The 105,601-nt window shown below is 48.5% G+C and overlaps 5 protein-coding genes across 11 annotated transcripts; 1 reads left to right on the top strand and 4 right to left on the bottom strand.

The window, feature by feature from the left end:
• Positions 1-4,259: 4,259 nt before the first annotated feature.
• Positions 4,260-15,588, bottom strand: IL2RB (interleukin 2 receptor subunit beta). The gene is made up of 9 exons (XM_040062858.2): positions 15,483-15,588; positions 15,029-15,155; positions 13,441-13,555; positions 11,586-11,697; positions 10,913-11,061; positions 10,250-10,427; positions 8,343-8,439; positions 6,436-6,520; positions 4,260-5,081 (listed from the first exon to the last, which is right to left on the bottom strand). Exons 1-9 carry the CDS (start codon positions 15,562-15,564, stop codon positions 4,260-4,262), a joined length of 1,767 nt encoding a protein of 588 aa, XP_039918792.1. The 5' UTR covers positions 15,565-15,588.
• A 13,076-nt stretch (positions 15,589-28,664) lies between these two features.
• Positions 28,665-40,612, bottom strand: C1QTNF6 (C1q and TNF related 6). Of its 3 annotated transcripts, none has more exons than XM_040063430.2 (3): positions 40,450-40,612; positions 33,420-33,654; positions 28,665-31,826 (listed from the first exon to the last, which is right to left on the bottom strand). In XM_040063430.2, exons 2-3 carry the CDS (start codon positions 33,646-33,648, stop codon positions 31,279-31,281), a joined length of 777 nt encoding a protein of 258 aa, XP_039919364.1. In that variant the 5' UTR covers positions 33,649-33,654; positions 40,450-40,612; the 3' UTR covers positions 28,665-31,278. The 3 variants fall into 3 exon arrangements, with proteins under 3 accessions (XP_039919364.1, XP_039919363.1, XP_039919365.1); XM_040063429.2 differs by lacking the exon at positions 40,450-40,612 and adding an exon at positions 37,549-37,745; XM_040063431.2 differs by lacking the exon at positions 40,450-40,612 and adding an exon at positions 34,548-34,676.
• A 5,500-nt stretch (positions 40,613-46,112) lies between these two features.
• Positions 46,113-51,006, bottom strand: SSTR3 (somatostatin receptor 3). 3 transcript variants are annotated; one of them, XM_040061224.1, is made up of 2 exons: positions 50,645-51,006; positions 46,113-47,767 (listed from the first exon to the last, which is right to left on the bottom strand). In XM_040061224.1, exon 2 carries the CDS (start codon positions 47,704-47,706, stop codon positions 46,501-46,503), a length of 1,206 nt encoding a protein of 401 aa, XP_039917158.1. In that variant the 5' UTR covers positions 47,707-47,767; positions 50,645-51,006; the 3' UTR covers positions 46,113-46,500. The 3 variants fall into 3 exon arrangements, with proteins under 3 accessions (XP_039917158.1, XP_039917159.1, XP_039917161.1); XM_040061225.1 differs by having other exon boundaries at positions 50,816-51,006; XM_040061227.1 differs by lacking the exon at positions 50,645-51,006 and adding an exon at positions 48,491-48,595.
• A 2,896-nt stretch (positions 51,007-53,902) lies between these two features.
• On the bottom strand, positions 53,903-62,872 carry RAC2 (Rac family small GTPase 2). 2 transcript variants are annotated; one of them, XM_040061228.2, is made up of 7 exons: positions 62,676-62,872; positions 59,619-59,690; positions 58,314-58,431; positions 56,746-56,808; positions 55,923-56,082; positions 54,917-55,051; positions 53,903-54,156 (listed from the first exon to the last, which is right to left on the bottom strand). In XM_040061228.2, exons 1-6 carry the CDS (start codon positions 62,708-62,710, stop codon positions 54,921-54,923), a joined length of 579 nt encoding a protein of 192 aa, XP_039917162.1. In that variant the 5' UTR covers positions 62,711-62,872; the 3' UTR covers positions 53,903-54,156; positions 54,917-54,920. The 2 variants fall into 2 exon arrangements, with proteins under 2 accessions (XP_039917162.1, XP_039917163.1); XM_040061229.2 differs by lacking the exon at positions 53,903-54,156 and having other exon boundaries at positions 54,991-55,051; positions 55,919-56,082; positions 62,676-62,811.
• Positions 62,873-70,231: 7,359 nt separating this feature from the next.
• On the top strand, positions 70,232-89,739 carry CYTH4 (cytohesin 4). 2 transcript variants are annotated; one of them, XM_040061223.1, is made up of 13 exons: positions 70,232-70,303; positions 77,607-77,689; positions 79,897-79,997; positions 80,272-80,338; positions 82,621-82,739; positions 83,696-83,776; positions 84,433-84,545; positions 85,101-85,249; positions 86,263-86,374; positions 86,801-86,877; positions 87,229-87,300; positions 88,138-88,292; positions 88,623-89,739. In XM_040061223.1, exons 4-13 carry the CDS (start codon positions 80,285-80,287, stop codon positions 88,693-88,695), a joined length of 1,005 nt encoding a protein of 334 aa, XP_039917157.1. In that variant the 5' UTR covers positions 70,232-70,303; positions 77,607-77,689; positions 79,897-79,997; positions 80,272-80,284; the 3' UTR covers positions 88,696-89,739. The 2 variants fall into 2 exon arrangements, with proteins under 2 accessions (XP_039917157.1, XP_039917155.1); XM_040061221.2 differs by lacking the exon at positions 70,232-70,303 and adding an exon at positions 72,033-72,183.
• Positions 89,740-105,601: the final 15,862 nt, after the last annotated feature.

The following is a 105,601-nucleotide window of genomic DNA, read 5'->3' as shown; positions in this document are numbered from 1 at the left end:
TCATGGGCCCAAGAGGGGACTGACTGCTCCCCCTGTGACATTTCCAAAGGGCTATTGGGAACCCAGCAGCAAAAGGTCCCCAAATCACTGAGAGTGTTATGACTCTGGCCTTTACAACCTGTGTCACTCGCACACGACACCACACGATCTCGTCTTCCTGGAAGAAAGGTCCGGTTATCGCCAGATCTGACGCTGAGCACTTCCTGCCGCAGTGTGTCACACATTCACACCCAGCGTGGCTGCGAAAGCAGTGCTAACAGCTTGCCAGCTCCAAAGCTGTCAACATTTTCACAAAGGGGGAGGGAATACCGAGCCAGCAGGACATTCCTCAGGATCTTGCAACAGGATCACCTCTAACTCTGCTTTCTTTTTAGGTGTCTGGGTCCCTTGGGGCAGGGAGTAGGAAGGAGAGCTAAAGGTATATAAATCTGAGAAAACTTTACCTAGTTCCCTATTTAGAAAACTTGTTAATCATTTCCCCTCACCCCAAAGGACAGAAAAACACTTTAGATTACTTAATGTTTTATTTACAAAGAAGCAAACCTGGTTTTTTGTACTCATCTTAAAAGCAAGACACACTCAGTATGAGTACAGTTTGGTCATGCAGAGAGAAAATTAGAAGAAGAAAGTCCAGCTAGAACTCAATCTAGCTAGTGTCATCAAAAATAACAAATACATTAATAACAAAAAAGAGGGTCAAGGAGAATCTCCACTCTTTATTTGACTTTGCAGGGGAATATTGACATCAAGGATGAGCCTGAGCTACAAAACACATTCTTTTCTTCAGTCTCTGACAGAAAGACTAGATATCCCCAGGGTACACCCCTGAGCTAGAAGATGAAGACAGGGAGCAGAATAAACCCCCTGTAATCTAGGAGAAAGTAGCTAATGACCAGCTGTGCCACTTAGACACATCCAAATCTGTGGGGCTGGATGTGATCCAGCCCATCTAAGGGCACCGAGAAAACTGGCAGAAGAGCACGCCAAGCCACTCTCCATCATTTATCAGCAGTCCTGGCTGACCAGGGAAGTTCCAGGTGACTGGAGGTTAGCCAGTGTGACTCCTGTCTACAAAGAGGGCTGGAAGGAGGATCTGTAGAACCACAGCCCTGTCAGCCTGACCTTGGTGCTACAGAAGCCTCTCAGGTCACCTGGAGTGCTATCACATGGCAGGTGCAGAACAACAAAGGGAACAAGCCCAGCCAGCGTGGGTTTAGGAAAGGCTGGTCCTGCTTGACCAGGCTGATTTCCTTCTATGATAGGGTGACCACTTAGTGGATGAGGGAAAGGCTGTGGATGCTGCCTATTTTTAGTAAAACCTTTAGTAAAACTATTTACACTATCTACCACAGCATTATCCTGGAGAAACTGGCAGCCCATGGTGTGGATGTGTGTACTCTTTGCTGGGTAAAACACTGTCTGGATGGCCAAATCCAAAGAGTTGTGGTGAATGGAGATAAATTCATTTGGCAGCCAGTCACCAGTGGTGTTCCACAAGGCTCCATATCGGGGCCAGATCTGTTTAATACCTGTTGATAATCTAGATGAGGGGATCAAGGGCTCCCCTTTAGTCAGTTTGTAGATGACACCAAGCTGGGCAGAAGTGTTGGTCTGCTGCAGGGTAGGAAGGCTCCACAGAGGGGTCTGGACAGGTGGATTGATGAACCAAGGCCAATGGTATGAGGTGCAACAAGGTGCCAGGTCCTGTTGGCAACAGGATCGCAGCAGCACGGTGCAGTGCTTCAGACTGGGGGAAGAGTGGCTGAAAAGCTGCCCAGTGGGAAAGGACTTGGGGGTGCTGGTTGACAGTGGCTGAACATGAGCTAGGTGTGCACAAGTGGCCAAGAAGGCCAATGACATCCTGGCTTGTATCAGGAATAGTGTGGCCAGCAGGGCTGGGAAAGGGATCATCCCCCTGTACACAGCACTGGTGAGGCTACACCTCAAACCCTGTATTCAGTTTTGGGATGCTCAATACAAGAAGGACATTGAGGTACTGGAGCATGTCCAGAGAAGGGCAATAGAGATGGTGAAGGGTCAGGAGCACAAGTCCTGGGAGGAGCAGCTGAAACAGCTGGGGATATTTAGCCTGGAGAAAACAGGCTCAAGGGTAAACTTATTGCTCTCTACAACTCTCTGAGAAGAAGTTGTGGCGAGGTGGAGGCCAGCCTCTTCTTCCAGATAACAAGTGATAGATCAAGAGGAAATTACTTCACCTGCATCAGAAGAAGTTCAGGTTGGATTCAGGAAAATTTCTTCACTGAAAGAGTGGTTAAGCATTAGAATAAGCTCCCCAGGGAAGTGGTGGAGTCACCATCTTTGGAAGCATTCAGAAAATAAGTAGATGTGGCAGTTTGCAATATTGTTTAGTGGGCATGGTAGTATTCAGTCAAAATTTGGACTAGATAATCTTGAAGGTCTTTTCCAACCTTAATGATTCTATGAAGGAAAATAGAAAAGCTTAAGAAAGTCTACACGGGGACAGTACAGCTTGGATCCTTGGTCCATGTAAGATAGCAAACTACCCACCAGAGGCAAGGGAGTCAGCATCTCTTTTCAAAGTCCATTTGGGAAGATTCTCAAAATACAGGAAACAGCTGGGAAAGCCTTGTGCATCCTTATCTGGGAAGCTGTGGGGTCTTCTTCTCCTGTTTTCTTCTGGACACAATGGAGCAGTCCATGTTTTGAGACGGATGGTGAAGGAACTGATGAGAGGAGAGGAACAGCTCCCAAAGCCCTCCCAGCTACAAATGGGCTCAACTCCTCTGAGCAGCTCTTTTGAGGTGAAAACCAGTCCAGTGGGTGACCCTGCAGCTGGGACTCATAATGACATTCAGGATACATACTGCAAGGTGAGCTAACAGTGTAGGAGCAGGAATCGCCATGCTTGGACAGACAGAGATAGGAAAGAATTAGCTCTCGCTGACACACAACTGTGACAGAAGCACTAACAAGTTCAACATCCTTAAGCTTTTTGGTATAAATTCTCTTAAAAAAAAATTAAGAGATAAGAAGAACTCTTAGCACATGGCTGGTATTTTCCCACGGCTGAAAAGTCCAGAAATACAGCAAGAAAATGGACAGAGGTTACAAATGGAGAATGCAGGGATCCTCCTTTGCCTTACCACTTTTCTTCTGCGGCTTTTTCTTAACCCAGACCACGGCATGTGGAGGAGGAAGAAGAGAGGAAGAAGAAAAACAAAGTCTGTGCTATCCCATTCTTTGCAAGTGGATTGAGGTTTTCTTTTCAGTAAAGGTGCTGATTCGTGGGTTAGTTTTCTGGGCTCATTCACCACATCTTTGCTGCTAATTAGGCAATGGTTTCCCCTGAGCAGTGGAAGGAATAGGCAGCACTGCTGTGATGTTTTCCACTAATACAGGATGTGGGATGAACTATTCTGCAATCAGCTTATCATAGTCAAATAACTGTAGTTTGCCAGCAGGTCAGAATGGCTTTCGATTTCATGAAAAATATTGTAGCAAGAATGGGAAACTGTGTGAGTTCTTTTTACTGCCACCATCAGAGCTGGAGGAAAGAGAGGGAGGGGATTTCCCCAGTATTTTTAACCCAGTAATGGGGATTTCTTTTTTACACTGCACTGCTTAGACAGCTGACGCAGTTGTGGCTCTGAGCTGATCTTAGAGACTCTAAGGTCTAGACTCTAAAGTCTAAAGCTGGACTGAGTAGCTTAAAATGTAAACTCTGATTAAAACCTAAAGTGGGGACATCATAGAAAAAAAATCACACCCTTGGTCAATCAGGAGGAGATGTTTCCATCCATTTCATCATCAACCCCAAGCACAACTGGCAGTGCTACTGTCCCCCGTACAAAATCTCATATCCACATCTTCAGGCATTTCTTCATCCCGTTAGAGGTTTTTAGGTCAGTATGAGGCAAATGGATCATACGCCTGCTCAGCCTCAAAGCTGAGTGCCATTTTGCACCAAAATGCAGAGCATGGAAGTGCTGGCACAGTTTCCTATTGGGAGCTGGGAAGGGAAAAACCAGTTGGTGATGTTTGGAATGTCACTTGGGATGTGTGAGGAATTTCTATGCCATCAGAGTCAGTATTAACAGAAAACCAGATTTGGTTATGAAGGCAAGTCCTTGCCGGTCTGTGTTCTCCAGCCTCATTTGTGAGCAGTCCTGCTGGGATTTATATTGAAGTTACATTCATGTCCTGAGGAGAGAAACTGTCCATCTAGCCCTCCCTGTGGAGGAGGCCTTTCCCACCTGTGGGTCTCCTCCAGGCAGATCCTAGACAGAGCAATGGCTGTACTGGCTTTGGAGGTCCCTCAGAGAAATGTAGGCACCAGTGTTTGAGACTTGGCTGGAGGAGGTTGTTTTGCACAGATCCTCATCCTGTCTTTGCCTGAGAGGTGGAGGCTGGGAGAAGGAAGAGGTAGCATTTGCTGCTGGTGTGCAGGGGTCAGTCGGAGGGCCCCCCTTCCCACTCCCCTCTGTTACACTGACAGTGTCTCTGTCCTGCAGATCCAGTGGGTCAGGAAAGTCAGTCAGGCACACAGCCTCAGCAGGTTGTGAAATTTCTTTGTCCATCACCTTCTCATCCTGTTCCAGAACCGGTGTTGGTGAGCTGCCTTCACTTGACTGGAGAGCCCCAGGAACAGCCACAGCCTGCTGGGCTTCACCTGCTGTCTCTTCCATGAAGGAGCTCTTTTGGAAGCCCTGCGTTGCCTCGATACAGTGAAAGAAGTCTCTGGGTAGCATATTCATGTCTTCTGCCAGTGTGCAGATGTCAGGGGATGGGAGAGCCTGGTAACACTCCCCATCCTTGCTGCCACTGCCCTCCTGGGTGAAAGGCTCGTAGGTGAAATAGACCTGGCAGGGCTCGATCTCAAAGGAGTTGGAAAGGTGGAAGAAGAAATAGCCTTGGTTGGTGAAGCAGCTGGATCCAGAGTGCACACTGGTTTCTGTGGGAGGATCAGGAGTCAGGGCTCCCTTGGAAAGTAGAAACTGGGATTCCTGGTCATTCTTCTGCATCACCTCGAGCATGGAGATCTCTGGGACTGTGCTGTTCACGCAGTAGGAAGATGTGGAGAATGGGGAGGAGAGCCATTTCTGGTGGGGAAGAAATGCATGAGAGAGAGAGAGAGATTGTGACTACCGAAGTATAGCACTCAGAGAAGAACCAAAGGTTCCTTCTATTGACAGGCCACAGCAATCAAGTGACCTCTTCTCTGTCCAAGCAAGGGTTACCAGAGGTGGTGGGGAGGGAAATTCCCATTCGTGTCTCATCTGTAGGATTTTCATAGAGAGTTTGTCATTCTGTCATTTAAAATTAAGAGTGGATCTTGTCAGCCAATGTTTTAAGATTTCTGGAGCAGGGAATTTGAGATGGAGAATTAAAGTGAAACAAAGGGAATAAAAAAGTTAGGAAAAACCCTTACAAGACCATAAGATGAAGTGGAGCATGAAAAACAATATTGAGGTGCATCTCGTGCAATCTGTTCCTTGGTGCTGAACAAGCTTCTGATACATCCACATGGTCGTATGCAGATTTCTTGTCTACAGTGCTCTTCCAGGCCCCTTGTGCCTAGTTTTCACATTCATCATAAGCAACATCCTGCAGTGCATCATTATCCTTAAAAAAACCCTGATTTTGATGACACCGAAATCCACCACCTTTATGGCCTGTAAAGCAAATTTTTCAAGTTCTTTCTGCACTGATAAAATGTCTTGAGTGCCTGCTGCACAACCCTATTCCCCTACTCCGCACTCTTTCCCCAGAGTTTAAGCTTTCTTAGCCTTTTTACACCTTGGCTTTTCCAAAGCTTTGCTGTTTCTGAATCCTCTGCAGTTTACTCCCATCCTTCTTAAAGCACGATGCCCCTTGGGATCACCTCCCACGTCTTGCATCTGACGCTCTCTTTAGTGCTGCACAGAATGATAATTGTCTCCTCACAGCTGCCCATACTCACAGAGAGCCTAGGGGAAGGGGAATAGTGGAGTGGGAAAAGGAGGGAAACAGACAAGAATGCAAGGAATAGCTAAGTGCTATCCAGTGTGATGGCAATTCACATCAGAAGGAGGAGAAGCTCACAGCAGGAAATCTGGGGAAGAGCTGGGCAGCCTAGGGCAGGTAAGGAGGCACTGAACTGGGAGGGAAGGGGATCTTGAGAGCCCAAGCTCCTTCCTGCAGGTCCCTTGTTGTCTCTCACGCTGCCAATTTTGGGAGCACGGTGCTGTGTTTTGTGTGGTTTGCCATTTCTCCATTCTGTAATTAGAGATGCCTCAGCTGAGCGTCAGGTTTTAGAAGGTCAGAAAACAGAACTTAAGCAGAGACCCCAGCAGCTGGTGCTACAGGCGCATATATCACGTGTGCATGTGTAGGTCTATCTGTCCTGGCCATGTGCAGCTGGATGCTCCTTTCTCTCATTTCTCCTCCCCCATGGTTCCATCCCCAGCCCAATACCTGAATGTCACCTCCATGAACTGAAACAAGTGGGGGAAAAAACTTTTCAGGGTCCGGGATGTGAATCTTCAGGATCTTCTTAAACCTTGAGGAAAGAGAATGAGAAGGACAAATGAAGCAGGGCCTGATCCTGATCACTGTCACTGTGGGGGGTGAAGGAGTGCACTGCAATTCACAGGTACTGCCCTGGCATGGGGGAATGGTAAAATAAGGTTGAGCCTGAGGGCTTGTCCTTGCTCTTGAGTGGTCTGAGAGGCACTAGCTGAGCCGCGAGAGGGACAGAGATGAGACAGATAAATCTGGCACTGGAAAATACATTTCCCTCAGCCTTTTCCCTGGGGAAGGACAACCCCTGGTTTTATTGGTTTCTTCCCTGCTTTGCCTGGTCACTTTAACCTCTCCACCTGCCCCCTTCAGCCCCTGCCCTGATGACAAGCTAAGCAGGCCTCCCTGGTTTCCAAGCCCCTTCTCCTGTGAGCTGCCCCTTCTTTGTTTTGTTGCCACCACAATGACTCAGGACCATGTGGCCTGAGCAGGGCCATCACTGGGAAAGCTCTGCCACAGCTCTCTGCCCTCCTAGCAGGATGCTGCATGGCATAGCTGAGGCACACTGGCCGTGCAAGCCATCTGAGTCAACATGCCTTGCATTGTCCAGAAGCCTCTCCTTCCCTGGAACCAGTGTGTTGTCATCTTGGCAGCATGAAGTGATCTAAACTGCTCCTCAGTTTCTCAGAGTGGTTGGATCATCTTGTCATCCCTTTGCTGAAGCTTTGCTGTAGGATGTTCTAAGGAAAAACCCTCCTGACCTCTGGAGGCAATCAGTGTATTCTCTGAAGCTCTCTCAGAACTTGCTAGCTCTTGCATATAAACTACTTTACATCATTGCAGATGCTATTTTTATTCATGCATGTCTAATCCGTCCTTGCATCTTACCTCAGCATTATTCTGCACTCAATTCCCCTAAGTTAATTATACTTTGTGGAGAAAGGAGGCCTTTTTAACTCCCTCTGTACTGTACATCTAGCACTTCCTCAGCTTTGTGTTATGACTCAGGGTAAAATAGTGACCGGTGACTTTCTCAGTATCCATCTTCCTTCAGCATGGTTCTCTCTCTTTTCTCACAGAGAAACCATCCAGCCTCTGCAACTTCATCCCTGAGAATGTTTGTCCCTGCTCCCTGCCATGAATATCAACACCCCTGACCTGAGATGACAAAACCTGTGACTGTTTCTAACCTTGCCAAGCTAAGAGGTCACTGTTCCTCTTATTGTGTCAAGTAAACTTGTGAGACACTTTAAGTGCTTAGTAAAAGCGGTGTCTGGGTAGAAACACTGGTGAAGAGGTCTTAAAGCATCATATAGGTTTTATCAGTGTTTGGGGACTGCACAGATCAGGGAGAACAAGAACTGTACTCCTCACTCAGGAGTTTTGCCCTCAGGCCCAATGTCACCTCCTCCTGCCTGAGCTCTTCCTGGAATGTTTAAATGAGAAGGTAGTGGTAAACAGGCTTGCTTGGTCCTTGCTGCAGGGAGCATTCTCAAGCCTGTGACCTGCTTTTGAAGAGGCAATTTTGATGCATCCCTGCCAGGAAACACCACTCTAACCCCTGGGCAACAGATGTGCTGAGGCAGCTGTTTTAAATTTAGCCAGGCCATGGCACCAGGGCATGGCACGAGGTCACAGGATCATGGCACAATATGAAAGTGCTGGTGAAACCACATCATCTTGGGTAGTGTTATTTCTCCTCAGGCAAATATCACTCTCAGGAGGTTGGGCTATAAACCATAAACTGGTTGGCTTAAAGCTATCTCTATCCTGAGTAACACCAGGTGAAAAATAATCTGAGTTTTGAGAATACACACAAGATACAGGAGAGGAACAGAGATGTAAACTCAATTCCCAATTACCATTTCAGGGTCCGTAAGTTAATGAGGAAGGCGGTCCCAATGATCACGAAGACGAAAGTGCTCACTATCAGAACTGGGAGGACTGGCTGGGATATTCCTGAAAGATGAGAAGGAATGAGGAAATGGCTGTTAAAATCCAACCAAGATTCTGTAGGTAGAAGCTGCAGCCCTTTCATGGCTGTTCAAGGTGATCAAAGTGGGCCTTTGCTACAATTTTATATAACATAATAATATTATCTAGAATTATAATATACAGGTCAGATAATATGTGAGTTCTGGTGTGTTGTGTAGGATGCCTTTGAGCTGATATGGGTTTCAGAGTCTAAGCATTGCTTAACAGATAATTTGTGCCGAGTAGCTTGAACTCCCTGGTCGTAACACCACAGCTAGGGGTTGCGACAGACAAGGTGGCACAGTCTTCTAGCTGATGTGTCCACCAACCTGCATGTTTCATTGCCAAGGAAAGCAGGCATTCCTAAAACCAGCTAAAGTTTTGGCTTAAAGCTAAAGGTGTTGGAGGCTTGAAAGAGTGTTAATGGTCAGTGGGGGAGAGGGAGTCATAGGGTTCACTGGTCTCCAAAAAGGCAAGAGGATAAGGATATCCAAATGGATAGAGAAGTTTAGGGATGAAGGGACTGGCTTCTTTCCTTGGAAAGTTGTAGGGAAGCATTAGGAAGCTAGGAAGGTTACAGCTTTACACCATATTTCAGTACTTGTATTGTAGGGTTAAGACCAAGATTGCGTTCCCACATTGCCAGAGCTGCCAGCACTCCTCAGGCTTGTTTGGCATCATCTCAAGCATTCCTTAATCTGTGTCTTTCACACATATCTCCCCAGTGCACCTTTGCTTGGTCTTGCTATTCTGGTGCCTGTTTCCTCTGCCTACCCCTCATCTCCTCCCATCCCTCGTGTCCCTTGGTCACGCAGAGAATCTCTGGAGCAATTAGGAGAGAACAGAGAAAAATAAAAGATGGAGGAGACATTTTTAGCACATTACTTCTTTCCCTGTCCTTGAGATGCTACTCAGATCACTTTGTCTCCTCTGCCTCTGGTACCCTGGTTATCTTTGGGTCTTGGTTGCTATGACAACTTGGTTGCGGCTGTATCCTATTCACTGACATCACACACTGTCAAAATCTGATCGCCACAGCAACACAGCGCCCTTTCTAAACATAGCTCCTCTGTTTATACCAACACCAGGAACAACAAGGAGGGGTTGAGCAGAGGCAGGATGGGGGCAACCTGAGAAGGAATAACCTCTACCTGCTTACCTTTTGGAAAAAAAAATGACAGAGGTCATAGCCACCAACTCACCGAAGGGCACTATCTTCCAAGGCTGGAAGTTCATATACTGCCTGATGCAAATCTCAGCAGACTTTTTTTGAAAGGGTCCTATCATGCATGTAAGTCGGTAAGTCTGTCCCAGCTTCCATGAGACCTGGATTCCCAGGCTCGGGTGTTCTTCAGCTCAGGAGCTGAGAGCTGTTTCACTGCATTTCACTGATCAATACCTCCACTGAACTGGGCCATTTCAGGAAGCTGGGAGAATGTTCCCAGGTAACATTAGTACCTGGGAAAATGCCAGTCCTGGCCACTGCTTCTGCTGATTGGACATCTGGCCTTACTGCTCTGGAGAAGCAGTCCCTGATTTATACCTTGTGGATTTTGCCTGGCTTCTGGAAGTCTGAGGGGCTTTGCTGGGGTAAGGGAGTCTTTACCCTTACCTGTGTTGCTGAGATAATCTCACCTAACTGATTGGGAGGGACAGTTTCCAACCTTTCTATTATTCTTTGTTCAACAGAGTTCTCCCTACACTTCTTCCTTCAGCTTCTCACCCTGTCTTGGCCATTCTACCTTGTTTGCTCCGAGCGCCGGTTTTCCCCTCCAGGTCAGACTACGTGACCTACCCTTATGGTCAGCATGTGTCCTCCACAGGACCGGCTTGCTCCAGTCACTCCACATGCCTTTGTAGGTGCTTCTGGCACTCGGCCTTGCACGGACAGCTGCCTCGTATTTCAAGTTGGGTGAGAGTCTCTCAAAATTCACCCACATCTGGTCCTGTTCAATGGGCAAGTTCACAGCCTCCTGGGAGTAGGGAAAATATAGAACATCATCAACACACTGGTTTACAACATCACATACCAATCTTCTCCAAGCAAGGCCCTCAGAAAAGACCTGTCTCAAGTCTTTACACTAAGTGCACAGCTTGTTCACCCTGAAGGAAAATTCCTCCTTGCTTTGCTTTTCTCATCCCTTTGAGGTCTGTCCTGGAACTGTCTGATTTTTTTTTTTTTTTTTTTTTTTTTTTTTTTTTTTTTTTTTTTTTTTTTTTCTGACAGCACTAAGTAAAATAGGATCCACATCTGCCTCCTTGTCATCACCAAACACTGGCAGCAGGTGACACAGATAAAAGAGCAGGGGCTGTCATCCTTCGTCCAGCTTCACCAAAACTGGTTACATCCTGAAAGGAGGCCCAGGACCAAGTGGACCAAGTCTTGGGGGACATAAACAAAACCAGAATTCATCTGGGACTCATGGGAACACGTCCCAGTGTCCCCCTCTGTACTCACCTCCCAGGACTGACTCACACGTCGATACCGCACTTGGTACTCCCGCAACCCATGCAAGTAGTGAGAGGAGATATTGAGGCTCCATGTTAGGTTGGAGGTGTTTTCAGTTATGTTAACCAGCTGAAGGTTTCCTGGAGGCCTCAGCTTTACTGGAAAGAGAGAAGAAGCAGGGCTGATATCCCCATACTCTGCCCATAACACGACTGCACATCAAGCCCCTCAGCAGCAGGACATCTCCTTGAGACAGGCAAACTCACATAGCCAGCAAAACCATGTCCCAAGCAGATGTTTTTCTTCTGGATTAGTGAGCTGAATCCTTTCAGCAAAGACTGAAACATGCCAAAGCTGTCTTAAAGAAGGGTGGAAGCACGTAACTAGAGGAGGGCAGGGGAAGAAGAGCGACATTTTCTATCCTTCTTGCAGCGCACATTTTTCATGAGGGCAGCTGAGATATCATTACCTGTATGGGGCAGGACAGAATGTGGCTGATATGACACTGCATGACAGAAGAGCAAGTGGCAGGAGTCAACATTGTGCTCATTGTAGCAGGGGACAAGTAAAAGACAAAGGCCTAAAACCAGCTGTGGGTGTTGCATAGGAGTGGAGGAGGAAGGAAAATTATCTATCCTCTCCTGGGGAAGCTTCAGAGACCAGAAGGCAGATGAGTACTCACTATTTGCAAACGGATTGAAGTTTTTTATTTGTGCAGGTATTTTGGTTTTAGTCTCTTCAGTGTGGCAATGGACAGATATGTTAAGACAGTCTGAAACGGTGAAGCACTGTCTCTGCAAGGCAAATTAACCATTAGTGACAATGAAACCTCTTGAATAAGCGTTCAAATTTCTAAGCATTTCTTATGCGTAAGATGATTAGGCATGCTTGGGAATAAATATGGAAGGTATTTGTGGCAGAAGGACGTAAATCTCAGTGGTGAGTGAGGAACCAAAAATTTATATTTCATGTGGTTGGATTTTTTGTTGTTGTTTATTGGCAAGAAAGGCATAAAATATTACGATACACTAGTTTCTTGGGATTCCTGTATGTGCTGACTAAACAGGAAAAAAAAAAAGTTACTTTCTATGAGTAACATTTATTGAGAAATTTTATTTTTACCAGAACATTTTATGTTCCCTGGTAAGACTGAAACCACATTAGTATTAAAAGTGACACTTGAAATGCAGTTATGCTATAGGGTCATATACATCATACACTACTGAATAAGCAACAGAGAAATTAGCTTGATTAGAAAGAAAAGATTTTGGAGCTGTATACCAACCCTGCAATTTGTCTTTGCACAAGATATGCAAATGTATGAAAGCTTGTCTGTCATTAGAACTGGCTGTGACTTTACCAATAAAAATACTAGCTTAAATTTGGGTGGGTGTTTTCTGAAAACACGGGGACTGCAGTGACTCTGGATGTGACTGAAGGAAGTACATAACGGATCTAAAATAAGACTGATTTAAATAAAGAATAATAGAAGATTTGCATCACCATTAGCTCCAATGATGTGTTGCTGTTGCATCTTGCATTAGACACATCTAACTACACTTCACAGTAGCTAATTGTGGCTTGTCTCTCTCACGGAGCCCCGGCTACGTTTTTCGTTCTGGCTAGCTTGAGAGACAAACCGCAGTCAGGAGTTTCCTGAGGGTCCCAAAAGCCAGGAGGTGGCTGAGAACCCTTCCCTTAGCACGAGAGAGCGAGACCCCGTCGATGGCTGAGGAAGGAGGTCTTGCACTTGATCCAGAGAATGAAACCAGGGCTTTATTCAGTCTTTCTTCTGTGTTCCTGCCCCAGACCTAGCCTGGATCATGAGCCTTGTCCCACTGCCTGAACCAAGAGGCCTGACCACATGTGGCTTCGGCTTATATCCAGGGAAGGGGCTCTGGGAGGGGACAAGACAATACCCAATCAGGGATAAGGTGAGAGTGGAACAGTTTGGATTACATTCAAGGAAGGGGACTGGGAGGAATGTGGGAGATGGGCTGGGGAAAGGACAGGGACAAACTTCGGGATATTACATTTTCCAGTAGAACAGGGGGGCACAGAACAAACCATTATAAAGCCCAATATATAAATGAAATACAATATGAAACCAAATAACACACAGCAACGGCTAATGATATGGAAAATGGTATTGATATTTTCTAGGAAAATGAGATCAAGAGAAGACCTCAGAGCTGGTGGTGATGCCCCTCCCTCCTCAGAGGAAGGGGTTAGGGTCAAACACAGGTGATTGAGACATGGGACACTGCATATGATCTGTCTGTCCTGCAGCTCTTCTGCATGTGCCAGGACAGCCTGGCCCACCTCACAACGAAGCCAATCCCTCCTGCAGGGGAACCCACAGCAGGCATGCATACAAACAACACACAGCGCCAAGCCCAGTCCCAGATCCGGAGTCAGGGATTAGGTTTGGGCTCTTTATACTACCCCTGGATATTACACTGTTTATACACCCAAAATGCATATATAAATCGTTTCCACTTTGTCATTAGCCAGGACATCCCAGATGAATTACTCACATTAACATCTTGGTTGAAGATTTTGATGCATCTCCTCAGTCCTGTCATATGCTCTGCCTTTGGTAATTTGCAGTGCTTCTTCTGTTTTTCAGGTGAGGGATATAATTCCAGTGAGCTGGGAAGTTATAGTTTTGTAGTTAGTCAAATATTATGTAACACTAAAGGGCTTTCAAAGAGTTTTACATCCTACCGTATTCACTGAACAGGTTACAGCATAGATTTATTCCTACTTTCTCTCCCCATTGTATCACTCAAACAAATTTTTTGTGCTGGCACATGGAAGTCAATGCACCCTAGTTACTTCAAGGCAAAGATAACAGCAGATTTCCAGTTTCAAAGATTTCACAAAACCCTCTTTCTATCTTCTCTGCTTCCTGTTGATATCAGGGCATACAGAGCTGAAACTCACCTACAGCAACATGACCCTGGAAGACAGGTGCCTGTTTCAGCCCCACTAGGAATTACAGGTCTCCTTCCAGACACTGAGAGTTCTGTAGGATCTCAGATACGCAGTGAGATGTACCTCCTGAGCCAGGTGACATCTCAGTCAGCCAGGACAGTACATCACAAGTGGCAGCACTACACTGTAACCTCTCTTCTGCTCTGACAAGTGTGGCTGGAGAGCCCCAGCTGAGCTATGGCATTGGGTGTGGCAGGGTGGAGAACATCTGTGGGGTTGCAGCTGGGGCAGGGTCTGACTGAGGGGCCCGTTCCAGCTCTAAGGTCAGATCAGGCCTGGGGCTCGCTGACAGTGGGGAGGGTTTTCTTCCTAGAGCCCTGGTCAAAGAATGGTGCAGTTCCACATCCAGCCCCAATTTCAGCCACAGTCTCTGATTCACGCACAAGGAGCTACATAAATGTTTTAGGTTTCTAAGTCCATGCACCAGCCCTAAGATATATTTGTCAATCTAACCCAACTGGAGGTGTCTCTATGGCAAGTAACCCACCCAGTGACAGAATCACACTGAGCCTCTCCTTATGACAGGCACCCATGGCAGTCCTGGGGTTGGCTGGTAAGCCTCTTGGCTGCAGATGTCCTGTTTGGAGGTGACAAAGACTCAGCCAGCCCCCACTGCAGTACTGGCCAAACACCTCCCCTCTGCTGGGAGGCATATGGGAGAGGAAACCCTCATGAACTGGAAGAGATGAAAGAGACAGGGAAGAGAAGGGGGACAGTATTTTTCTTCATACATTGTTACTCAGGGTGCAACATCTCCGCTCATGCTGGCAATCGCCAAATGGCCTCTGTATAACTTCAATTTCACCCTTCTCCAGCCCCATCTCTGTGCATCCTCATTTTCCATTGAAAATGCTTTTCAGTCCCAAGGGTGTCTGCCAAGGAAGAGGGATTTTTTGAAAAGTGAAGTTCAGATAGAGCCATAGAGCTGGAAGATGGGTTGTGCTAGGCAGTTTGGGACTGTCAGATGGCAGACACTGAGCAGTGGCTGCCAGCATCTCAGCCCACATGGAGACAGAGTTCAAGACAAAACACCTCAGTTCTGTGACTACACTACACCTGGCCTGGGAAGGGGAAGCCTACCTTTTTGTAAAGTGGCATTGTTTTTCCTCAGTCTCTCCAGTCACCCACCTGTCACAAAAGCCTTTCTCTGACAAAATCTCCAGCTGGCATGGTGCTTCAGCCAGGTCCCTGCCTGGGTCCCAGTCACAGAAGAGAGCCACCCGTGAGTCGTACCAACAAGTGAGGCTGGAGTCACCTGCCAGCAGAGAAGAGATGGACAGCAATGTGCCTCAGTTAACAACAAAGCTTGACGTTAATCATCACCCCGGACAATGCTGCCCCATCCCAAACTACTGACTGACTCCTCTGCTGGACAACTCCAAGCAAGAAAGGCAGCGCCGCTCATTTCTCTATATCCTTGGAGGCTGATGTGGTCATCAAAGACCTGTAATATTGCAACCTCCTCTGGCTGTGTGCTACAACACAAACATTGCACAGCAACACACCGTGTCACACACACTGCCCCGGCTGACTCCCATCCCTGTTCACCCAGCTGGAACAGGTGAAAGGAATCGCTTCTTACCTTGTGCTGAATCTGATGCCCACGAGGGAGGCATAAGGCTGAACAGGCAGAGGTGAGACAGAAGCAGCAATGAAGGCTTCATTAGTACTGGTGACACACTGAAAGAGAGAAGACACCCCCACAACACAGCTCAGCAAGGGAACTTAGGAAGATGTTGAGATGTCATCTCACAGGGGGCATCCACCGTCCTACGATGCAGTGCCAGTCTTCTAGGTTCAGAAACTCATATCCCTTCCACTCCGGAATTTGCACTTTTCCCTCAGCGCCTCACTGTTCTCCTGCCTTGGGTGCTTTGCTCAGCAGTGAAGCTGTTCACAGGGCAGCACAGAGGCTGTTTGCAGGAATCATGTCTTCTGAAAACGCGTGAGTGAGTGCACAGCAGTCCGTGCGTGTCGTCGCAGGCTGCCTGCTGACTCAGGTAGAGAGTGCTCCCTCGGCTGCGCACAGCTTGTGCTTTGAAGAGTTTCTTTTTTTGGTAAACCCTAGGGCTGAAATAACTAGGTGCCTGCTGAGTAAGAGGGTCCCTGGATGCAACTGACAGAAGTGAGTTGCAGAGCTCATGGCTTAGGAGGCAGATTTTGAATAGCATGTTTGGGATAGGTGGGGGAATCAGGGAAAAGGAAGTTTTTACCAGGTTCTAGAATGTCAAGGCTTTACCATATGAAAGAAATTACATAGTAGTGCACAAACTATGCATCATCCCCTCCAAGCAGACCTTTGCTCTGCCTTGGAAGGAGTCATGATTTTAGGCATATCAGAAAATTGGGATTAGGAAACTCAGCAGCAGCCCTCATCCAGCCCAGGCACCCAGGGAGCCTTCTTGTCTTACGAAGCCTGTGCAGTCATGTTCCGTATTAGACAGACTGGCCTTACAGTCTTCTCATCGAAGTCTATCTCTCTCCCCGTCCACCTGGACATCCGAACCTTGAGATCTGCCTTCACCCACTGGAGAAGGAACCGCCCTCACCTCTCACCAGCCCTGGAGCTCAGGCAGACCTGAGGAAAACAAGGTGGAAGCCCAACTGGACCTTGCTAGGACTGCCAGAGAAGTGGGAAGAGACAGTTTATAAAGGGCTGGCATGAGCTTAATACCAATTCCCGTTTTGATAAAAGATTAGGTTCAGAGGAAGAAAAACATGATGACAGCACATTAGCAGAGAGGGGAGAGAAAGAGAGAAAGCGGACGGTGTTGTTGTGAGATGCAGGGTATGATTTGAGAGGATTGTGGAGAGACAGAGAGATAAGTATGTTCTCAGCCCTTCCCAATGGCAAGATGCAGTTTGTCAGATTGAAACTCCTTCTAAGATGCTTTCAGATCAGCCACCCCCATGTGGGAGAGAGCTAGCATTGCCCCCTTTACCTTCCAGCTCCAGGCACTGAGCGGTCCAAACGAAGGGAGTCCCTGGAGTTGTGAGGTTGGATGGCAGCAGGTGCAGAATGTCAGAGAGGGGAAGGGTGAGGGGAAGGAGGGAGCGTGATGAAGGCAGATATCCTGGCTCAGCGCATGTCCACAAGAGAAGAGGTGCCTACAGCCCAGCAGTTCTGCTCCAAAGCTGTTTCTCCCATATATGCATGGTCTCTCTCTGTCTTCTCCCTCTCACCTGTGCACAGGAAGCTGCTGCTTGCTTGCCTTGTCAGACTGAGACAAGGCCCTGAAATATCGAAAAGGCTAGTAAGGCCAAGAATAAAAAAAAACCAAACCACATTCTACTTCCTGCTGATAAAGCAGTTAAGTGCAGAAACCGGGTTAGAGGGGTCAGGCGTTAGCACTGCTCAGACATTCCAGGACCAGTCTCAAACCATTGCTGGGAGGCAAAAGAGAGAGCAAAAAGGACCTCTTGGGATACCGGCAAGACCCATAGCTTCCTCTTTTAGACACCCAAACGGATCACTCATATTGCTCTCAGGGTCTGCACAAGTTTACATATCACTTTGAAACGGGAGACAGGAGTCTGTCTACAGTAGAAAAACCATGGGCCACTTTGTGAAAAATAGCTAGAGTTGCTGACCTGAGTAACACCTGAATGAAACCAGACATTGTTGCCCCAGTTTTAGAGGATCCATGCTGGGATCACAGCATGGGAGTGGAACCAGGTCAATGCTGAGTGTGAACAGGTTTGAGGCGCACCCTCACACTTGCAGATGGTGTGACACCACAAGAACACCCATGCCACTGCCTCCCTACCCAGCCAAACACCCCATTCACTCCACAGAAGGAAGAACCACCCCCTCTGACCTGTCTTGCAGCTAGTGCAGCCAGGCAATACCACCCTGCAGTAGCTGCAGTGCCTGTTTAGCATGGCTTGTCCATTTAACAGGCCAGACAAAGATAAAAAAATAATATTTCCACCTTCTCCCAAAGTTTCCTATGCCCTCACCTTTGCAGAAAGACAGCCCCTTTCTTTGCTTTCGCATCCCAAGCCAAGGCAGATGTACAAATGCAAATCCACAGCCCAATGGTTGTCCAGTTCACAGATAGACACAGACCTGCAAATATATCCTCACACCCCTCTCTCTTTTCCATACAGAAATAGAATTCTCTGAAGTGCAGCATGTTTCCTGTCTGGTCTGGACTGCACAGTGATGGCTGCTGGTGCGAGGCCAGATGATGAGAGTCTCCTCTTACATGTACAGTGGTCACCACCAGTGCTCCTCATCTTTCCCTCCTAGAGCAGCTCAAGGCCCAAGCTCAGGTTTGGCAAGAAAGTTTTCTGAGCAAAATTGCCAGAGGCTAATCATAAGGCAGTTTCTGTTTGAGGACTCTATAAACCTGGAGGATGGGACCTAGTTTAATAACAAAGGGATCTTGGATTCAGGTAGGGGGAAGAGGGTGTAGGAGGAGGATAGGTTCTCAGCCACAGGAAGCCCAGCCCAGAGACTGGATCTCAGAAGATACTAGACCTCGAAAAGAAATAGAGTTGGAGCAAAACAGTAGTTTGAAGGCAGAGCCATTTTGCAGAAGGCTGCAATAGTCAATCCTCATGGCCATTTCTGAGAAAGCATTGCAGTTGATCCAGAATCAAGCACTCACTTAGCCAACAGTAGTGGAGTGCAGCACCTCTTTCTTCACCACACACAACAAGGACCGGGAGTCTTGAGAGCTGTAATTTGAATGCATCTAAAAACTCTTGCTAGGCCAGGCTTGGGGAGGACAACTAGGGAATCAAAACCAGCCAGCCTCTGCTGAAGAGGATCAGGGGAGAGGATGGGCTGTGTGCTCTCCTCTTCTGGTAACTGCTGACTGCGTATATTGCACCTTGGAGGGTCCCATCAGGATGGAGATGTAATGGCATGGATCATCAGGCCACAGCCCAACCTTCCCAGAAACTCTGAAAATGAATGCAGCTTACTCTGGCACAGAAATCCTCAGCTGAAGCAAGGAAATTCGTGGTATCACCAGTGTTGCAGCTGCAATGGAGCATTCACGTTAACCATAATTTTTTCTGTTTGTCCTTCAGGCTAGAGAAACCTACACCTTCCTTAAGATCAGAGATCACTTTGGGAAAACAAGTGCACAAAGCACAGGTTTCTTACTATTCAGCTTATCTAGGAAAAAAAACAACACCACTGAATCCCTTTTTTTTTTGTTCTGTTTATTTTTGTTTTGTTTTGTTTTGTTTATAATAAATAAAAATCATATGAGGTTGATTGTGGTCTATGGTACCTGGAATAGTGGAAGAGGAAAACTTAACATGTAGTCAGTCCCTATAGGAGATGGGTGGCTGATGCAGTTGAAAACAAGGATTTGTGTGATCAGCTGCCTCTCTGGAGAGTTTTTTTTTCAGATCTGCTCCTCCACGATTAATTTTTGTGCAGATTTTCTGCCATCTAGTAAGGACTGATGTTACATTGAAAACTTTCCCATGGAGGGTCTCAGTGGAAAACCAGCACTCCTCTATTAAGATACCCTTGCTCAATAAGGGATATACCTCTTTCTCAAGGGTAACTGTAATTGATCAACTTTTCCAAAACTGAGAAGGAAGGGGGAATGATCCAATCGATCAGCTACAGACAACCAAGCCTTAATGTGTGGAGACATGAACTTCCTCAGCATATTTTCATTGGAAACACAGTCTAAAATATATTGAAGCAACAACTGTGTGGCATAAATAAGAGAGGGCTTCCTCCAGAGACATGACAATGGCATTATGTCCAGACCTCACCTGGCACATGTAAATTATGCTTGCTGTCAACACAGTTTTTTGTGTTGATTTGATTTTTCAAGATGTTGTGCTACTGAGAATGTGGCACTTTTTATCTCCTTCACACTGATATTGTTAGGAATTGTGCCATTTGTAATGTGAGAAGCCAAACAAAACCACATTGTCAGCAACACATGCGAGGTGTTCTTGTCTTTACCTTCCTGTCCCCATAATGGTGTCTGAGATGGGTAAACTCTGCAGTCAGTGTTGTTCAGTGTTAAAGTGGCAGGTAAGAGTGTGATGACAGAGGCTTGGTTAAGGGTGTTGTTTGGTCCAGATTGGTTTCAGGGGCAGTATAAGTTTTAAAAATACTCAAGATTGAGGCACGTACTTATGCACAAGCCTTTTCCCCCTCACACTGCTCTCATTAGAGAAGAGTGCTGCTGAAACTGCTCTCTTTCAGTTGCGTGTCCACTGACAGTCTCTGCAAAATGACAAAGGTGAACGGGGGACAGATGCAGAGAAGAAGTGTGAAGGGCCAAAGTATTGTGTGGTGTCAAATTATCCCGCGATTCAACAGGTCATCATGTTCGTTGGGCTGTGGACATCCCTTCCCTTTGCTGGCTCTCAGTGGGACCAGAGTGCCAGGCTAACTGGGATGCCTTGCAAACTGCCCAGCTCACTAGGGTGAGCTCAGTGATGGGCTCAGCACATCCCTCTCAGTGTCCTGTCCCCATGGCCCTCTGGAGTGGAGCAGTGGAAAGGGCACAGAACCAGCAGGAGGTGAAAGGATGAGGGTAGAGATACCCTGGTGGCCACTAAAATTTCCTTCCTGACAGGATACACTGTGAAGGTCTCTAGAAACTCTGCAAGTTATTTCTGGTACTTTCCAAATAATGTTGTTTTAACTATAACCTTTGCATTGAATTTCCTGCCAATCGTACGCATGCGCTTCTCAAAACATCTTGAAGTTATTTTCCCCTTAAACTGTGGTTCTACTCTGAAAAATGTCTGTAAAAATGGCCTTATGGGAAACCACTGCTCAGTGTGTAAGTGTATAAGTGAGGTCTTTATTTAGTTTGTTCACATTACAAGCCTATAAGGGGCTTTACTTTCTATCAAAGCAGCAAACTTGGGCTGATGTCAGAGAGGTTTTTTTCCTGCTCCATTATTCCTAGAGATATTGCTGCTACAGGCTAAACACTGCCCTGAGGTTAATCTCCATCACTGTGTTGAAGTGGAGAGGCATTTAAGCAATGGAGTTTAAGATCTGGAATCGGGTACCACAATGGAGTAACAATGCTGGGCAGCAAGTATTAAGCCTACCTATAGACCAGATGATATTCCTGCATTTCTTTCCATCCAAATTCTGCCCTACAGAATGTCCTGAGAGACATGCCTGATAAAGGCAGTAGACATCAAATGTACACATGAATACACAAGATGTTCAAAGTTCCCTAGCCTGGAAGGCTATAGAAGAACATGGACAAAAGTGGTAGGAGGCTGAGGCATTCACAGGCACATTTACTTTCAACTCAGAGGCCAGAGGTGGGAGGTGATGGAGGAGGTGTTCACTTTCACTCCTTGACAGCGATGGTCACAGCCCCAGAGAAGTGGGGGGAAAAGTGTGGGAGGGAGAGCATGTTACTTTCAAGCAGTTTCACTCAGCCTATTTGGCTGTGAACACACAGCTGTGATCTCATGAGGAGAAGCACAGGACAGTCACGAGATGGCCCTGCTTCGGACCTGAGCCCTGGCTCCTCATTATGTTTGGGTTGAACTAGACTGTGTCAGGACTTTGGCTGGAGGGGCTGGAGCCCAGCAGCAGAGTCAAGCTTTAAGAGAGCTCCTAGAAGTGGACGCTTGTCTCCCTGATGAGTGCTCGTTGTGCCACAAGGGCTGTTCAGATTCAGAGTCCCACCCTAGAGACCCTCAGGGAAGACCTGGGCTGTCACCCGGGGCCTGGCTCAGCAACATGAAGGAAGGCCACTGCCTACACCCTTGTCTGAGCCTGTGGACGTGGTGTCTGAGGCACAGCAGGCATTTGAGCCACAGCAGTGTGGCAAGTGATCTCTGTCAGCTGAATCATGGTGCCTGTGTATGCAGATGGTCTTTTCTGGCACACTGTGATGGAAGACTCAGCAGTGGGAACTGGAAGGAAGGTGCATACCCACGGGACTATCAGCATGTGTGTACAGCTCTCACATCCTCTCTGAGTCTCAATTTCCACAGCAGAGAAAGGGACGTAAAGGACACCTTCCCATCTTCTTCAAAAACAGATTCATAGATCAGGCTCTGGGTCTTGCATAACACCCAAGTGTCCACTGCCCAGGTCTGTAGGGCCACTAATGACTTTTGGTATTTAAACATGCCTCTGCAAGGACCTGAGGGTCCTCCTGGCATTTAATACCGAAGATGCATGGCTAGACTGCCTACAGAACTTGCTCACAGACCTGTATTGAAGATGAATTGCCTGTACAAGTGATATGTTCTACAGGAAGGCAGCACGGGACTCAGAGAACAGCCTTACACCAACTCTATTCCCAAGCAAGGTAATGAGCTAAATGCTGGCTGATTTGCTATTCAGCATCAGTGGCTGCTCTGAGGGAAATCATTACCTTATTACCTGCGCAGTCTTGAAGAGATAAAGTCCTGCTCTGTTTTTCAGCCTGTCAATGTGTTACATCTCTGTTTAAAGTTAGAGGGTACAAATACTTGAAAAGCCTAATATGAAGCAATGATAGCTTCCAAACCTAATAAATTGAGAAGAATTTAGGGATTTATTGTACATTCAAAATTGCATGAAGGCAAGACATAATATTGTAAGAAGATTCCTGAGAATAAACCCTCAGGTATTTTGATTATCAAGGCTTGCTTCCAGTTTAATCACATTTCCCTTCCTTCTCTAGAGGAAAAAAATCATTACAGCCACTACCCCTATTCTGCTCAGAACTCTTCTTGCTCCTCTGTTTTCTTAATCTCTTTGCCTGAGCAGCCTCTAGAAAGGGAGTTAATTAAATTGTTGATTTTGTTTTAAAATATAGTTGGTGATGTCATGCTCATCCAAAGGCCAACCCTCTACTCTCCCTTAAACCTTTCCAGGGGTTACTGATTTGTGACTGCAGCAATTATTAACTTTCATGTCATTTAAATGCCTGAACAGAAATTACTTGTTTGGAGGCAGCTTCCTGTCTCCTTACAGCTCACTGCTCAGGAACTGCATCCCTACTTCTCCCCTGGGTTCAGCCAGAAGAGCTATTTTCTCTCTGCTCTGTGGTTTCCCAGGTTCAGCTCTCCCCCCATTTGCCCTCTAACGTTGTTGCTCTCCACCTTGGGAGTCAGAAGGTCGGATGAGAAAGGCCACAGGCCGTGTACTTGGGTGTAAGGAATGGAAGGGAAGGGCGGTGTTCAGGTGGACCACCCAACCCAAGATCTTTAGGGCACTTCACTCCCTCAAGGGATGTACCACTACCTTGTGAAACAGCTCAGAACAAAGAGCTCCCCAGCCTTACTGAGAGCACACCTCTGCCAGGGTTTTAGCTCTGGGATTGCTCCTCTGAGGATTTTCCTCCTATGGAGCCCTCCTCTGAGGTGACCTGCCTGTAGCAGAGCAGCTTGATGAGGCTGCACACAACCGAAAAGACTATTTTGTGGCCAAGGGTATGCAAGGCTGCTTGTTAGTGGAGACTACTAACAAGATCCTGGTGAACATTGCAAGATCACCACTTGGAGGAAAAACAAGCACTGTGGACACTACCGATTTCCTCACTGTGGTCTCTGAGGAATCTGTAGATGCTCCTTGAGAGATGCAACACAGAGCCCTGTCCGTGTGGTACCTGTCAAGTTTGTTGCCATAACACAAAGCCTGAGCTGCAGCTCACCTCATCTACTCCATAGGGTGTGCTCCTGGGAGGGAAATGGGATGTACATGTCTCAGGGAAAATGGGACTTAGTTCACTGAGAGAAAGACACACAGGGTTACACTTTCCTCCTCTTCTCTTCCTGACTGGCACACATGGGCAGGGGAGAAATGTCATTTTGTGTATCACCGTTCCCTGTTGCTCTGGTAGCTCCCACATAAGAGGCAGGAAAGGGCAGAGAGCATCGAAGCAGTTCCTAATTTGGCCCTCCCTCTCGGTGCAGTTGCAAAGAGCAATTGCACGGGGCTGGGAGGGCTATTTCAGGCGGGTGCTGTGCCCCACAGTTGGAGCAGGCTGCGGGGAAGGTCCGTGGGGGCACTGCCCTGTGCTTGCACCTGAGCACACATCGGTGCACGCAAACATACGCACACACGGAGCGCAGTTCAGGCCTGGTGGGGAAGCACGAGGGGCATCAAGCACTTGGCTCCACTTGAATGCTTACCCTAGAAATAGGCCAAGGACAGCACATGTCTGCAGGCACCAGGGTCCCTTCTCTTAGCCACAGTCTACTTCGACGAGGCTTTAATTCTAATAGAAAACATGTACTGTAGCTTTTATGTTTCAAGGACGGGAGTGTCACTACATTTCTCCAGGGCTGACCTTCCATACACCACACGAGAGCCCCCCCTTTCTTGCTGCCTTCCCCACCCTCTTTCAGGGAGCAGGTTCCTTCATCAGAGATGCTCGGTGTTCAGGGGGAAGGTGGCTGATGAAAAGGACTGCTCAGGGTTTTTATCCGTTTGGTCCTGGAAATGATGCTGGCAGGCTGGTGCAGCATCTCTGCCTCCTTCCCTCTCCCCTGCCTCAGCCCCCGTGGTGGGGGAGGGAAGAGCGTGGGCGGTGGAAGGAGTTGTGGTCCCCAGATGTGTGAATTGTTGCCGAGTAGAAATAGCGAACCACGGACAAGCAGCAGCTCTACTGAGAGCCACTGCTTCGGGCTTGCGTCACTGACCTTTTCCTCTGGTCTGTCCTCACCTGGCCGCCCACTGCTTCCCCTGCACTTTGCACTCCCAGAGCTCTCTGCAGCGTTTTGAAATGGTGAGGAGGACTGGCATAGGAATGTAAAGGAGGAGGGGAGTGTGAAAAGGGAAAAAAAAAACAAAACAAAAAAGACCTGCAGCAAAGAGAAGGCTATACATTCTTCCTCTCCCCGTTTCCTCCGGGCTCAGGATGCCGTTTTGCAGGACAAGGGAGTGGGCTGAGCCAGCTCAGCACTATCCCTGCCTGGTCTACCCATTGAACCGAAGGCTCAGAGGTTCTGCCTCCATGGCTGGCAGAACTGGGGATGAGGGAAGAGCAGGAAGCCTGTCTAAGGGTCAGGGGACTGCTTCAGTATCTGCCATATAATGAACAAATGGAAGATTTTAAAAAATAATTTAAAATCATGTGGTACAGCTGTAAAAGCCTGCATAATTCCTTAGACTGAAACAATGCCACTAGCACACCACACATAGAAAAGTGGGAGCTGGGGCAAAGCAAGGGCTTGGGAGGTGTTTTGGATTCTGTGTGGAATAGTAATTCTGGGCCCTAAAGATCTGCTCAATTGCTGGCTGTGGCTGCAGGGGACAAGGCTTCATTGCCTGGAATGTCCTTTCTGGTGATCTTCCCCATTCCACTATTTCAGAATTGAGGACATGTGGGGAGAAAAAAAGTGCCTGTTGGGGGGAATGTGAGAATGCCACAGACGCAGAAAAGCGTGTGTGGGGCAAACAGAATGTAGTGACCGTCAGGCACTGGGAGATGCTCTAGGGCATTGTTGTGCCAAACACCTGGAAGGTGATCAGGACTTCGGAGCAGGGGATCAGAACAGTGAAAATGATGCCTACCAGATGTGGGTCAGTTAGACAAGAGACCTATTGTCCTCCTTCTTCTCCATGGACCATTTCTTCTTCTGGCTATTTTGAAGCATTGCATCTGCCCTCAGTTGCACCTGTGAGGCCTGGGCACATCTGTTCCCTCAGAGGTGCACTTCAGCTCACGCTGTCAGTGAAGGCACCTCTGCGCTTCTCCATCCTCACCCACACTGGCAACAGGTGCAAGTGTGTCAAAATTAATCAGGAAAGAACACAGACTCCTGCCTCCCACTCACCCAGGGCTCTGTTTACAATCTTTCCAGGTAGATGAGAACTTCCCTACTCCTTAGCTTCTCCAAGCAAAGAGCTGTACATCCTGCTCCCTCCCATTTTAACTGTTGCAAACAGAGACTGGAAAAAGTGTGAAGTTCTGCAATAATGCGCAGGTCGTTTGTGAGTTAAGTGACACAAATTCAAGAGGCTGGATGGTCTGTGGAATGAGAAACTGTCAGAAGCCTTTGATTCAAACCTTCTGCCCTGGCCCTCCCTGTGGTATAACTGCAAGGGAAGAGATCACAGAGAGCTCGTGGGTGAAGGAGAAAGTATTTTATTAGATGAGGGAGCTGTGCCTGTACCAAAGAGGCCTGGAGCCTCAGCACCCTCTGCCCACCTCCTGATAGCATCTTCAGAGCATGCTAGGCTCACAAAGGGCAACAGTTTCCGTTGGCAGGAAAGTGAGAGATGTCCATAAGGGGTTGGCGTGTGCGTTGGTATGTGTGGGTATATGCGTGTGGGTGTCACAGCAGAGTGTGCACCGAGCTGGCCTCTGAAGCCTGGTGTGACTGGGCAAGCGCCTGCTTTGCCACTGTGGTCAGAGAAGGGCCACACCACGTGAGGCAGTGGAACAACTGCCCTCAAATGCAGCTGTACCCCAGCATCCACAGAGCTATGAGCAGGGTCCACATCCAGCCCTTCAAATCCTATGGCAGCTCCCAGCCAGCAATGGGAAAGAGCAGTTGAGAAAAAGGAGATCTGGGCAGGCTGAATCCACTGCTGGCATCTGGCTGCAATGTGCTGGATGGAGGGAAGTGGGAGCTCTGCTTGTGGCACTGGGCAATGCTGGCTGGGGTGTTGCATCACCCCCTCTCCTCTCTGGACTCTGGGAGATAAACAACACTGAGCTGTGAGTGAAGCACGTTGTCTGGGTGGTTTTGGAGAGGAGGAAGGACAGTAGGCTGCAGGGAAACCTGCTACAGTACAGCGTGGCAGCCCCTGAATAGTGCACTGATGTGGGGCAGATCTTTTACCACCGCTAGCAGCTGAGGCAAAGCCAGAGACACTTCCTGTGACTGTCCCAAAAGCTCTGAAGGGATATGGAGCCAGGTCCTGCTTTCTAGTGTCTCTGCTCTCCCTGGTGCTTTGGGTGCAGGCACTTCCACCTGTGCCCACCTGCAGGGTCAAAGGTCTCCTTCATACTTTTCTTGTGCTGCTTCTCTCTTCCCCTTTGTCACAGCTATCACAGGGCAGAGAGCCATTGCAGGGCCTTCAGCTTCTCCTGAATTGTCCCTGGCATGTGCTTCCTTTCCCAGAGACAGCATCATGTCCTGCCCTTCACGTCCTCTCTCCCACTCCATTCCTTTCACACCTGCAAGACCAGGGACCTGCAGGAGAGCAGTTTTGAGGGACAGCGCTGTGACAGATGCCTTGAACAAACTTTGGACATGCCTGCAGAGCCCTTTGCAGCAGAGTTTGGACTGCTCTTTCAGGGGAAGATAGAGGCACAGCTCCAGGGGTAGTGCTGTAGCTGCGCACCCCAAGGCACTTGATTTGCCCAGGAGAGATACAGGCTGCCACCAACCCCTGAATCACATTCCACAGGGCAGTTCCATTTCATGGAAAAACCCCACAGACCTGGGGTGAATGAATGAATGGTTTCATGGCCTTCTGGGCATGGGTGCACTCCCTGGCCTCGTTCCTTCAAAGCATTGCAGGATCCACCTTGCCTGAGCTGAGCCTCACCTACAGCAACTCCCTCGTCAGACATCCGTGGGTGATGGGTGGCAGCAGCTACAAACCCTGCCTGTCACCATGCATCTTAGCCCCAGGGGATTTGGCTGAGGAGACTCTTCAGGTGGCAGGCTGAAAGGTTGTAGGATAGAAAACTTTCCTTGAAGATCTGGCTACATATTTCCGATCACCCCTCCTCCCCCCCTCCTTTCCTCACCTTCTGTACACGTGACAAAGTCACTTCCAATCTGCCAGCATCTCACCTCAAGGAACAGGAACATGCACAAACACAACTGCTACACTTCCTGAGGACACATTTTTACCTGCTTCCTAAGAAGTAAATAAAAAATTAGAAAAAGCCTGGGCTCTGACCTCACAGAGTATTGCATTTACTAGGATATATATAGCCCTTGCTCTGGGCCTGACACAGGACCAAAGAGGCCTGTAGGGATGTGTATGATTATGTATTTCACCCTTTGCCAAATGAAGTGTCTGGTACATATCAAACCACAGCAGAAACTATGTGAAGGCAAATTAAACTCAAACCAGAAGGTCCTATTTGGGCACCTCAGCTTGGTTTTTTGCCTATCCTTCTACCTCAGCAAGATGCCTCTCAGTCCAAAGATGATAAACAAAACCCCATGTACCTCTTTGACTTGGACTGAGACCCCAAAAGGCATCTTCCTGTCCTTAGGATTCCACTCCTTCTAAATCTTTCACTCAAGCTTACAAGTCTCCAGTCCCTGCTCATGTCTTCCCTTCTCCCTCAACTTTACAAGCAATTGCCACTCATCTTTCCACCTCTGACCTGAATCTCAGGCCTTTCCCATCACACACAGGTCTTCCACATATGCATGCCCAGCTTAACTCTGGAACTCTGACTCATTCCAATATTAGGGAGCACAAGTGTCCAATCAACAGTTTACTGTCGCTCCTACATTGTACTTCCTGGCCTTCAGCTCTTGGCAGAGAAAACAGAAATGTCATAGGGAAAACAGAAAAGGCTTGTGCTTACCAAGTACTTGATAGAAGAATGTGCCAAAAATTTCATAAGATAAAGGGATGTGATCTCCCTTAAGAGAACTTCAACATTAACCCAGCCTTCCTCAATATAAATAAGTATGTGAAGCTACTCCTACAACCCATTCTATTGTCCTGGGATTTTTTTGGTAATCATCAGAGAATCCTTTTTTTTTTTTTAATTTGCTGAAAGTTTTTCCAGGAAAAGGAAGAGGGTAGTCATAATTAGAAATGTTCAAGCAGTAAATATTTTAAGGTAATGGCTCTTTGCAAAGGAAAGAGACACAAGATTGCCAAGGATTACCCAGGGAAGTTTCAGAGCTGAGTTAGACTTTGTACCTGTCAATTTCAGGTCAGTGTCTTTTCCATCACAACATTCAGCAATAACCAGAGCTAGAAGGAATAGGCTGGGAGAGAAAAACAGATTTAAGTGCAAAACAACCAAGGAAAAAAGTTTAATATCACTGAGAAAATATATATATATGTACAAAAGTTCTTGGAGTCTGTTTGGTTTTGTTACATAAAGCACCATTACTTCCAGAGTACATCACAGCTCAGCCTACTACACTTTCCAGAAAGCACCCAATACTCCTGAAATCTGATTTAGCACCAAGGGAATGCCATCTTGTTTAGCACCAGAAGCTGTTAAACACACTCTTTGGTCCCCCTTCCCTCCTCTCTCACGTGCATCAGGCACCCTCTGGCTGCTCATGGGTAGCACAGGAGACCTGTCACCAGCATTCAATCACCAAATAGGAAAGGAGAAAGAAGGAAGCTTATTTATGGAGATATTCAGTGTTAGAGAGGCTTGCTTCTCTTCAGGCTGGCATGAGGCATGACCATACACTGTACATAGACTCTTTCTGGGTTTGCAGCCTGTTGAGGAAGAGAGAAAGGGATTCAGTCCTGAACACTATCTCCAGCTTTCTGCTTCCTCTGCTATGTGAAATCCTGTCTCTGAGCAATTCCACACATTTGACCTGCTAAGGGGAGAGGAAGAAACTCACAGTCTCCTTTAGTTTCCATGATCCCTTTGTCACTTTTCCCTGTGATATTGCCTTATTGAAACTTCGGGTTTTATACCCATTGCCTCACTGACAGTGGTGGGGAGCAAATTTCCTGAAACTCACTACAGTCTGTACAGCTTCCCCAGAAAAGCATGGAGAATAAGTAAACAGGATAAGAGAGAAAATGCCCAGAAATTTTTTCAAGGTCAGTTTTAATATTTAGCCTTGGTCCCTGTTCCTTTGCTATCCTGGGCTGTGTGTACCAGACCTAATGTTGTATAATGATGCACATTTCTTCTGGGAGAGCCCTGGTAGTCCCATGTGCTAAAGGCAGAAACCATAGCTCATCATGAGACAGCAGAACCTGGGTAAGTCCAACAATTTCATGATCAGTGATGAGCAGAGGAGAAATACCTGTGTTTCTCCTGCTTGTCCTGCCCTGAGACGCAAAAAAGAGACAAGTCTTGGAACTGCTGTTTATGGGAGCATCATGACATGTGGAAGTAGGTTTCCTAAAGTGCTGAGCCAGCCTCACCTGCTCCCCCCAGGACTGCATCCCTTCCAGAGGGATGCAAGTGGGAGCAGTGTGAGACCAATATAAATAGTACTAGAAAACCCTACCACTGGCATTCCTTTCTCACTGTGACATCTCCAACCTGACAGAAAGAGTGAGGGTTTGTTTTAGCCACATGCTTTTCTCAGTTACTCTGATGAGATTGCCGGAAAAGGGCATGGAGCATAAGGCAGGGAAGATTTTAACCCTTGGGCAAGGTGTTGTTGTCTCACCTCTATCTCTCTTCCATCATAGAGGAAAAGAAGTGGCAGCCTGTCCAGGTCTGGAATTGATGGAACTGCAACTTCCCCTACAGCCTCAAGCTCAGGTCCTAAAATAGATCCTTCAACACAAGTGTGGGAAAACCACCTTCAGAGGACAATGAAACGGCACCTCTGCCAAAGGAGAGCAGATTCAGGTTTGCTCTCTGGACTAGCTTACCATAGATGATGAGCCAAGACTGAGGAGTACCCCAGGGGAGGTGTGGGAGGGGGTTTTCAACATCTTCTCTCTCTGTGTCTCTCATTCTGTGATAGGGATCCCTAGTGATACTGGTGATCCCTAGTGGGAACAGAATTGTCGCCTCTACTGAATCATGGGCAGGCGCCCACGAAGGGTCTGGCCAGGTGTCTTGCCCTTCATCTCTTTGCAGAGTTAGAGCTGGCACAGAGGAGGAAAATCCCACCAGGTCTAGGCTTCACAGCCAGCCTGGATTCTGTGACACAGAAGGGTGTCTATGGAAAGCCAGTTTAGAAGGCCAAGAGTTCCCTTTTTGGAAAGACAATGTCCTCTCTCAGTGCTCTTATATCTTCCTTGTGCTACAGGAGACCATCAGACCCCAGTCTGCTCTCTAGACTACAGATATCAGAGGTGACATTAAGACCTTGTTTTAGGCTGCAAAACTGGTATGTCTAGGTAGGATGGAGAGGAGCCAGGATGTACCTTGGCAGTGGGGACTTTCTAGTGCTTTCCACAGGAGTCCTTTGTGTATGAAGCCCCAAGGATGGACACAGGCCCACGAGCAGCATTTTAGCTTTCCTCTTTCTCTAGAACCCTAAATGCCAGAGGCAGCTTGCTGGCAGATTGAGAAGAAGCCAATAACCTAAGCTGGGGTTTATGAGGTGAGAGGCAAGAGGTGGTATTGCCATGATGTAAAGTGGACAGATACAGGTCTGGGTACAAGACAGCGTGAGGTGGGAGCCAGTGTGGCAATTTTCATACTCAGTGCCTGAGAGTTGACAGGCCCATTTCCAAGTGATTTGCAGTGATTATGGGCAGTAAAGGGAGAGAGAAAGAGAAAGAGAGAGAAGAAAAAGGAAAAGGCCTAAGAGGTCCCAAGGAAGAGGAAAGGCAGTTATTCAATGCTGGGCTTGACCAAGTACCCGCTGAAGGTGATGTACACATCAACATCATCACTGTAAATGGCATTCTCCCGCTCTCGTTTGTAGAGCCTCACCCAGATCTCATCATTTTCCTGGAGCTCCAGCATGAGGCTCTGGCTCTGCATGATGCTGCGGTCGCTGGGTTGGGCATACAGGATGACCGCCTCCTCTTCGTTGTGCATGATGTGCATGTAGGTCTCCTTGAAGTTCCAGGTGTGGACATTGAGGCTGAAATAGTAAAGTCCGCCCACTGAGCAGTAGAACTTGCCGTTGAACATGTCGAAGTGGCTGTAGAGGTTGACGAAGACGGTGTCAAAGATCAAGACCTGGAAGCCCTCGCTGCTGTGCAGAGCTTTCTTGCGACCGACGGAGAATGCAGCGTACTGATGCTTGCAGGGGTCTCCAGCTGTGCCCATCTGTCCTTTACTGCCTTTCTGGCCCTGGGCACCCCGTTCACCTCGTGGTCCTTCTTTGCCCCATTTCCCTGGCATCCCAGGCTCTCCCCGGTCTCCTTTCTCTCCTACAGGAGGAAGCAGAAGACAAAACTCGTATGTGATGCCAGAAGATGTGGAAGTGGTGGTGAGAAAGCCTAATGGAGGAGGGAGAGGATTGCACAAGAATGGGGCAATGCCAGAAGAAGGAACACTTCTGAGGGTCACAACATCTCTGCTCTTCATGGGAAAGGAGCTAGCAGAGCTCTGGGGGCAACTGGAGTCTCTTCCCCGATGAATCCCCTGCTCACCAAATGATACGGCTCTGCTGGAGGCACCAGGACCTCTCCCTAGGAGACTTCAGCCTCAGAGGGAGTCCGGCAGTCCAAAGTACTACTGGGGCTCTTGATCTCTTCTTCCTCTCCCACGCTCCTTTACCTCCAGCACAGCCTTACCCTCCCACACACATCTTCTGTGACCCAGTTATCCACACAGGTTGCACACTGGTCTTGCTGTAGGCTGGAGAAGGGGAAGAACTGCTAACACCTGTGGAGGAGTATGATTAGGGAGGGACAACATGGTGGGTCGGAGGGAAAAGATCCAAGCTGGACTGGGCAGATGGAGCATTGCAACTTAGAGGGATGGTACTTTCACAGTACTGGCATGCTTTGAGCATCTTGCATAATTAATACTGCAGTTCTAACCTGGTGTGCACTGCCCATCACACACTTGGGCAGGCATCAATACAGAGACCAGCACCAGAATGTACTTTGTGTATACGGAGAAGGAATGGGACTCAGAGCAGCCCCCAGCGCTAAGTGACAGCATTCAAAATCTGTATCTTGTTTTTTTCCTCCTCTCCATCCCCTGCATGGTATTGAAGGTCCCCCTTAGACACCACACTCTAGTCCAGGCCTCTATCAGCCCTTCTGAGCTTTGATGGATTGCAGCTACTTCCAGGCAGCGCAGGGAAGGGAGAGCATCTGCCCAGTTAACCCAGAGGAACCACAGGGCTACAAGCGTGCGGCAGCATCCAGCTGGGAACAGGCTTTTGCCCGCAGCGAAGGCTAAAAGGGGATTCCTGAGGGGAGGAGCTGATCTAAAATAGGGAATCCTTTCCCATTGGTCAAGCCAGCCACTGCAGGGAGGAATGAGCTGGGGGTCACTGCCATTTTAACCTGGAGGTGCTTGCAAATAACTGCTGCTTCCCTTTGCCCTCCTCCCACTCCCAAATGCACATGACCCACAGAACTGTGGGGAGAAGGTCTCCCCACAACCTCCCTGGGTACAAATGCCCTCCAAACATGCTTATTTTGCAGCTGATAAGGAGTGTTCCTTCCTTCAGGCACAACGGGAGTCTGTAAGTCTGAGACAAGGAATGTGTCCTCCCAGCTTGGCAAGAGGCTGTCAGTGCCACTCCTGTGTTAGCCAGGAGCAAGAGTTAGTAGCAGGCAGCATCCTGAGGCACAGAGATCACAGCAGAGATATGCACTGGCTTCCATCCCCCCGGGCTACTCCCCATCACAGCACAAAACACCTAAACCCTGGTCGTAGTATGTGTGGTTACTTATCCTCCAGGATGGTCTGTCAGCACAACCAGCATGCCAGAAATCCAGCTGTCACCTCCACTGCAATGCCATCAGTCCCTGAGCTGGCCTTGGCATCCCATGGCAAGGACTTACCCTTCAGAATGGTGATGTTGATATAAGGACGGACCTCTGGCACTGGGTAGGGAAAGTGGTGGTGGCTGGGAGGGACTGGTGGGGTATCTGTGGAAGAGTCCAGTGAGTCACAGCAGCGCTTGCAAGCACCAGGGCCTGGTTCTGTGAGGTTAGGTTCATCAGCAGGTGCCCCAAACACAAGAGGGAGAAAAAGGAAGGTCAGGGAGGTGCGCAGGTAGGTTATGTCCATGGTGACCTGGGAAGATACGAGGAAGTGCTAAGAGTGAGGTATAAGAAGGGTGAGGACATAAGGAATGGAACAGAGATCATGATGAAACATAATTCTGTGGCTGGAGCCAGGGATGGGATGAAATGGCATTGTCCTGTGGAGGGAGCTTGCATGCTTGTTCAAGGCTGCAATCTGAGCAGAAACCGCATGGCCCAAGAGGGTTCCCCACACCCTTCTGCCCAGGCCAGTGGAGACTTGGTGCTGAGCCTGGGAGAAGGCTTGACGCTGACTAGGCAAACCATTAAAGCCACTAGAATATTCAGTCCCAGACTAGCATAGAGGAAGGAGACAGAATCATAGAATTGTTAAGATTGAGAAAGACCTTTAGGGTCATTGAGTCCAACCTCAACAGTTCTTTAGCAAAAGCATGCTCTGGTAGGCAGCTCAGTCTGTGGGAAGCACAGTAAAAAATTTCTCCACTGTAAAAAATTTCTCTATCACTGCATATCAACCGTTTATAGGAATCTAACCCCCAAATCCCCATGTCCCAGATGGAGCCTGACCCACATCTCTTGGCAGAGATGCCTCTTCTCCTGTGGGCTGGGAACTTAAATTCAGCCTCCTCCTCTCCCCCACGAAATCCCACCCATCCCGGCGGCTCGGTCCCCTCCCACCCATGCCCAGTGGGTTCTCAGGCAATCCCCAGCACCTTCCCAGGGGGACGGCCGGCTCCCCAGCGCAGCCTTTGGGCAGACCAGAGGGCAGCTGCTTCTCTGCAGAGGGTGAAGGACGTGAAGCTCTGCAGCTTGCCGAGAAGTATGCTTACGAAAGACAGACATGCCAAGCAGCTGAGAAAGCCCCTCTTGCAGCCTGCGCCCCCCATGCTGCTGCCTGCCCCCCAGCGCAGCGCAGCTGCTCACCCCGGAGGCCGAAGGCTCCCCTCTTCGCTTCCCTGCTCGCCGGCTCCCCTCTGCCTGCAGGGCAGGCCCCCGGGCCCATGGCTTTAAGGAAGCCGGCTCTTGGCACAGGCACTGCTCAGAGCTGGCTGGGTGCGCAAGCTAGGCTTGGACAGGCTCCCTCCCCTCTCCTCTCCCTCCTTCTCCCTCCCTGGCTTTGGGTGCTCTCCATCCTAAACCGGCTTGGGTTTCAGCGTCTTTTTAACTCTTTCCTAGGAAGTGCCTTTTCCTTGTACAAGCTGTTGGTTTGGTTTCACTCTGTGCCTTTTCACTTCCAGACAGCAAAAAGTGCAGGCAGCGCAGGCTGTGCCCTGTGCAAGGGGTGGACAGCAGCAGGGCAGTGTCCCACCCTTGACATCTCGGGATGGACAAGGTAGGGTGCATTGGTGCAAGAGACAGACTTTTCTTCAGGCAGAATGTTACAGGATTCTGCACTAGTCCCTTGCACTAGTCCCTTGTCCCATGTATTCGTCCTTCGCTTGGCCATGCTCTCTTCCCAGCTGTGCCTGACCCACTCATAGTCCCTAAACTCCATCTTTCATTCTCCCCTGCATTGTTTTTTCTGCACGTCACTGTGGCCTCTTGCCCCAGGCGTGATATTTCTAGCAGAAGCAGCTGCCAATGGGGAGAGGCATCACTTTTTTCCCTCTCTGGTCATCCCCTCTGCCTGGGCAGAGCCCCAAGCCTTGTGCTCCAGCACGTGTCACCCCGTGGTCATATCCCCTGTTTAGGTCCCAGGCTGAGCAGTTTCGATGGGAGGGGTGTGCCTGGTCTGAAGCAGAGCCTGGCTGCTGGGAGCTGCCTGCCAGCAAAACTGGGGATCTGGAAACAAACGCTGGCTGTGACTATTGTCCCCATCTTGGCGCCAAGCTGACAAGCTTGTGCCTTTGGGGTAAGCACAACGTGGCTGCAGCAGAACATTGGAATGAAGGGCATTTTAGAGGGGAGAAGAATGCAGGGTGGGAGAGACATGAGATTTTTTTTTTTTTTACACTGCGGAGTCTGTTGGGAAGAGGATGAGAAGATTCTATCCTGCACCAAAACCTATCTGGGTATTTATACTCTGGGAATGTGTGTGTGTGTGTTGGGGGGGGGGGGGCGGTGCATATACAGATCTTTGGGAGGCAGAAGGAAGGTTGGACAATATGGACAATAACTCTATTCTGCAGGGGTCAGAAATGCCAAGTCAGCACTGTGCCTCCCGCAATTTCCAAGAGGAGCTGCAGAAGGCTCCAAGGTTTCTGAGGGGAATAGGGTTTTGAGCGTGTCTACGTGTACTGGGACTTTTTTTTTCTCCTGTTTCCCTTCTCCCGTTTGTTTGGTTTAGGAATGGGAGGCCCTGCTTCCCAGAGAGTGGCTGGCGTTTGGCAGCACCCCAGAACCACTGGAGAAGCAAGCGGAAAACTCTGGGAAAATATGTACTGTGAGCCAGGGGGGAAGGGAGGAATGGGGGCTGGGAGGCCTGGAAATATTCTCAGGCTGCCTGTCAGCCTGGAGCTCAATGAACATGGAGTGAACATGCCTTCCAGCTGGGACAGGAAGAGGACAGAGAAATTCACTGCTGAGTGCGTGAGTTCCTCACTGGGCTCCAGCACTGACATGCAATGAAATCCACTGCAAGTTGCCCACGTTTGCCCGTGCCTCAGTTTCCCCTCTTGGGAAATTAGTGATGGGGGAAAGGTTAGGGCAATAATTCTTGCTAATGGAGCCTTACCAGCTGACAGAAGAAGGGTTTTGTGATCAGTTGTGTTGTCTGCTCCTGGATGCTGCTGGTGGGAATTTTGGCAGCTGACAGTACTATTAAAGGCAAGTAAATTTTCTGGGATGTATGAAAACTTAGAGATTGATGCTGAAGACAGAGTTCTTCTCTGTCCTAAAAAAGCTCCTACAGTGCTTCTTTCAGGTTTTCCTGCCTGGCTTATTTCCAAACATGACATTACCCACTTTTGCAGTTCTTGGCCTTATGCCTGGCCTCTTCCACCTTTCCAAGGGAAAGAGGTAGCAGGGAGGCCATTGTCCTCATTTCCGTCCCACATTTCCATCTGCACTCCCGAGCTGCTCATAGACAAGCAGATGTTCTTCATGGGGGACCTCATCAGCTGGGGCCTTTGCCTGTGTCTCATCTGACTGCAAGAACAGCTCACAGTGAGGAGCAAGCAGGACTTGGTATTTAATGTCTCATCTGGGCTGATTAGGGACCTGCCAGGAGCCAGCAAACAAAGACATGCTCGGGTGGCATTGCCCAGCTGGGCAGAAGTTTATGCTAGTAAAGACACTTTCACTAAAGTAATATTGCCCTGCTCCCTGAAGGGAACAGTGTGTACCAGCAATATTTAGCCAGGGCAGTCACATTTGCAGGAGATTTTGAGAATTCTATCCAGTAAACCTGTGCCAGCCATGCTTTAAAGTGCAGTCCAAGCCTGAGGGTGCCTTGTGTGCCCAACAATCTTTGTTCTCCCTCATCACACACTTTGCCTTGGAGGCAGCCCAAGGAAGTACTGTCCAGATTATACTGCAGTGATCCCTGCTCAAAAGCAGCTGTTTTCTCCTCCTCTATTTCCTCCCTTTTCCTGTACCCACCACAACACTGGCAAAGTACGGGGACAAAGACTGTCTCTACCCCAGTGGCTGCCTCCTATTACCCCTCTCTACCACAGGTATGGAGAAGGAAATTGATGTTTTCTCTCCTCTCTCGCCCCTGCGTACACATGTAGATCATCTGCCTTGTTGCACATCCACACACACATCCACACACAAAACACTCGCCCTTCACAGCTCCTCCCTCACCAAACTTCCAGAGCGAAGTTTATCATTTGCACCAAGAGGCAGAGGAAGAGCCCCTTCTCTTCCCCTTCCTGACTGCTTCCTCCACCACAGCTGCCTTTCCTTCCCCATGCTCCCCACTCCTCTGCCCCCAGTCTTCAAGAACATAACAAGCCAGGAGGGGAAGCGGAGCAGCTCTTACCTCTGCTTCCCTCCGCAGGGGTCCCGCGCTGAGTTATCTCTATCCTGTATCCTTAGCTGCTCCTGGTTAGCAGGGAGGGAGGGCCGGCGGGGCCCAGCTGACTCCAGCCAGATGCTCGCCAAGTGCTCTTATGTAATTACTGTCTTTTCCATCCTGCCTCCAAGGCCTTTGTGAGTGCCTCCCCTCCTGCTCTGGCCCGTGTCAGGCTTGGCTCTCCCTCCCTCTCTCCCTTCTTCCCTCCCTTCCTCCCTCCCTTCTTCCACCCACCCTGCACAGCATCACAATTTGCTCAGCTCAACAGCTGATTCCTCCTGGAAGCAAAGTTCAGGCTTTTGGCTACTGCTGTTACTACCGTTGGAAAGAGAGCTAACGTGTCCCAAGAGCTGGGAAGGGATGAGCAGCACTGCTCTGCACCTGCCTCCTCTACATCACAGCCTGACTGCTCCTGGCTAGCTTTGCCCTGCCCTTCCATAGTGTCTGTAAATGGGGAGGGGTACACCTGAGACACGGAAAGGCAGCAATGTGGTTTTTTGCTTCAGTAATTTGTGGTGCCTTCAGGTTATCCTGTAACAGCAGCTGTCACTCTGCTGTACCAGGATCGCTGATCATCTCTGGCCAGGCAGCAGCAGAGGCTGGGAAGAATAGATGACCTTTAAAGGTCCCTTCAACACCAAACTGTTCTGTGATTCTGTGATTCTGTGATTAGATAAATCTTTTCCAGCCTGTGGTCTCCATGTCTGTGCACAGGACTTGTGCAACAGCCAGCCCTTGTTACTCAAGAGCACCAGCATGGTACAAAATTAGAATACTTTCTACATCTCTAAGGATGGGCGGACCTATTAGATGTCAGCTGCACGGCTACATTTCTCTTTAGACTTCTGCCCATGTGGGGCCTGGACCGAGCAGAAATGACACGTTCCCTGGCTTTGTGCAGGCTGCTGCTGAGTTTGACGGCACTTCTGCCAGCAGGGATTTCTGCTGTGTGCTGCCTGGCGGCCTGGCCTGTCTCACACAGAGATCAAGGCCTGGCAAAGACTCTGCTTTTTTTTGCTTTTTTTTTTCCCTGTGCATTGCTGAAATGCCACGTGGCTGAGGAGCAGCTGGAAGAGCTGTTCACCTGCACTCATTGCTTGAGCAAAGATGTTGCTAGACCTGGCAGTCTCCAATACTGAGCAGGAAAGTGTGAGCCTGTCTGCTACTTCCCAGTGTCCCCACAGCCAGTCCTTGTGTGACACAGCTGAGAAGGGAAGGAATCAGACACTGGCTCACAAGCTGCCTCATTTGGAGATGCCTCACAGCACCACCCAGGCTGCCCCCCTCCCCATCAGCAGCTTTTCCAACTTGAGTGTCCCATCTCTCACCCCCACCTTGGGACCCTTGACCCTGCCTGTGAGACCAAGGAACTGTGCTGGTATCCACCCCAAACTCTGGCATGTGACTACTAGTAGGACTATCCCTACTACAACAGTAAACCAGTACTGTTTACTGTCTTGTGAACATGTAGATCCAGCAGCTTGGCTGGGTGGGAGATACCAGGCGACACTGTAGCCTGTTTGAACCAGTTCTTAAAAATAACCTTCAGGCAAGCCTGCTGCCTTCTGCTTCTCTGCATTTGCACGCACCTGAAGGCCCCCTCCTCCCATCCACTCCTGTGTCGACACAGAAAATTTCACTCCTTTGTCATCCTGTCCTGTGCACACTCCTAGACCTGCCTGTATCACTTATCAACAGCAGATCGCTACTCAAGGCATATCAGCTCTCACAAGGCGTGCTGAGAAAGGTGCACAGCGGTTTGGGTGAGAAAACTTTCTTCAGAGATACCCATGATCTTTCTCACCAAAGAAACAAAAACTCTGTGGAGGGGAGATGGGGTGGTGGGGCATGAGTGGACAGGTGGATGGGCAAGGTTGCTGGTGTTTAGGAGCTCACAAACTCTTGGATCTGTGAGGGTGCTTTCCACTAAGGGAACCAGACTGACATGACAGAATTACAGAATCACAGGGTGGTTTGGGTTAGAAAGGGCCTTCGAGATCCTTTTTCCAAGGCCCCTGCCCTGGGCAGGGACTTGTTCCAGTAGATCAGGTTGCTCAAAGCCTGGCTTTGAATGCTGCCGGACATGAGGCAGCCACAGCGTCTTTGGGCAACCTGTGTGTGACTGGGATATGCAAAGCAATCACACGGAGACGAGAAATTTTCGCAGGGCAGAGCTCCTCTCAGAGAGCTCAGGGCTGAGCCAAGGCCGAGAGCCTCTCTGCCTGTTTATTTCTTACTTTTTATACATTTGTGGGTCTGGCTGTGCATTGGCTTCTGGAGTTTTCACCCCTCAGCCAAATGGCCAGACCAACTGTCAGTTACAATTGTTTTCAGGTTAGAAATATGCAAACAAAGGACAGAGAATGAAAAACAAAGGATTTGTTTATGTTACATGTGTGAGAAAAAGTGAAAACTGCTCCTAATATTGTACAGTAGCTAAAAAGTCTGACTCCATTTTATGAACAATCAAAAGGCTTTAAAAAACTCAGAAAAAACAGGGTGACACCTGTGCCTGTGCCTGACCATACTCACAGTGAACAATTTCTTCCTAGCATCTAATCTAACCCTGACCGCCTTCATTTTAAAGCCATTCTCTCTTGTCCTATCACTACATGCCCTTGTGAAAAGCCCCTCTCCAGCTTTCCTGCAGTCTCCTGTTAGGTACTGGAAGGGACTATAAGATCTCCATGGAGCCTTCTCTTCTACAGGCTAACAACCCCAATTCTCTCAGCTTGTCTTCACAGGACAGATGCTCCAGCCCTCTGATTATCATCATCACCGTCGCCTTGGACCTACAGCAAAAGGTCCACGTCTTTCATATATTGGGCGTCCCAGCCCTTAGATGCAGCACTCCAGATAGAGTCTCACCAGAGAGGAGTAGAGGGGCACGATCACCTCCCTCGACCGGCGGGCCACGTTCCTTTTGATGCAGCCCAGGACACAGCCGTCTCTCTGTGCTGCGCCTGCACGCCTCTCATGCCTGCACAGGTCCCTCTGGATGTCGGGCACGCTGGGGGGTGGCACGGAGAGGCTCCGCTGCCGCTCGGCAGCACGGTCCTCAGGCGGGCGGGCAGGGCAGGAGCCCGGCCGCGGAGCCCGGCCGCGTTCCCGGCTCGCCGCGGCGCCGCGGCTGCCGGCCGGTGCCCGATCCCCCTCTGCAGGACGCGCCGCGCAGCGCCCGCGTCCCCCGCGCCACCCCCGCGCCGCGCCCCCCGCCCCGCCGCTGTCCCCCGGAGGTGTCCCCCCGAGGCGTCCCGCGGAACCGGGATGGGCTCTCGCGTCCCTTCCGCCCGCAGCTCCGGCTCCAGAGCCCCGCGGGGAGCCGCGGCGGGGCACTGCCCGCCCGGGAGCGCTTTGCCGGCCGAGGCATCCGTATTGCCGTGCCCCGCGGCCCTGTTTGTCATGTAGAGAAGGCTGCTGTGCTGCAGCCCAGGCACGTGTCCTAGCCCGGCTGCATTGACGCACTGGGTATGCGCGTGTGTCTGTTTGTGCATGACGCGCCGAGTGTGAGATCTGCGTGAGCCGGCTGCGTGGTGTGTGGCGTTTGCATAGTTTATGCTTGGGAAGGCAAAGAACAGCACTTTTTCGTGAGCAAATATTTGCATATTTTCCACTCGTTCGAGCAGATAAAGCAATTTCAATTCTCTGTCGGATCCTCAGGAGAGATAGGAGCATCTTCTTTTTAAAGGTGTTTCCCTTTTTTGTATTCCCCTGTCTCTTTTCTCTAGAGGCTATTCCATTACAACAATGCTTCCTGCCCCCTCCGCACACCCCCTTGTTCCACAGCCCTGTATAAATACAGCAGAAAGCAGAACGTGGCCTGGACAGATTTGCTGTTGCCTGATCTGAGCTGCTGCGATTCCCTGCTGATGACAAATACAGCGGCTCCCTAACAACATCTTCAAATGACATTATGTGTGGGCTGTGTTGGTAACAGCCTGGAAACACACCCTTAGTTCTCCACAGTGGAGCCCCTCTGCCATCACCATTCACCACCCTTCCAGTTTTCCTCCTGAAGATCCACTGCGGAGCAGGAAAGTTGCACTGAGTGGGTCTGCAGCTGCCCCAGACCATAGTTTTGTGTGTGTGTGTGTGTGTGTGTGTGTGTGTGTGTGTGTGTGTGTGTGGAGGGTCCTTGCCAAGGTGCAGATGACCTCTCCCAGCCCGAGCCTGTGTGCGTTAAGGTGATTGTGTCACGTTCTTGGCATTCGTGCTTCGGCTGAGCAGTGCGCACAGGTCTGGGTGTGTGGGCACCTGTGTGGGTGGCCCCATTCGGTCTCATACACACCTATATCTGCTTGAACCCGTGCATGGCGTGAATATGTCTGTGTGTTTACACACATCTGTGCAGTCGCAGATACACACACACACAAGCACACAATCATGCAATAAACACTCTTTTGCATGCATGCATACACAGCCTCTCTATCTGCTCTTGTGCACTCAGACATCTCCACACGAACTCTCTGACAGAATGGGTTCCCTGTGTCTCTATCACCCCATCTGTAATCACACATTTGCTGCGAAGAGGATTGCACAGTGCTGCTGAAATCATTGCAGCCCTTTCTAGTCTTGCAGCTCTGATCACTACGTGACAAGAATTAAACCTTTTGTGCAGCACAGGGCTTGATGGAGCGCCCTTATCTCTATGTCTCTGCACCCAGAATAGAAAAACTCTTTTCCATACCTGACTGGAGCAAATCCCCCCTGAATACATCCAGACTTTCATTTAGCCACTGCACATGGTTCCCATGCCCTCTGGGTTGCCCAGAGTCAACCACACCATCGTTGAGGAGAGGGAGAGGGATCACAAGGGCAGTCAGATTAATGCCATTACCATAGGAAACTCTGGGGATTCACCAAGAGGGAGACAGTGACCCGAGGCAGTGACCTCCTGACCATCATTCCAAATGCATGTTCCTATGAAAAACAGCCTTTAAATCAGTGGTGATAGTTTGAAGAATTTTGTGGCATTTATTTTCTCCTCATGAATTTTGGACAAGAAATATCTTTGACTTCCCCTCCCCCAGTATTATTTTCTGTTCATCTTCATTTTTTATTTCCCCAATTTGTCACTGCAAAACAGGATACAACCTAGGGGGGCGAGGAAAACACAAGACAGAAAAATGTGATGCTTGTGTCTCTTTCCTTTTTAAACCCCTATTTAATCTAAAAGTCTCAATTTTCTTTGCAGATCTCCCTGGAACATGTTTTGTTTGTCCCAGCAGGCTGCCCTGCAGAGCTGCCTTGGTAGGAGCTCAGATTCCGTGTGTCAAAATGATGTCTCCTTGGCACACTTGCTTGGTGCTGGCACTGCAGTGCTTGGGCTCCTAAGGAATGTTGGTATTTTAAGAAGCCAACCAGTCGACAGAGTTTCTTCAATGGTGATTTGCAGCAAATGGAGCTGCAAAGGTGTTTGAAATGAAGTCTCCTCTCAGTTTGGTGATGAAGGAGACTGTCTCTGTTAAGTGTGGGCAGCTGGGAAACTCCCCCCATCTCCCCACAGCAGCTGGGCTGCCACTCCATGGATAAGGAAACCAATCCTATATCAGCCATCTGAGCTGCTTCCTGCAAGGTCCTTGCTCACAGTCACATGCCTTCTTCAGTGCCTGGTCATCAAGCATGAGCAGTGCTACAAGCTCTTCAGTTAATACAATTTCTGCTCTGTCCTACAGGGATTGCTCTGCCAGGGGAGTTCAGCATTCACCGGGCTCTGCTCTTCTCTGCAAGAGGAGCAACACAGACTGGAGTTTGAAGTGCTGTGTTGTCCATCTACCTGACCATTTGCTAGTCAGCCCTTCTAATCTTTCCAGTTCCTGTTGCCCCTCGTAGAGGCATAAGTTTTGGCAGTCCATCCTTTGGCAATCCTGCCAGGATTTCTTGGTTGTGTTTCACCCAGTGGATGTTGCGGGAGCTCTCCAAGAAACTAAACCAGGCTTTTTTTAGTCCAACAAACTGTATCCCACGCCCATGAATAGTTTGGCTGCTCTTCTGACTGGGGCCCACAGTGTGGGAAGCTGATGCATGGATTGAAGGAGAAAAAGATGTAAGGACATAGCAGAAGATAGAAACTAGCTACCAAGCTCTTTCTTTTCCCTGTGAGCTGAGCATGCATTCCTGGGTGTCTGACTGCCTGTGCTCAGGGGAATGCTGTAAGGGCACCTGAGCAGTTCCTTTGTGGTCTGGCAGGCAGCTCAGCTCCCGAGGCTGAGCTTGCAGGCATGGACAGTTTGGCACCACCATCCCAGGCTTAAAGTGGAAACATGAAGATGTAGGATTTCAGGGGACAATCTTAGTCATGGAGGTGATGGCAGTACCAGCGGTCGAGAGCACAGCTGAATGTGTTTTGGTTGGTTGTGTCTGCAGTCCCTGCCCACCCTTCCTCTGCTCTCTAACATGGCTAGGAGAACTCTGTTCACCCGACACCCTTTTCCAAAGTTGGGTGCCCAGCACTGCAGTTCTGACGCCTGCCAGGCCTTCATGTCTTCTCATATTGCCTTTGTGTGACCTTGACTCTTGCTTCCTCATAAAGTGATTCTGCTCCCATCATCCTCAGCTACTGAAGCTTGTTCTGCTTTCCAGCTCAGGACTTTTGGCCTGTCCCGGCACACCTGACCCCATGCCACCCTGTCCCTTCTCTTACCTTCTCTCAAGTGACCCGTGAGACATCTTTCCATTACCCGGCCAGCTCCCATAACTGACCCTCCACAAGTCACCTCTTGCCACATCTCTTGACCTCAGTGAGGCATGTGTCCTTCTGGTGGGTCCCTCCTTCCCATTTCCCAGAATTGTTTGTAGAGAAAACTGCTCAAAGGGCTGTGATATGAGGATCATTTCGGTGGCCGTAGCTTAGCAATAGCATTCATGGAGAAGTCAAAAGTGTGGAGACAGACATTTCAGCAGAGCTGCAGGAATGAAGCCATAATGGAGAAGGAGAGCTTAATCCCACCCAGCCTTGTACAGTGCTGCTCCTCTAGCCTGTACACTCAGATGGGCCCATCCACAACTTCCCTCCAACAACCAGTGTGCAGGAGCAGGCACTCATCCAACTCCACTCCATCCAGCACACTTGCTCTCCATCCCTTATCCAAGAATTCACATCCAGACCTAAACATCCTGCAGTTACATAAACACACTCCCTCATCAGTGTTTGTGTACACTTACACACATGCATACCCCCTTACGTACCCCTGTACACGTGTGCAGATGAACATCAGTGCCCAAGACTGGCACCAGCCTCCCACCAGCCCTGACTTCTTGGTCTCCAATCCTCTTCAGCCATCCCCGTACATGTACAGTCCGGGGAAAAAAGTTTTGCCTACAACTACCTTTGTGCACATGCAGACACATCATGTGTTCACCATCCTGAGCCAAATACTCTACCACTTCCCACAGGATAAGCTGGTTCCTGGTATTGCCCAGACTCTTTACAACAACAGCTCCCACACACTGGAGATCCCCTAACCTCTGTCTGCTTCCTGCCCCCAGCCCTGTACTGAGAGATGCCTTAATCTCTTGATTCAGCCAAACATGACTCCCTACAGAGATTGACTCAACTCAAAGACATTGTGTATTCTCAGGAGAGCCAAATCTGTAGCACCCCCTACTCTAAACACATAGAGCAGTTTTGCCCACCTGGCCTTCTAAGTCCAAAGGTGTTTTCTTTTTTTACAGTAAAGCTTGAGGAGAAGAAAAGAAATGCTGCCTCCAACTCATGTCTCATTGTCTTCGTCTCTACCCTTGTTACACCTCCCACTAGGGTGCAGAGGCCCCAGGAGAACCCTGAGGAATGAAATGCTCATTTTTTTCTCCCAGGTAAGTCTTGTCATCCTGCCCAGAGTTCATAAGAGCTCTGAAAAGAAAGAGGAGGTTTTGAGCAGTCAGTGATCTCCAGCGATCTGTCCCCAAGACTTTTTGAAGAACTAGAGAGGGGCCAGCCATGCATGCAGCTGGCTGGTATGCCTTTGCTGCAGACATTTCTCCTTCCTGTTCAGCTTTTAAGGTAAACCACTTCTCATGTTTATAAGGAGGCTAGTCAAAGCACTGGGGTGCCTACATGTGGTGCATGCCATTTGGGGACTTCCTCGAGGTGCCACCATGAGATGGCAGCCTATGCCCTCCAAAGCTGGGTCATCTAAGGGCCGATCATCGCTCTAGAGCTGACCTTGTTCTCTCTGTACTCTCAGTGCCCTCACCTCTTCAGCTCTCCCTAAATGCAGTCTGCTCTTTTACCTGGTGTTGCCAGACGAAAAATTGTTTGTTCCTGGTGGCGAATACAATGCTTATTCTTCAAAAGCCACTGGCTTTTATTGGACTGCACAATGTTTATTCCGTAGGAAGAATTCAAAAGCAACCAGCCCAGTTGTGCCAACTTTTACCAGTTCATCGGGCAGTCAGGTATGACTTTGGGGTCACCGACCACAAGGGACCACCAAGAGACTCCCAGAGCAGAAGAACACATGTGTAAAGGGGAGGCAAAATACATTAATGATTTTAGAGAAATTAATATCATATGTATGTTTATTCTGGGAAAATCAGTGAGCATGTACATAAAATATAGTATATAAATAGGAGCTTTTCCTGTACTCAGCATGCATGATCTCTTGAAGGATTATCAGGAGGAGATATCCCCTCATGCATCCAGCCAAATAAAAAATGCCCGATTCTTAATGCTACATTAGTGTTAAAGAGGTTTTATTTTTACCAATTTCTGGTAACACTGGCACCACGCAAACCTCAGGTGTCTCTTACAAAGCCAAGAGCAATGCTTTGCTTTTTCCACAAGACCATGGAGCTCTATTCATCTTTATTCCTGGATTTGTTATTCCCTTGTATCAATGTCTCCCATTGCCTTTGAAAGCAGAGAATGTGAAGGGGTCCTATGTCCCAATGTCTCTTTCTCCTGCATCACCCCTTTCATCATAAATAACTGACATGCAACTTGTTCCTCTTTTCGCATCCCGCAGGCTCCTCAGGGAGTGGTTTTTGCTCATTGCTTTTTCCTTCTCCACTGCTTAGAGGGCACTCCTGCCTGTCATTTCCATTCTGGGTGATCTTGCTGATCTCACCCTCTTCCCTTTCATCATCAATCTTCTCTGGGGGACATGCTGGCACCTCCTGGCTCTGGACTCGGCGGGACGGCCTGAAGATGGCCCTGCGGAAGCCCTGCTTGAAGCGGTAGGAGAGGAAGCCATAGATGATGGGATTAGCGCAGCTGTTGGCATATGGCAGCACCACCACAAGGAAGTAAACTCCAAAGAGGGATGGTTCCTCTGGCAGCGGGCAGACAACGTTGATTATGTTGAGGACGTAGAAGGGAAGCCAGCAAAGGACGAAGACAGCCACCACAGTCACCACCATGCGGGTCACTCTGCGCTCTGAAAGCTTGTGCTTGGAGGACAGAGCCCTCACCCGCCTGCCAGAGGAGCGAACCTTCACAACAATCAGGAGATAGCAGAGACAAATCACCAGCAGTGGTCCAAAGAAGCCTAGGGTAGCAGTGTAGACGATGAAGCCAGCTCTCCACACCGAGGCAGGCTCAGGCCACTGGATGTGGCATGTACTCATCCCTAAAGGGACATCTGAGAAGACAACCACGGGCAGCACCACTATGGAAGACAGCACCCACACGGTTACACTCACGGCCTTGGCCACCCGTGCTGTTCTCCATTTGGAAGACTTCCCTGGGTGGACCACGGCCAGGTAGCGGTCAACGCTCATCACCGTCAGGCAGAAGATGCTGGTGAACTGGTTGATGGCATCCACGGCCATCACCAGGCGGCACATGAAGGAACCAAACGGCCAGTAGGACAGGGCATTTTGCGCAGCCAGGAAGGGCAGGCCCAGCATGAAGAGCTCATCAGCCAGGGCCAGGTTCAAGATGTACACGTTGGTCACCGACTCGCTCACGGAATGCCGCAGGACCACATAAATGACCAGGGAATTCCCGGCCAACCCCACCACACAGACAATGAGGTAGACCACGGGGATGAGGACACCGCTGACAACTACACCAGGGCTGACGGTGGAGGAGCTGTTGGGGGTAGTGAAGCCTGCCCAGCTACTGGAGGCGTTCCCCTCCTCCAACACTGCCGGTGTGGGGAGGCTAAAAGCAGAAGTGTCCATAGCAGAGGCAGGGAAGAGGGCAGGGGGCAGTGTCCTTGCAGGATCAGTTAGCAATCTGGAGCTGAGGGAAGGAGAAAAAAAAAATTGATACTGGGAACATGACAGCTGAACAAGCCACAGGTAAAACCACCACATTAACTGTGTGTTAGGTTTGAGCAAGCATGGGAAATCAAAGGGAGTCTGTGTATGTTAGCAGATGCTGGATAATCTAGGACAATATCAAACCCATCTAGTCCTGCAAGGCAAGTGGATATGAAGGGACAGTCAAGGAGATGGCTCAGTGTGGGTCTGTCCTCTAGCAAAAGATCCTCTGGGGAAAAAACGACGGACATAAGGACAGGGAAAGTTTTCATTTTCTGCAAAGGGATCCAGTACTGAGAACATGGTCACCAGTGGCCTGGTTCTCATTTCTAGTGGCAAGTGCTTTACAAACAAGAGACGGAAAAGCATCCAGTGACAAAGTGCCTTTCCAGTTCTGACTTTCCTATTCTCTATTTATCCTCCTGCTTGCTGAAGCCTTTTTTGGACTGGTCAGGTTATTGTTAGCCCCAAAGGAGAAGGAAAACCACTTTCAATTCAAGCAGAGAAGCTTAGCTCAGCACCTGAGCTGGAGGGCAGCTGGTTTGTATTAGGCCAGTTTGAGAGTAAAGGACAGATAATTTTTGGTACACCAAGAGGTATCAATCCAGATCCCTTTTGTCTCTTTTCGTCTTGTTCTCCCCACCATTCTCTCCTTCTGCATGCTACAACACACTGCTAATAGTAGAGGCTCTGTCTGCCCCACCTGTTTGCAGCACCAAAGCAGTGTCCCAGCCTTCCTAAGCTGAGGAGCCCAATTGCTCGTCACGTCAGGGTTTGGCATGGAAACAGCACTCAGCTCACTCAGAGACAGCCTTGAGCAAACAAACTCTCCATTCACCAACAAACTCTCCATTCACGGCTGACACTGGGTGAGGAGCTGCAGGGACAGAAGGGACAGTTAAGGGACGGACGTGGCTTTTGTCAGGGGTCCATATGTGAAATACAGAGCCCAGCACATACTGTGGACCAGAGACACCCTGGAAAACCCAATGCAGGGGAGATTCGTGCTCCTTTCAGGATTACTCCAGCTCTGGAAAAATCTTCTGGAAGTGTGGGTCATCCCCCTGATTTAGGTCCTTGGAAGAGAAGATGACTTAGTGGAAGTGAATGGCGACCCTGGGACTCACCTTTTCACATCTCAACAAATCCCTTAGGGCTCTGAAGCTCCTTTTCTATTGAAATTAAAACTGAGGATGCCAAAGGAAAGGACTCTCAACCTTAACTACTTTCAAGAGGCCAGAGACACTCCAGAGACTTTTCTTACAGATGTGGTTTTCTGTAGCATCATAACTTTCTTCACAAATGTCTAATATGATAGTGTTTGGGGATTTTTTTGTTTAGTTGGGTTCCTGTTGTTTGTTTGTTTGTTTGTTTGTTTGTTTGTTTTGTAGGTGCCATTCCAAGTTCTGGAAACCCTAGGGGAGACCTGAGCTTTAGATGGATTCCTTGGACATCAGACAGGCAAACCCAACAGACTCCACAGGTGTATTAAATTTTGTGCCGAAGGAACCTCATCTGAAAGGCCTCATAAAAACACAGTGGAGCAATTATGTCTTAAGGCCATTTCTACAGGCTATTGTATAAATGTTTCCTGCTTTAGAGTATTTGAGCTTTGAAAGACTGGGATTGTTTAGATTTTCTTAATTTTCAGGTGCCTGGGGCTGTGACACACTGTCATGACAGAAGCCCATCTCAAGGGGTCCTGCAGCACCAGGTTATCCCCCGTATCATGGGTGGCTACAATGAAGAAGCAGAGTAGGAATTGATTTGAAACTCTTAAGTTCAAGGATGTTTACTCTGATATTTTTTCCAAATGTGTTCCAGTGACACAAATCACTTATTAGAGAAAAGAGGAGGGCAATGTCTGCTCTAGGGACAAAGATCACTACAAAAGGTGGCAGAAGCCAGAACAGTAGGTTCATAAAAGTGTGATCCTCTAAAAGATGAAGACATAGATAGGAATCTTTTTGGATGTTCCTCCTGCATGCGAAGGAATTTAAAGAAGAAAAATAGCAAACATTTGGAGCTTTATAAATACCAAATATGGATGGAGATAACTCCTGGTGGAGCTGCAAAGCATTTGAAGAAGTGTCTGGGGTCCAGACCCCAAAGCCAGTTGCTCAGACTGTTGTTTAGCAATATAGTGAATCCAGCTTCAGGGTAGCTTCAGAAGACCTATTAAAAATGCTAAGGTGTTCAACAAAAAGCATGGATTTCCTATAAACTCATTTTCCTGCTCAGGCAGTTGCAGGGGTGAGACTTGATCTTTAAGCAGGCATGGTCTGTTGCTGCCATTTTAACTTTCTCAAGTACCATGTACCAGCTCAAATGCTACGTCACACATTTTGGCTAGTTTGGCAGCAAAAACACTGGGCTCCAGTGCTCCATCTAGTTTGGATCCACTCTGCTGGTTGCTTTGGCAGCACATGCACAGATAGGTGGGAGTTGGTGAGGAACCCTGGCCTCAGACTGATAGCGCGTTGGCATCCACTTGGATCTGTTCCTGATATGGACAGCACCTGTTGCAAGAGGCTTGGGATCCTCTAACACTTGCTATCAGAATATGCCTGGTTCATGCAGCTGGAGAGCAGGAAAAAGGCAGAGAGGTAGGAAGAGATGGCACTACTTCTTTCCTTAGGGAAAAAAAATGTAAATATATATATATATATGTTTCTGCATTGAATGAGGGGAGGAGGTGGATGCTGAAAGCTGAGCCTAGTCCTGGTAACAAACCACGAATAGCATCTGGGAGGGACAATGCAGCCAAATAACCTGCACCACCCCCTCTTGACCCCCTCCCCTCCTGTGCCCCCTGTTTCCCGCGGCCCTGCTCCGGCTCAGGACTCTCCCGTCTCACCTCGGGATTGAGCTCTCTCGTAAGGACCAGGCTGGACTGGCAGAGTTGGAGGGTCGGCAGCAGGGGGTGGTCGGCAGGTTTCCTTCTCTGGAACTGCAGACTTAACTTCTGCATGGACTCATGCCCGCGGGAGACATCTGTGAGGAGCGGGCAGAGCCGCCGGGTACTTACATGTCGTCGGGATGTACATTTTCCTCCGCTTCCCCGGGAGAATCCTTGTCATGCTTTTCCCCTTCCCCTTTCTTAAACGCGACAGAGAAAAGCGCTCCAGGAGGGAGCGAGCCCCGCCGGGCGCGACCGGAGGCGCGACTCCTTCTTCCCGGACTTGCCCATCACCCCCGCCGTGCCTGGCGTGGGAAGGGGCCCGGGGGCGGGCGGGGGGGTGCGCGGCCCCTCAGCCCCACGCCCGTGCGTCTCTCCCCCGCGCAGCGCCCACCATCCGCGGGGCTCGGACAGAGGGAGCGGAGCGCCGGTACCGGGGAACGAACGGGCGCTGGCAGCCAATGGGCGCCACGCACGGAAACACCGGCAGGAGAAGGAGGAGAAGGAGGGGATGGACGACAGGGCAGGAGAACAAAGATGAGCGGGGGGAGATACCGCTACGGAGAATAAAGCCGGGAGAGGGAGGCGCAAGGAGATGGGCAGAGGGATAAGGGGAGCGCAGAAGAGGGGAGGATGGAGGAATGAGGAGCGCGGTAAAAGAAGCTGAAGATAGAGGAGGGAAGAGGGAGAGGAAGAAAAGAGGCACAGAGAGCAGCTATGTGGTGGGAGAGTGACGTGCAGGAGGGGGCAGCTCGGCTCGGCTCGGCTCTCCTAGGGGCACCCAGGAAATGGGCCCCTGATCCAAGGGTCTTGCAGGCAGGACTGGTGCTCCTCGGAGCTGCAGGGACACAGCAGATCCTGCTGGCTGGCAGGGTGCTCAGAAATCGGGGCAGATGTTGAGCACACAAACCCTTCTCCTTTGTGTTCTGCCCTGTGAGCACCTCCAGATGGACAGAGATGAGGGCAGATGGGCAGATAGCAAACTGTCTCTGTCCTTTTCCCTGGCTCCATACGTGATTTCTTGTCTTTTGCACCTTCATTGGGAAAACGTTCCAGTTTAACAGCCCCAAACTCTCCTACCACATTTCATCTCTGCTGGAAGGTATAGACACAGGATAACCAGATCTAAGAAAGAAATTAATCTTTGTGTGAGCAGCTGTCCCACGAAGGATTTTCCCATCCCATTCCCTGCACAAAGGACTTCCCTATCATTCTCACTGTTTCCTTCCCTGCAGCTAACATCGATGACTCCTTGTGCTTTGCATCACCCAGTTCTTCATATTGGGCACTGCTATTGTGAGCATTTAAGCCCCTAGGGTAAATCCCAGCTTTAACAAAAGAAGGCAGTATCTCTTTGAGAACAACATAGCCAGAGTCTAAAATCTGGCATCCAAACCTACTTGGGCAACTTTGTGTGCAGCCAGTGATGCTCAAAGGTGAGCTGATGAAGGCAATACAGGACTTCAAAGTTCAGTACAGGACTTCAAAGCTGTCAGACCTCTTTAGGTTAGAACTTGGCCACAATGGTGTCTGGAGACACTGGAGAGAGAGGAATCCTCACTGGGGAAGGAATGGCATGGGTAGCACCCAAAGGTTTTCTTTACCATGGCAGGGCAAGTGTCTGTAGCACCATGCAGAAGCCCCCAGGCTCCTTTATTAGAAGAAACAAAGCCATGCAACAGCAGAGTTCTGCACAGTCCTTCTAACCCTTGCAGGACTTGTTAGCATAAGCACAGTCATAGGATCAGAAATTCCAGGTCTCCAGATCCCTTCCTCAATGCTGTGCGTTTTGTCCCATTCTCTGCCTGAGCTCCAGTGGAGGGCTATGCAAACTGCTTAAATTATGTTGGGTGGAGAGCTCAGCCTGTGCACTTCCACAGGGAGACAGATACATGAATTTTGTTTCACACACATTGTATGCATTGCTGTATGTGATAGGGGATGGGGCAGACTGAAAAGGTAGAAGCCAAGGCTTGAAAACTGGAGAGAAGTGATAAACCACTGGCAATATATTGCTTTGAGTCATGCTTAGGATGCTTAAAGGAGGTTAGATACCATTTTCAAGTACTTTATGTCCTTTGCCCTTTCACAGATATATGCCCATACCAGAGGTTTCATTTTTACTCTTCTGGACTTACATTGACATAATTTACATTACCTTTGGATGGGGCCTGGGCAATTAATCCAGCAGCCCACGTGCAGTGCAGATATTTGTGCAACTTCTTGCCACAGGGTGCCTGCCAGGGTTGCTCTGAAATTTGTCTCTAGGTAATGTGTCACATCACTGAATTAACTGCCTTATTTAGATCTGACCATGAACTGAAATTGCAGAAATTTCCCTGGCAGGAGGGTACCTTGGGAGCTTCACTGTGTCTGGTTGTACCTGGCATCACCAATGCACCTCCTCAATGCAGGAAGCAGCCTTTGAAGCTCAGAAGTGTTGTGGCATCTGGGAGCAGCAATCTGGCTCAACTCCATAGTTTCTCTGTGCCCTCCTAGGACTGCAGGATTTTGCAGTGCCAATCATCACACTCTGAGCCTTCCTCTCTCCTGCAAGCAGTGGCAGTAGCAGCCACCCTGTAACACTTACTCTCAAGTCCCTGCAATGCATCAGGAAAGGAGATGCTCACAGCTGCCAGATCCACAGTACCGCTGGGGCCACTCTCTTCAGCTTAATTTTAGTGTCTTGGAGGCAATTTGTCTGGACTGGTGACTCATTCCTCCCTCTTTAATTTTTTTCCCTGCCCTCCCCCTTCCTATTCTCACTCTGCCTGTGTCTGGCAGTGTGAAAGTACCAGAGCTTAGAAGGATTAATGCAGCAATTTTTTGGTGAAAAGATGTCCCCAGCAACCCACGGGGGCAGTCCCTAAGGAGAGGAGTCTGCATCCAGGTGTTCCCTCCCAAAGCCTGCATCCCATCCTCTGTGTGGCACAGAGGGGAGACAACTTTTCCTTTGAACACATGGAGACTGAGAAGAGGAAAGGCAAAAGGAATGCAGGGGGCTCAGCTGAGAAGTTAGCAACTTGGAGGATGAATCAGGCCTGGTCTCATCAAACTACAGCACTTGGGGCTCACCAGGCTTCGTGTGGTGCTGCCTGGGTTGTTACTGCGGAAGGAGGGGCACGGCTGGGAGGTGCCTCCAGCCCAGCCATCCCACTGCTCACGGCTTCAGGGCTGTGTCCCCCCGAGGTGCAACGCATCACGGACATGACAAGAACGTACAGTCTCTTTATTGGGTCTTATACACCACGTCGTAACCTCAGGGGCCCGGAAGGAAGGGAAGAGGCAGGTGGTCAGGAGAGGTGAGAGAGGGGATGTTCTGTGAACAAACCAGTGCTACAGACACACGGCAGTCTTTCAAGCTGGCAAAAGTAAAAAGCAATAACCGTCCCAAGGTGCTGAGCTCCGGGTTGCTGGAGCCATCACTCCTATGTGCTGGGCAGCGCCTGGCATCAGGATGAGGCCGGGATCTATAGCCAAAAACATGACAGACCTCATAATACCAGCTCAACTATTTTCCTGCTCTCCCTCCCTCTGCTGTGGTGATAGGGGCTGTATGAAGGGACAGGGTCCAAACTAGTGGGCTCTCACTCTTCTCTCTCATCAGGCTCTGACCATCTTTGACTCTTGTCCTGAAGCCTCTCTCCTCCCTCTGCTGCTTTGTACTGAAGTGGAGGCACGTAGGGACAATATGGGGAGTAAAGGAGTCCTGCAGGAGAAGCTGCCACTTGCCAATGAACAACACAAAAAACGCTTGAGGTGAGCAGGGCTTGGTGAGAGGAAGGGCCACTGGCAACTGCCAGGAATAAGGAACAGCATTTTCTTTTCCTCTTTTTTTTTTTTTTTTTTTGCAGGCAAAGGCTATGGCTTCATAGGTCTCATAGCAGGTCATCCCCAGGGCAGCCTGTATGTAGTTCCCTCTGTGGAAGAAGCTGACAGGCCTTCTGACAGTTCTTCTCTTTGAGGGCACATGTGGAAAATCCTAGGCTGCCCCACAGCAAGAGATGGGAACAAACTTGCCCACAGTCAAGCAGAAAGGAGGGGGAAGTTGATCCCGGGTGCATCATACCATGTCCTGTCCTTTCACCAAGCAGGATCAGCTGTCTCCCTCTCTCTCTTTGAAGGTGACCCACTCCAACAGCCTCACCAGGAACAGAGTGGCCCCCATTGTCTGGGTTCAGGAGCAGGAAAGCACCACTGGTGTCACTCCCAGGGATCTCTGTCACTTACTTGCTTAGAGGAAGCTGCATGCCCGTTTCTTTGTCCGGGTGGGCTGTGGGCACAGGACTGCTCGGATGGCCTCGTCAAACACCGTCTTGAGGCCACGCTGCGTTAAAGCTGAGCACTCGAGGTATTTCACAGAGTCTGTCAGGAGAAAAGCAGGTGTTGTAATGGGGAGGAAGGGAGCTGGGGTACGCACTGGGGATACCCAGGTTTCTGCTCCTTATGCTAGAAAGCACGGCACCTGGCTCTTGCTCAAGCTGAATAAACACATCTCAGGTGATCAAACACATTACACATTGTCAGGACACATTTCACTCGCTCAAACAGTCTTGACTTCAGGGCAAAGCTTGCCAGCTCCAGTGGACCTAGGTTTGCCTATTGGCTACCCATGTAGCCAGAGCAGAGCCATTATGTGTGTCATCCTGGCCAGACACTCTCTCTGCTAAAGTCCTTCTTGAAAACTCTCTCAAGCTGAGTTTCTCACCCTCTGTCCTACTTCTGTGTGCCACATCTGAGAAGAGCTGGATGGTGGGGTGAAACACCCATACCTGGGTATAAGCCCCAGCAGACAGAGGCATAGACAGGAAACTGCAGTTGCAACTCTTCCTGAGAGAGGTTAAAAGCGTCTCTTCTGCCTCTCTCCGGATATGGAGGAGTGGCCTCTGCCCACAGCGCAGCTGTGGCTTGCACAGAATAAATACTGTCCCAGATAGAAGTAAGCAGAGTAAAAGGAGAGGAGAATGTTAAAGTGTGTAGTTGTGTTTGTGTTTTGGAGGATGGTGGCCAGAGAGAGGCAGAAAACAGGGGGCTAAGGGGTTGAGTCTTCCTCAAGAAGCAGATCTTCCTGAGTCTCCTGAAGTGCATTTTATCCCATGACCCTGGATGTGTCTCCTTGTGTCCCTCGGAGATACCACTGTGAGATACTGCTACAAAAGTCTCGTAAACTGAGGTGAAACCCTTTTCTTCTGCCTCTCTCCTTTCAGTAAGTCCAAGATGATTCCTAAACACATACCTATTTCCTTGGCCAGAGCAAGACCCTGAGGATAAGTTATGGGGGATAGCTTCTTCTCCTTCAGCTTCTCAATGGTGTCCTTGTCATCACGGAGATCCAGCTTTGTGCCCACAAGGATGATGGGAGTGCTTGGGCAGTGGTGCCGCACCTCAGGGAACCACTAGCAATGGAGCAAAATGCCAAAGGTGTGAGAAGAGGTCACACGTATGGCATGCACATGGGAAAACAAAGAGACAATCCTGAAAAAAATATCAGCAAGGTAGCTAACAGCCTTTCCTTTCTCACATCCATTGTTGGGCACTATAGCCTGGCCCAGGCCAGGTCCTGTTGCTGGGTCCTCTGGCAAAATCCCTGACAGAGAGCTCAAATTTTGTTACGCAAAAGCACAAGCTGTTCTCTGCCCTTGACCCTCCCACCCAGGGAAGAACCTTAAAATGGTAGGAAGGACATATTCTTGTCCTGTTCACCAATCTCTCCCTTCTTCACTCACTTCCTATCTAAAAGCTCTGGGTACTTGCTTCTTATACCCTATGGACCGGTCCTGTGTGTCTGTGCTTTGACAGTCTTGGTGGAAAGATGCCATCAGAACGTAAGTCTGTGACAGCACAGCAGGCCAGCAAGATGAATATTTGCCCATTAGTAGAGTTGGCCCTCTTTGAAATGAACCAGAAAAGGCATCTGAAGGAGGTTTCTAACAAAAAAGAGATATGACCTCTTGAACCTAGATGTCCTAGTGGTAGTCTCCACCCATAGTCACTGTTTTTGCAAGACCAGCACCAATGCCATCCCCCTCATCCCCTGGTGGACCAGGATACGGTCTCACCTTAGCACGGACGTTTTCGTAAGATGCCGGGCTGACAAGGGAGAAGCAGATCAGGAAGACATCCTGTAGGCATACAACCATGGTGCAGAGTTAGGATGGGAGCATGTGATGGCATGATGGAGGGGAGGGGAGGGGAGGGGAGGGGAGGGGAGGGGAGGGGAGGGGAGGGGAGGGGAGGGGAGGGGAGGGGAGGGGAGGGGAGGGGAGGGGAGGGGAGGGGAGGGGAGGGGAGGGGAGGGGAGGGGGCTGTGCTCGGGAAAGGTCTTTCTACAGTATCAAAGTCCTGACTGCTGCTTCTTGCCTCTAGTGGAGAGAAGGATGTCTGCTCCCCTGAGTCATTGTAACCATAGCCACCATTATCAGAAGAGTCAAATGGTCAGCTCTGAGGATGGGGTTTTTGCGGTTGGCACATTCATCCTCATGGGAAACAGCCTGACAGCTTCCTGCTCATTTCTCACGGAACACCAGAGAGCTTTCAGGCCAAAATAATTTTGCCTACAGTTGAGACAGACCTAGTTTCAGCCTAAAGGTATGCACGCAGGACTCAGAGGAGGCAGGCTCTCCAGGTAAGTGATTCTCCTGGGCATGGTAGAATTCAGACTTCCTTTAAAACCAGAACAAACCAAGCAAAACCAAAACCATACCAGCTCATCAAGGTTATATCTATTTCATCCAGCTTCACCTAGCTGGAGCGGTGGTGCCAGACCCAGCCTATCCATTTCCATACTTCTAAAGCCATCAGAGACAAAAACCTTGGAGAAACATTCCTCCACCTGAAATATGTCCCAGGGTGGATGCAAGCGTGCTGTTGAGAAATAGACCTGCTTGCACTGACTGCAGGCAAAAACACCTTTTACCAGTGTCTGATTTTTAGGTGGCTGAACCTAGCCCAAACAAATAATTTCTAATCAATTCCTAGCCTTTTTGCTTGCAGTGGCAACCTTTAGACTAATGTCTGATGCAGCAAGGTCTTTCTGAACTTGCCAAAAGGCTGCTTGAAATAACATTCTCCAGAGAAGGTGATCCTTAAGCCCTGAAATCACTCTGTCAGTGTGGTGAAAAACTGGTGAACACAGTATCTGAGGCACCCATTTTTTCTGCTAGACACACCAGCAGATCAATCACATGCCCACAAATCATATCTCTTTTAAAAAAGGCAGAAGTCAGAAGAGTGGGGTTCACAGAAATGTGACAAGCTCCTGCCTCAGCTCTTAAATTCCACGAACCACCTTAACTTTACAAAGGGAAGGTTTTTTCCAGGGCTGTGTAAGGCGTCTTCCCCACGTAAAGTCAGTGTCAGCTGGGCTCAAGAGTGTCTTTGAATGTCTCATTTTCTTGCTCAGTTATACCAGTTATAGGAGTCTAGATAAAGGCTCCAAAATATCCTTAAGATGTCTTTCAACTTTCAGGTTTCAAGGCAGTTGTATATCAACAGAGATTCTCAGAAAAGGGCTGGGAGAGACAGTAACAACCCTGTCACTGTTTCATGGCATAATGTTGAGTTTTGGAGTGAGGGATGGAGATGTAGCTGAGGGAGGAAGGGAGGAGGGGCATGGAGTGTGACCCACCGTCTGTGGGTAAGAGAGTGGCCTCAGCCTGTCATAATCCTCTTGTCCTGCAGTATCCCACAGTCCCAGATTTACAGGCTTGCTGTCAACCATCACGTTGGCAGAATAGTTATCAAACCTGAAATTCAGAGACATAGGCCATGGCTCAAAGAGGAGAAGAGAGAACCCTTCCAGTAGCGTAGGTGAGGTTCACTAGGTGCACCCAGGAGCAAAGGGTGGTGATTCCTCTTCTCAGCTCACCTGGGTTATGCTGGTTTCCTGTGAACATCCACCTTATGGAATTCCCACTCATCAACCTCCTCCCCATCATTCAGCTGTCCTGGACAGGTGCCTGGCTGCAGCTACACCTTTCATACCTTGCAGGCAGGTTCACAAACTGTTTTCTTTTCCCATTTTTGCCCCAATATCCTTCCCACAACTATGTCTGCTCTAGAGCCAAGCTCCTATCTTTCTTCCATGTTCTAAAACCTAGTTTTATTCTTAGAAGTGAAGAAGAATCCATGCCTCTGTAGTTTGCTGCATTCCTCAACAGCCCTTCTGGAACTGAGAGCAATGTGTCCCAGTACTCTTTGACAACCCAGCTTGAAATGTTTTAGAACAACTGTCAGGACTGCATGCTTAGGAGTAAAGTCTTGGTAGGAAAAAAAAAAAGATAATAAAGCAACAGAGAAGTTCCTCCCCTCATCCTAGAATATTGTATTTCCTAGTCTTTTTGTTACTTTTTTTTTGCAGATTAAGGGAAAGCAGTGGTAGGGAGGAACCAACACAAAGGTCTTTTGAATGTGTTCATGGCATCTGCTCATTAGAAGGGACATGATTTAGTAGAGGGCTTGGCAGTGCTAGGCTAGTAGTTGGACCTAATGATCTCAGAGGTCTTTTCCAACCGATTCTATGATTCTGCTCTATGAAGAATCCATGACTGCTCTAATGAGTCAAGTGTTTTGGACAAGGAAGGAAGTGGGGTCCCATGTCCATCCACCTGCCTTCTCTTGGATGTGGCCCAGTTGTTGTAGTCTAGTGCCTGTTTGTTTTGGCCAGCAGGATCCCCTCTGCTACTTGTAAACTCAGCAAGCAGATAGACCTTGAGTTGGCTGGAGTTTCCCAAATATCCCACTTATACCAGAGTTTTATAAGGTTGCTTCTTGGGAAAGGTAACAGATCCAAAGTTAGAGACACCTTCCCTGGGTTTCCTCTGCTTGGCATGGAGATTATGACCCATGGAGCACAAAAGGGGTCACTGTGCCCCTTCACATCCTGCTTTTCATGCCTCCCACCCACTCCAGGACCTATTTTTGCATTACTCACACAGTGGGGATGTATTCTCCTGGGAAGGCATTGGTGGTATAGCTGATTAGGAGACAGGTTTTTCCCACAGCCCTGGAAGAGAAGGAAAACAATAGCAGGAATCCATGGCAGTGCAGGCAGTCTTGCTAGGGTGAGATGGAGAAGGGGCAATTCTTCCACACCTCTAACCTAGCCCTATCCGGAGACCCCTGGAAGCAGAAACACATTCACAGGACCAGACAGTGCACAACCACAGGTTAGAAACCTGGCAGGAAGAAAGACAGGATGTCACCCAGAAATGTTTCCCGTCTTTGAGCATGAAGGGTTGTTTTTACGGTCTAGTACAGAGATCGCTCAGCTAAAACACATCCACTGAGACATGGATGGAATCCCATTTTGCAGTGCATGCAGAGTGCTGTAGGCTTACAGCCAGGACAGGTGCTTGGTGTGCTTGGTGTGCCATGACAAAGCTGCCATGCCAGCTTCAGCACACGGGTACAGGCACTCCTGCCTGCTTGTCAGGCGCTGTGGCCAGGGCCTGGTAGGAACTTTTCCTGACTTACCCAGTCTCTCCCATCTACAGTCAGCTGCAGCAACACCTGCAGAGAGCTGTAAGGAGCCAGAAAGGTCCATGGCTGCTGGAGGCTGCTTGTGGTGTTTCTGAGCTAGAAGCTGAAACCTCTTCCTCAGCCTCCCCCATAGCCTGCTGCAGCAGGGCGGAGTGCAAGGTAGCAACCCTGTCCAGAGTGGGTGAGAGCCTTGGTGGGATAAGGAGCAATGAGGCTATCATCTGGGGGAAGGAGGTGTTGTGGGCAAGCTGAAGCCTGTGGGGAGGGAAAGAAGTACAGAGAAATTGGAAGAAAATAAAGCAGCCAAGACAGGTGTTGGAAAGAAAATCCTTCTCCTGCTGGGACACTGTTTCTCATGTTTTTGTGGCCTGGGAAAGCTTGGCCATGTTTCTGTTACAGGACACAGGAAATGGAGGTGGTGAAAGCAACCTGCCTCAGCTAGCACAGCCCAGGAGGAGGGAGAGGTCTTTCCTGGGCAAAGGCTGGAGTTGTGCTGCTGGGGATTGTTAGACTATCTCAGCTGTACCCGTAAAGTCCCTTGCCACAGAGCTGGAGCTCTGCCTTTTTGAGTGCCCCGACAGACACACTGGTCTCAAGGCACCTGCCTCTGTGGCTGGACTGTGGGGCAGCTGCGGAGGAGGCTGAGCTTTTCGGCATGCTCTGACATTTGTTTCTTCCTCCTGCCACCCCCCTTTCTTAGATCCTCCTCTCTCACTCCCTGCTCTTTCCCCAGTGCCTTGCTTCCTTCTTAACATGGAGTTACGGAGGGAGGTGAAGCTCTATAGGAAATGCCTCGGGAGATCTGTGGACCTGCAAGTGGATCGGTCACGGAAGAGGGGGAGCTCTGAATTGGTGTGGTTGAATAGAGACCGGTGCAAAGGGTCAGGGGAGGAGTGAAGGTTACAACACAGAGCTGAGGTTAGTGACGCCTGCAGGCTCCTGTGATTGAACCCAGGGCATGTTAAGAGGTCAGGAATGTGTGATGGAGGGGACACGCGGGGAGAACAGCTATGGGACAACACGTGAGCTGAGTGATAGGAGAAGGTCCTGGGGATGTCAGGGTTGATTTAAGAGGGTGACATTGCTGGCATGGGCTGGGAGGGAGGTGAGAGGAGGTGAACCAAGAGCTCAGAGCAATGGGGGCTGTGTTGCAAGATGGTGAGAGGTATATAGAGGTGCAGAGTACAGAGAAGAAAAATTATGAGACAGAAGACACTTAAGAGGAATTGAGGCCCTAGGGATTGAGAGCAGGACTGTTACTGATAGGTAAGGCCTTTATAAAGCCTTACTTATTGGTAGCACAGGACATGTGGCAGGGTTAACCATGTGAGGGAGATGCTGCCTTGAGAGAAGGCTACAGAGTTGGTGCTGTGTGTGAGGGGCAAACAGGGGGTGGGGAACTGGGAAATGGATAAATGCCCAGTGGAGTTGTTCATCCAGCTCCAGCTTAAAACCTTCAGGGGACCTTTCTTAGAGATTATGGGGTTTTTTGGGGGCTCTGTCTTTCCTCATCCCTTGTCCCCGTCCCCTTGCCCCAGCCCCTGAGAACATGCCTGATATGTACGGTTTTGTGTGCAGACATCTTCTTTCCCAGGCGAGGTCTAAAGGAGGAAGTGACTGTGGGGAGCAGCACTGCTGTAAATGTCTCTTCATCTGCTACATTATAGCTGCCCCAAATAAGTCTGGCCAGCTTCTAGGTGGAAAGGAATTCCGCTATTCCATTCCAAGCACAGACTCTCCTCCTTCCCTCCCTTGCATTTACTCATCTCACAGGGCAAGAAGACATCCACTGTATCCTTCGTGCCCCAGGCAGTGATGACGGCTTAACTCACTGATGGCTTGGATCAGGCCATTTCCGAGCATTAAGGGACATGGGCAGAGAAGCCACCACGTTGTGAAGGCAAGGTTTTGTTAGCTCTCACTCCCAAAGTAGCCTACACTTGTGCCTGTCCCAGTGGAAAGAGCTTCTTCTCCATGTGCCCACAGAGGCCCCTTGCCAGCAGTCTCCACCACACCCCAGTACGGAGCTGACCAGCTGAGAAAAGCTGAACATAGATACCCTGATACACATCTTGCCAGGACCAGAGCGCCATGCCCTCTCCCAGTCGTTCCCAGTGAGCACATGGCTTTCAAGGAGCCACTCACCTGCAGGAGACCAACTGCGCCCAATGGGTTTTAAATCTAACTCCTGCCTATAAATTGAATCTGGCAGGAACACCATCACCTCCTGTGCATGGGACAGACCTGCTCTACTTCCCATAGATGCAGATGGAAATGCAGATGCATGATCAGCACTTCCATGCAGATGCCCTTCGAAATGCCTCCTCACGCTCTCCCAGAGGAATGTCCCTTGCCCTGGGGAGGGAGCAGAGAGCGTGTCTGCAGTAGCAGCAAGCCTGCAGGAGGTCAGAAGCAAAGCGGGGGACGTTTCCCCAAGCATCCACCTCTCTGTGCCCCCGGTCACAGCCTGTCCCGCCCCGCACCCACAGCAAACCCTCCGGGTACGTACCCGTCTCCCACCACGACACACTTGATGGCTTGCATGGCTCTAGACCCGTGTCGGAGGACACTGCCCGAGGCAAAGGGAAGTCAGGCCAAGGCAAACAGCAGGGAGGGATGGGCAAATGTGGGTATCAGAACAGCAGGTTGCAAGGAGGGAGGAAGTGGAAGAGGGAACTTCAGTCGACGATCACCCTGCGGTCCCTCCGCCCCTCCACCGCAGCGGAGCTCTGCGGCAGAGGCCGTTGGCTGAAGGCGGAGCAGGCGCGACTTCGTGGTGGGGCTGATAAATGCCTTAGTATTTCTTGCTCTCCCTGAGTGTATCACCCACTCCCTTCCCATCTCATCCCAATGAACAGCGGGGGGCACCAAACTGCTTTTCCACGGGAGCTGAACAAGAGTTAGAAGCGGGGTGAGAATGTGGAAGGGTGGATTTTCTCGTCCCTCCTTTAGCATCCAAGTTTTGGAGGAGGTGTTAGCAGGGAGGGGAATCTGAAGTGGGAGTACTGGGGTGATGAGGAGTAATGAAGGTTTTTCAGGTCTTCCCAGGGCCCCTAAGTGTCAAGGGTGAAACATCACAAGGAACAATACTTCTGCGAAGGCTGAACAAGGAAGTCACGCAGCCTCTTGAAAGCAGCTGCAACCCAATGGCTATTCCTCCTCTACTGTGGGGATATGGTATTCCTCACCTCCCCAGACTACTAGTACATCCTTCTCTTCTTCAAGCTGAACAACTCCAGCTCTCTCAGGCAGTCCTGACTGCCCTCAGAAAATAAAAGATTTTTACAGCTAAGCATCAAGAAGAAGAAAGCAATCACCCTAAGAAAGAAGAAACAGGCAGAATGATCCTGGGAAGCTCTACTCCTTTCTTTCTGTTACTGAAATGAGGGTTTGATTTCTCTTCCTCCCTTCTCCTCCCATGCAACATTATGCCTTGAAAAGAGTGTATGTGTGCTCCAGCCTGAATCCATGAGTGGATGGGCAGGAGGTGGGTTTTATAGAAGATTAGCTATGGTGGCACAGAATTAATTAAGCATTTCCAGGCTTTGCCAGGAGGCCAGTTAGAGCAAGAGCAGTTGGTTTGCAGCTGGGATGTTCCTGAAGGAAGGAACTCTGAGCAAAGTGTTTCTCCAAAGGCTGATGACCCTTGTGCTGCTGCAGCCACAGGAGGCTGTTGCGACTGACCTGCTCTGGAGGAGAGCTGTCTCTCAGCTGGACTGGACTCCCAGCTGTCACTCAGCACTGGTTACAGCCCAGAAACCTTCAACCACGGAGTGTTTCCAAGTCTTGCCACTATTTCAGAAGCACAAAGTGACCAGCAGTACAAGGTGTTCCCTCTGTCGGTGGTAGGGAAAGGGGAGGAAGGAAACCCACTGACACTTCTGCAAGTGAGAGCGGGAATGGGACACAGGAATACAGGTCAAAGGACATAAGAGAGAGGGACAAAGGCTTTTACAGGGGGAGCTGGAAAGGACAGGCAGGCACATAATATATGAACTCAGAAGGCAGGGGTATCAGGCTCTAGAGAATACTGCTGGTGGAAAGACAAAAACCACTCTAGGATCTGGTGGCAGGGATGAACAAGAACCACTAACCTGCTGAACACCTGGACACCAGTTGCTTTTGTCCTGGTAGTCTGGTATATGGGCTTGTGGGACTGGCAGTGTGGAAGAGACTGGAGAAGAAGACCAGTTTAATTGGTCAGGGAAGAGGGATTGTTGTGGAGAATCCACATACATGTGGGCCCCATGTCAAAGACACTGTAAATCTGCACGTCCAGCAATGAGCTATGAAGTCCTGGAAAGAGCCCATTTCTGGGCAAATTACTTTAGGAAGATGATTCCCTGCAGCTGCAATGGACAGTCAATTCTTGTCCAGTCAGAATTCTGTGCTGTGAATCTATAAACATCCTTCCTCCACCAGTGCCTTTGTAGAGGAACAACAGGGATCAACATAAAAGCTTTCAGGATGTTTCTATCCATCACATTTAAATGGGATTATTTAATAATGGGATATTACTCTCAAATAACACGTACAGCAATCACTCTAAGATCAACTGGCACTTGCTGCATTAAAACCTTCCATTTGTACATGCTGCAGGAAAAGGAAGGAACTTGCAGGAAATAGGCCCCTAGCCCCGGACTGAGCATATACAGATATGTTGCTGCTACTCTGATGTCTTCTCACACCACCAAGAGGTGCTCTTGACATGAGTTTCCTTCTGCATGTGCAGCAGGGCACACATTTGGTGTTTCTTGTTCCCTTTGCTGAGTTTGAGAGAGATGCTAGTGGGAATTAATTGTTCAGTGAGACACTTTTGTTCTGGGAGGCTTTCAGGGTCCTGAGCTGGGTCACCTCAGAGCAACTCGGATGTGCTGGGTTTACACGGCACCCGTATGAGACTGCAGAGCAGGGATGAAATGCATGATGCTGCTTTTCCTCCACAAGGATCCAAAGCAGTGAGGACCACCTATCTCTCCCTGTCTTTCTGTGGTGTTCTGCCTCCTCAAGGATAATGGAAAAAAGTAAGGGGGCTCTTTCAGGAATGATGATTGCACATCACAGCCCTGTAAGAAGGGGAGGAGATGAGCAGGAGGCTTGTCCTTGTCCTTCAGCACAGACAGAACAGCAGGGAGGATTATTCCATGGAGGCAAGCACAAGGCTCATTTCTTCACACACACAGGACATGGTTACATCTAACAGCATGTCTTCTCATCACCCTGGATTTTTTTATATATATATGACCCCTCTCTCTGGCAGTCCTGAGTAGCAATGAGAACTTTTCTCTGTGCACTGGGTTCCCACCAGGGTAAACATTAATTTGCTTCAGCCTGATTGGGCTGCTAACTGTCCCCACTTCCTATATTCCCCTTTTGCACAGCTTCCCACTTCCCCTTTGACACAGCTTCAAACCATCTCCTGCTTTTAGTTCTTGCTTTGCTGCTTCTCTTTTCCAAAATTCCCACTCTGCCCTGTTGCTGCTTCCACTCCCCCCTTCACTGCTGCAGTTTCTCAGACTGCCACATTTGCTTGAAATCCTGTCCTGACTTAAGAGCACAGATCATAACTGAAGTGAGCAGTGATGTTCTGCAGTCCCTCTCAGAGAGGCTGTGGATTTGTTTCATACAGGGTCTGCTTTCTGACGGGGCCCTCTTCTCCAGCCTAAATTTGTTCTATCAAACAAGAGCTTAGAAAAAGAATGAAGTTTCCAATCCAGCCTCACTGAAGACAAGCTACCTACATTTACACCCATCATAAGCAAGTCAACTTGCAAAAGGTGCTTACTTAGTCTTCTCCTGTCTTACTCATGGGCTGTTCTGGAGACAAGCCCTACTGCAATCAGGGGCAGGTGGTCCATTCCTGACCTCGTCTCATGGAGGCTTCTCTGTATTTGGGCTGTGACTGCTCTCAGCCTTTCCACTTTGGGCCAAAACAGCAGGTCTGCTGCCATCTTCCTACCCTGAGCACTGAAAAAGGTTCACCACCTCCTCCTCTTCATCATCGTCTTTTCCCTTGTGGATCTGGGTAAGCAGAAGAGCACGGCACAAACCTTTGGGCTTCAAGTTCTTTGTGATGGTTGTTTCATACTTGCACTTCCCTCAGTCAAGAAATTGTTCACAGACACTAAATCATACCAGGTTTTTGTGGCTTGGCCTTATCTGGCACTTTGTGCTTCTGCAGGTCCCCAGTGATGCTGATGTGGGTTTCCATTCCCAGAGACGTTTTGCTCTCAGCCAGTGACAACCCCCATCTTGCTGATACCAGTGTGCCACTTTCATGGCAATAAATGCAGATAAATATCTGACTGTGCATTCTTTCCCACAAGGTGCTGAGACAGTCGAACATGATTTTTCACCTGCCTATTGTAGAAAAAAGGTAAGAAGGACTAGAAATTATATGTGTAAATTCAAACTTGAGGGTCAGCTGCATGACTTGGTTCCCCTCCCTGCCAGCACTCTCTCTATGTTATCAGATGTTAGATACACTGTGTTTCGTAAATACAGATCTAATACGTATCTTTACTTATAAGTGATGATGTCTTCTAGGAAGGCTGCACCAGGGAAGTGAAAAGAGCTGTTTAGAGTACTAAGAAAATCTATAGCTACTCTCTTTTACAAGACTAATATTTCCTGAACTACCAAAGTAAAATCTTGTGCTTCCCTTCTACCATTTTATTTCAAAGGCATAAGGCTTCAATCTTGCTGCACTTTCAAGTCTAACAAAAAAAATCCCTCTGGCTCTTCATTCAAGTTTATCAGACTCTAAGTGACCCTTCTGTAATCTTTATAAGAGGGTTTCTTCTTGCCTATGGCCTTTTATAATCACCATCTTTCTACCTTTAAAACAGACTCCAGTCCCTAAACCCAAACTGAATGTCAGACAAAGCCTCCTGAAGGGGCTATTGAATTTGAACAGACCTGTACTTTGTCACTCTGTGGAGACTTGTGGGAATAGAGTTGATATGTTCAGCACAGAGAAATACATGGCACTTTGTCCCTGCCTTTATTCCCTTGAAAGCAGTAGGAAATATTTATATGTCCTTTTTATTTACACAGTTATTTTAAGCCTGTACCAAGAAGCAGAGAAGTGCACACACACTGTTGGTTTGATATTTTCCATCATGACCACCAGAACAACAGATATTTCCAGCTCAAATTTAAGTTTTTGTGTGCAGTCAGGGAGCGTCTGGGGAGAAAAACTGGTCCCTGGCACAGGAGGCACAGGGAATAATGCCTGGAGTATTGATCTGCAGCAGTCTGCCTAATTTGCCCATTGTTGGGAAGGATGAAACTAGAAAGCCTTATAAATATGAGTGTTTAGAGTTTGAGAATATGAAACCTATAAGTGAAATAGAATTGAAAGCAAGTTTTGATGTCTGAGATGTCCTAGTTACTGAATATCTGGAAAACAATGGCATGGCCAGCTGAAGGTAATCCTCCCTTGATTTAACAATGCCCTTCTCTTTACCAAAGCCCAAGGGTCAGAGCAGACCCTGCTAGCCTGGCAAGAGGGGTTCAAAGAGCAACTCTTAGAATTTAAAGTGTAACACATTGGGTAATGCAATGCTTCTTATAGGCTGTATGTAAATGCTATAGGATTTGTATCTTGTACTAGATTGGTTGGTGTAGATTAGAATATTCAGTATGGAAAAGGATTTAATGTATTGTGACGGAAACTTCGCTCTCTTCACTCTGCCTCTTCACTCTTCTCTTCTTCTCTGCTCTCTACTACGCTATTAGCTCCTCTTCTTCACTCTCTGACTTTGCCCCCTTAGTTCTCTCCTAGCTCTCTTCCTTTCTCTCACGAGCCTGCTCTGAGCTGCGGCTGGCAGCTCTCAGCAGGGCCCCTTCACTCACAACCTGTGCAATAAACCACATGCTCTAAGACCAGCCTTGACTCCAGAGATCTCTCGTCACCACCTGTCCCATCCGGCCACACACCCCAGGAGACTCCTACAGCCCATGCCTGATGACATGAGAACAGTGGACCAGTCTGGATACCCCCATTGCACACACTGGCCATGCTGACAACACCTCTGGGAGAACCCACATGCTCTGAGCCACTGGCTGTGGGAATCTCTGAGCACACAGTGCAGCATTTAAACCTCATTTCCCCTAGGATACATTTGATGTTCCTATATCCCAAGGGCATAATTAATTTTCAATTGTTCTTGCCCACCCTTCCTTCCTTGCTTCCTTGCTTCCTTGCTTGCTTCCTTGCTTGCTTGCTTGCTTGCTTGCTTGCTTCCTTCCTTCCTTCCTTCCTTCCTTCCTTCCTTCCTCCCTTCCTTCCTTCCTTCCTTCCTTCCTTCCTTCCTTCCTTCCTTCCTCCCTTCCTTCCTTCCTTCTCTTTAAAATAATGAAAGTTCTGTTTTGTAGTCCATTCACAGTCTTTTCATGCCATGACCACAGAGCATGTGACACCTTAAGGGCATTTTCTGACACCTTGCTGTCTGGGGTAGTGTTGGTATCCATCTGAGTTGACTACGGATCTGTATTTCCTGTCTGGGATGCTCAAGTACACTGACTTCTCATTTGGTTCTAAATTTCCTCAAGAGAGGAAGTGGTCGTATTGCTCCAGGGTAAGACTAGAACTGATGTCGTTTGTCCACCATGAGAATTGGTGGAATTCCAGGGACAAAGATAGGGAGATATACTTACCCTACAACTTTGGAAAGAATGGGAGATGCTCTAGGGTTAGTTTGTTTACATGATCATGTCTGCTGTGTATCCTCATGAGAAAACCTCTCACAGGTGCTTTGTTTTCACATGGCATAGAGTCACACAGGTTTTTGTCAGTGCATTCCCCATTCAGACACCTCTGGCTGAAATAACTGAAAGCATTTAAAGTGCATCAAGTGTTACAAGCAAGACTACCAGATCCAGAGGAATGCAAGTAGTGGAGGTGATCATTGAACGGAAATAGTAGCAAGGTCTCCAAACAGGGCATTCAGGCATTCCCACAGACAGGCAGGAAAAGCTTTGAGAAAGAAACATCAAGGAGCTAAAAGATGAAGGAATGTCTTGGTTTGAAAGACAGGTATCTGCTAGGGCAGGGCTGCTCTAGGAATGGGGAATTCCAATCCTCTCTCTCTAAACTATTATAATTTAGAAGATTAAAGAGGCTTTTCAGGCAGGGCTGTGGGGAAATGAATATCAGTTCTTTACTAGGAAATATAACAAGGCAAACAAACAACAACAACTGCAGCATTAATAATAAATAGAACTAAAAACCTCGAGGGGCTTTGTTTCACAAAGCCCGGGGCAGTCTGATCTCTTGGGATTCTGAGAGCACCAAGCTGGAACGGTGGAAACTCCCGGGCTGGTGGCCGGGACAGCAGGATGTCCCTGGCAGGCAGGGGGGTGTCCCGGCAAAGTGAGCAGTGCTGGAGAAGCTGCGACGGGCAGACAGGGCTGGCCCAGATCCAGCAGGGCAGGCGAAGGAGCTCAGAATTCCTGGGCACATGAAGCAGATGATGGTAGATTTCCCAGGACCGGACTTTCTGTTGACAGTGGACTCCTCCTGCAGCAAGGAGCAGCCTGGCCATCCTCTCTGATGCCCAGAGCGGGGAGAACCCTCAGCTCCCTCAGCCCTGTCTTTTTCCCTCCCCCAAAACTTGTGTGATCTTCTCCTTCCTGACTTTCAGCCACGTCTTTTGTGTAGGTCAAGTATCTTCTGAGCATTAGTACTTAGTCTCTTAACAACTTATGGGAAAAAAAGGAATGAACCTAACCCCCGGCAAGGAAGTATGGAGGAGAGACACAGGGCCAGGTTTTAAACCCTGCTGGAGTGGCTGAAAGTACTTCTGCAGTGCACAGAGGCATCCATTTTGGTGTTTGCAGGTGTTTGTGGTTTGACCTGCTCACACACATGGAAGAACAGCCCTGGTCAAGTTCCCTACCTTTTCCCTACATTTTTCACGGGAGTACTTTGGGTTGACACATCTGCTTGATGTCAGCTGCAATACTGCTGAAACTATTTTTTTTGCAGAAAAGAGTGATGGAAGGAAGGACCGGAGGTTATACACCAGAACCAGCTCCAGTGAACAAACTGGGGGCTCTGGACCAGACTGTGGAGCAGCGAATTCTCCTCTTATGTAGCCCAGAATCTCAAGACAGAAATTTAGTTTACAAAAGGTAGGATTTTGACAATTTGTGACCAAAATGTGGGCCTCTGATAGCTTTTAGGTGTGGACATTTTTTGTAATGAAGATCTGGACAGACATGGGTGTAATGGTTTGAAATTAGTTTGCATTCATGTAGCTCACCCCCCTCTTTTTTTCACTCCCAAGTAAGTTTCTAACTGCTTCTTTGTAAATATTGAAACTGGCTATAGAAAATGAGTCCTAAATGCTTGCTACCAACTCTTCCTAAAGATCACAGGTTGTGGACCCTGTCTACAGCTGCCTGTGTAAATTCATTCTGGATTTCGGCCACCGCTTGACATGTTTAAGGTGGGGATAACTCCCACTCTTCACTGGAGGTTCACCAGTGCTCTTGCCCTCTCCAGTAACAACACTGGACTTACAGCATGACCACGGATTAGAGCAAATACAAGAGATGGGAGGGCAATTTGTGTCTTTCTTTGTGAGGCTGAATGGCCCTAGAGGAAGGGACGATAGCCAGAGTGTTCAGGCAGGTCCTGCCTTTCACACTGAGCCTTCTAAAGGGCTCGGACCAGACTCAGCTAATAGGAATGTGCCAAGGTAATAGCTCTTCCCTTCCTAGTGAGTCAAGGATGTTCAGTCTCACGGGACCCTCTTCTATATGGTGGTGAGCATACAAAGATGCAAGTTCCGACTGCATAACAAGTCACAAGGTCTTTTCTTATTCTTCTGTGTGCACAATGCTCTTGCAAACTCGATCTTGCTGTCTCAGGGAAAGACTGTAAGCAGAAGTCTGGCCCAGTTTTGCTGTGCTGCTCAAGGCCTGCCATGAGTACAGCAGCAGGCTGGGGAGCTGAGGATGAAGAGTGCTTCAGAGGAAAGTGTTCATGGAGGGAGAGGCTCTACAGCTTCAATCCTGCCAGAGGACGCAAGAGCACTTGGCATTACACCTGTTCTGAATTTGACCTCGAGCTATTTATTCAGTCATCAGTTCTCAATGTCTCTAACATGGTCCTCTCCTGCATGGGGACTTTTTCCCCCACAATGCGTACAACACAGCTCCATCACATAAATCACACAGCAACCAACAACAACTCAAGGGGATGTGTACAGCCTCCTGGAGCCGTGTGGAGAGCTGGGAGGAGAAACGGCACCTCTGTGCCTCACAGGAGAACAGAGCAGCACAAGTGCCTTCAAAACAGTCCTGCTAATGCCAGCTCTCTCACCAGCAGGAATATTGCTAAACCTGAGAGAGGACTGCATTTCTTCTTAGTTCACCCTATCCTTACTTACAAGGTTTCACAAGAAAACATTTGGGGGGGGGGGGGGGGGGGGGGGGGGGGGGGGTGGAGGAGCAAGACACAAAGTGATACTGAGCAGTAAGCGAGGCAGAAGAGCCTGACAACTTTATTCTCCCCTCCAGCAACCATCCTCCAATTCTGGAGTGTTCAAAATCCTTCCTTTAAAATGAAACCACTTCCCCAATCAGATGGGTTTTCTGAATCAAGAACTTCCTTTTTCCCCCTCTCTCCTCTGAGTATCTCAGACAAAAGCCTCTCGCCGCTCATTTTAGTCTCCTCAAACAGAGATTCCCAAAAAACCGCTGGGATGGAAATGAATTTGTGCATTTGCATTTCAGAAGTAGCCAATGATCCCCAGTTCGCCCATCGAAACACGCACACAGCCTCCGGCACGGCTGCAAGCTTGTGACATGCGATCGGGGGGAGGGAGGATGAGGAGAGGAAGGAGGAGTCATAGGGAAACCCGCCCCCTCTAAAGCTGCTGCTGTCTTGTTCGCTGGCTCCAAGTTGTTTCAGTTCTGTGAAGCGTCTGACCAAGCCGAATACAAGGAGGAGCACCGCTTGTGTTGCAAATATATCGTGCTCTTCAGGATGGACGTTTGTCCTGCTGGTAAGCCTCGAACGTTGTGCGCCTTTTTGGGGGTGAAGGCCGTGCGCTTAGGCTGATGGAGCAGAGCGCACCGTGAAATCCCAGCAGCCAGAGTGGATGCTGCGGCTGGTGGCTGGAGGAATGACACGCTGGAAGATCCCTGGTGGTGCAATTAATTGCTTGTCAGTGTTCAGCCTTAGGCATGGGTTTCTTTTTGCTCGCTCTCCTTTCCCATCAGTTTGAACGGCCTTTGTGCTGAGAGTGTTACTGCTCTGATTCCTTGGGCCGGTGACACTGGGCTGAGCTGGGAACTGACTCCTCAGTGTCAGTGGTGTGTGTGACACCTGGGGTGAGCGCTCGTAGGCTTTGGCTGCTCTTCATGCGACTCTGGCAAGTTCCTCTGTGGTGTTTCCCTACAGATCCCATAAGCTGGTTTGCCTTTGCAGTGCCTCTCGTGCAGTTGAGTATCCCAGTGTAATGCCCTGGCAAGGCTTTTGGTGCTGGGGCCTCCTTGCTTATGGCCGTGTTAGAGGTAAACAACGCGTTAGTGTTCTAAAAACTCCCAAGTGATCTACAGGTGGGCCTGACTGGTCCTGAAATAATCTCAGTGGGCAAATGTGGGTGAGGGGAAATAAACCATATCTGAGGAACTGAAAGAGACCTTAGGTTTTATTTCCCGCTTTGGCAGGTGGCAGATAAAGTGGTTGGGATTCAGCGGGGAAAGGCGCGCCACCAGAATGAACATTTCCAGCTTCTGGCTGAGGGAGTTCTTGAGTGTGTGTCGGTGCAAAGCCAGCCAAGACAGAGAGCTGAGTGGGAACAGGCTGAACAAAGGAAGAAAAAGGGTCATCTTGCAATGTCTCTTCTTGTTCTGACTCTGTCCCCTCAGGCTTTTCTGTATAGGGTATGGAGCACAGAGTAAAAGCAAAAAGCAGTGCCCAGTTTCAACAAATGTTGTGCACTTTTTAGCTCTGAGGTGTGTAGCCAAGGAAAGGGCAAGCTCAAACCACATACCAGCCTTGCTTGCCAGGGAAATTGTGGTACCTGTAGGAGCTGAGTTCTTGCCAGCATCTGACTGGTATTGAATGCTGGTGAAAATGGGTCTCTTCTGATCACCCAGCCCTCACTACCTGAAAGCAACTGTGGACAAAGCTTCTTCAGGACAAACTGGGCAGGAGGAGGGATAACTCATATTTTGCTATTTATTTTGGGATGTGCCTTCAACAGAAACTGGGGTTCCCCTAACTGAAGGTCTGACACAGTCATTCACTCAAGTTATGTGTTACTGAGTTAATTATGTCTTGAAAATTACACATTCAAGCACGTGTACTTTCAAGAAAGTATTAACAGTGCAATAGCACAATGAGATCCTATTCAGGCACCCTGGGAGCTTGCTCAGTTCTGGGTAGAGGCAAAGCCTGGAGAGATGTGCTGGCTCTGACTGATGTTTTTGCTCAATCCCATCCTGTCATCCCACAGCTGGGTGAGAAGGTGGGTTTGTTTGATGCTGAACTCCCTCAGGAGCCAAGTCTGCCACCAGAAAATGTTTTCCAGTGGGTTTTAGAGTACTAAATGCATTTGGAATTGCTCTGTTGTAGCATGGTTGTCCTGAAGGTCAGAGGTGCATGTACACCTTTCTCTGGGGTCACTCCTACCTGGAGGCATGATGGTCCTGTTAGGTACACATCTGTTTGCAAATAAGACTTAATGCCTTGGGGAGACTGCTGTCCCTGCCGTGTGTGTCCTCTTCCAGCTTCCTTCAGAACCTTCCCAGGACTGAGTGAGGCCAGAGAGCTGGTTTGCCAAGCCCTTGAGCTGGGTGTGTGAAACATGGGAGAGCACACTGGTGCTGTGGTATCCTGTGCTGGGATGTGTGGGGCAAGAGCTGTAGTCAAAAGTCACAGGAAGCTATCGCGAAGGATGAATGTAAATTGTCACATGAGATAAATGGACCAGTTGACAACATAAATTCTTCCCAGCTTTCCCCTCATAGCTGAAATGTGCAAATTAAACCTGCTGGGATTTATGTTGAATTTCTTCTGTCACAAGCTGGCAGAGAACTGTGGAGTGGCTGCAGGAGGGACACACATGGCTGGAGGGAATTCAGGACTGGAAGGCTTTCTGTCATCTCCCTGCTACTAGACTGGTACCTGGCTGTAGAGGTGGTGGTCCGTACTGGAGATGACACAGCAGCCATATCAAAAAAGAAAAGGAATTTCATGTGAAATTTTTCTACCAGGGAGTCTCCTCCAGGAAAAAGCTGCCCATCAGGCTGCTCTGCTTTTGTGCTGTGGTGGGTGGAGGTGCCCAAACCCTTTAGCAGCAGCACTCAAAGCCCTCCATTGCCTTACAAATGGGCTTTTGCTGATCTACCATGAGTGTGTAACACACAGGTCTGCAGCAGTGGCACAGGTACAATCATTCTTCATAACCTTCCCCTGCTGCTTCTGCAGTTTGCCCTTCCAGGTCTCCTGGGTGATCACTTCCCACTTACCTCTGTGCTTCAAAAGCCATCTCCCTGTTCCTGTAATTTTCCATGGGACTGAAAGCCTTACATCTGGGTGGTTCAGCACAGCCCTTTGCAATGGGAAATGAAACCAACAAACACAGAACTCTCAGCTGGCCACACAAGTACCCAGATGTTTGGATAACTCTGACCTGCCCTCTGCATGGGGAGGCTGAAGGCATAAGCCACCACAACTGGAATTGAAGTCTGTTTTGACTGACAGCACTGAAAATACAGTCCTGGTCAGTTTGTGAAGAACTGGCAGGTCTTTCTATCTGGGTCTGCCCTGAAAGTGGGGAAACAACCTCAGGAGCAGGTGTAAGACCCACAAATGTGATTCTGATGCACTTTCCTTTCAACATTTGCTCTCTGAAAATAAATGCCAAACAACAACCTGAGGTCCTCTCTGGAGAGGATATTAGCCACTTTTTGTGTGTCTGAACTGGAGAACTTCAGTGTTGGTTGGGCTGACAGCATACTTCTGAAATTTGTGGGTGGTTTTGTGGTGTGTTCTTCATCAGGGTGAAATTTCCCCCTGTGCAGAAAACCCTGACCAGGGCTATGCTTCATCAGTGTGCTGACCTAGCCCTAGAGGGAAGTAGAACTGAGGTGGTATTGAGGACTTTGACAAGGCATGGACCATTTTCTGAAGCAATCGAGGACTTAAGTTGTATGGGAAACCTGACAAAGACCCTCTCTACAGCTCAGTCTAAATTGCCCTAAGAGTTTGATCCATCCATTTTTCCTACTTTTTTTCCCCTTGATTCCTTCCCCTTCTCCATGACTCATTCTTTTCCTCCCCTGCCCTCCCCACACACACAGTCCTTCCCACACTTTTCTCATTTTGACAAACTGGGCAGGTGGAAGTTGGGGTTTTCAGATGTTCAGGAGGAAGGGGGACAGTGTTATTTACAGCCTTGTTGGGGGGTCGTGTGGGTGAGATGGTGTCCTTTGGGAGCCTCATGACTCTTTGAGATGCTTTAGGCTGCTTTAGTAGACACAGAACAACTGAAGCAAAGCAATCGGCCACACCACAGAGTGTGCTGATGGGATAGGGGAAGATAAGGTTCCTCAGGGTTGTCCTCCTATGGTGCTTTTGTGGAAAGAAATACTGGGCAAAAGGTTTTAATTGTAATTTGTCAAGGAATCACCCCAGTGATTCCACAATTAAAAGCCCTGACAGGTGTGAGAGAGATACAGCTGGAGAGACTGAGAGGCCAGCCTGATCTGCAGATACCACAATTGCAGGATACATAAATTAATCTGAAGGGCCTGGGCACTGCTCAGAGGTGCAGGGCTGACATTCAAAGGGAAGTCAGCAACCCACCTAACAACTACCAGAGCCACTGCATGTTTTTGTTTTATTTTCTTTGTGGTTTCTTTTAATTTGTTTGGTTTTTTGTCTGTTAACCTTCCTTCCTGCTTTGGTTTTCCCCTCACCTACAGATTTGGCTGTTGTGAGCTTTTGGATGCCTTTTTGCTTCCCTCTTGACTGGCTTTACCAATCAGTCAGCTTCTTGCTGCTCTTCACAAGGGCTGCTTGCAGGGCTGGGAGGGCTCGTGGGTCCTTCCCAGCCTGGCTTCATGCTGACTTCTTGTCCAGTGCTTTGCTCCCACAGACCCAGCAGCCTCTCCCCAGGGAATGAGATGCCTGAAACCGTCAGGAAGAGTGGCAGGAGAGAGGCTGCAGCCTGAGAAAAGTAACAAGAACATACTTAACACAGGGAAACCCAACCAGCCAGGAGGATGGGGGAAAGATTAGGGTTGAGGAAGTCGATTCTTTCTGAGCTGTTGTGGCCATGACAGGAAAGAAGCATACTAAGATGATTGCTGTTGTCGCTTTTCCTTCTGTCTGTCATGGCTGCTTCCTTCCCTTTTTTTCTTCCACTCATATTTATAGCAGTTGTTTTGCATGTGAGATCCAAACTAAGAGAATTTCCAATGCAACTGGTGCTTCCCTTTTTCCGGGAAGACAGGAGGCCCAGGGGATTTTGTCTTGTGAAACAGTGGAGCAGGGCATCCAGTGACTTGACCTGGCTTCCTGGCTTTGTCTTACAGTGTTTAGGTGCAGCAAGGACCCTGTCTGCAAGTTCACCAGTGAAACCTCCAGTGCTCTTAGCCTTCTGCAAGCTCTGCTTTTTTCCTGTGGCTTCACCTTCTGCTTTGTCTCCTCTCTAGGGCTGCAGCCTTATCATTCTCCTTGCTGAAGAGGCTATGTTTCACCTGGATTATATATAGCAGCAGCACTGTCACCGCAATTGCTTTAGGTCTTTTATGAATCATATTGTGGTTGCCTTGGCTTTGCTGCTATTTGTTTAAGTTCCTGTACATTACAAAGAACCCTACTCATATTTCGGCATTTTCTACTGTTCACAGAACAACAGCCACCCAAAGACATTTCTTCTTCAGCAAGGCTTTCATCCCCCAGATCCTGCCCTCCTACTTGAAAAACCTCGATTTTCTCTCTTAAGCTTTTTTTGACTCTAGCTATGGCAGATCAACTCATGTAGCCGGTGGTTTTCTTGGGAGGTTTGGATGTAGATGAAGTATTTAGGTCATAGATTTTCAGTATGTAAAGATGACTGACACAGCAAACACCAGAAAGTACTTAGTGAGACCTCTTCACTGTGCTCAGGGTGAGCAGAATTGCTGAATTGGCAGAATTGGGTGTGTGCAGGGGCAGCTGAGAGGGCTGTGCAGAGCCTCTGGCTGCAAGGAGGGGGAGTGTGGTCCGTGCCGCACACTCTGGACTGGGAACCATTTGCAAGGTAAAGGTGGGGTGCAATGGTTGCAACAGCAGGGAGCACAGATACTGAAACACAGAAATCAGTTGCTGTGGCATGATCCTAGGAGAAGGTAAGTGCTGAGAGGTTGGGGCAGCTTTTTCCATGATACGTTTGCCCTAGTAGAGTTTTCACAGGAATATTTATTCTTTCAGAATCAACTGGCTTGAGTGGGGCTGAAGAGGCTGAAATAGAGACAATCAGGAAGCACAAACAGGAGCTTTTGGATGACATTAAGGTAAGGACCATCCTGTCCCTTGTGCCTGCCTAGCCTTCTCAAATCTGTCTTCACCAAGGAGGATCTTCGCATAACAGTCCAGGCCATGCAGAAGTGCTCTTGCACAGGAGACATTTTCTCTGTCATGATCTGACTTCAGTTTTAAACTTCAGGCTGCCCTGGCCTGTTGGCCATCCATCCTATGGGGCTCAGTGCTGCAGGAGTCATCAGCTGCTCTAATGGGATATTTGAAAAAGGCTGGTCAGATTATGAGCAGTGATGAGCTGGGATTGTGTATTTAGCACTAAAGAAATGTCTTCACTAAGTCGTACTGGCAGGCATCTGGCTCAGCATTTATGATTCTTTTTAATTACTGATTACCTGCTAATGGCATATCAGTCCTAGTTACCTGCAGCATCTCCCTGTGTTCATCAGATTTTTTGTTTCCTTTGTGGACCTCTAACAAATCCTCCATGAAGGATCTTGTCTCTTCAAAGAGGTCTCATGGCAGGACCTTCCATACAAGTTTTTGCGGCTGAACTTGCTTTTCTTCTTTCCTTTTAGCAGACTCAGCCATTTCTCCAGTGGCTCCTAAAATGGCTGAAAGTAACAGATTCAAATTCAGTCACTAAGACTGCATCACAGCCTTGCATGGTACTGTGCCCTTTCTGTTCTGTTCTGCCTCCACCATGAAATGTGGTTTCCCATTTGAGAGCTTATGGCACTGAATCATTGACCTTGGACTGATTTTTCCACAACATGAAGCGGTCCAGATGCCTAGGGAATAGCTGCAATATTTCCTGGCATAGAGTAAAGGATTAAGCCAAACTACATATTACTCCTTAGGCTTCCAGACCTCCTCTCTCTGCTGCAAACCAGAATAGTCTCTTGTCCCCCCTTCCAACTATGGACAGAGAAAGATTGCTAGACTGCACGAGCCCATGCTTTAAAACCCAAAGCCATTAAGCAACGGGGTACGCAATGTCCAGTGGAGCAGAGTGAGTTTAGGTGAAAAGTGCACCATAGAACAAGAGACATTTTCTCCAGGGGATTTTTTTGAGAATTTATCTATCAGTACCCTTAAACACAAAGACTTGGGGGGATATCTGAGGAAAGGGGGAGGGAGGAGAAAAGAGGATGGGTCTTGGCTTGCCAGTAACACTGCCAAAAGACAGCAGTGAACAAAATAACAAAACTGAAAATCATTCGAAAGTCATGAGCTGAGATCATGGCTCTCTTACATTTGTGCAACACCTAAAACTTAGTAAGGAACACTCACAGCTCTGGGGACCAATGAAGCACAACAGAAGATGGCCAGAGCAGAACTGAAGCCCAGAAGCTCTTTTAAATTATGGGATATTGCAGAAATTCAGTTTCTCTATCTGATTATGTGCTCCATCCACATCCTCATTCCTTGACGAGAAAGGATCTGTCATAAAATAACCCTTCTTCCCCTGCCTGTTCTGGTTGGTATGGGGAAGGATTTGGGTGATTCCTGGAAGAGAGCTGTGATGGACTTTGGCTTTGGAGTGGAACTTAACTGCAGGATGGAAGCAAAGAGATATAGACACCTTCATTTCCATGGTAACACAAAGTATCCAGCCAAGGCAGCCATGGTCTGTCATGGGCCTAAAGGAAAGCAAATTCCACAATTGATTTTTTAAAATCTGTCAGTAATTACTTTACTCCTTCTCTCCTTTTTCTCCACCTGAAGAGTTATTATCTTCTCAATGGTATTTAAATGACAGGTACATCAAAAATTCTGTGTTTCACAATACAGCCACTTCGTGGGTTCATACTGATCTCACAGTTACTGGTTCCACTTCTCCTTTCCTGGATGTGTAGCTGGGCTATGCAAAATAAAAGCTCAAAAGGAATGGGCGCAATGGAAGGATTCTTGCATCTGACATTGCTTGAGGAATTGAAATCAACAGTGGAGTGAGTTCTCTGGCACTCACCACATTGATTAAGCTTGATTTTTCCAGTCTTGATTGACAATAGGCACGAGAACATCCTTCTGTCTCTCTTTCCAGTTGTTTTCATCTGGAATCCAGAAGGTTCATTCCAGAGCAGTGCCCATTTCATAGGCACCCTTGGCTGGTCATGAGCACCTGACCTGTCCCTGTCCTATGACTGAGGGAAGAAGTAAGACGTGCTCTTACGCTTCCTTACAGTGTCTGCTGTTTTTTCCCTCTGTTGCCTTCATCCTCCTGGTATTTCTTTTGCAGAAGCTGAAGGAGGAGATTGCTGAGGTGTTTGCAGAGATTGAATGTTTCCAACATGCAGAAGAGAAGCAAGAGGCAGACAATAATCCTGGAGAGCAGACCAGGCAAGTGGAATGAGTATTCCTTTGCTTACAAAGTCTATCTTTTTAAATTGAGAAAACAAAATCACTGAATGGGATTCAGTTCACAACAAAGGCAGGGAAATGAGGCCAGGAGGGAAATGGGCCAGGAAAAGAGGCCCTTCTATCCTCTTAGATTTCTCATTATTCCTGGATAGTCAGACACCTGTCCTTGAGATATCTCACCTTCTGAATGAAATGACATGGCCCTTTATTCTAACTTTGAATAGAATAGAATTCTTTTTTTTTGTGTTTGCAGCAAGCTGTCACAGATGGATAAAATTCTGTCCCTGGGCCGGAAGAAATTTAACATGGATCCTGAAAAGGTAGGATTTGTTCATTTCACCTATGAGGATAAAGCTGGGAGGAAGAGCCTCTGCTGGCTGCTGTTCCAGTTGTAGCCACTGATGTCAAAGGAACTATGGCAGAGGACTGTGGGGATGGATTCCTACCTCACTAAGCCCCTGTTGGGAGCAGCCTCCACCCTGCCCCTTACTGAGGTCTTCTGATATGATCAAGCTGTGTTGCCTCCTCCCATCATGGGCTTAGAGGCCACACCATGCAGTTCAACCCAAACCTAAGAGAAGTAAAGGGAGGATGGTTTAACACTGCCAGCATGCCATGAGAACCAAATTTCCTTCACCACAGCCTTTCTTCACTGTGAGAGGCTAGGAGCTTGCTATAATGTGATAGAGGAGGATGAGCTAAGAAAAAGGTGAGAAGTTTTGAGAGTGTGTCAGGTTCCTTGGCTCATTCAGAACAGAAGAATCTCTCTGTCATGTTGGGAACGGTTTTGGTTGAATTGTGGAGTAGACATAGCTTTTCCACTTTCTGGGGCTCTGACCAGTGTTGTCAAGACTCCATAGCCTTCAGCCCTCTGCAGAAACCACCATGATTAAGTAGAGAAGGTGTGAGAATGACACTTCGGTCTTCCTTCCTCCTCATTGGCAGAGCACTTTTTGAGCTCTTCAAAGAAAACCACAAGCTGTGATCAAACAATGCTGATCATCAGCTCACCACCACAGCTAACACCTCAGCTGGCTGCTGCTCTGTGTGACAGCTTTTCATGCCTCTGCTGTGCCCTGCTGACAGCATCAAGATGCCTTCTCCAGTGCCCACACCCCAGATGGAGAGCTTGCCTGTCCTCTGGGCATCCCTCTGCCAGTGGGAGCTGTCTCAGAGCAGCAATATCAGTACTTATGGCCTGTGTGAGAGTTGGTTTTATTTTGCCTTTCTGTCTGACCTTGGTTTGAAGCCCCTGAGGCATCTCTCTCTGCCATGCTGTGCAGGAATACCTGAACTAATTCTAACCCCAATCCAGTTTAGCTTTATGGGTTCAATGCCAATCAGACTAGTCAAAATGTTATATATTCTGTGCCTATATTACACAGGTCTCTGATTATTGCCTCCCTCTTGCTACCTGCCATAGAGTGGGAGGTGCTGCAATGCAAGGAAATTTCTTTGCCCCTCCTTTCTAAGGTTACACTCCATCCATGCAATGCTGATACTTATAAATGCGTTCCTATCTCCAAGATCCCATGGAAAGTTCCTGAGGCTAGAGGAGGTAAGCATTAGGAATCTGGCTGATAAAAACCTCTGGGGAGAAACATTTTCTTCTGAAAAATGGGACCCCATCATCACTGCAATGCTTTTCAAAATTAAATTGATCTTACTGAAAATCCGCCAGGGGAAAAAGAGAGGAAAATAGAGTGGGGAAAAAATCTTACAAAATTTCAATTTCTTCTTTTAAAACTGCTTTTTCTTTGGGGCATTTTAAAAATAGTTTCATATCTATTGCAAGGGAAAGTGAAATGATTCTGTTGAAGTAGAACATTTTGATGGATCTAAAACAATTTTCATTCCTTTATTGTATATTGCAAGGAGATGTGGTCTGGAGAACTCTAGCGTTGTTAGATATTGTCAAGAGTCTTTTGAAAAATGCCTAAGCTTTTTCTCTGGCTTTAAAAATCATGAAATTCTCTCTAAAATAGGATGTTGACTCTTTGTGCAACCCAACTCACAAGCTCTGTATTCCTTAAAAAGCATATTCCACCCTTATTGCCTGGGAGGGAGAGAGCTGAAAAGATGGCAGCCTTCTCTGTTCTGTGGCATAGAAAAAAAATCTAAGAAAAAATAGTTTCAAGTTGTCTCAAGCCCATATTTTTGTCCGAGTACGTTTTTTTTATTATGCCTTCTTTTAAACAAACAAATTTTCTTTTAAGTTAAGCTAATTTAGGGGGGGAAAAAAGACATTTAGGAACAGAACACTAAGACATTTTTATTGAAAATATTAAAATTTATTATTTTGACTTTTCCTTTTTTGACTTTAAATCTACATTGTGCTATTTTGTTTGTTTGAGTTTCCATCCCAGTGAAACATTTAGCCAAATCTAGTGATTAAATGAAAATGGGACTGACAACCCACAGTGGATGAAGAGGGATTGAATAAAGATGAGAATATGGCTGTGGCCTCCCGTGAAGGAGCTGGGGAGTAACAGAGGAACAAACCCACCAAAGCTAAGGAAGGCTGATAGCAGAATGTTGGGATCCTACTTTTTTATTAGACCACAGAGCTGTTTTACTTCCCTGTCTTGCTTCTCCTTCCCAGGGGATCCAGTACCTGATCGAGCACCAGGTGTTGTCCTCAGACCTGCAGGAGATTGCCAGATTCCTCCACAAGGGTGAAGGCCTGAACAAGACAGCCATTGGGGATTACCTGGGTGGGAGGTGAGCAACCCAGGATGAGGAGACCCCTTGGAGGCCCTGTCCTGCCTGACCCCTCTGAACCACCATTTTGCATGACCTGTGGCAGACCTCATCCAGGTGCCAAGACAGAACATATCTCCAACCACAGTGGGCTGGGTGGGCAGAACCCCCCTGGGAGGGTCTTTGGAGTGTGACTGAGGCTGGCTGTATGGGCTGCCTTTTCTCCTGCCTGTAATGGGATCAATCATCCCAGGCTGGAGTGTGCACCTTGCCTTCTTCTTGGATGTGAGACTGAGGTGGAGCCAGGTGCGTGTTGTCATACCAAGGGACGTCCAGACTGAGCAGGGTCAAAGCACTCTTCTGACCTGTGAGGTTTTTTATCTTCTTTCCTTTCTGTTAGAGCCAGGATTAAAGCATGGGAGATGCAGGTTTTTGTGTTCGGACCCAGATGTTTATTAATTCTTATCTGTAGTACAGTCTCACGAGTTGTGAGTTCTAGCTAACAAGGTGCAAAATGGCTCCGTCTCTAACTCTTTCTGAGGTATTTTAAGCATAATTTGCCCAATAACAAGATGACACCTATATTATTTTTACTTTTAACCCAATAACCAAATACCCATGGTCTGCATTGCGGACCTTTTCACCCAATTAGAAACTACCATCCAAACCCATGAAGAAGAAGGTGAAAGAAGGATAACTTAGCCTATGCCCAAAATCCTCCATCTTGATCTACATGTATACTAAACCCTTGTATACTAAACCCTTAAATCCTAAGTTTTGCACCCTTTGGCATTACATACTTCTGTTCAAACTACACACACATAATCCCACTGCTATCTCTCAATTTCAGAAGCCTGTTCCACGGCCTCAGGTCAAATGTAGTGCTTGCTTGAGGGTCAGTGCCTTTTAGCACAGAAAGCCTAAAATCCTCAGCTTCCAGGATTCCAACACTCACCTTTTCCCTTGTCCTTTCCCAGGGACCCCACAAACATTCAGATCCTCCAGGCCTTTGTGGCATGTCATCAGTTTGCCAACCTCAACCTGGTGCAGGCGCTGAGGTGAGTGAGCGTGCCTGGTGCAGGGGACAGTGCTGGGACCTGCTCAGCCACCGGGTCTCACCACCCAGGAAGGTCAGGAAGCCCTCTTGGGCTGAAATGGGAGCTTCCCAAGGCCCTGCTGTGCGTGTTGGCTCCAGGGCTGTTACTCTGTGAGGTGTCAACAGCTTCTCATGGGGGTGGAAAACACTTTCAGGGCCCCTTGATTGGATCGTCCATGAGCAGAAAAGCGGGTCACTGTGGCTTCAGTGTCTGGGGGGATGAAAAATGTTATTTTTGGCGACAAGAAATATCTATCTTCAGTGCCCATTACGTCAATAACAAAGTGACTCTGTTTTAGGGCACCTTGTAATATTACAGGCCCCCCCCGGCAGGACTCTTTCTCCTGAGGTCTCTGCTGCCTTGCAGGGCTGTCATTAGGGAAACAGAGCCATGATTTCTGGGAGGCTTAGTTCTGCTTCCTGCATTTAGGGTGTTTGAGGCTGAAGTATCCAGGCAATTTCTTGAGAGGAGCAGAGCTCCTGTTCCACGCCCTGCGTTGTCTCCTCGGTGTGATGGGATGACTTCTCTTATCTTCAGGGTGTTCCATGGGTTGAGGGGGGGCGTCAATGTCCCTTGGACCCTATCTGACTGATGCTCTGACACTCTGCTCCTGACAGACAGTTCCTCTGGAGCTTCCGGCTGCCCGGGGAGGCGCAGAAGATTGACCGGATGATGGAGGCCTTTGCCAACTGGTACTGCAAGTGTAACCCGGGCGTGTTCCGGTCCACAGGTACTTCTGGGGAGAAGGCCATTAAAGCCGAGCTATGCTGTTTGCTAGGGAGGGGAGCCTTCCTTTTCCATTCACAAAGCACAGGCAGCATCACTTGGAATTGTGTTTCCCCTTAAGCTGAAGGAGGCAGCCCAGTTCCTGTGAGGCTTTTCAATAAACTGAGCATCTTCAGTCCTCCTTTTGTGACTGTGCTCCAGGCCCTTCTAATGGGAACAGACTGGAGAAGGGCTCCCAGCCTCACCTGAGGTATTGCCTCATCACAGCGGGGATAGCCCTGGCAGATGTAGGTCTGCAGAAACTTTCCTGCCAGCAGAGCAATTATTAGACTGCATCTGCCCAACTTGCCCCATTATCCTGAGGGCATGGAATCACCTCCATCACAGGAAATCAACTGTGTCCCTCTTTCTCCTAGCAGAGGGAACATCTCCCTCCTTCTCCTAGAAATGAGAGAATGACTCTATTCTTCAGTGACTAGAAATCAAGTCACCTGTGGTGTGGATTGATCAGCCCCCTAAGACAAGTGCCACCCTTCCTGATTTTCTTTCTCATTGCTAGATACCTGTTATGTGCTCTCCTTCTCTATCATCATGCTTAACACCAGCCTGCACAACCCCAATGTGAAAGACAAACCCCACTTTGAAAGGTTTGTGTCCATCAACAGAGGCATTGACAATGGAGGGGACCTGCCAGAAGTGCTTTTAAAGGTAAGAAGAATTCCCCTTTTCTCATTCACTGAGGTCCACTAAGGAGCAAAGGTCTAATGGATGTATCCCCTGTCTAAGAAGAGACAGGGAATGCGTCCATTAGCAAAGGTGCAGCTGGCATTTTCCCAAAGGCTCAGCAGGCATGGGACCTGCCCTGTGAGTTAAGGTAGAGGTGGGCAGCCTGCCTATATGTGTCTGTCTTCACCCAAGCACCCTGGGCAGAATAACTTCTGTCCTGTGTGAAAGAGGCTGCCTACATCCCACACCTGGGTTTGCTGAGCAACATCCCCTCAGGGTAGAGGCTTTAGATCTTTCTCCAGAGTGTCATTTCTTTCAGGTAATTTGAGGAAAATTGCAGGAGCCTGTAGTCTCTTTTTTTTTTCCACCTTGGCTTAAGATTTGTGTAATAAATGATGGCAAATAAAACGATGTGAACAACATTTCAGTATCCTTTGAAAGCCAGTAACCCGCCTCCGTGTCACTCTGCTGTTATGAATGTCATCCTTTGCAACCCTCAGAGCCCAAGTTTCGGCTCTGTGAAATGTGCCTCCTTGTGGCCATGTAGCTCTAGGTGCTGGTGTCCATATTGCACTTCCTGGCAGCATTTGGCACCACCAACCCAGAGTCCAAATGGGGCTGCATCTCTGCCATGTTGAGTCCCGTCCTAGTGCCGTAATACTATCCACAGCAGCACTTGTGACGTGCTGGGTTTGGTCGCTGCAGCCTGTCTTGCTGTGGGAGCACCATTTTATGGCTGTGGTTTTCCAAACTGAGACTCATTTTGCGACACAAGGTGCAGAAAAGAGCTGGTGATCCCCTGGAGACCCAGTGAGGTGCAGACTGGGGATTGTTTTACCCCCAGTGCTCATCATGTGCTCTCCTGCCCTTCACTCAGCTTCCCGTGTAAAAAGAGACTGATGGATGTGATGGACCTGGGATAGTTGCATACAAGCTTTGTCAGAAATCAATCTTCCTTTCTCTCTCTCTCCTTCCCCACCAATGCTGTGGGGCAGAATCTCTTTGAGAGCATAAAGAACGAGCCGTTCTCCATACCAGAGGATGATGGCAATGACCTCACCCACACTTTCTTCAATCCTAGCCGCGAAGGCTGGCTGCTGAAACTAGGTAAGGGGGAGGACTCCCCTAGCTCCTCTGACCTCCCCATTTGCCTGCCTCCCTCCCTCCACAAACCTCCCCCGGGAACCTACTGTCATGTCTGCTGTCCTTTGCCTCTGCCTGCTGCTGTGGGCTGAGGCTGACACCTGCTGTTGAAACCAGCTGCCTGCTCCCTCGTCCCAGCTCCTGCAGGCCTCTGTCTGCTCAAAAAGGAACTCAAAAACATATCCCTCCCCATTCCCAGCCCCATCAGAGCAAAATTAGTTCTGTGTATGTGTGTCTTATCACACAGCATCACATCATGGTACCATGGTGTCTCCTTGGGGCTCACCTACAGGGAGAGTTGGGAGGGTGTCACTGTGTGTGCATGTCTGGAGCTTGGGGGAAGGACAGAAAAATGTGTGACTAATGGCTGCTGAACCTCATTGCCTTTAGGAGGACGTGTGAAAACCTGGAAACGCCGTTGGTTCATTCTGACTGATAACTGCCTGTATTACTTTGAATATACCACGGTAAAGGCTTAACTCATGGTTGGGAAACTGTTCCGGGTGGTTATGGAGGAGCAGAGGGTAGGGGGCAAGTCTCCCCCTTTTAGCCTGTCCTCCCAGACTGATCTCACACCTCCACTCTCTCCTGTGCTGTTTTCTCACCTCCTGTCTGGAGGAGGAGAGGGGCTGGACACTGCAGCTGTGGCCTGCTCTCGATGAAACTCCTCGTTATGTTAATGGAAGGGGTCTCCCAAGGCATTACTCTGCCCTTGTCACCTCCCCAAAGGCCCACACAGAGGAAATCAGAGAGGTTCTAAACAGTGGCATAGATTTGGGGAGCATATTGGGCATTAATTCATGTTTTCCTGCCTTCAGGATAAAGAGCCTCTGGGCATTATCCCGTTGGAGAACCTGTCAGTCCGGAAGGTGGAAGATCCCAAAAAGCCAGTAAGTGTGTCTTGGTTGACACTCTGCCAACACAGGCTATCAGATGGTTGGAGGGAAGAGAAGATGCACACAAATTGCTCCTGCTCTACACAAATTTCTCCTACACTACCTGCTTCTCAGAGGGGAGGTGCCACTGCAGTTCCTTGTGGCCCCAGCTAAACATGGCTCTGTTTTTAATTTACATTTTTGGTGTGAGTAGAGAGCTGTCCTATGGCTGACTGTATTGTATGTTTTCACATGTATACAAGTGTGTAGGGGGGCAGAGATTAATGCACACAGCTGACTTCCTACTTATTTTGCACCAGGAGATGTGGGTTTAATTTCTCTCCTCGGGACTCTCCATAATGAGTTACAGCACACGTAGACCAAACAGAAATGTTGGTGTTAGGGAACTCTCCCAGGAAATGACACATTTCTTCTGTGTGTCTTTTGTGGAGACCCACTCTTAGATGTGTCATGGCTCTGGGAAAAGTGCCTTCTATCTGTGTGGTGGCAGGCAGAAGAGAGGATGTTGCATCTTCTTAAAAGGGGGAGGGATTTTTATGAGTGGAGCGGAGTGACAGATCCTAGAAGGTGTGTTTCGATAAGTGTTGATGCTCCGTCTCTCCTTAAAGCCTGTTTCAGTGTCCAGTCCTTCACAGGAGGGGTGTGTTTATCTAAGAAGGAAGGTCATCTAACTCATAGGGAGATTTGGGGGTGGGGAAAGATAGGGTCTGTTGCATTTTGAAGATTCCTCCCCATTGGAAGCTCTCTGAGCCTGTTACCTGTGGTTGAAGGCAGCAGTCTCCTTGGTCCCCCGTCTTATCCTACTGCTCCATTTTGTTTCCTTTCTGACAGAACTGCTTTGAACTCTTCAATCCCAATTGCAAAGGGCAGAAGATCAAAGCCTGCAAAACAGATGGGGATGGGAAGGTGGTTGAAGGCAAGCATCAGTCCTACAAGATCTCAGCAGCCACTCCAGCAGAGCGTGATGAGTGGATTGAGGCAATACGGTGAGAAGAACTTGAGGCTCACGTTGCCTTTTGTCAGCCCCTTTTGACAAATGGTCACAAAGTTTATTTGGCTATCTTTTATCAGACCTTGCAAAGGGGGGTGGAAAGAAATGTTTGCAATCTAACAGCTGTTGTACCCCTTGACTTTAAAGAGTTTCAAGGTCCCTTCTGGAGAATCCTTAGCTACAGCTGAATTCTCTGCTGTGAGTCTGCAGATCTCCAGTCCTACATTTTGATAAGCGGTGCCTCTGTGCAAGTTCAGTTAGGTTGTCTGTGCTGCTCTCCATCATTAAAGCTCTTACTTTTGCTCCCATTTTCTCTAATTTTCAGGACCAGCATCACACAGGATCCTTTCTATGATTTGGTCTCTGCCCGTAAGAAAAAGATTGCCAGCAGAAACTGAACCATGACCTGGTCACTGGCATCAGAAACGTGTGGGTTATTGGACAGCTTCCCTCTCACACTGGGCTCTTCCAGTGAAGAAATTTGGGAGCTTTGGTTCCCTCTGCCTCCCAGTTGGCAGGCAGATGACTGACGGGACAGCTTGGCCTCTTTGCTTCTTCCCCTTCCAAACTGAAGGCAGAGGCACAGGGTGCGATCCACTGAGGACGGTCAGAACTGTGGGGATGGGGTTGCCCATGTCTGAACATAAAAGCTCAACAGCAGCTGGCCTTTGGGTTCTTGCATGTAGCCCCAGACATGTGGGACAGGGTCTGAGAGGAGACAGGAATGTCTGCACAGTATCTCCAGCCCCTCCTCTTGTCACACCAGGCGAGGATATTTTTCTCTGAGGGACCATGTAGATTCTCTTGGAGCAGCTGAGCACAGTCCAGTCAGTTGCAGAGCAGAAAGGCCCCAGTGGTTTCTCTTCCGTGAACAGATGTGTAATGGTTGTGGGGTGGAGGCTACCAATATTTAGAAACTCACTGTGAAACTAGAGATCAAGGTAAGATAAGAAACCCTCAGTTCAGAAGAAATCTCTCTCTCCTCCTTCCTAAAGCTTGTAGTGAGGGCTGTAATCCTGGGGAGTCCGCACTCTGTAACTGAGTCATAGATTTTAAAAAGTTAAAGATACTGGACTGTTATTCAATGTAAGAACTAACTGAGCATAGAGATGCTGTGGTACCAGCAGCTCTGGGTGTTTTGTCTCTCTTTTTTGAGACTCATGCACCACCACAGATTTCCTTAGGGAAGAAACCCAAACACTGCTCTCCTTCTGGGTGATGGCTCCCCAACAAAGGTTGGTTCCTTGAGCAGCTCAGAGGCCTGGGGTTTGTGTCTGAAAGTTTTGCAGTCAAATGGCATGAAAAGATGGAGGTACGTACATCTCCCAGCCAGCACACACAGTCATTCATTCCCATCTTCATACAGTGGTGTCATCCAGAGTCTGAGGGTTTTTGTCTCTTGTGTAAAGAGAGAAATAAAAGTGCTTAAAACAAGCCCAAAACTCAGGGTAATGTGATCATTTTCACGATAAAGTCAGAGGATGTGAGATAAGAGTATCCTGTTCCTGTGCCCAGCAGAGCAGCCTGAGTGCTGCTGCTGCAGTCTCTTGGCTTTTTCCTTCCTGCAGAGGGCTGCATCTACCAGGCAATCTGCAGCAAGGCCAGCACAGCCCGACTCTTCATTCCGGTTCTTTTCGCCCAAGCCAAAGGAATGCTGAATTAATTTCAAGAGGCAGGGAGTGTATCTCAGAGCTGAAGCACACGCTCACCCTGGAGAAGGGACGTGAAGGTTTTCCTCTGCTCGTGCCTGCAGATGTCTCCTGTGCCGAATCGCTTTGTAACTGATGTGATACAGAGTGAGTTTGCTGCCCACTGCTCTGGAGCACACACGCTTGCACAGACACATTCACTCCTGTTTTGGATTCAGTGTAGAGAGGCAGGCTCATGTCCATAGGTGGAAGAGAAGTCAGAATATGGCCCCTTATCTTGGCAACACCTCCCATACGTGTAAGAGAAATACAGATGTACATTTGGTTGGTGAGAGATGCCCCAGAGCCTAAGACTGGGGTGAGAAAAGTCTGTTCTAGTGCTTCTCAGGCTTATACTCTGGTGACAAAAGCCATCAAAATGTAGTCTGGAGTCTCTATTCTACCCGTAATCTGGTGTTGGGTGAGGGAATCCAGGCTAAGCCCTCTCTGTAGTTTACCTGGATCATTCCTATGGCAGCAGGGTCTATCAAAGCTATTCCCCATTCCCCATTCCTCCTCATCCCCAACCCTTCTAATTCTCTTCAGGCAGCATATGTCCTTTCTCTTCCCTTCTTCCTCTAGATACCAACACACTGCAGAGAAAAACCACTCCCAGCAGGGACAGGGTGGGAAGTACAACTTGAGAGAGGCAAAACAATGCACAGAGACAGACAATTGTGTAATTTCCATCCATCAAATTAACCACAAGACTGTGGAAGGATTGGACCATGTTTCATCTCTCCTAGAAACTGAGGCACAGAGGCAGACAGTAAATTTGAGTTTCCATTGCCTTTCCTTGGCTCCAGCAGAGAAAATGCATTTCTAAACTCCTTGCTATGTGATGCCCCAGTCTCCTCAGTGCCATGAACAAAATGGGACACGGTATTGCCCTACAGCAATGCAACATGTGCTCCCTCTGAGTGGAGTCCTGACCTCATGACTGCTGAGTACCCATGTGTTTGGTATTGGCCTGGGTGTCTCGGGACCACCCGCTCATGTCTGTGTGCTTTGACAGACTCTCTTGGAGCCCTGAGAAATCTATGAGAGGAACGACTTGTGCAACTCAAATGGCATCACCAGGGAACGTGTTGCTGTCCACCATCACACATTCTCTGTGCTGAGAGCAGCTGCAGCAGCTCACACGGGTACAGGCACACAGGTACACACACGGCCCCTCCATCTGACAGACTGCTGGATGGATGGTAGAGGTATTTCTCTTTCTCATAGGCAGCATGTGTGGCTCACACAGACATACATGCAGAAGACTGACACTTATTCCCTGCCTGCCTAAGGATTCCTGCACACACCCAGCCATTCTTTTTCATAATAAATGTCCATCTATTTTCATAAAAGGGCTGGGAGGAGAATACAGCAGATGTGTGGAATAGACCACATCGCTGCATTCTGCCTTCGCCCCACTCTTTCCTGTTCTCCTATCCCCTGTTTATCAGCTCCTTTTTAGAAGGCTACTACATTTTAAAAAGGCATTCTAGAAACTGTTTGCATCAACAGAGATGGAGCAGCTGTGAGGAAAGCCAGCAGCCTCGTGGACTACAGCACAGGTAGAGAAAATCTCAGTGAGTTGGAGGGGTAGGACAGCATACAAATGGAGGCACACTGGACTGAATTATGGATTGAGAGCGATCAAAGCACATTAGCTGAACCTGTCCTTTGCCACGGGCTGAATGCTCTTGATGATGGGGCTCAGGAGCGATTGGAGGCAAGACTCTGCATCCACGTTGGCCAGGATGGTGTTCAGGGGCAAGGTGAGAGCACCCATTAGAGACACTGTTCCTGTCAGGCCTGAAACTGCTCAGCTGTGTGTCACACAGCCTTCAGCACAACAGGAAAGTCAAGGAGCTGTTTTCTGTCAGCTGAACAGTGCTATATGTACCAGGCAGGACTGCCAGCCTTTTAATGCCCTCTGCGTGAGCACTTGTACCTCACCCCTCCCACAGCAGTGCAGGGATTGCCACCAAGAGAGGACAACAGTTTTGTCAGCTCATACCACAACTCTATAGGAATGGAAGGCTATTGCAACGGCCTCAGAAGTATGGGAGCCAGTCTTTTCCCTCTGAGATCAGCCATTTTTATGGAAAGAAGCACAACCCCACTGTATTGAAGCTGGTTGGAATGATGCAGTCAGATTTGTGAGCCCAACAGGAACAGTTCCTCCTGTCTCCCACCACTTATGTTTGGTGGTTGGAAAGGAACTCGATACCTGAGCATTTCACACAGAAAGGCCAGAACACAAAGGTAGAGAGAAGGATGCCTCTCAAAGGCACCATGGCCTCTTTGCCGCACCTTGCTCGGGATCAGTTCTGCCTCCAGCCTGGCAGAGGGCCATTTTGGGGGGCTGGAGGAAGCCCAGGCAGACAGGGGTTGAGACCTGACCAGGATTTCTTGGAGTGTCACTGCTGTCACATCTGCAGCGTCTCTGCTCTAAGTGCCTGTGACAGGGGCATGCAGCAGTCTCATCTTGCCATGCCATTTCCAATCCTGCTGCCTCTCTGCAATGAAGATGAATGTTGCCTGTCCCAGGTTATCACATTCCCATGCGTGTGAGCCTGTATACAGAGAGCAGTTTGCAGCTGAAGGCTGGAGCTAGTGGGCCAAGTTCAAGGAGGCTGTGTATGGTGGGGCAGAGGGACGCAAGAAATGAGTCAGGGAGGGTGGAGGAGTCCAGGTCTCTGTGGGTTGTCAGTGAGGAAGGGCTGGCACTGACAAGAGCAGGGCTTCCACCTCAGCTCCAGAGCAGGGGCAGCACAAATGTCAGGAAGATGCAAGGTACTAACACCCTTTTGAGCAGCCTGCAACCTCTGCCACAGCTTCTGTGCCACACCACCGAGGGACACCTCGTGTCTGACAGCTGTCCTCTTCTGTGGGGACAGAGAGTCACGTCACTAGACGTGGCAGCCCAACACTTCAGGGAGACAGTGGAGATGGTGCGAGGTGCCCATCACATATGGGCCCTCAAAGCACAGCCTGTGCAGGGAGAGGACCATATGTCCTGCCAGCACAGCATGCTTTGCTCCCATACCTTGCTGAAGGAACCTGGCAAAACTGCCTGGATGGGAAGAACAGAAACAACAGACGAGCAGGGAAGGGCAACCCTTGTGGGGCTGGACAGCAAGCAGTGTGTGAGGAGGAGGGAGCAGGACAGACTGCAGAAATGTCTCTGGGCTCCTGATCCTTGAGGGCTACACTAGCAGGAGCACAGCCCTTCACCTGGGGCAGGACTGGGGAAGCACTGCTGGGCCTGTGTTAAGGGATGTGGCAAGGTGAGTCATTTAACCTCCACCTGGGCTACCAGATTGACTTTAAGGGACCTACAAAAGAGATATTTTCTGCTGCCTCTTTAACTGTGCAGGGTGGCAGCAAGGTTCCTGGAGTTGGCTGAAGAGGTGGTGATTTGTACAATTAACATCTAATCAGTTCTATGAATATTTATTTCTAGTCAGCCAGCTTCTGAGTGACAGTGAAGCCCCATCTGATTGGGATCACATTCACAAGTAAGTCAGAGCCTCCTTTGGGGGTCACAGACCTCCCAGTGGGGCAAAAGTTCACAATGGTGTAACCATCCAGCAGCACATGGGAGGCACATGTGCAATGCGAACATGAAAAATTGTATTCAATCCTTTTTTTTGGAGAGATGGAAAAGCTGAGGTTTTAAAATTGACTTCTTGGGGAGAGGCACCTTGAAAGAGTATGAATATATTAACCAACAACATATGGCTCAGTTTGAGCCTGGGTATTTGTTTTTGGTTCTGTTGGGTTTGGTTGTTTGCTTTTTTGTTTGTTGGGGGGTTTTTTTGTGTATGTGCTCTCTCATTTATCTTCTTTTGCAACACGGGAGAGAAAATAAAAGGGAGAGAAGTATAAACCCCTGCAATTGTGTGAAAACTCACATAACAGTCAGGAATTTCTTGGAGTTTGTAATTGACCCTTCCCCCTAAGTGGCATAAAGTGTGCAGAAAGCTAGTATTTTGTTTCCTAAAATAATACTACTTTGGGGTCTTTCTGCTGTCATCAGAAATTTTGGCGGTTCTCAACTTTGTCCAAATTTATGTTGCTTTCCAGAATCCTCCATTCTCTTCCTTTGTCTTCTCTCTGCTCTAATCCTTTCACCTCACCTGTGCATCTGGCTTCTCTTTCCCATGGTACCTTGTACCTTCTTTGCCCATCTCTCTCCGTAAACTTGCCTTAACAAATCCCCTTTTTCCTGATGCTGCCTCTCCTGCCCTCCTGCTCCCTGGACAGACTCAGCTTGCCTTGGCAGAGCTCTGGGAAAACCCCCTATTATCAGTGGAATGTGAGCTGTTAAACCTCAGCCAAACTCTTCTGCTCCTGCTGCTCGTCTGCAGCCTGGGTTTGCGCTGAAGGTGCTGCCAAAAGCCTGTTATTACCTAAATGAAAAAGACACACAGCCCTCCCTGAAAAGGAAGACACACAGATAACAGTGATTTGCCTGTTGCCTGCTGCCTTCTGACTGAGAAAAACACCTCAGATTCTGGCAGGGTTTCCAGGACCAGCTCTCAGTGGAGGGAGAGGGACAGAGACAGTTCTGCACATTTTCAGTTTCTGCATGGAAAGGATCCTGTGAATTTTTTGTGCCTGGGTGGGAGAAGATCCTCAGATTTTTCATCACAGATATTCCCTTCTTCTCGTGGTGTTGTGCTTGGCCTTGAGTGAGTATAGGCAGAATGGGGGAAAAAAACCAAAAGTGGGAGCCAATAATAGACCCAGAATAAACTGCATGGTAACAGGGGAGGAAAGAGAAGGGAGGGAAAAGAGGGGAGCGTTGGCAAGTCTGAAGTCATAATTACAGAGCACAGGGGCTCTGTTGTGTAGAATTCTCTTTTCCTTGCTGCAGCCCTCCACTTTCCTTACCAGTTGCACCTGCAGCTATGATTTCAATAGCCAGAAGCTAATGGCCTGCTCGGTCCCCACTCCAGAGGGCATTCAGCTGAAGAAAGTGTGCTTTGCGCAGAGAAAAGCTGGAGAAACTCAAGGGAGGCAGTAGAAAGGGACAGAGAGGAGCAGGCAGCTCAGAGCCACATGCTATGGGGAAGAAGTGCACGTCTTCCAGGATCCTGCCAGCTGACTCTAAACCCAACGTGCACAACTTCACGTCTCATGGCTTGGTGTCCCTACAGCGATGCCTTTACTCTGGTGCAGTTGGAATGCAGGTAATGGTAGGCAACACGCTGTGGGTTGTGGACCAGCAGTAGTCAACCATTCACAGACAGCCAGTATTGAGTGGTGTCCCTGTCCTGGCACCCACATTATTTAACATCTTCATTCATGTCAGAGAGACTGGCATTAAGGGTAGTCTCAGCAAGTTTGTGGATGACACTGAGTGGTGCATTTGACAGACTCCTGAGAAGGAATGTCATCCAGAGGGATCTTTACAGGTGGCAGATTTAAACTGAATCTTCTTGTGGTGAGGGTGCTGAGAGACTGGAACAGGTTGCCCAGAGAAGCTGGGGATGCCCCATCACAGGGATTGTTTGAGGCCAGGCTGGATGGGGCTTTCAGCAATGTGGTCGAATGGAAAATATCTCTGCCCACAGTAGCAGAAGAAGGATTAGATGTACTTCAAAGATCTCTTTCAAACCAAAACATTTTATGAACACATGCACAAATGCACATATTCTTTTTCCACTACAGTACTTCGTTATATCCATTTACCATTTTTCCATCATCTTTCGAAGTTAGATCAAAATGTCATCAATTTCCACAAACGCAAGATTGTACTTTTTTAAAAATTCCAATATTTTATTTCAATGTTGCAAAGTTATATTTTGGGAGTATTTGTTTGTCTGGAGAAGAGAAAGAATCTGCCTTCCCTCATTCCTTTTCATATTTTTCTGAGAATTGAAATTATCTTTTCTTTCCCTTGACTCCAAGTGCCGGGGCTTTAAGTAAATTATTAATTTTTAGGATGCTTAGGACAAAATGGTGAGAATCTGTATCATTTCCGTGCACTACTTTCATCAGACAGCTCTAGTCCTGCTGTTAGGTGTGCCCTCACGCTCACATTTCCCCAAGTGTTTGTCCTCCTACGTTCCCCTGCACCTGACTCAAGTGTCTCTGCACCACTGCAGCTCTGCTTAGTCCTTTGCAATCACACACAGAAATACCTTTTTGCTTTGGTCTGGTTTGTGTTTTTTTCAAGGAAAGGCCAATGTTTAGCTTGCCCCACGGTGACATTTATCTTGCACCCTTCAGAGCTGGGCTTGTTGGTGTGAGCAGCCAGAAATGCAGGTGAATCCACAAGGTGCTGGGAACCCTCTGCAAATCCAGGGGTCGTTGCTGTGAGGGAAAAAGGAGAAGAGGAAAGCCTCTGTCCTCTAGGCAGGCTCGGGAGCTGTTGTATATTTCCCCTCCTCAGGGCAGACAGGTTGTTCCTATGAGATGGGAATTGCTAAGAGATTGAAAACTTGTTGCTGTGAATTTCAGCGATGCCTGGCAGGGGCAGCTGGTGCGATGAAGGGTTCAGCGTATTAAATTCGCCATAGTAAAGCCATAATGTGATTTTGCATGCTGCTGTGACCAGAATACCCAAACCAGCTCAGCAGCTCACCTCATCAGGGTTGCTCTCAATACCTCCTTGTTGCTCCAGCGCCTCTCCCTGCACCTGCAGTGTGTGTCTCAGCCATAAGGCTTTAGAAGAATATCTGTCTGTACAAGAGGAAGGGGGGGACTTTATTCCTTGGCGCCACCCAAGTCTCACAGGTGTGTTGGCTTCTTCATCTGCTCCTTTTAGGAGTGTGCCAAGCATCATTTATAGGTGGGAATACATCAGCAGCGAAGGAGAGAGGGCAGGAGTGCTTCCTGGGGAGAGGAGCGAGAAAGTGAGTTACTGGGAAGGTGGCTCAGCTGTATGTAGAAAGGACACTTGAGAAGAGAGACATCAAGTGTCAAATGGGACAGGAATGAAGGGCATGGAGGAAAACTAGGAAGAGGTATGCATCAGGGAAAGGGCTGGGAATGGGGGAGGGTTGCCTTCAGAATAAGTAGGATGTGGACAGGGATCTGTGAGAAATGGTAGACAGGAGATGGGGCTGTGGGAGGGCAGGCACTGGGTTTGTACAAGGATTTGCAGTCAGGTGAGCACAAGGAGGGTGGTGGGCATTTAGAAGGGATATATTCACCACTTCCCACAAGGTATATTCCCTTTATAAAAATCCACTTTGTAATCTGGAATCTGGGATTTGCGCTGTTGGATCTGCCTCTCCTCTGCAAAGCATCTAAGGGAGTTCATCTTGTTCAATCCTCTGCCCTGAAGGACTTGAAGAGGTCCAATACCTTCTGAGGGACAAACACTTAGCGAAGCTGTTTCCCTGCTGTTGCAGAGACCTTAATCCCTTGCCTCCTTCCCCTGTTTAGGCTCTAATACCTAGAGGGAAGAAAATATGAGAAAGACAGGTAGATGCAAGAGTGAGCCCTCCATCCGTCTTGCATGGTACTCCAAGTCTGTGTGCTACAGTCCCAGGTGGATTGTGCTATCTGCCCAGTTCTGCAGCTGCCCTGAAGGGGTGAGGGCAGGGAAAGCCTGGGGCTCTCTCCCAAACCTGTGTCCTGACTAACTCACAGCCACCAAAATCTCCTCCCTTTGCAACAGGGGAACACACAGGGCAAATGCCTGACAATCCTATGCATCAGGAGACAAAAGCTAGTGTCAGGGTTTGCATGACTGAGGAGAAGCCCAAATAGTACATCTGTTTCTGCCTTACTCTGTGTTTTCGCTCAGAAGACCTCAGGCATTGCAGCGGTCTCTGTCACACAGAGCTGACTTTGGGGTGCAGCTCAGGTGCAGAGGAGCATGACTGGAAGTGAAAGAGATGTGAGTTAAATAAAGGAGGATTTGGCAGTGGCAATAATTTAAAAATCTGGAGGTTTTAAGGTCACTATCTCTGACACAGTGGGTATTAGCACAAGGAAGTTGTGAAACATTTCAATGAACACTGTTCTTTTTTAGCCCAGAGGAAGCCAGGAGAGGACCTGAGGGTTTGCTCTTCAGCTGGGAGTAAGCTTGCAAAAAACCTGCATTACCTGGGTCACTGACAACTTGCCTGCCCCAGGGGCAATGCTCCCTGCTGGCTGGGTAACAAGGATTTCCATCTCCAGTGCTGGCAGCGTGGCAGTCAGCCACTTGAGGAAAAGATGGATCAAATCAGAATGCAGCCAAGGAAAACCTGAGAGGGAAATGGAGTCCAACTCTGTGAAGCCAGGCTGAGTCTGCTAAGCAGTAGAAGGACAAAAGTCAGTTTCTTCCGCACTCTGGAAGGTGAGGCAGGAGTATGGATAAATAGGAATGAATCCTGGTGTTCCTATGAGCTGGAAAGGGTCTGGGCATCATACTTACCCCTTCATAACCCTTCCCTCCCAGCACCTAAATCACACACTAGTTGCCACCATTGCTGTACCAAAAAAAGACCCACCATAGATAAAAGGGAGCAGTAGAGCAGATTAGAGGAGTGCATGGAAATAGCAAAGGTTACATTGCTCTACCTCTTCCTGAATGCTCTTTTCTTTCCCTTTTTCCTGTGGGTACCCCATGTGCAGTGGTTTCCCATCTGCTCAGTGAGGAAAGGCAGGTGAATCCTTTTGTCTCACCTCCTCTCTACAGAGGGTCTCCAAGGACTGGGGATGACGGTGTCTTTTTTGCCTGAGCTCTGCCACAGAGAAGAGAGGCAAATCATACCTGACTGGATGGTGCTGCCACCAGAACAGGCTGGAAATACTTAACAGGGCTCCAGCCAACATCCAGCCACTCCTGCCAGGGGAGGTGGTTCCATACACAAGCTTCATCCTTCCCTTTGAGGGATGGTCATGTCTCCTTTTGTTCTTCTCAAAGGAAAGGCACCGCTGGGCATAGAGGACACATTCTCTGTGTGTGTTGGAGAATGGTTCCCACCTAGAAACAGGCATGCTTTAAGCAAACAGCACTGCATGGGATTGTCATCATGAGGTGTGGAGTCACAGGAGTAAGGTTCCTGACAAGAGGAAAGGGCAACCCTGTGCTCAGCACATGCAGCCTGATGGCCCTAATTTTTCCTCTGCTCCGGGCTCTATGTGCCAGGATGGGATACATCAGGAGAGGTACCATTTTGCTAAATCTTGAAGCTGACACTTTTAATATCCATTAGCGCTGCTACTCTGCCAGAGAGCATTAGTTAAGATACATAGACCGTTCCATCCCTGATCCCTAGCCTCAGCCTCTACTACTGCTCCTTTTGTCTCCCCAGCCCAGCCTGACTGCTCTTCCCAGTACTGACAACATCAGTCATCTCAGGTCCAACCCCCTTTTTCAACAAATCTGTCAGTTCTATCTTTTACTCTGGTCATTTTCGAGAATTTTTGTATCTTGAGGAAAGCATCTCTCTGTACAATGCACATGGACCAACACCCAGACACAAACCTAGAAAAGGACAGAAGGCAAAACTTCCTTTCTTCTGCCTCCAAGAAAAAGATATGAAGCACTAAATGGAGCAAAGGAAGGAGAAAGATTGAAATACAAATGCTGGCATTCCCTCTTGGCTGCATTGCAGGAGTCAGCAGAACCCTCTGCCAAGATTTGGTTTTGAGTCACCGTGCAAATGAGTTGTCAAAGCCACCCCTGTCATGCCTCCACTAGCTTGGGCTACTGAGCATCCAAAAGGAGGATCACAGAATTATAAAAATATTGAATGGATTGGGTTGGAAGGGACCTCACAGATCACCTAATTCCAACACCTCTGCCATGGGCAGGGACATTTTCCACTAGACCTGAGTGGATTGCTCAGAGTCCTTTCCAGCCTGGTCTTGAACACTGCCAGGGATGAGGCATCCACAGCTTTCTCTGGGCTACCTGTTCCAATGCCTCACCATTTTCACAGTAGAGGAATTCTTCCTAATATCTGGTGAAGATCTGCCCTCTTTCAGTTTATCACCATTCCCCCTTGTAAAAAGTCCCTCTTCAGCTCTCTTGTAGTCCCTGCTTTGGTGCTGAAAGGCTGCAATAAGGCATCACTGGAGCCTGCTCTCCTCCAGGCGGATCAACAGTCCGTGAAGAAGGATGGATTGGGAGCCAAGAGTAACATAAGCACGGGCAGGGCAGTCACCTCACACTCCCCAAGCAGGGGCGGTGATAGCAACAAGAACTATTAACAAACTCCGATAAACCAAGAGGATGAAGCAGACCTCAGATCCACAGGAGCGACACAACTACAGTGCAGCAGAAGAAGGTGCCTGGGCATGAGCTTAACTAGACCTTGGGGGCCAGGGCAGAGCGTGTGTGAGTGGAAGCCACAGGTGAGACTGACCAGAGCAGTTAAGGCTCATTAGTGTACTTAGGGCCCTGACCCTATTTAGTACCACTGCATAGCCTGGGTGTGTTGGTTTCTGCAAGTGTCACTAGGGGTAGGGGGGCAGCTGTTACACCATTATATTCAAGCCCGTGTTTGTGATTAAGAGATTTATACATGCCAGATGTAATTGTACATACTTATATGAAGATGTGTGACTACTGAATCCAAAGGAAAAAAAAATTGCAGCTGACAGAGCTGCTCACTATTCTCCCAGTAATCTGGTCTGCTCTCAAAAGTATGGCTGAGTCATTTTTACCATTTCTATCGTCCCAGTTTGAATAAATTAATGATGGGGAAATCTGTTTCAGAAAGACAAGCCATAGCCTTTTAATTTCTTGGTCTCAACTCTTGCATTTGGCTGAGTTTGAATCAAAGCAGCTGTCCATCACTGTACCTAGGCAAGTAGTAAAATGTACAAATATGCTTTAGTGACCCCTGTTTAGAAAGATGCTGGCAGATGGTTAAAGCCATGCTAGGAAGTCGGAAAAGAAGACTGTGTTTTCTTGAATATGGGGAGATGTTTTTATCTGATACCTACTTCATTAGGATATACACAGGAATTCTCACAGTGATAAATAGAGGAAATAAAAATTTCCACTCTACGGGCAGAAATTGTCACTTTGTCTCTATGCCGATCAGACGTAAAAGAAGAAGGAAAAAATGAAGAGGAGAAATGAATGTGTGTTAAGGTACCTAGCATGCACAGATGTCTGAAAGGACAATAGTCACAGAAGAAGAACTGATTGGAAGTTGCCCACACAAAATAAGCAGCTAAAGAGACAAACACTTTCAAAGGTGTTATTATTTAGAAATAATTCCATAGCAAAGCACAGGTGTGAAAAATCAGTATCTCATACAGAAATTTCTTGGCAGAGCAGTGCTTTGGCAGCTCCATCCTAGCCCCAACGCCATGGCAGCTCAAGGCTGTCTCCTGTCATGAACTCTAGCCTTACTTTCTGGCTCAGGCTGGGACTAAGATCCCACCTCTGGCCCACACCACACCCAGCATGACTCTCTTAGCAGTGTACATTTAGTTTTGTCTCCCCTGCTTTAAATCTACTCCAACCACACCTCTAGTTTTTATCTTTATACCTTCACTAATGACTTTTATCCTCTCTATAAGATGTAATGGATTTTTATAGGACAAGACTTAGCCATGGCCTTTGCTGTACTGAGTTCCTCTTGAATCCTCAGATAGCTTCCTTGAAATATTTGAAATTGCAATTCAATGTGTTCACTCTACCCTGTCTACTGTTTTTAAAGGCAGAATCCAGATATTTATCTCAGGAGTATGAGACAGCATTTGCAATGTCCCCTATCAACATGGTGTTCAGGCACCAAGCAGAAAAAACCCTGGGATTGCCAAAATTCTGGAACTGCTTCTTCAGCATATGGGTATGCTCAAGTTCCCTGGGATAGACCAAAAATTTTCTTCTCCCAAGGTTTCCCACCCAGAGGGCTGTTGGGCACTGGAACAGCTCCCCAGGAAAGTGGTCACGGCACCAAGCCTGACAGAGTCCAAGAAGCATATGGACAATGCTCTCAGGTACACGGTGTGACTCTTGGGGTGTGCTGTGCAGGGCCTGGAGCTGGACTTGATGTTCAGGATCAGCATGTTCTGTGATTCTGTGAGTGCCTAATTCCTCTTTAGGCACTTGAATTCCCATTGATTGGAAGGGGCTGTAGCTGTGAAAACTAAAGTAATTTGTCATTCCTCACTCTGGTTTGTGAGGGCCAGAGTAGCCCAGAGACAGACAGATAGAACAAATGAATTAAGCAGCTCTGAAATAATCTCTAGTTTAGCAACATGTTCCTTTAGACCTCGGGAAAGATTAGACAGGCAACACCTCGGAGCTGACCTCTAAGCTCTACCTGCTGCTACTCCAGACAGCCCAAGGTTGATTTGCCTTGGATTTGAAGCAACTGCTGTCAATAATATAAAGCTCAAGAGGTGAACAACAGGCCCCCTCATGAGATTTTTTTTTTTTTCCCAGCCACCCTCTCTGCTCCTGCAGCTTTAAATCCAATGAAGGAATGAGTAATTTTTTTTTTCCTAATGATTGAAAGAAGGCAGATAAGAGTCTTCAAATTAAAGAATCCAAGACTTGATTGCAGCTCTTATCATATTTTTCCATTTTTTTCCCTTCTTCCCAACAGAAAATAAATTGCTTCAATAAATTATGTATTTAATCTGCATAGAGGACCAGCAGACAGGGCTCTCCTTTTAATATCTTCTATTGCGAGATAATCAACCCGTTCCTCTCACTGCATGGAACAAACTAATAGATTTTGAACAATTCCATTATTTGATGATTTCTACCATTATTAATACAAATTGTCTCTACTCGCTTTCAATTAGGGCATTTTTATTTTCTAATAAATCCCAATCAGGTTCTCTCAAACACCACCTAAATAGGGAGAGGTAATTGCACTTTCCATTTAAACAAAGAACCCATCACATTGCATGCCTCACCTCCCTCTGCTTCTCATGACTTTCCTTCTTCCAATTTTTTTTTTCCATTTTCCTCTCCAGTCACTGTCAGCAGACTTCACTTACTTTCTTCTCCTATTGCTTTCTTCCAGATCTAATTCTATGGCTGTGGGGTGTGGTTTGCCCCAGAGGCAGAGCTGAAGTCTCAGTGGATTTTTTTGCCGGGGATGGGAGGTTGTGGGGTCTGTGGTTTTGGAGAGGGAAAATGTCCTTTATAAAGGCCCTGAATCACACAGATAAGGCCACTGAAGTGTTTGTGAGAAGGTGCACCAGGACATAATCACACAGTAAAAATGTAAGAATGATCAACCCTGAGAAAGACAAAGATCTAGAATTTTGTCCTAAGGAACAAATGCTTAAAATCACATAGATATAAAATATTATCCCCAAAATGGAATGTCAACTTTTCAGGTACCAACTGCTGTACAAACAGCTCTCTTACTGCTACCAATCGAGTGCATTCTCCAAATGGTGCTGCTTAGAGCTGACATTCAGCTCACTTTTTAATGCAGTGGCTTCTGGGGTGGAACCTGCTGCCCTGTGTGCTCCTGCAGTGCAGCAGCATGTCTGAGTGACATGAGATGCCTGGAGAGGTACGATTCAGTATGGAGGATGTCTGCAGTGCCAGCTTGGGGCAGTCTGGAGACCCATTCTGTGTTCAACGCTGTGGTAGCACAGTTTACCTTTCAGAAGGGGCACCACGAAATCCAACCCAGCAGCTGGACAAGACTGGTTGTGTGTGAGCAGCACCATGCACGCCCAGTACGGTACCAGCTTTCCCCCAGCACAGCAACTGGATGCTCTGAGGCAACCACAAGCCTCAGAATGTTACCAAAGGCATCCCAGCTGCTTTTTCCATGAGAAAGGAACACTAACAGGTCATAGGTTTCTTCATACAACTCATCTCTTTTACTGCTGCTGCCTGTCCTCCTGAGAGGCAGGAGAGTGCAAGTTGTCAGCTGCTATGGCAACCCTGTCTTGCCTGGCAAGGAGCAGGGAAGGATGAGAATGAGGGCAGATGTGGGAAAGGGTGTGGTGATTGAAGGATTGAAGATCTCCATAGCTTGGTTCAAGATAATCAATATGCATTCATCATCCTTCATCACTGCAAAACAAATGAGGCTGCAAGACAGAAGGGGAGGAGACTGCTGTGGGATGGACAGGCATAGGGACAGGAGAGCTGGATTGCAGCACAGTGATGGGCTGGCCGTGAACTCCACGTGTACGGACTTCTCCTTCTGCACTTCGGCCATGTCATTCACAGTGTGTGCCACACATCCTCTCCCAGTGGATCGCACATCCACCTCACCTCCCTTGGCCTCCTGAGTTACGTGTTGCTGTTGCTCTCTGTGTCACTGCACAGGCCCTCCTGGACATGCACGAAGACAAACCTTTTCCCCCACCTGCGGGCAGGCTTGCAATTCATAGCTGCAGAGCTGTGGAGGTGTGGTTCCTTATCCTGATGCAAGCCCCACCCTGCTCCTGTGATTCTGGACCCATGGCCACACACGCACACCTCGTAGCACACAGAAGGCACAGCTCATGCAGAGGCTCACAGGCTTGGCCTCTGCCACTTATGTTTGCATACACTGTCACAGCCAACTTCTCTCCTCCCCTCCCAAGCAAATTTGCTTGAAGCATTTGAGTTCCCCGGCACACACACATCCTCCCCTCCGCCCTGATACTCCCTCCTGCCACGCCAGCCAGCACCAGCCACCCCCGCAGAAACACACGCGTGCAGATTGTGAGCGGCGGCAGAGCCCTCAGTGAGCTGCTGGAGCAGAACAGATGGCTTAGCAACCAAAAAAACAGTCATTTGCTCCACAAGTTTTTTCCTCAACGTTCTGTTTGTTTTCAGAACACGTTCATCACCAGGATAAAATCCAGGCAAGACGGGTTGATATAAACACCCCAGCCTTGATCCCTTGAGGTGTGAAGTCCCACCTGCTTTTTGCATCTTTTTTTTTTTTTTTTTCCCCCCACAGATTTCAACTCACTCTTCCAGAGGCATCCCCTCCCCCTTTCCCACTTACAAATGCCCCCTCTCATCAGCATACAGATTAACTTCATCTTCCTTGGGAGACAATACCGGCCCCCCAGCTTGTCTCATTCTTGTCCTCAGCTGGAAGGCACACTTCATCTTTTCCAATGCTCATTTCTCCATTTCAGGTGTGCAACTGACTCGAAAGAGCACTTTGCCTTTTGTCTCATGCTGGAGTCACTTCCCTGAAAAACATTTACTAAGGGTTTGAGAAAGCTACGTAGTGGATCTGCCACAGTAGGCATAGTATCCATCAGGTAGCACGTGCTGCTAAAAGGAAGGTTTGGGGGCATGTTGCAGCTTCTTCTCCTCTACACAGAATTCCTGTCTTGGACTTGGGAGGGCAGATAAAGGGCCACTTGTATGAGTGAGGAGAAACTGTCTCTCACAAGCAGGAAGGAAAATGTCATAATCTTTTTATGTGCTGCATCACAGCCGAGTGGGAGTTTTATCTCACACAGGTCACACAGGTCAGTTATCAGGGCGGACCTTATCCAGGACCTACGGCAAGGGGCAGGGGCATCTTAAACTCTTCTCTGCTACAGCTCTCTGCCATCTGTGGGGCTTCGGGGATTCCATCCCTGCTGTACATCAGCACCTGAGCAGTTCTGTCCATCACTAGAAGCTTCTGGTCAAGCTGAGCTGCAGCAGGAGGCAAGTCGGACTCCCTCCAAGGATGTATCTGGAACTGGGCCTCACTCCCTCCACAACTTTACCAAAATTCAGGGC

The sequence above is a fragment of the Hirundo rustica genome, chromosome 4 (genome assembly GCF_015227805.2).
Source record: "Hirundo rustica isolate bHirRus1 chromosome 4, bHirRus1.pri.v3, whole genome shotgun sequence".
NCBI lineage: Eukaryota > Metazoa > Chordata > Aves > Passeriformes > Hirundinidae > Hirundo > Hirundo rustica.
Note: the sequence above shows the minus strand (reverse complement) of the source record. Positions and strands in the feature narration are given on the sequence as shown.

Excerpts from the sequence above, each read along its gene's own strand:
- RAC2 (XM_040061228.2), bottom strand. The coding sequence starts at position 62,710 with ATGCAAGCCATCAAGTGTGTCGTGGTGGGAGACGG. Across the intron at positions 58,432-59,618 it reads GGAGAATACATCCCCACTGT|GTTTGATAACTATTCTGCCA; the intron begins GTGAGTAATGCA and ends TCTGAATTTCAG. Across the intron at positions 56,809-58,313 it reads CACTCTCTTACCCACAGACG|GATGTCTTCCTGATCTGCTT; the intron begins GTGGGTCACACT and ends GTATGCCTACAG.
- SSTR3 (XM_040061224.1), bottom strand. The coding sequence starts at position 47,706 with ATGGACACTTCTGCTTTTAGCCTCCCCACACCGGCAGTGTTGGAGGAG.
- C1QTNF6 (XM_040063430.2), bottom strand. The coding sequence starts at position 33,648 with ATGGACATAACCTACCTGCGCACCTCCCTGACCTTCCTTTTTCTCCCT. Across the intron at positions 31,827-33,419 it reads CAACATCACCATTCTGAAGG|GAGAGAAAGGAGACCGGGGA; the intron begins GTAAGTCCTTGC and ends TTCCTCCTGTAG.
- IL2RB (XM_040062858.2), bottom strand. The coding sequence starts at position 15,564 with ATGAAGCCTTCATTGCTGCTTCTGTCTCACCTCTGCCTGTTCAGCCTT. Across the intron at positions 11,698-13,440 it reads TCTTCAACCAAGATGTTAAT|AGACAGTGCTTCACCGTTTC; the intron begins GTGAGTAATTCA and ends TTTGCCTTGCAG. Across the intron at positions 8,440-10,249 it reads GACACATGCTGACCATAAGG|GAATATCCCAGCCAGTCCTC; the intron begins GTAGGTCACGTA and ends CTCATCTTTCAG.
- CYTH4 (XM_040061221.2), top strand. Across the intron at positions 84,546-85,100 it reads GGGCGTGTTCCGGTCCACAG|ATACCTGTTATGTGCTCTCC; the intron begins GTACTTCTGGGG and ends TCTCATTGCTAG. Across the intron at positions 88,293-88,622 it reads GAGTGGATTGAGGCAATACG|GACCAGCATCACACAGGATC; the intron begins GTGAGAAGAACT and ends TCTAATTTTCAG.